At 37.6% G+C, this 144,179-nt stretch overlaps 4 protein-coding genes across 5 annotated transcripts in view; 2 read left to right on the forward strand and 2 right to left on the reverse strand.

Moving 5' to 3' along the window:
• Positions 1-9,643: 9,643 nt before the first annotated feature.
• On the reverse strand, positions 9,644-88,255 carry LOC137395281 (supervillin-like). Its single transcript, XM_068082155.1, has 46 exons — positions 88,215-88,255; positions 83,347-83,440; positions 82,320-82,366; positions 76,351-76,444; positions 75,921-76,147; positions 69,890-70,130; positions 64,808-65,026; positions 63,536-63,679; positions 60,419-60,757; positions 58,297-58,476; positions 56,972-57,033; positions 54,319-54,365; positions 53,424-53,450; positions 53,066-53,182; positions 52,618-52,764; positions 52,131-52,299; positions 51,959-51,988; positions 50,430-50,647; positions 49,552-50,223; positions 49,118-49,268; positions 48,205-48,400; positions 47,976-48,131; positions 47,831-47,866; positions 46,757-46,886; positions 45,021-45,230; positions 44,033-44,531; positions 38,781-38,949; positions 35,033-35,242; positions 32,731-32,772; positions 30,886-31,076; positions 30,292-30,604; positions 27,506-27,666; positions 24,423-24,708; positions 22,864-23,018; positions 22,522-22,667; positions 21,994-22,150; positions 21,095-21,234; positions 20,070-20,209; positions 19,793-19,962; positions 18,265-18,422; positions 17,873-18,060; positions 12,062-12,315; positions 11,617-11,744; positions 11,166-11,352; positions 10,571-10,842; positions 9,644-10,349 (listed from the first exon to the last, which is right to left on the reverse strand). Exons 2-46 carry the CDS (start codon positions 83,352-83,354, stop codon positions 10,263-10,265), a joined length of 7,920 nt encoding a protein of 2,639 aa, XP_067938256.1. The 5' UTR covers positions 83,355-83,440; positions 88,215-88,255; the 3' UTR covers positions 9,644-10,262.
• Positions 88,256-91,803: 3,548 nt separating this feature from the next.
• LOC137393514 (ATP-dependent 6-phosphofructokinase-like) lies at positions 91,804-115,694 on the forward strand. Its single transcript, XM_068080093.1, has 21 exons — positions 91,804-91,894; positions 92,192-92,339; positions 93,002-93,075; positions 94,741-94,818; positions 95,068-95,257; positions 95,564-95,774; positions 96,610-96,718; positions 96,817-96,912; positions 97,035-97,127; positions 100,564-100,689; positions 101,206-101,270; positions 102,362-102,452; positions 104,699-104,916; positions 105,296-105,386; positions 110,690-110,842; positions 111,090-111,254; positions 111,937-112,001; positions 112,628-112,739; positions 114,575-114,677; positions 114,807-114,912; positions 115,101-115,694. The coding sequence occupies exons 2-21, from the start codon at positions 92,210-92,212 to the stop codon at positions 115,207-115,209; spliced, it is 2,385 nt and encodes a 794-aa protein (XP_067936194.1). The 5' UTR covers positions 91,804-91,894; positions 92,192-92,209; the 3' UTR covers positions 115,210-115,694.
• A 13,388-nt stretch (positions 115,695-129,082) lies between these two features.
• On the forward strand, positions 129,083-132,964 carry LOC137393061 (BAG family molecular chaperone regulator 4-like). Of its 2 annotated transcripts, XM_068079451.1 has the most exons (3): positions 129,083-129,143; positions 130,279-130,394; positions 132,014-132,964. In XM_068079451.1, the coding sequence occupies exon 3, from the start codon at positions 132,018-132,020 to the stop codon at positions 132,597-132,599; it is 582 nt and encodes a 193-aa protein (XP_067935552.1). In that variant the 5' UTR covers positions 129,083-129,143; positions 130,279-130,394; positions 132,014-132,017; the 3' UTR covers positions 132,600-132,964. The 2 variants fall into 2 exon arrangements, with proteins under 2 accessions (XP_067935552.1, XP_067935553.1); XM_068079452.1 differs by lacking the exon at positions 130,279-130,394 and having other exon boundaries at positions 129,124-129,143.
• The window catches only part of LOC137393060 (amyloid protein-binding protein 2-like), a 13,062-nt gene continuing 1,702 nt past the window's right edge, over positions 132,820-144,179 (reverse strand). The window contains exons 2-10 of the mRNA XM_068079450.1: positions 142,713-143,397; positions 140,765-141,525; positions 140,228-140,352; positions 139,328-139,500; positions 138,824-138,961; positions 138,150-138,333; positions 134,690-134,862; positions 133,678-133,826; positions 132,820-133,282 (exon numbers count right to left, since the gene is read on the reverse strand). Coding sequence (XP_067935551.1) covers positions 133,127-133,282; positions 133,678-133,826; positions 134,690-134,862; positions 138,150-138,333; positions 138,824-138,961; positions 139,328-139,500; positions 140,228-140,352; positions 140,765-141,525; positions 142,713-143,319 — 2,466 coding nt within the window. The 5' untranslated portion in view covers positions 143,320-143,397 and the 3' untranslated portion in view covers positions 132,820-133,126. The remainder of the gene's footprint in view (positions 133,283-133,677; positions 133,827-134,689; positions 134,863-138,149; positions 138,334-138,823; positions 138,962-139,327; positions 139,501-140,227; positions 140,353-140,764; positions 141,526-142,712; positions 143,398-144,179) is intronic.

Below are 144,179 nucleotides of genomic sequence, written 5' to 3' on the forward strand. Positions count from 1 at the left end.
TCATGGCAGCCCAGGAGCAAGTGCTCCCAACAAGGCAACTCCAAACAAAAATCTATCACACTAGAGACAATCCTAGATGCAGACTGTACAAAGATGCACCTGAGACCATCCAACACATCATCAGTGGATGCAGGCAGCTAGCAGGAAACGCATACACTGAGCGGCATAATCATGTCGCAGGTATTGTGTATAGAAGTCTATGTGATGAGTATGGCCTTAATAAACCACAACACTGGTGGGAAGCTCCTGGTAAGGTGAATGAAAATGATCGCGCTAAGATCCTCTGGGACTTCTACATCCAAACTGACAAGCATGTCCTAGCAAACCAACCAGATATTGTGGTGGTAGACAAGGAGAACAAGAGGGCTACTATAATAGATATAGCAGTACCCAATGACTACAATATAGCCAGCAAAGAAAAAGAAAAGGTAGAGAAATATCTCCCTCTTGGAGAAGAAATTGAAAAATGCTGGAATGTAAGAACAACTGTAATCCCAGTAGTCATTGGGGCACTGGGCGCAATAACACCGGCGCATAAAATGTGGCTTGCCCAAATACCAACAACAATCAACTCAGGTGAGTTGCAGAAAAGTGCGCTATTGGGAACAGCTAAGATCTTGAGGCGAGTGCTCAAACTCCCAGGTCTCTGGTAGGAGACCCGAGTTAGAGCAGAATTTACCACCCATACGGGGTATCCGGGGTGAGGAAACAATTTTTTTCATGTATATATATATGGTACCATTATTTATATAATGGTACCATCAAAGATATAGAAGAAGGGTACAAGTACTTGGGGATTATGCAAAGCAACATCAACCACAAAGCCGAGGTACGTCACAAAGCCATTACCGAATACAAGAAACGCCTTCGGCAGGTCTTACGGAGCCAGCTCAATGCCAAGAACCAAATCACAGCAATAAATACCTACGCACTGCCAGTAATAAGATATCCAGCAGGCATAATAAATTGGACTGAGGAAGCCATCAAAGAAACAGATATAGCAACTCGTAAACTGCTGACCATGCATGGAGCACTCCACCCAAAATCTGATACTACTAGATTGTATCTTGATAGGAAAGATGGCGGTAGGGGACTCAAAAGTGTACAGCAGACAGTGAAAGAGGAGGAGCAAAGCATCAAAGCATATGCAGCCTCCATGGCCATTTCAGATAAGTTGCTAGCTGAATTTCAATCGGCTGCTCTTACAACGGATCTACGCCCTGATGATGAGGAAATTCACTGGCACACGAAACCTTTTTATAGTGCTTACCACCAACAAATATCTAAGGTTGGCAATCTTCACCAGACCTATGTGTGGCTGAACAAAGGAAACCTAACGGCCAATACAGAGTCGCTAATCATAGCAGCCCAGGAGCAAGTGCTCCCAACAAGGCAACTCCAAACAAAAATCTATCACACTAGAGACAATCCTAGATGCAGACTGTGCAAAGATGCACCTGAGACCATCCAACACATCATCAGTGGATGCAAGCAGCTAGCAGGAAACGCATACACTGAGCAGCATAATCATGTCGCAGGTGTTGTGCATAGAAGTCTATGTGATGAGTATGGCCTTAATAAATCACAACACTGGTGGGAAGCTCCTGGTAAGATCAATGAAAATGACCGCGCTAAGATCCTCTGGGACTTCTACATCCGAACTGACAAGAATGTCCTAGCAAACCAACCAGATATAGTGGTGGTAGACAAGGAGAACAAGAGGGCTACTATAATAGATATAGCAGTACCCAATGACTACAATATAGCCAGCAAAGAAAAAGAAAAGGTAGAGAAATATCTCCCTCTTGGAGAAGAGATTGAAAAATGCTGGAATGTAAGAACAACTGTAATCCCAGTAGTCATTGGGGCACTGGGCGCAATAACACCGGCGCATAAAATGTGGCTTGCCCAAATACCAACAACAATCAACTCAGGTGAGTTGCAGAAAAGTGCGCTATTTGGAACAGCTAAGATCTTGAGGCGAGTGCTTAAACTCCCAGGTCTCTGGTAGGAAACCCGAGTTAGAGCAGAATTTACCACCCATACGGGGCATCCGGGGTGAGGAAACAATATTTTTTATATATATATACATATATATATATATATATATATATACTATCTGCATTACCCATGTTCGGTAACAGATTTACGTAAAGCAATAGTTTTATTGAGAGTTGTCTTTCATACCGTAAAACAACTCCAAATATGCAATATACTGAAATTTTAGTGCTGATCAGACTGCATACACATATGCAGTCATATATACATGTCAATAATGTTGGAGAGACCAATGGAAATATGCAATGTGTTTTACAGCTAGTCTACAATGCATCAGTCTTGAACCACTCAAATCAGAGTTGTCTTAATTCTGTACACAGAACTGATAATGAAATTGACCTTGCTAGGCGAACTGAAGTTCTTCAAACTGGTAGTATTGAAAAGTTTTACATATTTCAAGAAATTCTAGAAAATATATTGCTTTTGCACTGTTAAGCTATCGCCAGCATTTATTGAATTGAGACTTCTACATGCTTAAAACACTAATCATGACTCACCAGTTTTTCGTCTATAGCCTGTGTTTTGACATGGTATATACAAACTGTGCAGCAGTAATGTGGTTGTGTTAATAAAATTTATTATCAATAAAATCTACTATATAAACTACATATATGGTCTCTCGCCTTTCCAACGTAAGGCATTACATCTGGAGCATTTTTGGACATTCGTCCTATAGAAAAATTTGGCCCTATACTGTGTTGCAGGACTGTAGGCAAGCGCGAAGTTTTCTACCCATACACGGCGCCTGGTAGCAGCTGCTGTAGTTAGTGCATCTTGATGTTGTTGCCGTTTCATCTGCTTTGAAAATTCAGCTCGCCGAGCAGCTGTTGTAGCTAGTGCATCATGTTCTTGTCCCCGCTGCATCTGCTCGGAGGTTTCTGCACGTCTGGCTGCTGTAGCGGCTACTCTGAGCCACTTGAGTCGCTGCTGGGTCGGCTCAGCAGGTTGGCTAAGCAGCTTCTCTACTTCTAGCAGCTGCAGAATCTATTCTGGCCTGCTCTCGATGCACCTGTGTTTGTTCAGCGGTTTTTGCTCTTCTAGCAGCTGCTATTCTGTTTCGTTGTGGGCGTAGCTGTGTTTGCTCTGCAGTTTCTGCACTTCTAGCAGATGCAGTAGCTATTCTGTTTTGTTGTAGGCGCAGCTGTGTTTGCTCTGCAGTTTCTGCACTTTTAGCAGCTGCAGTAGCAGTTCTGTTTCTTTGTGGGCGTAGCTGTGTTTGCTCTGCAGTTTCTGCTCATCTAGCTGCTGCTTTGCGAATTCGGTCTCTTTCTCTACGGGAATCAATCTGTTCTTGCGTTTGGGCAGTAGGCTTTTTGGGAGGCATTGTACTGCTTCAAGCGTTTCTAAAAGTGAATGAAATGGTGTACTTTTTTGTAATATACGCTGCTGGCTTTCTTCTCACCGTCACCTATCGCAACGCTCGGAGTGCCAGTGCAAGTTCTGTAGTAGCTGTAGTTCTGTGGTACTCGTAGTTAGAGAAAAAGTAAAAGTAAGTCAGCTGTGGAAGGAAATGAACATGCTTACTATCACGAATGGTTGCAAATCCAACATTTTAAGTAGTGGAGGTGTAGCAATTCATAGGCAATACAACTTTGAATAAGAAGTACTAACATTTTCGATGTAGAAATTTAGTAGGTAAAACGCAGTAGCAGTACCGGGGCAAGTTCTGCAGTAGCTGTAGTTCTGTAGTACTCGTAGCTGGAAAAAAAAGTAGAAGTAACTCAGCTGCGGAAGGAAATGAACATGTTTACTATCACAAACAGTGGCAAATCCAACGTTTTCAACCCTTTCACTGAAGTAGACTCATTTATGCGCTTTCTATGGTCGACCGCCGTAGACACACTTTTGCGACTTTCCCAGCAATTGCTAGTAACTGAATTATTATTATTCGTTGTTAAATAACCAATGATCTATAAGACCTTTATGGTAGTGACAGTGTTGTCTAAAGATTTCTCTATAAAATTAGCCTAAAATTTAGTTTTAAATATTTGTTTGAGAAATTCCAACTTAAAAACAACCATTTCTTGTGTAAGTTTTGAAAACGCCACCGAGTTGGAAAACAATTACTTATGTTGATGACATTATAGCCGATTCAGATTTTTGTGATTACACAGATAATTAAAATGCACAAAGTATAGATACCATGAATTTTTTGCATAGCAGTGCTTGTTAACATGTTGGCAAAATGAAATATATAACCAAAACAAACGTTCTAGATGGAGTTTCAAATTGAAAAAATATTGTATACATATGAAGCAATATCGGCAAAATGGCTGGCAGTAGGCCGATCGTTAAATTTGTACATGAACGCAAGTGAAAGGGTAATGTATTGGAAGTGTAGCAATTCATAGACAATACAACATTGAATAAGAAGTACTTACCTTTTTGATGTGGAAATTTAGTAGGTGAGAACTGCGTTTTTTCCAGTGACCACAAGAAACGAAAGTTCATGTGACCTTTTCGGTACACGTTGGCAGTAAATATTAATTGCATGTAAATTACTACTCATTAGTTAATTTTATTTAATGAGTAATACATTTGTATAGCTGTATAGGCACCTTCGTATAGGCCGCAGAACTCAGGACGGTGCTTTTTAACACGGCAGCAACTTTGCTGTTTAAAACGGAACAGTGCCGTTGAGCACTGTAAAGAGGCACGCTAACCAGAGATCACGTGATTTTTGTCTAAAAACGATGAATAGGTTATGTATAGAGGCGCACTAACCGGAGATTGCTTTAATGCGCCCTAGCGGTGAAAGAAAAAACCTCAAAATAGCCGTACCCTTATGTAAGTCGAATGGCTCACAAACCATCAGAAAAAAGTAATGGCTGATAGTCTGAAAAGTACAGTACTCTATAAGTCGGACACACACATGCACACGCAGACAACGATTGCCGTTTATATAGTAGATATATACGTATATATACATGTATATATATATATAATAGAAAAAAATATTAAAAAGAAAGTAAATTTTCAGTAATAGCACTACAATATTGTTTCCTGCGATGCACTCCTCAGGCGGGATTTGACTAAAATGAAAAGCCTGTTTGTTGAAAAGCAAAATCATGTGATTTAATGCGAAGTGTAACCGAGAAGATAACTTCTAGTATGTCTGCAATTAGAAAACAACTCATTTTTTTATTCAATGTGCTCAAGTGTGGTTTGCATATTATGAAGTCTTTTTCTAATAAACATAGTTTCATTATTTTGTTTTGTTTGTTTATGGTTGTGTTTGAGCTAATATTTTCAATGTTATGTTGTATGCTGAGTTGCTGTCTTTCAACTTCCAAATGTGCTTGTTCAGTTTTGAGTGGTGCTGTTTGTTTTTGTGGTTAAATGAGGCTTTATGGTTGCTATCTTTGGTTTTAAATTCTGTTGAGCAAAGTCCTACGTAAGTTGATACATGGTTGTCTGTATGGTTATTCACTGTCGCTTGGTATAGCACATTCTTAGCTCGGCATTTTCCTTCCAAAGGTCTATTGTTCTTTTGTCTGCAGTTGCAACTTTTTTCATTGTCTTCTCTTTGTTGTGTAATAGTTTTAGTGAGTTTTTTGTTGCTTGCATCAATGATTGTTTTCATGTTTGGCATTACTGAGTAGCTCAGTTTTAAGGTTTGTCTATTAAATATTGCAAGGAGAGGGGGTTTCTTTGGGAAGCATGTCGAAACTATGCTGAAGAATTTTTGGCCGATATTGGTTGCAACATTGGCGATGAATGGGGAGTTGTACCACGCGATTTTTCTTTGTCTGTAATGTTTTTTGGATTTATTCAAGTTTTCTGTTGTATCCACTCTTGTGAAGTGCTTCTTGGAATGGTTGCACTGTGCTGTCAAATTGTTGTTCATTTGATGAGAGTGCCTTTAATCGTTTGTTGATATTGTCTGGTAAATTTTTTAATATGGAAGGTGGATGGTTGCTTTGTTTGTGCACATAGAGTATTGTATTACCTGGCTTTTGGAAAGGTTTGAAACTGCCATCTTGTAGGTTTAAAGTTACGTCGAAAAAGTTTACAGATCGTTTGTTTGCGTCAATAGTAATTTTCAATTTGCTTTTATTAAAGATGTTGCATATTAGTTTTTTGTTCTCTCTATAGCTTATGGTGTCCCCTTACAAACCGAAAGTCCGTCGTCTCTGTATAGTCCAATACTGCAAGTCAAGTCTTTGGGTATTTGGGTCAGTAAGTAAGTCCCTACTAATTCACACGTCTCCGCTCCGTCATAGCTACCCATAGTCACGTCAAACAGTTTATGTAGAATGATTGTTTTTTCGCCTTCTGTGATTTCTGTTAAGTTGCTTGCAAAATCTAATGCTTTTTCAATAGTGCCTCTGTTATTAAAAGGTAAAACTCACAAACGTCAAAAGTAATAAATGCTTGCTGTTGTTTTTCCTTTTCTTTTTCATTTCATGTTTATATGCTTTTGCACTGGCTTTTAGTTACTATATGATATCTATATATATATTTCTCAAAGTATGTCGGTTTTTTGGCTATAGATCTTAAAATCTTTGAATAAATATCCTGTACCAAAATAGATTTGATCTCGAACCCTGCCGTTTGCCAGTCTGACGCCTTGCCCACTAGACTACAAAAATCGAATTGCTACTTTGCCAATATAAGTCATATATTTGAGCGAATACCTAACTGTTTTGCGTATGATGCGGGTCATAGCATAACATCACGAGAAGCTGTTCGCTCACATTATTAAACTGGCTAATATCGAACAACTCTCACTACTTCTCATTGTTTATAATACAAAACACATTTCTCATGATATGTAGTTTGAAAATTAGAATGGCAAATGTTGTTATATGTTAAATTCAAATCAATTTTCTGTCCAAAGACCCTTCTATTACACAGGCAACGCAGGGTGGTACAGCTAGTATATATATATATGTATATATATATACATACTAGCTGTGCCACCAAATGTATAACCAGATGTATATATATATGTATATATATATACATATATATATATATTTACATACTTTAAATTTTTTTTCTGTAAAACCGCGCATGAGGAGTGCATCACGCAAAACAAATTTGTACCGCCTATACTGAAAATTTACTTTCTTCTTAATATTTTTTTCTATTATATATCAGTAGTTTTATAAGTAGTTTTATATGGCAGCTTAAAGATCGATCCGGTACGACATCAAATGGAGAATATTGAAGAAAGCAAATATTTACCATAAGACCAGTAAAGGCTGCAATTTGTGCATATGGGAGAAATACTTTATTTTATACAAACCTGAGATTGCAAGTTTAAACTCATGAAACGAGCTTGTGTCAAAGTGCAGACAGTTTAATATGCACTTGATTTGCAATGCTGTCACATAAACAATTTATAGTATTATGTATTGTTGGCTTTAATCTTTAGGCTACTTGATATGTTGTTACATACAGTCACTATTTTTCTAGAATCAAGTAACCTTAACAGCATGTTACCTCAGATAATTGTAGATTTGGAAATCTTCCGATGCTGGTGCATCAGTAACCAACTCACAATCAATATTGAGAAAACTAATTGTATGCTTATGAAAAATCCGTAGAACAAATTTAATTTAAAAATGCACTCTCTGCAAATAGGAAATAACATATTAAACCAGACTGATCATTTTAAATTCCTAGGTGTTTGGCTTGATAATAATCTGAATTGGTCTACTCATATATCTAACATACTAAAGGACCTTCATCCAGCGGTTGAACTTTTCTATAGGCTATCAAAATACTTCCCACGAGAAATAATGATTACATTATATAACTCCTTAGTGAATTCTAAACTTATTTACTGCCTCGAATCTTGGGGCAACTCGTCTGACATATTTTTAAATAACTTAAAGTCTTTCAGAAAAAGCTAGTGTGAATTATATGTCATAAACCCTTTGACTATCCATCAAAAGAATTGTTTACTCAAGCTAATATTTCACCAATAGATAAGTTATATACGTTAAAGCAGCTGCTGGGGGCTCATACTGTTTTTCATTCATCTGGGAATGGGGGACCACCACACTCTTATAGCACTCGTCACTCTCTTCTAAATCTTCATATTCCCTTATTTACATCTAGTGCTGGGCAAAAAACTATTTAATATCAAACAACCTTTTATTGGAATAACCTACCTGACAGACTGAAGAAAATTGTAAACAAAATTGGCTTTAAAAAACAAATAAAATGCTATCTCCTGTCTCTCTGACTGGGGTGGGCTGAGGCCTGCCTTTGTTCTGCTGCTGTTGGCTGTTTTTGGGGCTTGCGCGACATTAGCCGGGCTACAGTGCACCTATGGCTCCATCATCATTATCTCGTTCTCGGGTTGAGTGAATTCTGCTATAGTTTTTCATTTTCTCACTAATTTGTATTTAACCTGATATATTTACTAATATGCAGTTTATTTTTCTGTATTGTTTCATTGTTTCTGTGTATGAAAAAAAACATAAACACAGACACACACACCACACACACCACACTACACCACCACACCACACACACACCACACCACACACACCACACACACACACGCACGCGCGCACACACACACGCAGTCACACACCACACACACCACACACACACCACGCAAATTATTACATTTTATACTTTGCCATAAAATTGTGTTTCAGTTGCAAGCAATTTACTCATTGCCATGTAATTTTCTTCTCTGAGCATCTTATTTATTGTGAAAAGACAACTCCTTTCATTGGCTGTTGCATCAATAAGTCCTGCAGATTAGCAATAATCTGCAGGAACACACTAGAACACATCAATGAGCTGCGAGTCTATCAACATATGCATCGGTTGCATTATGCATGTGACAGCCTGAGAGCATAACTCCAATAGTCACGGCATATATATTCAAGGTCAAGCTTTTTAAAGTGAATCGCGAGGATAAAAAAATAATGTAAGTTCCATTAAATACACCGTATAAATTGCATAACCAGTAAAAATACTTGGCTTGTCGTAGCCAATCTTGAGCGGATTGGTAACTTTGACAGGCTGTTAGTTGTTGTTGCTCTCACTGAGCAGCTGTCTCCTTTACTTTCTGAGGATCCAAACAAGTCTGAACATAGCAAAGCTCAATAACTCTATTCTTTATATCCTCCTGCTATGTCATTCCTATAGATAGAACAGAACAGCAGGTGCTGACCGAAAGCATAGGGGTCTCGTAGTAACTACTATCAAGGTGCTGTTATATTACCCTATCCATTGGACTTGCCACTGCTGTATCAGTAGTGTTTAGATTGCATCAAACATTATTCAGCCTGGCTAGCAGTTTGCAAACTCATCTCTCTAGTATTTAGTTAAGAAAGTCAAGGTTCTCTGGCTCTGCATTACTTACAGATAAGTGTTTGTCTTTTTAATAGAACCCAGAGAAACAAGATGTACCCCATTTATCATTTTGAGCATTTGTATGAGACGCGAGTTGTTGTTAGAATCTTCTGCAGATTACATCCGAGAGAATGATTAAGGAGTCACAAGCAAATAGGCCAGGTCAAAGAAGGCTATAAATGATGCAGACAAATAGACCTTCATCTCAAATTACCAATTGGTGAGCGATATGAGCCAGTGAGTGACATTACTAAACAAGTGCTACATGGTTTGTGTCAAATCTTTATTCCACGCAACACATTTGATGAGCACCACTAATTCTCAGTAAGTCTATGGAAACAGTGCACAATAACAGCGAGTAGCAGAAGAATAAAAGTCCTGTCTAACATACTTATGTGTGAGTTGGAACTGTTGTGTGCAAAAGATCACAGAAAAATGTTGACTTCCTCGAGCAAGATGATTTTCGGAACTGATGATAACCTCAGAGCCGTTGTACAAAAGGATGAGAGCAAGTCTATACTGGTAGTAGTAATAAATATACAAAACAGATGCGATTTGACTAAACCGATGAATGCTTAGACCTGGCAAGCTATGAGACAGCTTGTTAGTAATTTATAAAGGGTATCTTGAGCGCGATGATTAGATAATTATATATAATACTAAAATATATGCCTATCGTATGCTAATCACACTAGTATTCACATACCATCACAATTATAAATTAACTATAAGTTTATATGTACACCGTGCAGATACATTTTGCAGTAGAAAAATAGTGTAAACAATACTATATAAAAAGGCAGCAAAAACTGGCTGTACAGCGATGCTACTATAACAGCGAGCCAATAAATGGAATGAGACGAAAAGTTTAAATATATTCGCTAAAATAGATTTGATTCCTTGCGAATGTTTGTCTGTTTCCATGAAGGAAGTGATGCAAATTCTTCCCTGGACATCTTCAGTATGTTCTAAAGAATGTGGATAAATGGTGAGCGTACATGATAAACAAGATCCGATGAGAGATGAAATATCACTATATAATTGCTGTGTACGGAACGTGAGTACATAGATCCCTAACAGTACACTGACAAACTAGGGATACGGCGCAACAGGTAATCGATATGAATATAAACAAAGAAAAATATAACCAGAGATCATCTCAAAAGCCTAGCTAGAAAAAAAGACTTACTGAGAACTCGTCATCAGACAGATACGTCTCAAGCTTATTAGGGTTGACGCCATCGGGCAGGGGCCGCTCCTGCAGCTCCTCAAATGTATAGACAGACTTGGATAGGCGAGCGAAGCAGTCAGACATATGTTCAAGGGAAGATGAGCGATTTTCAAGAGAGTTGGCTTGAGCCGCTTCCTCATGCACCTCCCATAAAGGAAAATGAGTGGTGAATAAGAGAGGTTCGGCACCGGCATACACACAGTACATCTGGGGAGTTGTTCCACCTCGAGCTACAAGTATCAAGCATTGTTTTATAACGTGTTATAAAAGGTCCTAACAGAGGCCATTAAATATATGCATCAAGCATGGTGGGCCTAATAAGGCAAACAACTTCTCAATAGAACATTATAGCAAGTCTACAGAAATCGTAATTTGGTTAATATCCATGTTAAAACTCTGAGTGTGAGGCACTATGCTGCCTCTGCAAGCCCTTTGCTCAATAACTTTACAATAACTGCTCTAGCTAAACTGGGATTGCATCGACTATACAGGCAGTAGCTACATTTTACTGCTCCTTTGCACTGACATGTATACTGCATAAGTAAACAATTACCTTTGCAGTAGTTTATTGCTGTTTTCATAGCGAGTTTCCTGTCACATGTAAAGCGAGAACGAGCAGAGCCTGTGCTCATGTTCTCCTCCTCGTGAAAACCAACAGGCCACCAGCCATGCCAAAGATAAACTTCATCTCCAAAATCTAACAGCATGAGTGCAGGCTGCTGCTGTTTGTACAATTGGCACTGCAAACATATGAAATACAAGCTGGAGGCTATAAGCAGCTGCATTTTAGCATTGACAAATTTGGCCTCAAGGCCTAATGCTACTCCTAGTGCTAGAAGTAGCGCTACTCCCAGTGCTAGGAGTAGTATTAGGAAACGCTGTGCGAGTTAAACATGATAGTTTTATAGTTTTGGAAAAGATCAAGCAAGTAATTAGAGCTAAGAGTTAATGGGAATGTGAAAGTTTACTGTGGCACCGATGGCCAGCCTACTGTCACTACTAACCTGGGCAAAGGGAAAAGCGGAGTACTGTTCATTCCTGGCTGGAAGAAACACCTCTTGCACATGGAATGTAAGGTTAACACTGCTCATACTGAACATTCTGGCGACATAGTCTTGTGACGTAGAAGCGACTGTAACAACATACCACAGACTAAAGACAGCAGACACGTGACGTCTAGCAAAACCTAATGCTAGTTTTTCAAACATTTTCATAGACTCGAATAGGTTACAACTTTTACAACTGGAAAGGTGTATCGATAAAGCTAAATTTCATCTCATAATTGAAGTGAGCTTTTCTCATTTGTATCTTCCTCTTATGGTTGTGAGGGTTGTAAAACAGCTGTAGATATCGCTGAAAAAGGTTAACCAGCAATTTTCCTCAACAATAGTGCTAATCAATAGCTAACATTAACTGAGAGCTAAAATAAGCATTGTAGGTTTTTCTCACCTTTCAGCTGTGAGTTATATTTGGTTCTATCGCTAGATCGAAGGGCTGTGAAAAATTCCATTGATTCCCGACCTTCCATGACCTCGGATATTCTAATGGAGGACTCTAGACTCAGACCCATCTCCATGGGACACGTCTCGACAACCCAATCGGCAATCCTCTTACCGTTCTTTTTCATACTTTGACTAGCTTGAGAACCAAACCATAACTGGAGAACCTCCGTCTTTATATTCAGGTATATGAATACCCCACAACTGTAAGTAGAACATACAGTAGATGAAGGATAGAGCCAGGAAAATATCAAGGGAGTCTGTACGCGTAGCCAATCTAATTTAGCCACTAGCATCTTTTTCTAATATTTCAAAAAAGTGCAACTCGTTGCTACCTGCCAACGCAATACAAGACAAAGAAATTTTAAACTCAAAGTTTAAAATTAAATTTTAAACTCAAAGTTTAAAATTAAATTTTAAACTCAAAGTTTAAAATTAAATTTTAAACTCAAAGTTTAAAATTAAATTTTAAACTCAAGGTTTAAAATTAAATTTTAAACTCAAAGTTTAAAATTAAATTTTAAACTCAAGGTTTAAAATTAAATTTTAAACTCAAGGTTAAAATTAAATTTTAAACTCAAGGTTTAAAATTAAATTTTAAACTCAAGGTTAAAATTAAATTTTAAACTCAAGGTTTAAAATTAAATTTTAAACTCAAGGTTAAAATTAAATTTTAAACTCAAGGTTTAAAATTAAATTTTAAACTCAAGGTTAAAATTAAATTTTAAACTCAAGGTTTAAAATTAAATTTTAAACTCAAGGTTAAAGCACACTAAAAAAATATTGACAAATAAACTGCTGTATCCAAAAAAGTTGGCGGTTTGGCTGAAACTAGCAGGAGACACGAGGTAACTAATGTGTGCTTGCTATTCACATCTGCCACTTTATCAAAATTAGCTTGCTGATTATCAGCGGGCATGTTTTTAGTTACACCACAAGTACTAATCAAATTTTTAGTAACAACTGAACCATTCTAAAATAAAATAATACAGGTCTAAATAAAAATATTTTGAAAAATTAAAATATTAAAACATTGAAATAAAAAATATACACTTGATACCACAGTGGAAATCCACAATTTCAAATCGTTTGGTGGTTCATATAAAAATCAGAGTTGGAGTTATGCTCACATTGTTTACCCCTACAACAAGTTCTTTTTTCAAAGTTTATTTAAATATTTATTTTTTGTATTCATATAGCACTGGGATAGCTTTAAACACTTGTAAGAGTCTAAAATGTGTCTATTAAGCATGGTAAGCTCGTATGTAAAACTGGTTATTATATGATCAATATTTCATGTTGTACTTCATACAATCCGTTTCTTTTTCATTAACTCCCACAAACACTCTCATTCCCGTCAGTCACGAGTGTCATGAACCTAAGAAGAAACTATTACACAGCCGTTCTAAATGAATTGAATTTTTTGTTTTATGACAAGTTTGTCCGTGTTTGTAACTGACATTAACCTTTGACCTTGAACTGCATTTAATTAGGGCTTAAAGGTTGACTTGCAACAAAATTTACATTACAGTTATTTGGTATCAAAAGATTCCCCATGTCTTACTCTGTTGTGTTGTAAGTGCCAAATATGTGGAAATGTGATTACAAGCTCTTAAAAGCTCAAAAACGAAAAGCCGCCGTAAATTGGAATCTCCTTATTTCGATGACATAACCGCGAAATTTGGTTATCGTCTTGTCACGTATGTTCTCACGTGAATTGAAAGGCCAATAAAAAGCTCAATATAAAACTTATCGTAGTACTAGTGTATGACAAACACTTCGGGTTTTACCGAAGACCCCGTATCAAATATAGATGCTCGCTACTTTACAGTTTTGTTTCGGCATTATTCAATCGTCAAGTCGTAATCTGATCATGTGACCCAATACTTCGAAAATAACTTTCGTAGCACTTTTCGATTATCACAGGTGACCAACAGGCTCGTCATGATTATCAGACAATGATATGTACTCCTTCGAGCTAAGGTTAAAAAGTTTAACAATTTTTTACGGTAAGTTATAAGATAGCAGTGCTAAAAGTGACAGCATTACAATGACGATAAAACAGACGCGTAAGAACAATAGACATAGTTTTATTGAATGCGTGAAGTATATTTGTGAAAATATTTCGACGAATAAGGTTGCAAGAAAGTGTAAACAGAAACCATCTCTCACAACTACATCACATTTGAGCCGTTTTGGAAAGGGAATCTAAACTACGGCGGTCTCATGTGGCTGCGATTTTCTGTTCGTTTTTGAGCTTTAAGAGCTTGTAATCACCTTTTCACATATTTTGTACCTACAACACAACAGAGTAAGACATCGTAAATCTTTTCATATCAAATAACGGTAATGTGAATTTTGTTGCAAGTCAACCTTTAAGTGACTTGGGTAAGAGCAAGTTTCCTTTGAATTTATTGTAGAGAGACAGTCTAATGAATATCATTCATGTCTCTACTGGTTGGTAGCAAAGATTACTGTAAATACCAGCGGGTTACACTGTACAGGAATTATAATAAAACATTTTCTGTGAATATCAAGGACAAAATATTTTGTTCCTATTATCTGCTTTTATTCTGATCTGCAGAGCGATCATGCAAGACCAACACTGTTCACTTGTTCACTTCCATTCAGTAAGCTTCATACCTAGGCTTACCGAAGAGACACTATTTCTATTGAACAGCCTACATCTTTAGAGATTCATAAACGCTGCATCTTTTTCTATCTATCTTTACTATGATTCACGATGCAAAAATAAAATCCAATCAAGTGAACATAACTCCCAAATTCTGCTAATAGTTATAATTAAAAAATGTGATTGTAAGTAAGATCACCAGTAAATAAATGATGCCTAAAGCCAGACGATGGTAGTTCTATAATAATATAATTGCGAAGAACCGTTTTTTCTTTTAGAGGAAAGTCTCACTAAACCCACTACCAAAATTATATATAGTCCTCTGAACATATACGACTACAAGATAAACCATTGCTTTCACCACACTTTCAGGTTTCCAGCTTCTGTTCTAAAGACTTAAAAAGCAACATGAAAGTGATTATATACAGAATCCTCATGCTAAGGTCGCTAGTCTATAAAAATGTGGTGACCTTCAACTTTTCAACAATTCAGGTACAGAATTATTTAGCTGGCTGAGATAGTACTTGTCTATTTACAGCATCATGTTTTTCTTGCTAAAAAATCTGCCATCAATACATTATGAAAGGTAGTCGACAATATAATATGTAATATCTACTTGCAAGCACAAAACCAACATATTGAAAGACTAATGCTAGTCAAAAATTGTTTGTCCCAGTGGTGCTAAGGCTATATCAAAGTTAGCAAATATATATTATAATGTACCAGTAAGATACTAATGTTATTATGTACAATCAAACCTCTACCTGAAATCACCTCAACATAAAAACTTTTCAATTCAATATACTATGTAAAATTTGAGCAAACATTTCACTCTGTACTTAAAGTCATTTACAATATATGACATTAAAAGTTTTTGGAAAGATTGCAGTTTTGTAAGTCAGAATAAACAGACGGATAAATAAAGACTAATGCATATAAAAAATGAAAGTCTAGCTAAAGCTAAGCCAGTTTAGACTTGACCTAGTCGAAGATAAAGTTCACTATATTTACGAATAGTGAACTTTATCGTATTATATTGTCTTACGTAGTTTTATATAATTCATTTTAGCACTGTAAATACAAGTCATGTTAACTGTCAAGTTTCTGGACTGTGGAAAGAATTAAATGAAGTACAGTGTATTTTTATAGGAATACTAGCTGAATGCCCTGCTTTACATGGGTAATAAAAAACAGCTTATAAACATTACATTACCTACATTACCTTACCTACTCCATTACCTTTACCCCACATTACCTGCAACTGTTTATAACCTGTTTTTTATTACCTGTGCAATGCTGGGCATTCACCTAGTGAGGCCAGTTGGTAATTGTTACGTGTGAGGCAACGTCATTATGCATATTTTAACCAATGTAATGAATGAATATCTTCTAAATTATTGCTCAGTGTTCAGTTCAACGCATAGTCTAATGAATAAGTTTGATGCCTCCAGGACTGGAGGTTCCGAGTTCAAATCCTCTGCAAAGCAGATTTTTCATTCTTAAAACTTTGTCACCATAATTGGAAAGACAGATCAATATTGAGATTTATATATATGGGCCATGATCTCAACAACCAGGTGTGCAAGATTCGGAGTTATCTACACTAGCAGAAGGAAAAAATTCTCAGTTATTTTGCAAAAAGAAATTCGATTCTAGCTTAATTACAGCAGATTTTATGGTCAATAAACTGAATGCACGACCACCATCATTGCTAAAACATAGTTCTGAGAAAACTGGTGTTAAAGTTTGAGAGACGAAAACTAATGCACAATTTTGTTTACATTTCAAAACGTCATAGCAACCAATATCAAGGAATTGTGATATTTATCTAGAATTCTGTACTTACATACAAAAAACTATGCTGAATGCAAATATTTAAACAGATTTCAGTTGGCCATCATGAATATAGCTGTATATCTATCACAAAATATGTTACTTATTCTTAATTTTGAAGATATTAAAAACGGCTTGGCAATATTGTCGATTTTGAGCACAGTCGTAGTATCACCAACAGAATATTTAGATAAATAATAACAGCAACATATTGCACACCATCGAAAATATAAACTTCAATCTTATAAAATCAAATAATTAATCTTATAATTAAATCTTAAAATAATCTTATAAATTTTTTTAGGAACATAACAGTAACAGATTGCACACCATTGAAAACTATAAACTTTGATCTTGTAAAATCGAATAATTAATCTAATAATTAAATCTTATGATAATCTTATAAAATCGAACAATTAATTTTATAATTAAATCTTATAGGAATCTTTAGGAAAATATCATCATTACTCTCTTCACTGTCACTGCTTTCGACATCAGTTGGAATACCAAAGTACTCATTAAAAGTGTCCAAAATGTCAGAGTTTATCTTTAAAATCAGCAAAAAAAACCGATTACTTTTACTGGACGCTATTTTTCAGTACTTCCTGTTTAGCGTAGCAACGGTTCAAGGGGTTTTTCCCGAGGGTTGGAGACTTCTATTGGCTAAACTGACTTAACATTCAGAACGATCACTCTTTAATTGGTCCGAGTGAACGTGTTGCAAAAATCGTTACAAATATGATAAATTCAGTTAGTGCAACTTCAAAGTCGGATAACTCAACTTCGTGATTTGCGACTTAACCATAGTTTCTGAGATCCGCGACCCATTTAGATTGCTTCTACTATATAGTGGCCTTGATATAATAGGCAAACACTGCAACAAACTAACTTCATATATAGAGGTTTTACTGTACCAATTACATGATGTGCATATATAGAGGTTTGACTGTACCAATTACGTGATGTGCATATATAGAGGTTTGATTGTACCAATTACGTGATGTGCATATATAGAGGTTTGACTGTACTAATTATGTGATGTGCACATATAGAGGTTTGACTGTACTAATTATGTGATGTGCACATATAGAGGTTTGACTGTACCAACTACGTGATGTCCTTTGATTTTGTAACCAAAATGTGCAACAAACTTCCAATGAACCAGAATTAGTCCATTTATAGCATATGAACAGAAACACGTCAAATAAGAACATGCAACACTCTTTTGGTCATGTAACAGAATAATGGAATTTTATGGCTTTAGCATGAATTCATCAGCTAAACCTAAGAGCGTACCTTCGCAGACTTTTGATGTGACAAGGCACCTCATGCAATGATGTCTCATTTTTGTGCTCGTGCTGAACGACATACAATTTCATGCTAGTTTTCTTCGCGTCATCATCTCTTTTACCAAGGTGAGTGATCATGTGACCTTGGAAGAGCGACAGAAATGCGGCTGGCTCTAAGCCCTGCTCTACTCGCACCTGTAGACAACAAATGTTCGATATGATGCATGACATAAGGCTTGCGTGGTTACATGTAAGTCAACAGTCACTGTATGAACACCTTAATACATATGGTGGAGAGGAGATGTAGGGTTATGTCAGAAATGACCCCAAACATAAGCGCAAATAAGTACAACCTTTTATAGTCTAGAACTAAACTGATCTAATCAATACTAATCTAACCTGTGGTCCGTGCTCCTCATCCAGCTCTACAGTCATAAGGGCAGACGCCCCCTTTTCATTAATCGTTGACTGAGCGCCCTGCCAGAAAAAGTAGGCACACCTCTCACGGCCCATCTGTGCTTGGTGCTTGCTAAGGTTACCCTTGAGGTTTCTCACACCTAAATGAATAGCTGACAGGTCAGTTGTCCTTTAGAGGATAAAAATCAGGGCAACTAATCGATGAATGGATTGTAAAATAATCAACCAATAAGGAATAAGCTTGTGTAGAAGCAAGAGGAGGGCCATAGCATGTACCTTCATAATAACACATTGTAAATGGCAATTAGCCGAACATTTGTTAAGACAAGCAACATGAAAACAATTAAATCAACAGACTCATGTAAGCTATAGAAGTACGGGGCACGCTAGAAATAATGGACTGGGTCAACAAATAACTCTTTACTAGCACCTTACCATCAGCAGCGGTCAAGGTGGCATCTGCTAAACAATCATGCATTTGGTATATAAATAGTCCAAACTGTGGCACCTTTACTAGCAATTGACACGCAGTAATCCAATTTAAAAAGCAAATGTTTCCTTACATTCTACGCACATCAAACTATAGTGGAACCTCTACTTACGAAAAACTACATTTGGAATTTTAGAGCTATGAAGTTTCTTTTGGCAAAACTATTGCTTTGACTTATGAAGAAAGATATTTTAGACACAAAAGGCCTTTCGTATTCTGGCCTGTGTGTTTGCTTCGTATTCTGGCCTGTTTGTTTGTTTCGTATTCTGGCCTGTTTGTTGTTTTGCAGTTTGGCCCATTTACTTCCCGTAGGTACGATGTAAAATGTGTCTGACTCTGTTTTATTTGCAAATAAAAGTCCACAAACGGGTGTATCGTTTTCTGTATAACTTGGAGTTATCATGCCACATAAAGGGTAAGACAACTTTAGTTTCTAGAAATTCGAGTTCTTTTTGTATGACAACACGTGGTTTTTTCAGTTCACAGAGATGCAAATAAATTTTTTACTTATGCTCTTAAAACATTAATTCTGAGCAAAACAAAACCAAAACAACTATACTACATCGACCTCCTCTGCTCTGACAGTCGACCTCCTCTGCTCTGACAGTCGACCTCCCACTCCCCGCGTCCTTTGCTCAGCCTCGTTTAAACAGCCAACACCAAGAGTAAATAAACATAATTTCTAAGTTTTCATCGTTAGTTTTCTGTTCTTTCCATGAGTACTTTTTCTATTCATTATGTACTAATATAATAACATAAATCTAACATGTATTTGTTAAAGGTTTTAACCCGTCCGTGCATTTATAAGTTATATAAATATCATGTCTGAGTTTTGTGGAGGCTTGGAATAGATTGGAGTATTTATATGATAACATCGGTTTCTACTAACAAAATTTTCTACACACAAAACGGCTTCTGGAAGGAATTTTTTTAAAGGAACGGTTCCACTGTACTAAACTTTGCGCCAAAACAAGGATGACATACAACAGAGAATAACTCATCTGAGCTGAAAGCACATACCACTCTGTTTTACTTGGTACTGCCATCTGACGACGTAAGTGTCACTAGAGTGCAACTGGCCATAGGAGTCTTCAGTAAGCTCGTAATACTCCGAGGCAGAGACGTGCCACATGCGTAGCCCGAGAGTCTCAATCGTCTGCTCCTTCTTCAGTCCATCATCATACTCCACCCTGTTAAAACCATTCATTGCTCTAACTACAAACCTTACAGATGTGATGAAACGGCTAAACAATTCTTAGTGTAACAATGGAAAAAGAAGAGATCATGGAGAAACTACCAATGAGTGCCTCGGCCGACATTGCTGTGCTCCAGCACCAAAGTCACTGGTCTCTCAACTCTTTCCAACATCAGCTTGGCGTCATATGGCTTGAGTTCCTCCGCAGGGGTTGCTGACCCGCTATTACCCGGGTCCTTAGTCTACAATTATAATGATATGCTGCTAGGTATCTCTTTGGTTATTTGTTGGTGGTTTTACCCACTCTGTAATCTATTAATAGCCATGCAGTAATGAGGCATGCTACAGAAGTACAGTAATGAGGCATGCTACAGAAGTACAGTAATGAGGCATGCTACAGAAGTACAGTAATGAGGCATGCTACAGAAGTACAGTAATGAGGCATGCTACAGAAGTACAGTAATGAGGCATGCTACAGAAGTACAGTAATGAGGCATGCTACAGAAGTACAGTAATGACGCATGTTACAGAAGTACAGTAATGAGGCATGCTACAGAAGTACAGTAATGAGGCATGCTACAGAAGTACAGTAATGAGGCATGTTACAGAAGTACAGTAATGAGGCATGTTACAGAAGTACAGTAATGAGGCATGCTACAGAAGTACAGTAATGAGGCATGCTACAGAAGTACAGTAATGAGGCATGCTACAGAAGTACAGTAATGAGGCATGCTACAGAAGTACAGTAGATGCTCCACAAATGTAAACCTTAATCCCTAAACCGTGTAACGTTAACTTCACTTAACGTAAAGAATTTTTGTAAAGTTTTTGCTTCACATTACGTAAGAAACTCTATAAAGCGTAAAACGTCGGTGCAAGTTATTAAATTCCATTTGAATAATGAGAGTTTTATAGTTACCCTCAAAAATATCATTTTCTCTCTTACCGCATTTAGGAGAGAAAACAATGTTTTAAACATAAATATTCTCGGAATGGATTATTTACATTGTAGGAGCACAGGCTGTATATAGCTGAGAGCACGGCCAGCCTGCGCACACCATACAGCACCGCCAGCGTATGCACCTAGTACAGCAGCAAGAGCCATTGACAAAAAGAACAGAACCCACCTGAATGAGACGCGACTTCTCTGGCCAGTCATAAAACTTTTCTTTAAAAAGAATGGTCTCCATGTTGGCAGTCACTTTGCCACAGATGGCCCAGTCAGGACGTGTGTTCGCCTTTTTTGGCAGCCCTCCAGCCTCCGGCACTGCATCATATGAAGAACAGAGTGAAACATGAAACAGCTGACTTGGACCACCTGTGTGCTAGAGCCAAGGCTAGGACCACCTGTGTGCTAGAGCCAAAGCTAGGAACACCTGTGTGCTAGAGCCAAGGCTAGGACCACCTGTGAGCTAGAGCCAAGGCTAGGACCACCTATGTGCTAGAGCCAATTCTAGGACCTCCTGCGTGCTAAGAGTTAAATCATTTGATAAATATTCAGTGTGAGTTTCAGATAGATAGATTGGAGTCAATAAAACTTTTGCGTATCTACCAAAGCAATTTCCCAGTAAGGATTAAGAGCGAGAGAGGGAGGGAGAGGGAGAGAGAGAGAAAGAGGGAGAGAGAGGAGGTGAGTCGACACAGACCCTATTGATATTGCGCAGATGATCAGCTCAAATAAATTCTACAAGTGGAATAGTTCAACATTGATAACACTAAAAATACTAGTTTGACGAAAGCTGTACACCAGCTTCAGTTATACCCAGTGCACACCTTAACTACACAATACAGTGAAACACCAGCTTCAGTTATACCTAGTGCACATCTTAACTACACAATACAGTGAAACATTAAGTTGGGTTAAACCTCCAGAAGGATGTATAGAGTGAAAATGCTGATATTCATCTCCAGGAGCATGTCAACAGGGTCTGTGACAACAGCTGATAGTCAAGCTAATCATAGATGTTATCAGTTTGCATGATTACATGTGAGTTTACAGCCAGTGTATGCACACCCTAATACATACGGTGGAGAGGAGACATTGGGTTGATGTCACACTCGCTGTAGTCATAGCCTGACTGGAAAAGCATCTTGGCCAACCGGAGTCCAGACTTACGCTGCTCCATGCTCGTCAGCTTGCCGCACCACGCGTAGACCTCGGTGCCAAAGTCAAACACAAGCACCTTCAGCGTTACAAACATGTTTTACCACATGATCAGAGCAGAAGCAAAGCAAATAAGAGAATAATAAATCTAAACACTGCACCAGAAAGAAGCTCGATGCCAAGAGAAATGCAACCAAAACAGAACAGATCTGGATAAATCCTAATTCTACTCTAAAATGGTGGCTAAAGAAATTCCTAAAAATATTAGGAGCTGAATGTAGTAGATGAAATGACAAAGAAAAGGGATCCTAGGTGTTACACATGATTTGTGAGAAACCAACTATTCCAGAAATATGGAACAAAATAACGAATAACCTCACTACCAGCCTCTCCTTTCTTAGGGCCTTTAAAATCCTTGTAAAAGAAGATAACTTAGTGCTAGGGAGTTACCTTCTCGTCGTCCAGCATGTCGTATCTTGGTATCTGCCCACAATATTCCTCAACCGGAGTCAGATTGTCACCATGAACACTGTATATAGAGTTGGTGTCTGCAAGGTAGTCCTCATATAGCTCATCCTCTTCTAGTGGCCCAGCTCCTACAGCCATATAGTGGTGTACAGGTATAACACAACCATGTAACTTACGTGCAACAACATGTAACTCTTACGCAACGAAATTCAGGCAAGATAGCAAATATAGTCAGCATGTGCTGTTATCATATGATAAAGTACCTGTGGACACCAGTCGCGTTATAAAATATAATAATGGGAAAGAGATATGTGAAGAACATACCGTTATACGAGGCGGTACCACCAAGGAGTTTCCAGAACTCATTAGCTGATGGAGCATGACGCTTGTTTTCTTCTAGGACTGTCACAGTCTTGGCCATGGTGCACCCAATGTCCTTTTTAGCCATTATGTATGTGGCCAAATCAGCAGCCTTAGACCTAACGAGTTACATTTATTCAGTTAAACCATTGTACGCAGAATAACTATCTGATGCCTCAACAAGGAATCTTTAAAGAAATTTTTTTTATACATGAACTTGCACAGGACTTTATCGGAAAGTGTCGGCATTTTTTATCATTTGCGATTGTTTTTTATGTTGGAGTGTTGAGTGTGCCATCCTAAATTCGAGTTGTCAGCCCAAGCCAGTAGTAATCAAGAGAAGACAATAAATACTTATATGCTTACTGATACTGCTTAGATACTTGCTGTTCTTTTATTACACGTTATAGTCTATGTTTTTGTAACCAGATATTCTGTATATATGCTCTCGCTCTTCGTTACGAATAATAGAACAACGAGTGATGTTATCTGTTAATTCACATAATTAATCCGATAATTGACAACCAATCGAACAACAACATGGCATCATCGAGCAATAACTCAACATTGAGATGATCTGACTGCAGGATGTTTCAAGAGTACAATTCAAAAACTTGATCATGATCAAATGACTCAACAGAAAGTGCAATTATGATGTTCTTAGTTGCAAAGAGACTGACAAAATAGAAACCCGTAACTCTGCAACTTGAACACAATAGCCATTATCAACTATAGCAACAATAGCAACTAATGACATCATTTCGCCCGCATTTTTCTTTTGAACGCTTGAACTGCAGTCTTTTTTTAATTTTAATCTTAAAACATCCTGGCAGCCAGACCAGCTCAAATGATACAAAATACTGATACTTTTCGATAAAATCTACTAAAATTTTGTGACAAGTGCTGTGTGATCTGTCAAAGGACAAAGTGTCTGATAAATATTTATTATTATTATTATTATTTATAAAATAATAATAATGAAATGCCTCCAATAAGTCGGTCAGTGGTTTAGGTTCTTTTCAGAGATGGAATAAGTTGTTGTATATATAAAAAGCAGGCCTTGCAACAGTCAAATAGTATTGGTTGAAAGCGCAATTATGATGTTCTTAGTTGTAAAGAGACCAACAGAATAGAGACATGTAACATTGCAACTTAAATCCAATAGCCGATATCAACTATAGCAACGATAGCAACTAATGACGTCATTTCACATGTATTTTTTTTCCAAGCATTTAAACTGCGATCAAGTTTTGACAATTTTAATATTGAGACATCCTGGCAGCCAGATCATCTCAAACATTAAAAAAATCGCAAATGATAGAAAAATACCGATACTTTTTGATAAAATCTCCTAATATTTTGTGCAAGTTCGTCTTGAATGGCAAAATGTAAACGGTTTGACTTCGAAAGGGCATTCTTGGCTTTGTATGTATAAACACTGCTGACCATAAAAATACAACTGTTGACAACCGAGTTAACTGCAATCAATCACCAGCCATAATCAATCCAAAATAAAACTCTACCTTTCCATGACATTGGCAAGCTCTCCCATCCACTGAAAAATCTTATTTTTAGTAACGAGGAGGAAGCAGTCTCCACTGTTGATCGACTTGGCTGTTGGCTGCACGAGACGCATCTCCACGTGTCTCCGACCTTTGACCTGCATGAGCATAAGGCTGCTGTACGGGGCGGCCATGCTACCACCCGGGTTCATCACTTGAGCGCGATTAGTCTTTTTAAGTGCGACTCGATTGATATCTTCTTTAGTAGCGAGGCCAGCCATCGCGGTACGAGATGCTCTCTCGGCCACTGTGAATATACATACTCATTAGTCTGACCCTTTCTATCAAACGTGTATCAGAAATAGGATTCCCAAGAAGATGAACAAAGCAAATGGTAACCATCCAACTTGTACAAGCTCAAGATTTTAATAGGAGTTGAAGCGAGTTGTTTGTGGTAGGTGAGAGTTAGATGGGAGTTGTCTCTCCACACTGTTGAATGGGGGTTGGGTTTCCAGACAACAATGAGGAGAGTAACATCAGAGTTGTTTCTCTACACTACTACAGGAAGCAGAAAATGGGAGTTGTTTTTGCCCACTAAAATAGAAAATTACTAGAAATTCCACTGTCATACAGCCCACGACCAAAGTGATATTCGAAAAAAAGAAAGGGTACTAATGGTTGAGAAATGCAATATTAGCAGTCAAATGGCACTGCAGTGCAATAGGATAACTGCAATGGTAGCTGTAATGTACTGGGTGTGGGTGTTATTATATACAACAAATAGCAATAATGAAAGGAAAAGATTATATGTTTATATCTCTCCACCTGCAATATGAGAAATGCAATATTGGCCAATATTATAAGTAAAATCCACTGATATTATTAGAATAATCAATATTATTAATATAGTAATAATATAAAACCAATGCACAATTTCGTTTACATTTAAAAACGTCATAGTTAGCGATATCAAGAAGTTGTGATATTTATATAGATTTTTAGAAAATCTGTTCTGCGTAGTCATTGTTCTGTAGTCATCCAAACTTATAATTAAATATCGTAATAATCTCATAAGAATCGTTAGAAAAAATATCGTCATTTCCTTTACTTACACTGTGTTGGACATCAGTTAGAATACCAAAGTACTCAAGTGTCTAAAATGTCAGTTTGAAATCGGCAAAAATGAAACGATTTCAGTACTCCTACGTTAATTACAGAAACCGTTGACAATGCCATAGACTGGTGAAATGTGCACGTTATTTTTTCGCGAAATGCGCACGACTTAATCGTTCTATTCTCTGTCGCCCGGCATTTCAATTTCCGGTCTTAACTTTTATTAAACCAAGCTTTCCAAGCGTTTTGTGACGATTTTCATCCTAATAAATCTGTCTATTTGTGTATAATCCGATCAGATGGGTAAGTTTTAAGAGAATTTCAATAATTTACAAAGACTTGTTAACATATTTTAATAGGCTTATATGTGTTTTGTATCGTTATTATACTTTAACTAATCTACAAAATGATGGTTAAATTTGTTGATGAAATTTCGAGACAAGGGTTAGTTAGTCTCATTGTTGATGAATAATTTTCGTAAGTTGTGTGCACATGCATTTATCATAAAAACTCTCATACTTAGCTTCCGCTCGTTTGTTCGTGGGAAAACTGGTTAATAGAATATTAACCAGTTTGGTTAATATTCTATTAGAATAGTTTAATATTCTATTCTAACCACTGGTTAGAATAGAATATTAAACTTTGTTACACTGAACTTTATCTTCAACTCACGAGTATTCTATTGAAAAATGTTATAAAAAATACAGTGTGTTGACTTTTCCTTTTAAATATGCCATAATATACTTTATTTATTTTGGCATACAAATAGCACAAGTTTTCTGAAAATATTTTCCCTCAATTAACAGCGCTAACATTTTATCATTTTTTACTCCTGTTGCTACGAGATAAAAGAGCCTTTGTTAACAGTGAGCGATTATTATCAAAGTATGAGCTCATCTGCCTATCATTCTTCAAGATCAGAAATGACATGATGTGTACTGTCTTTCTCATTAGTGCTTGATCAATTAAACATGCGTGACTGAAATGCTAAAAGCATAAGATCATAACTGAAAATGCCCCAACCTCAAAGACTAACTACGACAGACATTGTCTGATTCTTGAGTGCCACAATGCGCAAAATGAAAACAAATAGAAATCAAATTTCAACTAGTTCTTTGACAGACTCAGTTGGGAAATGGCTATTCACAGTTTGTGCCTAACAACTAGAGTGTAATAGCTAGATAGTGACACAGGAATATTACATCAGTAGGGTGACAGCTGAAATCTGACAGCTGCAGTGTTACAGCTGAAAACTGACATTCAGTGTATAACAGCACCGAGTTTTACAGCTGCAGTGTGACAGCCGCAATGTGAGAGCTGAAGTGTGACAGCTGAAGTGTGACAGCTGAAGTGTGGCAGTCTGAGTGTGACAGCTGCAGTGTGAAAGCTGGAGTGTGACAGTCTGAGTGTGAAAGCTGCAGTGTGACAGTCTGAGTGTGAAAGCTGGAGTGTGACAGTCTGAGTGTGACAGCCGCAATGTGAGAGCTGGAGTGTGACAGTCTGAGTGTGACAGCTGCAGTGTGACAGTCTGAGTGTGAAAGCTGGAGTGTGACAGTCTGAGTGTGACAGCCGCAATGTGAGAGCTGGAGTGTGACAGCTGGAGTGTGACAGCTGGAGTGTGACAGCTGGAGTGTGACAGCTGCAGTGTGACAGCTGCAGTGTGACAGCTGGAGTGTGACAGCTGAAGTGTGACAGCTGGAGTGTGACAGCTGCAGTGTGACAGCTGAAGTGTGATAGTCTGAGTGTGACAGCTGCAGTGTGACAGCTGAAGTGTGATAGTCTGAGTGTGACAGCTGCAGTGTGAAAGCTGCAGTGTAACAGAGTGTGTGAAAAGTTGTGTCAGACAACCCGAGTCTGATAGTCACTCTGACAATGTGTCAAGTCGATACTATCAAGCCTGTGAAATACAAAACTGCTTTAATATAGAACTCAGCTTACTACATATGGAGAGGTATCTCCATCAGCACGAAACCTGAGTGTCTCACACTCACCTTGGTGCTTGTTCAGCCTCTTCATCTCAATGTCGGCAATGTCGCTCTTTCTCTCTGTGTACTCGGACTTGATATCCTGCCTCATTTGAAGAGCTTTATAAGGATTGGGGGAGCTGGAAGGCTTGTTGCGTTTTGGTTTGATCTTGGTTATGGAGCTGAGCCTAATATGGACAAGATTAGCCTTTAGCTAATCGACAACTAACTAATTGAATAAGTAATCCATATCCTAGTTTGTCCGCTACGCCACAATGCAGAGCTGCATCAGCTACCCTTTATGATTTTAGGGTTCAGCTGGTTGTTGAAAAAGTAATTGTCAGCAGGAATTGACAGAGTATAGTGTAAATGAGAGTTGTTCAAGATGATATAAAATAAATTTGAGGGAGCACGACTTCAAAAAGGAAATTCTAGTAATCTAGGAATTTGACAGGGGAACTTGTTGGCACGTATGACATAGTTGTATTTGAGCATTGTATGTAATGAGATGTTTCTCATTACATCCAGTACATGTGAGCTGTGATATGTTGTTGTAAAGTCTGCCTAGAAAGTTGTTATAGCAGTTCTTGAAAATCAGGACAATCTAAAGATTGAAAATGAGGAATGTGATGAAGGGGGGGGGGGGGCAGCATTGGGAGGAGCAATATTGTTTTGTGCAATATTTTCATGGTCAATGATGTCCATAAAATCATGATCATCATCTAGAAACAAAGGGGCTGCCAAGTCCATGTCATTTACATCAGCCTACAACATCTACTAAAGAATTCTCTGAATCAGATGAGTTGCTGTTATTAATTTGAGTAGCGTGTTGTTGAACATTAGCATTTGATGTTGATGGTTGCTGTGAGGACCTTCTATTTATCCTCCTATTGAGCTGTAATAATTGAGAGACACGTGGACGGCCACTGCGTCGGCCACGACGTGATGTTCTGGGAATTTGTATGTTCATGGTAGTTGTCAAGTTGTTTTGAAATTAAATTTAAAAAGTCAATTATGCAAAAAAAAAGGTTATAAAAAAATCGCACCTAATCTACTAGTATCTCAAACCCATGTTTTACAACAATAAAATGAATATTAATTAAAGCTGTAGACCTAACCTACTGTAATGTATGTAATTTAACAACAGCAAAAAGGAAATATGTTTATTATATCTCTGAAATGCAATATTATACGTAAAATGGCAAGCTGCTGTGTAATATACACAGTTTGAAAGTTGGTTGTGTTGAATGTAGAATGGTTTTGATAGCGATCTAGCAAAAAGCAAGTATGAGCGTTCACACGTCTGGAAGTTTTCTGCAAACTGGAGCAAAATAGAAAAATGTTCTCATCATAAAGGGGCATTGTAGTTCGGCCCTAGCTTGTACATAAGATGTAAAGAATTTTGGCTAACATTTTAAATAATTTAATGAAACCTTCAGTAATTGGACAAAAACATAGGCTGATAAACCGTGTACAACAATTTCGTACCTGCAAATCGGTCAACGCCTCAAACGGTCTACGTTTATTACAGAAACCTTCGGACAAATAAATTCGAATAATTATTCTTATGATAATTTTATAAGATCAAATAATTATTCTTATAATTAAATATTTTTGCAAGATATTAAAAATGGAAAAATATTAGAAACCTTCAGCAATTAGACAATGCTATAGACCGGTGAAATGAACACGTTCTTCTGGTGAAATGCGCCATGCTTAATAGTTCTACTATCTGTCACACGGCTTTATTGTCGTATCGTTGGCCGGTCTTAATTTTGATTGGTTTTTTATTGCGAATTTAGGCCAAATTAATGTCTAGTTTTGTATAATCCGATCAGATGGATAAGGTCTAGGATATTGTCTACAAATAATAAAGATTTGGTAACATAATTAAATATGTTTATATGTGTTTTGTATCATTTTTATACTTAACGACTCCATTGAAAAATGGTTAAATTTGTTGATGAGATTTCGGTACAAGGGTTTGCGACGGTGTTGATGAATAATTTTCGTGAGTTGTGTGCACATGCATTTATCATAAATCTCCCAAACAATCACCCTGCTTGTGTTTGGTTGTGGGATTAGAATAACTGTAGTTGGACAACAATGCTGATGCAATGTCATGGAGTACAGTCATTAGAAGCCTAGCAGCTTACCGGAATTTTCCATTGGCAATGTGCCAGGCTAATAGCTTGAAAGTTACAGTTGTTTAACAAAGTTTTAAAACCTTTACAGTTGTTTTATTGTTTGCTTAATTTATTTCAAACACACAAAAAACTTCTCTCATGATATGTAGTTTGAAAGTTAAAATGGCAAATGTTGTTATATGTTAAATACAAATCAAATTTCTGTCCAAACTTTTTTAATACCCGGGCAACGCAGAGTAGCACAGCTAGTGTATATATATATATATATACATATATATATATATATATATATATATATATATATATATATATATATAGTGCAAAGCTCATCACTTTTGTGATTTGAGCACTCTGGTGCCAGCACATTGACTTTCTTAAAGTCTGTGAGGCAACCTAGTTGTTTCATGGCAGGAAGTCAACTCTCATTGGTAATGGGATTTGTGTCCCTTGCCAAAGCTCTGAGCTGCACTGATGAGGCTTCAATAGCCGAAACAGTACTGTCTGTAGCATGAGTATATATATATATACATATATATATATATATATATATATATCGGTAAATCCAGTCATGGGGTGCTTTCTATCTTTTACAGGTGTCACAACTCATCGTAGGTAAAAGTACAACCAAACCTTGAAGACGACAAGACAGGTACTGAATGTACTTACACCTTGCCAGAGTCCATGAAGATATGATCAAAATCATCAGCAGACACATCGATGTCCTCTTGAGTGGAAGAGAGAGCAAAGAACTCAGCAGCATCGTCCTGCTCCGGCACTCGCACAACTGCTGTCTCCGTTACTTTCGGAGTCTCTGCTTTGCTTGTCGCTAGCGTAGACTGAGATTTCTTGACCGGAGATTTTGGGGGAGTTTTGCCATCCTCACGCTTTATCCTAAGAGATTGGGCTCTCTTTACAGCACCACCAGCCTTTTCTTTTCTGGGCATCAGTGGACTAGCGGCTACTTTGAGATCTCCTTTTTCTGCAGAGGCATGCGACAAGGGGTGACAACTCATACAGACCACAAGACTCAGTAATGTTCTTTAGCTATTTTCAAGTCAGAGATGTAACAGTAGTTTGAACATAAGAGCGACAGTCCAACGACAATGAGCAGTTTAGCGATATGAATCTAACTTTTTATGGTTTCAACTTTCACAAGACAAACACGATTCCTGGTACAGAGGCTAAAAGCTGAGATGAAAATATGGCGTTGAGATACAATCATTGCATGACCTCATGACGACCTTTGCATAGGACACTTACTGGCCATTTTGCCTTCAACTGTGAACTGCTTCGCATCATTTTCGATGCCCTTGTTTTTCTGCCAGCTCTTCGAGCTATCCTCTATCTTACTGAGCCTGTCATGGATACTACCTGACCTGAAGCTGCCGTGATCTTTCTCACCAATCCTCCTCTTCCATCCCTCCTCTCCATTCACTTGCAACGAGGCTAGCCTGCACCGAACAAGTAGAACAAGACATTTCGAGGGCAACTCATTAGCTTAAAAAGATTTATGACCATTTGTGAGCCCAAAGGAAAGACATTGGTAAACCTAATGACAGCGTAGGAGGCAGAGGCGCAGACATTGGCAAAAATCATGTGCATCAATTATTCAAGAAGCCAACTGATAAAGCCAACTGCAATACTTGTAATGGGGGCTGGTTAAATGGCAGATGGTTTAAAGATTTAACTGAGTGAAAGATAAAGTGGTTACCGGATGTTATGAGCATTTGTGATGCAGGCAGAAATGACGTGCCCCCAATGATAAACAAAACGATGGCGCTGAAAGTTTGCTTCAAACCTTCAAAGATGAACTTGTGCAAAATTTTAGTATATTTTATCAGAAAGTATCTGTATTTTTCTATTATTTGCGATTGTTTTTTATGTTTGATGTTCTGACTGCCAAAATATTTGATGTTTGATATGATCTGACTACCAGGATGTTTCAAGATTAAAATTGACAAAACTTCATCGCGATTGAAACGCTCAGATCAAGCAAAAGTGTGATTATGATGGCTATAATAGTTGCAGAGACTGACAGAATAAGACGCGTAACGCTGCAACTATAGCAACGATAGAAGCTAGTCACGTCATTTCCGCGATGAACCGCGGACCAAGTTTTGTCAATTTTAAATCTTGAAACATCCTGGCAGTCAGATCACCTCAAACATTATTAAACATCATTAAAATATTAAAAACAATCGCAAATAAAAGAAAAATACAGATACTCCTGATAGAATCTCCTAATATTTAGTCTAAGTTCATCTTGACAAGAGACATTTGCTACATGTGAAGAGCTAGCCTAAGATAAACGCTTTCTATTATCTGAAACTTTATAGCAAAATATTCTATATCAAAGCAAGCGTGACATGGAATGACCGAAATGAAGTCTTTCTTCCTGATTTCTCACTTGCTATTTAAACATTACATGTGTAGACAATTCTTGATACACCCTGCTATTTTGGGTTTTCATCCCAAATGAGGAAAACTTAGCTCTGGCACACAGTGAGCTGAAGGCTGAACTAGTTCTGGCAGAGTTTTTAGACTGAAACAACTAAAACCGAAACGTCTGTTGATTGGATCCGGTTGAAGTGCCACCAACTCTGGACTTCTGCTGACACCATTGGCAGCAAGGCCTAGCATAACAATAAGCCCGGTCAGACAGCAATGGCAGCGCTGTAAGGCATTATGGAGGCAGTCTGTTTAGAGAGCTGAAGCGGAATATTATGAACAGGCCTGGCACACTGACACCAGCTGTAGGTACCACTATGTAACAGTACACGTCTATTAGGAAACCACAAGCAGGAAAGGAGTGCATAAGCTGCGCTATATAGGTCAGACCAATCCGTGGACTGCCGATGCATCTGCTAGACATACACTCCACATTCTCATCATCCAACACATCTATAAGCGTTACGTACAATGCGCAAAGACCACCATGAAGTCATTGTGACAATGTACATTAAATACAACCAGGTGTAAATCACTGCCACAGATGTGAAACTACTAGGTGAAATTACTAGGTGAAATTACTGTGAGAGGTGAAATGATTGTTAAATAATGGAAACACACACCATGGTGGGAAGAAGGCTATAGCAATTGACTTACAGTGATTGAGCCTTGGTGCCTCGCACCCGTACTGACGCACTCCTGCTCAGATACAATACACAAGGTTAGCCATACATATCACGATGAGCCGACTCCCTAATCTAACGTAGCTCATAATGGATTCACACAATCTAATAACATTCTCAATTCAAAGATAAATTAATTTATCACAAAGCCATACTTTTGAATAGCCGCTGAAAGGAAATTGTGTAACAAGAGGAGACAATAGCTCTTTTAAGGTATGCAATGGCTATTAGATATTGTAGGAAAAGATTAGCAAGAGCTATAATTGTGGAAGGATTTAATAATATAGAGAAGACGAGTGAGTCACTTCTCTCAAGTGCAGCGTTTGAACTGGGTCACTAGCTCCATAATTCAGCCATGAGAGGACGATACTAACATAACTTCAACTTTTTAATTAATGATCCCTGAAAAGATTTCTATTGTATTTAGCTGTAGACTCGGTAGACTAGAGTATTCTTCAGCCTTACCGAACACTCAGGATGATAAGCCTGGCTTTCATACATTTCTCAAGCCATTGCGGTACAGCTAAACGAAGAAGATTATTTTATAAAATAAGGGAATTGGGTGAACTGTTTTGAGGTATGTTGGAGAAGTTTTCTGTTATGGCCGGGAGCGCTAGACCTCAATCATCTATTAGATATCATTAAAATATACATATACAGTGCAACCTCGGTTCTCGAACGCATCGCTTCTCGACCAACTCGGTTTTCGACCAAAAAATTTGAGATTTTTTTGTCTCGGATTTCGACCATAAATTCGGTTCTCGACCAAACCGGAACATGCGCATTTGAATTAAACATTCGCAACAGTTCCGGAAACAGCATGTTTATACGTTTAACGTAGATAGGAGCCACTTTCGGAAGGTTCTAAAAAAGGGAGAAGTTTCACATCATTAATTCTTTACAAAAAGAAGCCATCTGGGAGGACATCGCCTCTACCGAAGAGATTTTCTAGGGACACAACTCCTCCAGTCGAGTTACTCTAAATTGTTTTAGAGGAGGATTCATCTTCAAAGATTGAAGTAAACCTGCCATTGATGTTTCTATTTTCTTCTTTCACACGATTTTTGATGTAACTGATCTGTTGCATTTTTTTGCTGTTTTATTATCAATTTCTGCGATTTTTTGTATTGTATCGTAACCTTTAATGTTTTTGATGTCCTAAGAGCAAAGCATATAAAGTGTTTACTTTTTGTTTTCTTTTTTAATCCTCATAGATAAAAAATCTTTTATTAAAGTTAAACACGATCTACATCTACCTGTTTTTATTTATAGTATGCAGTATACAGTACAGTTTATGGTGTAAAATGTTAAAAAATAAATTACCGAGGTTGTTAAATCGACTTGGAACGGATTAAAACTTATACATATTAATTCTAATGAGAAAACCGGTTTCAGATCTCGAACAACTCGGTTTTCAACCAACCTTCTGGAATGGATTGTGTTCGAGAACCGAGGTTGCACTGTACTCATATGCTATGGCGAAGTGATTTAGTTCCCTGTGTTTACCCATTGGGTGTTGATCAAGATTTGATTTATCCCAGCAATCCCAACAATTACCTTTATAAACAACACAACACATGGAATTAGTAGAGCGATTGAATCTGTTTCCTGTTAAAAATAATGTTTCACCAATGAGAATATAGCTTCACAAACTTTATACAGCAACAAAATTTTCATAGATGATTGAGTATACGCCTCATTTGTCATATCTGAACATAATCGATGAAAACAAGATAAAAAATCGAGCATCAATACAAGATTTTGCCGATTTTGCTGACAGCGATAAAATATTTCTCAGAATAATAGATAGCTGTACCTGACAGTCAGTTTCCTGTGAAAATTGTGAAAATGCCAAAAATATGAGAAATAATGTTTGGCTCTAGCGCACACCATATTAGTAGTAGGATTTACCTTCCAATGAATATCCCATTATTTTATTCAAGGTTTTACAAATGTTTCATATAGAAAAAGGCTCAGTTATGCGGTGCCTTCAGCTGATTTTTAGCTGGCTGAGTGCATAGCCAACAGAATAGCAACTACTACACTTATTATTTGTTATTGACCTGAGCTACTGCTCATTATCAAGCATGTGAATGACTAGTAAATTATTCCACAGGGAAATAATTTGTGACTAAAATTCAGTTTTCTGTCCCATAACCGCATTGCAAAATTCATCGACCTAACTGAGGTTGAGAGGATGAATAAAAACCAGGCTCAAGGTTCACAAAGCAATAGTTTTGGCAATAAATATCCCTGCAGTTATAATAATATAATACCTGTTAGCGATGGTAGAGCGAGGCGGTGTGTTTGCATTAATATCTTCTGAATTCTTTGTCCGCGAAGGCGTTTTCTTCGGTCTCATCGCCACATCCATATCTTGGCCATCGATGGAAACCTGAGAGATGTTGATGATTGGAGTCTTTTCATGGACAGAAGGAGAAGTGAGAGTCGTGCTGCTCATGCTATCGTCTGTCTCTTCTGCACCACTAACCAAGTAGAAAGACATTTATGACACGTGCAGCTTTTATCACTGGCCTAGGAGAGCAATGACTCGGTCACAGCGAGTTACTGACTCGAGTGCGCAGACTCAAGGAGTTGTGAAATCAGTGTTGTCTGGAATTTCCATTCCGCCAACAATAGAACATAATAAGGCTTTTGACAGATAACGGCTTATCATTACTAGCGCATGGAAAAGTTTCAAGCTTACAGCGGTTATTGACAAGGCATTTTATTCGCACTAACAAAGAAAACAAAACTATCATGCAATACATGTCGTCTAAATCTTAAAGTTACAACTCCACAAAAATTATAAACAGCTGAGCAAAGCATGACAAAAATAGAGCCATAAGAATGAAGAGCAGAGGTAAGTTAGCCAAGCCAACAATGAAATCTACGCAAGGTCACACACAGCAACGGCCTGCATTAAGGTGATAACAACTACAACATTAGAATCACTGTTTAAACTTGTTCGTAGCGCTGTAGTCATTGCCGAGGGTGACAGCTGACAGCGATTTGGACAGCGTTAAGGAATGCACTCAGTTGGTTGCCGGATGGTCTCTAGCCACAACATAAATCAGGGGTACAGGGACCTAAACCGTGAGACGATCACGCAGAGAGAACAACTCCACGATTCACTTGGCAGGCACACCGAGCACATCATCAAACAGATAGAAGAGGGTCTGTGTGAAATGCAACATATTATCAACCGCAATCTATCACCCGTACACCTTGCCTTCCTAATCAAGCAGGTAAAAGGCGACCTGCAACTCGTCAAAGGGTTTATGAAGAGAATATCCAGGCATTCGGAGCAGCTAGGTCGACTCAAGAGGGAACTCGAAATAAGAGAAACAGAGTGGTGTACTTTAAGTTCCCCTTCCGATAGCTTGAGTATGTTCTTATCATATAGAGATGATGCTACCTGTCCAGAGACACAAGCTCTCACAGTACAGAGGTTATCCTCTCGCTTAAGTCTTCCGAGGCAAGAAAATGTATCCATGAGTACTTGCAGCAGTTTTGTTGTTGCTACTCCCATCCCTACCATAACTTGTATGGAAAAGATGCCAGTTACGATAAATAGTACTAAACTTTCCTGTCCTCCACCAGCAGGGAGTGCTGTTCGCAGCACGACTAGTGACAAAATTGATAAAGAGATTTCACCTGATAATGTAGACGGTAGAACAACAAGATATGCTCCTCCGAAAACAGAGAAGACGACTACAGAAGCGATTCGATTGAGATGCAAGTGCGGGTATGTCTCGCACCCCCTAATGAAGTTATTCAGGAATGTGATCATACTAGCACTATGCTTTGTATTGCTACCATGGTGTAAAACAACAATACACAGACTCTGGTTTATATTCAAGTTTTACTATAACATGCATTCTCTTGGAAAGTTGCCAGCAATGTAAATATTACATACGCATATATCACTGTATTTATAAAATGTTCTAAAATATAACTATAAAAATATATAAATGTATGTATAAACATGAATACGACAGAGGGCTAGTGAAATGCGGTTGCGTAACCTATGTAGGCTATACAATAGAATATGACTCTTGAAACATGACATCGTTTAATAAAGAAAAAGATGATCAACGATGTTAGCTCGAATTTGCAACAAGCCTTTCCTTCGCGAAGAAGAAAGGGTCATATAGACAAAGCGTAATGTTTCACAGAGCAAAGGAGCCTTATCATATAACCTTCCTTGCAAGTAGCTCTGTCAAAAACATTTCATGATCTGTCAGTCTTTATGTCTGTAACTAGTAGGCCTTGCAATACCTGATTGTAGAACAGTTTGAAAATAGGTTCACTCAAGTGAACGGTTAGGCGGGCATCCAGCCACGAGGAAAAGTTAAATGTTAGCTGATAATCTAGAGCCACCACTACACTACACAAAGTCAATCCACGTCCCCTGTTGGCAATGAGATAGCGAGGCTACGAGTTAGCCAGTCATGTTATGGTAAGGGCCTACCTGTAGGCTGTCTTATCTAGACTTAGTGAAGACACACTTTTTCTCCTAGAGAACACATGAGGTCATTGATATAGATTCAACTGTTATACGTAATGCTTAAAGATGAGACAAAAATAAAAATACTGAATAGTTTAAAATGTGACAAGCATTCATTATTCATAGAGCGAAGTATTAAAAATGCTGCCATAGGTTCACTAGTCAATGTTAGTACAGTTATGGCGGCTACTGTAGCTGTATGAGAGGGTGAGAGTTCAATTCTTCAAAGAACACACTGTTCAGTCGTCCAATATAATTGACAGTGAGCTAGTCACTGGAAACAGCTATTCTGTTAAGAAAGTTGAAGGCAAGCATTTTGCATTATTTTTAACGGCTGCTGATAGTGAGGAACGCAAGAGGAATAACAGATAACGATCTCAAAATACTATAATGCACAATTTGCAAAGATTCCTCTACATAATGAAGCCAAGAAAAGAAATGAAACTGTCAGTTAAGCAAAATGGCAATGTCCTTGCCAAGAAATTACACAACAGCGAGCAAATGTATGCTGAGCTATCCAAGACTCTGGATTCACTAGCATGTTCTGGGCAAAATGTTACAAAGGAAGCCATCCAATAATGGCATCAGAAGCTTTAAACTTGCAGATAATGTAGAAATAAAGGATATTAGAATGAGCGCAAAAAGTATCAACAATTTCATCACAACCATTTCACATTTACACATGCGATATGAAATAACTCCAAAACATAGTGCTGAAGCTTTACACAAGGTACTTGACAAGTCATTCTACTCCTTGAATCTGTTGAGCTTTACAGATGCAAGAATAAGCAGCCTTTTTTGCAAAGTAACAAACAGGAAAATAAAGTAACAAACAGGAAGATAAAGTAACAAACAGGAAGATAAAGTAACAAACAGGAAGATAAAGTAACAAACAGGAAGATAAAGTAACAAACAGGAAGATAAAGTAACAAACAGGAAGATAAAGTAACAAACAGGAAGATAAAGTAACAAACAGGAAGATAAAGTAACAAACAGGAAGATAAAGTAACAAACAGGAAGATAAAGTAATAAACAGGAAGATAAAGTAACAAACAGGAAGATAAAGTAAGAAACAGGAAGATAAAGTAACAAACAGGAAGATAAAGTAATAAACAGGAAGATAAAGTAACAAACAGGAAGATAAAGTAACAAACAGGAAGATAAAGTAACAAACAGGAAGATAAAGTAACAAACAGGAAGATAAAGTAACAAACAGGAAGATGAAGTAACAAACAGGAAAATAAAGTAACAAACAGGAAGATAAAGTAATAAACAGGAAGATAAAGTAACAAACAGGAAGATAAAGTAACAAACAGGAAGATAAAGTAACAAACAAGAAGATAAAGTAACAAACAGGAAGATAAGGTAACAAACAGGAAGATAAAGTAACAAACAGGAAGATAAAGTAACAAACAGGAAGATAAAGTAACAAACAGGAAGATAAAATAACAAACAGGAAGATAAAGTAACAAACAGGAAGATAAAGTAACAAACAAAAATAAAGCCAACAATACCTTTCAGAGATTTTGCGAGAGCTGTTTGTAGTTGGTTTCATATAAGATGGAATGTCATTAGGTTGACTAGATATGACAGGTGCTTTGCTAGGAACAGACTTCGTATTTGACTTCTTGTTCGGCTTGTTAGCGACCGCACCTGAGCTTTGTGCCGAGTCGACTGAAGTACCTAAATGCAACAAACGACCTTTGCTTAGATGCAAACTGATAGGAAGGATGGCCTTAGGTCTCTAAAGCTTGTCATTATGTGCCAAATGCTCAAGTTCCATGACGCTCTGTCCATAGAAACTTGAAAGCAATCTGACACCCCATATCGCTTCAAAAGGCAAGAACCAACTGGTGAATCTAGTCTATAACTATCAATGCTTTGACAATTGGTCAGCTGATAATACATAACTCCTCATCGCTATGCAGACAGGATGCTAAACATTGTTAGATATTTTACAAGTAATAAACGCTGGCAGATCTGACAGAAAACCAGCCTGTCAGTGTCAAGCCATGCTATGGCATTTGCTTTACAGCAGTTGAAAGTATTTTAGATAGCGAGCAAACAAATTATCAACACTTTGATGTTATATGGAAAGGGCTAGAGAGAGCCTGTCAAGTTGAATCGGCTGAGTGCCGCGCGGAGTGAGTCATGCTGCACGAGTCAATAAAAAAAAATCTTGCACGAGATCTGATCTATTTAGCTGCCAACAAGAAGCCACATCAAATGACATAAGCCACAACTAATATATAAAGCATATATGAGCTCCGAAGAAAGGGAAGGCAACAGCCAGTAATCATAATCAACTGAACCGAGTTCACATCAAAAATGCATTAAAAAGCTTGTTGCAAGATGTAAAGCAAAAGTGCGCATTACTGTGACAATTGTAAGATGGAGAATATTAATGAAGAGTATTAGTAGCCATGGTGCTGGTATTTCAAATAGTCTAAACCCATTGCATCCAAGACCTAATAGACAATTAGTGGTGAACTATAACTAGCAACCTGTCGCACCTGCCACCATCGTTCGATGGCCATAGGAATGGGAGACAGGGAGGCATGTGACTGACAACAGCAACAGAGACAGCGCAACGCAACCGACTATAATTATGCTGACTATAAGTAATTTATTGTTGACATTGCCCTTAGTTAAGTACACGCAGCCCAAAGCGTTAGGGTATAAGTGGCGTAACACTAAGAACTGCTAACCAAATGTAGTCACTAGCAAGCACAACTAGCTACTCAAGACTGCACGAGTGTCACACCAGTCGCAACATTTCAGTAACGCCTGACAGCCGTCCTTTGCAAAACTTTTAGTAAATGTTACAATATTAAAGCATTTTTAGATGATCTCTGGTCAGGCTTCAACAGTGAATAGATTTAAGCTGCTCGGTAGCGAAAAATCCTTGCAATCACCTGTTAGTAAGTGTCAGTGCATAGGAGCAAAACTCTGTGACAATGAAATTGGTTACCCAAAACTATTTAAGGGCTCATAATATTAAAGCTTTTTTTACTCTGATCTGAATATCTCTGGACTCACCAGTGAATCGATTACAATCTGGTTGCTAGTGGCAAAACCACCTGTTTGTAAGTGTCAGTGTCAGCACAGAGGAGCGAAGCTCTGACAATGAAGTTGGTTAACCCAACCTATGTTAGGTGGCGCGCAATGAAACTGTACTATAAAATTATAGAAAGAGAAGACCATAAGTTGGGAAGGTAATGAGACCTACCTGACTTGTGGCTAGGCGGAATTGAAAGCTATCAGCAGGTGTAGAAACTGATAACTGAGTAGGCAGTAAATACGACCAGGGATCAAGAAAGACAAGAGTCAAGTTGTGTGATAACGACCAGCTGATAGTCATTTATAGGAGGAATGATATAATCTACCGACTGCTAGCGCGGATCGACTAACCAATAATCGCTATTCACCGTGTCCTCTAGTGCATTAGCGGAGCATAAAAATCAATGCGGGTAAATAGAAGTGTTGCTAACACTACACGAGGAAGGAGTAAAATATATATGGAGCTCAGTCCACATAAATTTATAAGCCATCTGCTTATGCATACTTATTTAAATGTCAGCCGCTGAGAATATGAAAAGACAGTTGAATGAAGTAGCGTATGTATGTCACTAAGAGACTCTGCCAATAAGCACAGTTCTTAACCCTAGTAAGCTCTCTATTATAATCAGCCTGATGCGTAAACTACGGCTTGGATCAGTTCAGTATCCACCCAACAATGATACAAACAATAGGAGATTATTAGCTAATTGAAGCCCAAACTGATACAGGAGAATTTGATAAAAGACCGCAGATGAGACACCCACAGCTTGTCTAGAGTCAGCAAATTACCCTGTCATCGTGGTCAGTAACTACGTATGTCTGAGTAACTGGAGTAATTTGAATAGCCGCTAGGGCGTACAGACATATGAGAAATGTTTCTAGTTGTGTCTGATGAGTCGTATGGCAGGAAACAAAATTTTAGATATAGCTGTTTGAAAACAAAAATATTTTATGAGGTCATCACTAATAATAGTACGGAGAAACACAGCTACCAAACAGTACCTATAAAGTATTCCTTACGATGGCATAGAGAAGATGCTTCTTCTATGAAAATGAACCAATTTCCCCAAGTGTTTAACTAGACCATAGAAAAGAGACTTAACAACGAACATGCATGGCAATCTGAAATGAACTGAATTTTTGAAATTACCTTACGAACCAAAACTTCTCAACAATTTGAATGAGTGCTTCAACACATTAAAGCCTGGTTTCCATTAACAGCGCAAGGGGTGCAACAAGGCGCACAACGTCGTGCGTAGGCCGGCTGTGATGTGGAAACGTCAACGTACGACAATCACGCGACGTGCGTACGCTGATCGCAAGGATCCAACAGAATGGACCCTTGCGACGGGTGCGCACGATGATGTATCCCACAATACATCGCTCGATCTTTTCAACCTATCCCACAATTCAAAAGGAGGGCTGTTTTCCGAAGAAACCGGTCTCCCGTACAAAAGAGTAAGCCTGGTTTTCATATAACAGCGCAAGGTCGCAACAGAGGGCTGTTTTTCGAAGAAATTGGTCTCCCGCACGAAAAAGCAAGGCAATTACCCACCCTGTCCAATGCAAGCATGGCACTTACGCGTGATGGAAACACTGCATCACAGCCCAAGAAATGAATTGCGCACGATCACTGGGCCGCGCACGATCATTGCGCCGTCATATGGAAACCAGGCTTTTAAAGAGACTGAATATTTCAGTTATCTTACACAAACGATGGTTTATGAAAAGAAATGTTCAAAATAAATGATTAAAATCAAAAAGCTCCACTGTGTCAGTTACTAAGTGGGTCTGCGAACTGACAGGACGGTAACTAAATTAACTTTTAATACCAAATCATATAAAATATAGATATTTCAATGAAATTTTTAAAAGATGAAGTATTTCTAACAACTTTTAGAGAAGAGCAAACAGATAATAGCCACATTTTGACATAGCAGCCAGAGCAAGTCAAAGCTCTGTATAATTAGACTGTACTTGTTTAGTTTATAATCCGTGTGCGTGACAAAGTTATCACATTTGTTCTCAACTATTTTCCCACCATTTCTCCATTTTTCAATTTGTATAGTAAAAGACTTACTAGATTCCAGATAAAGAGACAGATATAGCAGATTAATCTAACTTGGATACAGGATCGTCTTCCTATATGGCCAATATGTTGCCATAGCGATTAGATGCTATAGCTGAAATGGGCTAGTTTAGAAAATGCCATAGCTGCAATAGCTGAGGTAATTTGCTTCAATGTGTCGTGAATGACCAGGTGATAACAACAAAATAGCTATGTAGCTCAAATAAAAGGTATCTTGCTCATGTCTAGCAGATGAAGCATGCGATGCTCAGTCGTCTTTTTAAAAATTAGGGAACCAAACAACGAATGTGTCAATTTAAATGCTAAAAATAAAACCGAATTGATTGGATTGCTATAACAAATTTTAATTGCTCTCGCCTAACCCTGAAGCCCTGTCCATGTCCTACACTATAAAAAAAATCGGTTCAGTGTAAGATTTCATGGTGTATGTAAAGCAAAAACATGTCTAGTGTAGCCCAAGATGCTGTCAATATATGTTTAGTGTAGCCCAAGATGCTGTCAATACATGTCTAGTATAGCCCAAGACACTGTCAATACATGTCTAGTATAGCCCAAGACACTGTCAATACATGTCTAGTGCAGCCCAAGACACTGTCAATACATGTCTAGTGTAGCCCAAGATGCTGTCAAAACATGTCTAGTGCAGCCCAAGACACTGTCAATATATGTCTAGTGTAGCCCAAGATGCTGTCAATACATGTCTAGTGTAGCCCAAGACACTGTCAATATATGTCTAGTGTAGCCCAAGATGCTGTCAATACATGTCTAGTGTAGCCCAAGACACTGTCAATATATGTCTAGTGCAGCCCAAGACACTGTCAATACATGTCTAGTGCAGCCCAAGATGCTGTCAATACATGTCTAGTGTAACCCAAGATACTGTCAATATATGTCTAGTGTAGCCCAAGACACTGTCAATACATGTCTAGTGTAGCCCAAGACACTGTCAATACATGTCTAGTATAGCCCAAGACACTGTCAATACATGTCTAGTGCAGCCCAAGACACTGTCAATACATGTCTAGTGCAGCCCAAGATGCTGTCAATACATGTCTAGTGTAGCCCAAGATACTGTCAATATATGTCTAGTGTAGCCCAAGACACTGTCAATACATGTCTAGTGTAGCCCAAGACACTGTCAATACATGTCTAGTGCAGCCCAAGACACTGTCAATACATGTCTAGTGTAGCCCAAGATGCTGTCAATACATGTCTAGTGTAGCCCAAGACACTGTCAATACATGTCTAGTATAGCCCAAGACACTGTCAATACATGTCTAGTGCAGCCCAAGACACTGTCAATACATGTCTAGTGCAGCCCAAGATGCTGTCAATACATGTCTAGTGTAGCCCAAGATACTGTCAATATATGTCTAGTGTAGCCCAAGATACTGTCAATACATGTCTAGTGCAGCCCAAGACACTGTCAATACATGTCTAGTGTAGCCCAAGATACTGTCAATATATGTCTAGTGTAGCCGAAGATGCTGTCAATACATGTCTAGTGTAGCCCAAGACACTGTCAATATATGTCTAGTGCAGCCCAAGACACCGTCAATGCATGCCAACATTGCCTAAAAGCATTGGGTTACTAATAACTCACAGCAATTGTCTTACCTTTGCCAATGCCAAACTTTTTTCGAAGGAATCCCCCAACAGATGTTTTACGAGGCTTGGCAGGAACTGGCTCTGGAATTTCATCAATCATAGGACCCTGCAAGGCTCTCTCCAGCGATGTTGTCTCGACCACCCCTGTCGCTATGGCATGCTCTCGTATCTCATGTGATTTCGTTGTCTTCATGTAGGAGGGAACTTCACCGCTGGTGAGTGATACACGGGGCTTCCTTGGAGCGGACACCTTTTTCTCTGGCTCTGTTGACTCTTCAAACTGACTCTGAGCCTCTTCGTTGTGACGATCACGAATCTCGAAACTTTTGGTCGGCTTCATAAAAGAAGGCATTTCTCCATTCGAAAGGTTATGTGCGACTGATGTCCTTTTTTCTAGGCCATCGGTGCTGCTGTGCTCATTACTCAAGCTTGTATGTCCGGTCTCAGACCGCCCTTCTTCCTCTACACGTTTCTCATATGCTGTTGTAGACTTCATGTATGATGGCACCTGCAGTACATGACAATTGGATATGGCACCTGCAGTACATGACAATTGGATATGGCACCTGCAGTACATGAAAATTGGATATGGCACCTGCAGTACATGACAATTGGATATGGCGCCTGCAGTTCATGACAATTGAGTATGGCACCCGCACAGTACATGACAATTAGATATGGCACCTGCAGTCCATGACAATTGCGTATGGCACCTGCAGTCCATGAAAATTGCGTATGGCAGCCGCAGTACATGACAATTGAGTATAGCACCCCCATGCAGTATATGACAATTAGATATAGCACCTGCAGCACATGATAACTGGGTATGGGGGCACCCACAGCGCATGATAATCGGGTTCCATGTTACCGCTTCTCTCAACTAAAATTGAATAGGCTACTTTTACACTAGCTCTAAGATTATATGGAAAGATAAGACAAATCCATTTCAGACTAGATGTTTGATCAAACATGTGAACCGATATGAAAGGTTACAAACCTCTCCTGTTGTATGGTCAACTAAAGGCAGTTTTCGTTTTGGTTTAGATTCAGGTACTGGCTCTTCGACACCCACAGAAACCTGCGCATCAAAAGCTTTTGTTGGTTTCATGAAAGATGGCAGCTCATCATCATTAAGTGTTCGAGGTAGTGAGACCCTCTTATTTGACTTGGGTGGTTCTTCTGGCTCTTCGTCAAACAGATGCTCTACCTGCGAGTAAAGCCAAGACTTACTGTGACACAATTTTAGGATCTTATTAATTTTACGCAGCTATCAACTGCCAAAATTCTTTATAAGTCTCAAGTCTTCTACCCTCTTTGAACTTATGAGCTTTCAAACGAAAGAAATTGAATGATGTAGGGAAAGTTCTGCTTTTAAAACTGGTACATTTTACCTAAAACAACCTTCACTTGAAATTACATCAGACCCACTAGCCACTGTGGAACAACATCAAAGGGACATCACAGCTCAAACAGGAGAAGTTAAAGTAAGCAGGGTGATCTAAATAAATCTTTATATGTAGAGGTTCAATCCACTGAATGTATCCATTATTGAGTTAACATTTTAGTAAGGATAAGACACCAAGGCATAAGCAAAAATCTATTAGCAAAATGCTAAACTAATATTAGACATAATAAAGCCTTAGAAATAGTCATGAAAATCTAATTGGTCTATCAAAAGCAGGGCTTCTATAGAAATCAGACACACAAGAGTGTGACAGAAGAGGAATTGAGAGTTGCTTTACCGCTCATGAGCAGGCAACTACAAGGGCACCAGTTCTTACCAATGACAACAATGAATGATAATTGAGAAGATGATGGTTTAAAAATAAGTGGTAAGTGATCATTTAGTGGTGAGTTGTAGACATTGAAGAGGTGTTGATGTTATGATAGGTCTAATAAGAGTTGTTTTTGCAACAGATGATGTTAGTGCCCTATGAGATCCTAATTTTATCTGCGGAGCAGCTGGGAAACAATGTTTTCAATCAGCATACAACTCAACATTACAAAAGTTAGTTTAGGAGTTATCTCGTCTTGATTAAGCGCTGATAGATGAACAAATGTGAGTTCAAATCTTTGAATGCAAACTTGGTTACTAATGCGCTGATGGAGTTAGAGGTAAGTTTAAGGTGAAAGCATGTACAGTTCCAACTGCAAGCGGCTTATTTGGGTTTCATTTAAAACTTCTGTATTGATATATGACAATTATTAACATTTCAGCGCTTGAACTCGCAGCACTAACTTTTAAACATATTACAACAGTTAACTAAGACGATATTTGCTAGAAATCATGTGAAGATCACTGGTTGGTTTCGATGGTGACCAGAAACAAGAACTTGCAGCCATGAAGTCCTAGCATTAGGCCACTGAGCATGCAGAACGGGCACGCAGGTGTATGTCAGTTTAAGATACAATGAAAACCTTTGGGGAGGTTGAAGTGAGCCGTACTTAGTGGGTGAAGTGTGTTTAATATGAACTGCACTTACCTCTTCGTAATTCTCTTCCTAATTAACATAATACAAACAACTGGAGATCAAGCATAGGTTTTAATCAATGTTAACATTAATCAGTGTAATACACAGAAGATAGAGATGAGTCAAGCGGGTTAACTGCAGGAACTCTCCTTTGCTTTTTTGTTCATTTGTATAAGAGTTAGTTGAGAGATAGTAAAATCCTTAGCAGTCGGCATTCACATGTGTTAAGGGGTCTGAATATACAAAAGAGCATAGTAATCACCTTTTTAAAGTAGCTCTCTGTTGCCTTCATATACGAAGGCAGGTCTCCATCTGGCAAAGTCGGAGAAATAGGACGACGGGCTCGATGTTTTCCTTCTTCACCTTCAATCTTCTCTAGCCGATTAGTAGAGCTAAACAAAGTGTTGAAATCAAATGCTTTATCAAGCCTTTTAAATACAACCTGACTTGGATGGTATAGGGGAGAGAAACTATTAGGGTTAGAGCTTACACAGCACAGACTGGCCATAATATGTGTCACCCACCAGTTAATATCCCTGATCTAACTCAGCTCATGCTGCCAGTAAAACCATACTGGAAGTCTCCATTGTATTTTTTACAACTACTATCCTGTTTACTACAATTATGATCTTGCAAGTATTCTGTGAACTTTTGCTAATGTGAGAAACTGCAGAGCTGAAAGAAAGCAATGGCAAAGCCTGATATGAATCCAGCGAATAAAGCAATCAGATGCAATGACATTTCTGATACAATCAATCACATGATCAAACAATCCTCAATAAATCAAGAAGCCTAATGAACAGCGCTAAAATTTCCGCATTTAAAATTCTAATGAGGTCATCTATATCCATCACATAGACTCTCAAAATCTTGTTTTTCAATCAAGTTTGTTTTTTAATCGTGAAGTTAATCAATAAAAAAAAGAAATCAAAAGATAAGACAACTTCCGTATCACTGTATCTAGTCTACAATAATCTGTAGCCAGTGGGCTAATCATTGACGGCTGTCAGTACCAATTGAATCTAGAAATAATTCAGCAGCGAGCCGTGAATCAATGAGTCTATGTGTAAGAGCAGCGCAGCCGTATCCTTACATGGTTCCGGTAGAGTGTCGCTTACATCTCAGGAAGCTGGAGCTTAGGAAGAGAAGAGTTACATCTCTTAGCGTAAGTAACCAACACAAAAGAACAGCACATAACAGTTGAGAGGTCAGCTACATTTCAAACAAGGCAAGTGTGAGTTGAGCTAAAGTCAAGATACCGCCAGTGTGAGATGGGAGCACCATCACATGCAACCTAGCAAATACAGTCATTAGATGGAGCAAGAGAGTGCCTTACATGGTTCCAGTTGAGTGGCGTTTAGATCTCATGTAACTAAAAGTCACAGAGAATGAAATAGCCAACATGTACAAGGCATTCATATTGAACAAAAAAAGATAACATAAATGTTGAAACAGTTTTAGAAATGAATATATGCGCCAACCTTGCTGTAGGCTTCATGAACGAGGGCGGCTCACCCCTCTCCTGTTCTAGCAAAGATATCGCTTTGGACTTTGACTTGGGTTCGCTCGCTTCGGTTGGAGATGACAGATCATCAAGCTTGGCCTCCAGTCGATGGGCAAAACTAATAATAGAAACACTAATAGTGATGTTGAGTAGAAAATCCAGCGACCAAAAACAGGTAAGAAATGGACAGAGAACAAATATGACACCTGTTGGTAGGCTTCATGTACGAAGGCTGAGCTGTAATATCTAGTTCACGATGACTGCTGGTCTTTTTCTTGGTTGGCTGGTGAGCATGCTCATCCCCACTATCAATAATAGATGTAGGAGTTGCCCGCTCCCTCTGCATTGAAGCAGTTGTAACTCTCATATAGTTGGGAACATCCTCACTAGCACCGCTAGTCACTGGATAACATACTGCACATTTTGGAAACCAGCAACAGTGAACTCCAAACAAACAAATAGCAATTTTGTATAATATGGGTGAAGTCGAGAGTAAAGGCAAGGTTTGCATTTTTTCACTATATGACATTTAACAGATATTATGTGATGACTGATATAAAACAAAAACAAGGATTTGTAGATTATTTAATATCGGGTAAGAGTTAAGATTCATTACAAAACTAACTTTTTACAATGAACAGAGCAGTAGTCAAATAGCACTACAGTCGATCAGCAGTGCAGTCGAACACGACACCAGTCGAGCAGCAACACAAATGAACAGCAACACAATTGAACAGCAATACAATTCAACAGCAACACAATTGAACAACCACACAGTTGAACAGCAATACAAATGAATCAACAATCGAACAGCTAAACAGAACTGCAGTCAACCACTGCCACAGTAAAAAACCACCACAGTTACAAAGTATCACAGATGAACAGAACCACAATCAAACCACCCCACAATGTCCAGCAGAACAAGATCAGTATGCCAATTGTAACACGAAACACACATGCTACTACAGTGCTGTTAAAAGGTTAAATGTCACGCTAAAAAGTTCACACATGCTACTACAGTGCTGTTAAAAGGTTAAATGTCACGCTAAAAAGTTCACACATGCTACTACAGTGCTGTTAAAGGGTTAAAGGTCACACTAAAAGGTTATTAATACGCACATCCAAAATTCCTGTGGCTGTGAAATTCAATGTTGGCTCTATCAGTGGTGGAAATAGAAGAAGCAGGAGAGAGAGGACAACTCTCAGGAGTGCCTGAGGATCCCTGATTATCTGTCACCTTGATGTTTAATTTCTTGGCAGACCCGTTAATCTGTAGGAAAAGCAATGCGTAAAATAGTCTGTAATGATGTATTATGAAATGAAGCGAAATGACAACACAAGTGTCAATCGCAGAGAACAGAAACTTACTAGCGGTGATAAGGCAAGCGAGCTGCTGAAGTACAGTGAGAATTGAGACTAAACTACATAACATAATAGCTAATTTAGTCAGCAAAGAATGGAACACAAGCTAATAAACTTTCAAAAGATATATAGATCCAAAGTAATAATAGATCACAATCAGGAGGTTATTAGAAGCAGAAAGAAAGAGGTACCTGCGTATGCGATGAAGCACGCCTGCTGTCGACTTTGGCTGTGGCCTTAGCTCTAATAGCTTCTCCAACTTTGCCCGGTGTTTTCTTTGTAGGAGATAATTTCCTTGATTCGACAAGAGCATGAGCACGTTCAGCTGCAGCCTTAACACTACTCGTAGAGGAACTCGTAGCCCTCACGCTTGCAGACCTTCGCGAAAACTTGTTTGGCTCTTCAGGTGATTTAGCATCCGAAAGAGCAGCTGTAGAAGCCTTATTCTTGGCTTCATCCCTTACTCCTCTCACTGAAGACCTTCCAACACTGTTCCTACTCAAAACTGATCTACCGCTGTCCACCTTGGACGATACATTTTTCATCCCAACGGGCCGACTTTTTGATTTCTTTTGTATTTTCTCTGGCTTCTGTTCCTTCTTTTCTTTCGGTCGTATGTACTTCTGAGGAGGAGCCCCAATCTTGACCTGGTGTATTTCTCTGCTAGTAGTCGGTACAGAAAGCAAGCGCCCCCGAAATGGCCTGGCAGCAGGTGAGTCGACTTCATCCTGCGTTTTATCCTGTTTTTCTTGATCGAAAGTCTTTGCAGCGATGAAGTCATGCAGTGTGATTGGCTGGGTAGCAGACCTCTTTCGTCTCTTTTTCATCAGAACGGCTCTTTTAGCGCCGATTGCATGATGAGCCTGTAACCAGTTAAATGTGATAGGAAGAGAAAATTATATTGCTGCCACACCTCAATGATCATTTTTACTTTCAGAGAACCTTAGCCTACATAATTTGAAACATGGTTATTAAGGATTTATCCAAAACCGACAGCCAATCTTCCAGTGTCTCAATTCGCCAACACCTTCACATGTCATACTAAACTCACACGAGAAGATACACTGACCTCTACATCTTGTTTATCGACTCGCGGCATCTTGGCTGAAGGGTGACGGTCCAGGTGGGGCCTGTGTTCTAACGGTTTGTGCGGAGGCGTCTCCGCTACTCTCTGTTGTTCATCCTTAAAAAAGGAGGCTCGAGCTGAGACGCTTATCGTGGATTTCTTACCATCAATGTCATCTCGCTTTCTCATACGAGACTTGAGTATGCTAGTCACATCGGTACCTGGCAAATGGCAGCAAGGTATAAGCACGTACTACAGGCCAATGGCAGCAAGGTATAACCACGTACTACAGACCAGAACTTGTGATAACTAGCATTGCATCAAGCAACTAACGGATTACTGATGAGGAAAATTCTACATGGCTTGAGCCACTATTAATTACAAGCAGCTGGCATTTAAAACAGAGTTCTCACTGTAACGATTAGGCATGGTGGGGTGGGTCAACAGAGCTTGCCTACTTTCCTACTGCAATAGAGTAGCGCTATTATTTTTACCATTTCTTTCTACTAACAATCGTGATATTTACTCATAATTATGAACAAAACCTGCCATGCACCTGATCATTCGCAAAACTGATTATATAACCTAAAGGGTGTTCACCGAATGGCTTTTTTCCGGTAGTGAGCTACTAGCAGTCCACCTGTTGGCACATGCCAAATGGCCTGTATACACCAAGACCATTGGGATAAAAATGTATTTTTACATGGAAAACTCGGCGCGGAGCACCAATTTGACACTGTCAGTGTTTCTTGTAACAACAGCTATTACAATAATTACAATTATTGCTGCAATTATCAGCTACCATCTATTACTGATAGGAATCCTTTTCGCCTTTAAGAGTATTTGAAGGCTTCTTTAATGTTCATCCCTCACATCGGTGAGTAAATGTGATTATGCCTGACAGATTACTAATCATGGATCATCTAATACACTTATGGATGCTTGTCAACATTTGTTGAGCTGCTAAAGAGAGAGAAAGCAAGTCCTATGATAATAATAATATTCAAACCAGCGACCTCTAAGCTCCCATGACCTCTCTGATGATTACATCATAGAAAGTGAGCGCTTCGTTAAAAGGCAAATTGTGAAAATTTGGAATTTTTAGGCAGATGGCTGATGCAGATCAATAATTCTGTTGCTGATGTAAAAATCAAGTGTAAGCCTCAACATGGTATTCGAATTCCCAAATCTGATTTTAGTATATGACTGTTAGGACCAAGGAAAGATGCATGACTTATTCATAATTCTCTTATATATTCCATATTCTATTTATAATAAAAAACGATGGCTTATATAGACCATGTGAACCTGTCGATACTCATTATGGGGCTGCAAAGCTGCACTCGTGAGATGCTGTATTAAAACTACAGTTGGGAGGGTAAACTGCCCCAGTCTAGCTAATTACACTAATGAAAGGAAAATATGTCAATAATAGACATCGATGTCAAAGAAATAAAAGAGCAATAGTGAAAAAGATGCAAAGCGAAGGGATTGGTGCAATGTGTGAGCCAAAGCTATTGTCTGTTAAATACCTTCCTGCTTGTTTTCTGTTGCTCTTTCCACTGGAACTTCAACGGATAATAGATACTTAAGAGAGAGAAATAAACACAACTGACAAACTAACACAACACGTTACCAATATTTACAGCTAGTTGTGAAGGTATGGTGAAAGCATTAATAAAAAGTTTTACAAGACTGAGTTACCTGGTGTTTCTCCAGCCTTTATTTTCCGGGCCTCCAACATGGCTGCCAGCTGCGGATCCAACAAAGGCTCTTCACTAGCTACACTTACTGGCCTTGAGTCCTTATTATGCAATGAATGTACTTTCCTTCTCTCCCCCACCTCTTCACCTTGGATTTCAGTCTTCGTAGCCTGCTTAAGGGACAGATTCCAATGCTAGTAATTAGTATAAGCTGCGTTTAGTAACATTCTGAAGCATCAGCTGTGACATAATGACGTAATGCTTGATAAAGGGCTGCTACTGCTGACGGCTACTGCTGACGGCTACTGCTGACGGCTACTGCTGCCGTACTATAAACATTCTACGAATTGGTAAATATGGTTACAGTTTTTTGTCATCTAATGCGGACTGTAGGAATGACAATATCCGAGTGGGCATCTATGCACAGAGTGAGCAGTCTGACATGGCTAGGATAGATATGACACGCTTCAGCAAGTGCTTTAACTCACCTTTATTCCCTCTTTATCCTCTGACTTATGTATGCTTGTGTTGCTGGGAGAGAAGCTATTGTGTAACCTCCTCACCTCGGATCTTTGCGCTGGCTGGGCGTTCACGTCATTTGTAGTACTCCGGGTGATAAACCTCGACGTGTCCAGCTAATGGCAAAGCAGGATTCGATGGCTATTACAGGTGTCATTATAAAGTCATTGAAATGAGATATGGCAGCAATAAACTAAGACTTCCCCAAAATAAATATTCATCCATAAATCACTAAACACGAGGCTTTAGATTTTTGATAGCGGATCATAAACTATGAATACATGTATATAATATACCCATAATCCAATACATGTAGGTATGAATGGAGGGGTTCGCCAACACTGCTGTATCAAAGATGATAGTCTTACTAAACCATTAGCCAATGAAAGGAAAAGACAGAATTAATGCTGACTCTACCTTGCCAGGTTTGGCTGGTGTCTTAGCTGATGAGATATCTGAAGTTGAAGAGGATTCAAACTTCTTCAACCTGTCACTGAGCCCTACCGAGCTCCTCCGTCCTACCGGTTCGTCCATCTAAATATATAATTACTACCAAGTCAGCATTGGTTTCACTAGCAACAGCACTGCAACACCCACCCTTACAGCAACTCATACACACGCCGATGTTAGTTACATCCACACGTTGTTAGGAGATAATCTACACAAACGAGTGAGAGGTGAAAGACGATAGGAGGGACTATTCAATCTCACTCAAAGAGAAAATGATATGCAGGGTACCAGAAGAGCGATTGCAACACTTCATTAATAACAATACCTTGAGAGAGGTGAAACTTCTCCTATGCTGTAAGATAACGCACAGACTATGATTACATGATCACACACCGCCCGACTGAACGTCACAGGTTGTGTCTGGTATCTAGTCAAATGAGTGATTTTAGAATTAGACTGTTTCTCCATAACTAGTCAATTTTGTCAGGAACAAAAGTCTATGAGTCAACAGTATTTGTTACTTTTATGACTAGCAAGTTGCGAAAGTAGAACTAGCTGAACTAGTAGAGTGCTGCTAGAACTTTGAGTTCAAGATGAACTTACACAAAACTTTAATATATTTTATCAAAAAGAATTGCTATTTTTCTATCATTTGCGATTGTTTATGTTTGGGGTGCTCTGACTGCCAATTTTGTTAATTTTCAAGATGAAAATTAACAAAACTTGATCGTGGTTAAAACGCTCAAATAAAGCGAAAGCATGATTACGAAGTCTACAGTTGCAGTTTGCCAAAGAGGCTGCCAGAATGGAGACGCGTAACACTGAAACTTGAATGCAATAAATGATAACAATAATTAAAGAGACAGGCAGCTTATGTCATTTCGGAGCGTATTTTTCTTTTAAACGGTTTAATCACGATCAAGTTTTGTGTCCATTTCACTCTTGAAACATCCTGGCAGTCAAATCATCTCAAACAACAAAAAAATCTCAAATAATAGAAAAATACGAATACTTTTTAATAAAATTTACTAAAATTTATTTGAGTTCACCTTTAAGAGACCATGTGAACATATGCTACATTATTAACAATTCTGGTAAGGTGTATATTTCTAACTCAGAAGAAAGGTGCAAGTCTTACATAGAGGCTAAAACTACTATTGATACAGCCAAATTCTCTTATCTCTGTAGTATGCAAGGAACGATGTTTAACTTCCACTCACCTCTGAGCCATCTGAGATAGCTGCTCGAGCCTTGGATACCTCGTCACCTAAATATAACAGTGAAACATTTGCAATACACTCTCCGAACGCTGTGAAAGGAAACCACTACACTTAGGTATGAGAGCGACCAACCTCTGCTGCTAGAACGCCACAAGAATACCAGATATCTAAAATGCTCTGAGCTGGATGGCATCGCTGAGATGCTGGTGACGAACAGCATACAACGAATGAACAAATTCTGTTCAACAGCAAACTCTGCCGACAGCTTGGCTTGATACAGCACCTCTTGCCAAATAACGTGACAAGCACAGTCTTAGGAAACATGCTAAGCTGGAGATTAGGCTGTTTTCTATGACTCTCATAGACCAATACATAGACTAATACAGACAAGAGATATAAAGGAAACCTAGCCAGTCTATTATGTTTATTCTAAGCGCATTCAGCTCCATGTATCAATACTAGCCTGTTTTGTCCCCGTAAGACCATATGTACTCTCTCTACAACCTTATCAGGCCCCAGACTCGAAGACAGCGCTACAGCGGGTACTCAAACAGTTTCTCTCTAACTAATGACAGAGAAACTGTGAGCAAACAGTTTGACATCAGCAAGTTTCGACTAAAAATCAAAAGGCTAATGTGTATTCTCAGCAGAAACAGCAGCAGATGTACCGGTTGAGCCACAAGTTTAAACACACATCGGACAGACATTACCATGTTGAACGCTGTTGATGACACAAATCTGATCAGCAGAAGGTTGGCACAGATCAGTAAAAGTATAGCCAATAGGCAGCTGGTGTGCCAGCAAAGACCAATAAGAATTGTGCAGATAAAATTTTAAAGATCAACCAAAGCTCATGGCAGAAACTCGATTCTGACATATCGATCCAAAATGGTGCCAAAACGTAGTATCGGTACAGAATAGTAATCATATTAACAATGTCACATAGTTGTATGAATGAGAGACATAAAAAAGTAGGTCTACAGGATCTGATGTAAAATAATGCTTTAGAATTCTATATTCCACGCTAAAGTTGTACCTGGCGTCCACTCAGGATTAATGATTTAGATCGACATAATAACTATATTATCTCAAGATTGCTGGAGCAATGACAATTATTTAATTATGTTTTTTCTGAATTTGTCAAGAAAACAAAAAGAACTATTGCAAACATCCCTAATATTCTTAAAAGTACCAGCTTGGTTAACAAATAATAAAATGGGATACAAGCAACTTACTTGAATGGCTTCATTAATTATTTATTATATAGATATAGTGATAGATATACACTACATAGATATAGTGATAGATACACACTACATAGATATAGAGATAGATATACACTATATAGATATAGAGATAGATATGCACTACATAGATACAGAGATAGATATGCACTACATAGATATAGAGATAGATACACACTACATAGATATAGAGATAGATATACACTACATAGATATAGAGATAGATATACACTACATAGATATAGAGATAGATATACACTACATAGATATAGAGATAGATATACACTACATAGATATAGAGATAGATATACACAACATAGATACAGAGATAGATATACACTACATAGATATAGAGATAGATATACACTACATAGATATAGAGATAGATATACACTACATAGATATAGAGATAGATATACACTACATAGATATAGAGATAGATATACACAACATAGATACAGAGATAGATATACACTACATAGATATGGAGATAGATATACACTACATAGATATAGAGATAGATATACACTACATAGATACAGAGATAGCTATACACTACATAGATATAGAGATAGATATACACTACATAGATACAGAGATAGATATGCACTACATAGATACAGACATAGATATGCACTACATAGATACAGACATAGATACACACTAGATAGATATAGAGATAGATATACACTACATAGATATAGAGATAGATATACACTACATAGATGTAGTGATAGATATACCCTACATAGATACAGACATAGATATGCACTACATAGATATGGAGATAGATATACACTCCATAGATATGGAGATAGATATACACTCATTAGATACAGTAGATGCTCCTACAAAGTAATTAATCCGTTCCAGGAATGTTTACATTATAGGGATTTTATTTTATAAGAACAGTGAAATACATGTAAATTGCTTAATTGGTTCCAAAATCTTTCCAACCTGACTCCTTTGGCCATACAAAAAAACTAGACTTAATTTTTTAATTTGTTGGCCGTGTCGTAACTGTAATATTATTAGTGTGCATCGACAACTTTTCTCCTTTTTCTGATCAATTTACCTGGTTTTATAGACTATGATGACAGTAATTTTACAGTAATGTACATTATCTATTTAAAATTATATATATATGTATATATGACATATCAGGCAGACGTGTCAACCAATCGTAACTGATATATTTCTAGCTCACTTTACAACAAATATTGGAGCAAGATGGAGAGAGAGAGAGAGAGCCGATGTAATTTGATCAGTATACCATAATTGGACAATATTGAACAAGCACAGTTGTATCTAAGCTACCAGTCCTAGTACAGCGTTTAGAAATTTTCAGTAGAAGATATGTTTGGTAGGGAAACCTTTCCTTGACCATTTTTGAATAAGGATGAGCTTACCCATCGTGGCTCGCCCATTTTCCTCCTTTGCAGAAGTCACGTTAGAAATGTTCATTTCAGATCTACAGAATAAATGAATAAAATTGAAACAGTTACACAGTACAATACATACCGCACCCCTTTCTTAAACTCCTAAAAAGGTTGGTTTGCTTCAATGCTCCATATCCTCAGAGAAACCACGAAACCGATAATGTATAAAATGTGTACAACATCTGAAATCTCCGGTACAAGAGGTACATACATGTATCTATTTGCTACAGGTTGCAGTAACTAAACACTAACCCTCCACCTTACATGCCGTGTAAACAATACTTATTGTAAAGAACGGTTGATTAAATACAATTCTTTTGTATTAGTTAAATACACCCAAGCTGCAATGTTGCCTACCTTGCCAATATAGTGCTCTAGTTTATAAAGGAAATACAGGTACTCGGAGTGGTAGCTGAGCAAGGAGCTACCCGCTCCCTGGTTCTCAAAGAGCTACCCAATCCCTGGTTCTCAAGGAGCTACCCAATCCCTGGTTCTCAAGGAGCTACCCGCTCCCTGGTTCTCAAGGAGCTACCCGCTCCCTGGTTCTCAAGGAGCTACCCAATCCCTGGTTCTCAAGGAGCTACCCAACCCCTGGTTCTCAAGGAGCTACCCAACCCCTGGTTTTCAAGGAGCTACCTAATCCCTGGTTCTCAAGGAGCTACCCAATACCTGGTTCTCAAGAAACTACCCAATCCCTGGTTTTCAAGGAGCTTCCCGCTCCCTTGTTCTCAAGGAGAGCCACTCTGTACCGCCGACAGACAGCCCTAGTACTCTTGACCTCTCTGTGCCTAACCCACCCTCTGAGTCATTAATCATAAAGTTATACCGTTTAAGAGATACCGGACTGGCTTATCAAAATGGAGGACACCATAAATGGCTTACCAACTGATAAACACGCAAGAGCTAACGTATAGCAAGAGCTAAAGTATCTGGAATGGAATGAAGTTAAAACGGTTGAGCTAGGAATGCAGAGAATATTATATGTGGGAGACATTGCACAACTGCTGCAAGAACTAAAGCTGCAACAAGAACTCTGTGGTAGGCCTACTCATAATTAATATTGATGGAATTGCTGTTACCCTCCCACAGCAGCCACAGCGTATGCGATAGCGACAGCCAGTAAACAGCATACCATAAGCAAGTGCTCGATATTGAAGCAAATAAAAGTTGTAATATTTGAAAATCAGTAGGCGATGAAGTGTTGTGCATGACGAGCGAGCGGGTTGTAATCCCCACAACTATGCTGCCAGAAAAGATACTAGCCAGCTATACAGGCGGCATCCAATGATACTGACCTTGACACAGAAATATTAGCCGATTTAACTTTAGCTACAGCTGAAGAACTATCTTTGTCTGTTGATTTCCTTCGTGCTGGTTTGTCCGTAGAATTCCTGGTGTTGTCAGCCGTTGTTCGGTTTGCCTTGGTGGCTAGCGCTGGCGAGTTTGTTGGAGTAATCTCATTGGTAGACTCTTTCCTAAAGATGAAGAAAAATCCCTCGTTTTAAGGATCTAGGAGTGAAGCGGCAGCGGGTCCATGGATGAAGACAGTCCGACAATGAGGAGTGGCTACGAACGGTGTCAAGTCAAATCTATTAGGCTTGCGTAAAGGAAGATGGGATAGAAAAGATAAGCGAGGTGATGCGGAGCGAGAGAGCACAGGCAACTACCTGTTTGGTGGGAGTGACCTAACTAGCCGAGTGAGTAAGATGAGGCTTTCAAGGATGACTGCGCAATGAAATATTACCTGTCACCACTTTTCCCAATAACAATATCATCTGTCTCGAGAAAAGGAGAAGGTTAGTCTGGGAAGGACTAGACCTTGCGTTATAATGCATCTTAAACAAACAAATATTGTTAATTGAACTTTCTATCAGCCGAGAGTAATCTGATAAGAATGCCGTACTGTAACAATCAAACGCTTTCAACAACGGTTGCGTGACGGCATTGAATGGTGAAGAGCTATGGGTGAAATGCGATGCAGACTATCGAAGGAGGCTCATTGAAATTGTTAACAATGCTCCCAAAATTAGTGCTGTTTAGATTCAATATTAGAATTAGATCCTATTTTAAAAATTACTGGTTTCTAAGTTCCTTGGAGCAATTATTAGTTTAAAATAACTAGCACATCTAAACAAACGCCAGGTTTAATATCATTTTAGTATTCAAAGAAACTATTATTGCTGATTGGTCTAATAAAGCTTAGAGTGTCACATTAAACTATGATCAAAATAATAAGTACTTGTAGGAGGGGCACGAAAAACCTAGAGCTAGTAATGTACATTATTTATAAGAGATATTCAAGGTACATGTATATAAGAAATAAAGTTTGCAAGAAATTCATCAGTAAACCAGACTTACTGTTAAATCTTTTCCAAACTGATTTTAAGCAATTAAAAAACTTACTGTGATTCTATAAACACAATATAGAAGCAGCACACAAATATATATATATATATATATATACACAAGTAGCAAGTAAATCCTTGCAAGTAACAAGCTCTTGTGTTGGCTAATCGGTGGTGTGGTTAGATGACTTCCTGAACAACCAAATAGTTTCAACAAATAAAAATTAATGCTAGAATTGATGCTATTACAGTCACGGGAGAAATCGAGAAGCTATATGAAAATTCGGAGTTGTCCACACGTTGGATGTTTGATTTTACCAGCATTCATGTAGTTCAAGTGTTATATTTTTACGGCTGAAGCAGAGGTTCAAGCAAACTTGAACCCATGTATATGCCATTTTTTTGCGAAACAAATGAAAAGAAGAGCTATTTTCTCAGACAGCTAGAGAATGAATTGGGGTTGCCATGCTCTAAATTTACTAAAATGCTTTTTTAATAGTTGAAAAGTTGATATTAGAAAGGCTCTGCTGCTGTAGTTTTAAGTATTTTCTATCAGTCTTTTACTCAAGATATTATTCAGAGAAGTTTATGCTATTACCATACAATTATTTTAATACTTGTACTGAAACTAAATGTTGACATTGCTGATGCATACTGTAGAACCTACAATCCATAAAACTTACAAAACTCTTATGCAATTTCAACTACGTACAAGTATGCACACTTGGCGCAACCAGTAAAGGGCAGCATCGCTATGAGGTCAGTGTCAGCTCTGAGGTGAGCTGCAATAAGGATGAAACTATGTGAGCCAAGCTGGTTATTGGACTCAAAACAGTGATTAGCAGTTTTTATTTTTTACCGACTATTCACTTGCTGCTACCTGTCACAAGGCTACCTGTTACCGACTATTCACTTGCTGCTACGACTATTCACTTGCTGCTACGACTATTCACTTGCTGCTACCTGTCACAAGGCTAATCATAGAGCATTGATTCAGATTAGTTACATCTTTGCCAGCCGTTTCAGAGAGATCTTTGGAAAAACAAGCTAAAAAAGGAAATTGTGAACTAACCTCCGTGAGTATTGATGATGATCAGGGTTGTTGGCTTGAGAACTGCCACAAGTGTCACCGGTTATCGGGGCTATCTGTGCACCCTCCTCTAGTCGGCTTAAACTTGAATATGGCGGAGAGGCGCTGCTGAGTTTATCATGTAGTTTGAGATTTTCGTAAGTAAGTTTACAGTGTCCATTCTCCCCGCTGTTCTCGCTGCTCGCTGACGAGTCTTTCCTTGTCACGTGCAGGTCTGTCATACTAGACGCATTCGAACTACTTGCCATGTCATTGTCTTCATTATTGTTTCTCCTTCTCCACCGAGGAATGTAACCGCTGCCGGCATCATCGTCTCGATTTCTGCAAGCAATGATACGTGTAAACCTTATGGTACTCGTGCAGTTATCATATCACTCACTATATACAGGCAAACTCGAATAACTCAAACTTCACGGGACCGAGCGAAAGTGTTCGAGTTATCAGAGTGTTCAAGTTATCAGAGCACTGTCACAAGTCCATGTATTTATTAGTAGATACATGTACATATACAAACTATATATAAATCAAAAGCATAGATGGCTTGTTGCAAATTAAAAGGCTTCTAATGTGAAGTTTAAAAATTTTTTATCAGAAAGTATAGAGATTTATCTATCACTTGAGATTTGTTTGTTGTTTTAGGTGATATGATTGCCAGGACGTTTTCAGATTAGATTTGGCAAAACTTGATCGCTGTTGAAAGGCTCAGAAGAAAAGACATCTTTTTCTTTTGAGCATTTTAACCAAGATTAATTTTGCCGATTTTTCTTGAAGTTTATCCGAAGGTTACCTCGCTTTTCCTTGCTTTCGAAAGGCTAAGCGGATGTTTGGTAAAATTTGAATTTTTGCAAACTTTTAGAAAAGTCGTTAACGAAAATATTTAGCCGATGATAGTAATAACGTCGCCTAAGAACTACTAAAAGTTGAGGTTTATCTTTATGGCTTGGAATAAAGTGATATTCCAAAGCGATAAAAACCGTCTCGGTAGCCGTTGGGCAAAAAACTGTTCGAGTTAACGAAGTTGAGGTCGACTTATCTAAAGCAATTTATCATTGCCTGGGAATGGACCAAACAAATCCGTTCGAGTTAACCATGTGTTCGAGCTATCCGAGGGCGAGTTATCCGAGTTTGACTGTATATGCACTCATATCAATGCATATACACTCATATCTATGAGTATGCATTAGGTTCCATGCACACATGCGTTTTATGTTTGTGTGCATGTATGCACATGTATGCTTGTACCTAGTATGTACATGCATGCCTGTACCTACATGTGTGCATGTGTATGAATGTGTGTATACACACGTGCATGAGTGTACAAGCATGTATATTTGTATGACTACATATGCATGTGTGTATGCACATACATGCATGTATGCATTTATAAATTTGTTTGCCTCTATGTATGCATGTAGATTCCTGTATATATAGGAACTCGTATGCACATGTGTATGCGTATACACTCATGTGTATATAAAATTTAAACTAATGATTCGCTAAACCATTAATGACTGAGTTAAATTTGGTTTCAAGAAATGTATACTTTTTATTATAATTATTTTAAAACAATAAAACTATATTTGTATGAGAATTACTTTATAACATAATAAATTTGTCTTTTTATCATAATTATTTTATAAAATAGCAAATTTGTTTTCTCTTTCTAAACAACAAAGAGTTCATTATGACATGTAAACCATTTTAATACAGCTTCTTGATAAAAAAAACTTACTTTATTAAATAAACTGTTAATAAAATAAAAACTTGAAAATGCTGATAATATTACCGTTTGTTATAACAGCTCAAAGAGGAGTAGCAGCTCATACTAGGAGTAGAGCAATAAACCAAATCCTTGTTCTGGCTAACTAGCTTCCATAGAGGCAACACTTTCTATGTGGCCCTGGTATTTGGTCCAAAGACCTGGACTGGCTGCAATCTATACTAGAATTAGGTTTGTTGGGTGACTACCAGTAAAACACTCATCTTGTTGCGGAGTTATAATGGACCTTTAGCATAATAGATAATAATTCCAGGCATATATCTCACATTGCCTACCCTTATGATATGAGTAACGCTATGTCACTCACAAGTATTGTTTAAAGTTTATTAGAGGTTTAGTCCATATGAGATGTGTCCAAGTAGGAGATCAGCCAGAGATGCGCTAATCAGTGTGCCATTATAACAACGCCATTTGATAACAAACTGAAGAACGTATTATTATGGTGTACATGCATTAGTGAAAGATGATGGGTAGATTTAAATTTAGGAAAATAGAGAATGTAATAATTTCAAGTATAACATTCTTACACAGGCTTATAATAAGCTTATATGGTTTGACATCAATTCCATTGCATCCCCGTATCCGACGCAAACTGCCTTCCACACACACCCATTTATGTGAGTTGTAAAACACCCACAGGCCAACAACTTATGTTAATGAAAAGGAATTACTTTATATATTATTATAACTACTTATATTCTTTGGCTTAACTATATAAGGCATATAGTCTGAGATAAACTTACTTAACTTGTATATGTTATCAGTGCTATTTGTAAGGAAAGCTAATCGGTAGGCAGCTTGCTTGTAATTTTTACCAAGACCCTTATCAGTTATGTCAATCTACAGATGAGTGCATGTGAACATCAAGCTGCACACCACAATTGCCACTGTGACTCTCTTTCCCAGACATGTGTGGTTGGTATTACTAAAGGTGAATATTTGAGAGCTACACATAATCAACTGGAACAAGTTAGAAACAGTGAAGGAGATGAATAATGTAGATGAATGCAAATGAAGAGAGAAAAGACCGTAAATAAAGCAAATGGCTTAGAAGTCACCTTACCTAGAAGTCACCTTACCTAGAAGTCACCTTACCTAGAAGTCACCTTACCCAGAAATTACCTTACATAGAAGTTACCTTACCTAGAAGTTACCTTACCTAGAAGTTACCTTACCTAGAAGTTACCTTACCTAGAGGTCACCTTACCTACAAGTCACCTTACATAGAAGTCACCTTACCTACAGGTCACCTTACCTAGAAGTTACCTTACCTAGAAGTCACCTTACATAGAAGTCACCTTACCTAGAAGTTCTCTTACCTGTCAACGCTGGAACCACCTCCATCCCTGTTGCGGAGATACCTTGGCACATAACCTGATACTGGGCTGGCATTATCTTCTGCCCCGCTATCTAAATATTGTGAAGTTCTGGCAGCCAAGGCAGCTTTTCGCATCTCTTTGTAGCTGTGTGTGCAAATACATATAAATACATAAATATAGATATATATTTATGTTCAGGTAGCAGAAGGTAATAACTCCAATAATGAAGAAAATAGAATTTGTGTCAAGATTCAAAGCTAACCAAAATCCGTTATACGGAACATTTGTGGACAATGTGTGTAGTATTACAACATCAAATACTTAATCTGACCAGCTAAACAATCGTTTGCTAAAACCTTTTTTATTGTTTGGCATATCTTCTAACAGAGAAATCTCCAAGCCAAATGCAGCCTTGGGATAACGGAGTTATTACACTTAGATATGGAGGATAGAAATTTGAACCAGAGGCAAAAGTTCAAAATAATGTTTTTATAAACATATTGTCCTATCACAAATGATAAGGTACGATTCTATCACATATGACAAAGTCACAATGATGCTGCACTGAGAAAAGGACAGACAATTCCAACAATAAAAATAGTATGTACTGTCTACAGGCCCAAGCAAGTGTCATTGCATTTTAAATGAAGCAAATACCAGAATGGGTGACATGCCACCTCTAAGAACATTACGAGCAAAGAAGCCTTTACTACATACGCTTTCTGGTGAACTTAAAACATAGCCCTGAGACGAGAGGAGGATTTAGAAGGACGAGAATGGATAAACATCTCTAAGGTTTTTATTCTAGCCAGTAATTTGCATACCCATGTGTACTGCCTTTAAGATACATGCGCTAGCGTATAGATTGAAGTTGTTCTCTCTTTAAGTAATGCCACAAGTTTTGTGAATGTTTTATCAGCTATGTATCCAATATTACTTGACAAATACTATTACATTACTAAAATACTAGTGACAACTCACTTAATAATTTCTGATTTCTGTCTTTTCATTTTTTTCCTTTTAGCTCAAAATGAAAAATATCATTTAGCTGATGATTACCAATTCCAATAGAAGTTACACATACATAAAGATAGAGCTATCCAATCTTGTAGTAGTTTTTTATGCAGCGAATACTTGAAGGTAACAGTATGACAACACAACAGAAGCCTATGGCAATGAAGATGTTAGGCATTTTAATAGAGACTTAATCGTGATTCGTCTTCTACCTGAATAGCAAGTTTGTTGTATAACCAAACCATGACATAGGCCTACCGTGCTATTCTCTCCTCCCTCGTTTCACCAGGAATTGCACCGCTCCCCGAAACTATCGTTGAGCCTGAAGTGGTTCGCTCAACCACAGGCTTGTCCATCTCGTCTGCAGCTGCTCTAGTCGACGTGAAGTCAGAATTGCTGCGTGATCTATTGTAGCTGCGAACTGCACGAGGTGTAGTTTCATCCAATAGGCTGCGGCTCCCTTCGACGGCTGCCTCACTACATTACCAACATAGACTACTGTCACAAATAGCCAACAGGTTCAACAAGAAATAGTGCAAGTGCGCATTTATGGTTGGTAGGCAGGCTACATTATTTATGATTATGGCATTTTCTGTAGCAAAAGAATGATAAAAGCAACCGATGCGTATTGAGCGAGATGTCCTGCCACAGAAGTTCATTGCATAACAAAGAGCAGAGGTAGAGGGTCAAGGATAATCTTATAGAAAAGAATCGGATGTACCCATTATTAACCAGCGTAGTATATAATCAACATTAGTAAACTAACAACTATACAAACCATATTTACATACAATGCACTATCATTATTCATAAAAAGACACTTTCTACCACAAGGCACCCAACTATAAAGAAAAGAAACGACAACAAACAGAAAAACCTACCACATGCGAACGAAACTGACAGCAAAAACACACAGATCCGACTAGCGACAAGCAAGACCCAACGACTCGTTGATAAGATTTTCACTCAGTGATGGTAACTCATTACTCGCTGCATAATCTCATCAATGTGGCAACACATCCGTATTATGCAAATGAACCTTGAGTGAAGCTGATTGGTAAGACGCGGTGCAAGAAGAGTTATTTAAGTTTAGAAAACCCTAATCACCCCAGTTAAACCATAAAAATTTATCATCGGCATTTCTCGGTAAAGCAATGAGGATATGCTGCAGCAAAGGCGATGTCGAGCCATGCAAAACACCAACCAATGCTGTCTCCAACTGATAAACAATTCAACAAGTTTACAACGAGTTACAAGGACTCAACTCGGGCACAAGCCAAAACGTAAGCGAGTAACGATTAACAGTGTACACACTTACCTTGTGTTGCGCAAAGAGAATACTTACGTCAAATAACAGGGTAGCTTAAATGACCAGCAAACTCTCAATGACCATGCTTGACTTTGCACAAAAGTATCAAAACTATTAAATCGATTCTATTAGCAGACGAGACAAAAAGCATTGCGAGGTCTTGTTGTTAGCATCTTGAATAGAAATAATGATGGCTTGGAGTCTATGAGAAAGTAGCAAGTTGCTCTACAATGGACTGGATTTGAGGACGGCGAGGCAACGGGTGCACTAGAAGGCGCGGTCGTCGGTTAGAGGAAACAGGAGAGAAGATAATGAACGGGTTAATTGTACTTCTATCAAAAAGGAGTGACAGCTCCAATGGCCCCATGAGTTGCATCACTCATATGTATATTGATCTGATAACTGGTTGGGGTCCAACAGATCAGAATATAAAGTTTCTGTGGGCCACTAAGTTTGGGTAACATCAGTATATATAAAGAATTAAATGTAAAATAACACGAAATCTGTTCTAATTTAACTATAATTGGTCAAGGTTGTTTTTAAATGAACATATGGCCAAAATGTTGCACCCTGTAACACGAATAATGTAATGCTAATGCATTGTTGAATCTATTTGGGTATGCTAAAACATAACTGCCATAAAATGCTTCGTGTTCGTCTCATATTTAAGCATGAAGAAGCTTTGAGAAAAACTTGTACATGAAAAAATCCTTTGAATATTCTTAAAACTAGCAATTTATTATTGTAACTGTATCAGCTCTGACTGCACCAATGATAAACGTACTAGACACAATTTATTCTTATTGTAAACTTTGAAATATAGACATACTGTCAAACCTCTACTCATGTTCACCTCAACATACAGACTTTCCTAAGTACAATGGTACAACTTGAGCGAACACTTGGCTCTAGCTCAAGTAGTTACTTACACATGACATTCCAAGTTTCACACAATGACCATTTTGTAAGTGAAAGTAAACCAACTGGTGAAAAATAGATATAAAATGTGAATAAAATATAAAGCCAATAAACTAAAAATAAATTACATTAGTTTAAACTTGATCCATTATTAGTTAGAGTTATTAGCTGTTACATCTCTCTATTACTAAATCTCTCTATTACTACATCTCTCTATCACTATATCTCTCTATTACTATATCTCTCTATTACTACATCTCTCTATCACTATATCTCTCTATTACTATATCTTTCTATCACTATATATCTCTATTACTACATCTCTCTATCACTATATATCTCTATTACTACATCTCTCTATCACTATATCTCTCTATCACTATATCTCTCTATTACTACATCTCTCTATTACTATATCTCTCTATCACTATATCTCTCTATTACTATATCTCTCTATTACTACATCTCTCTATTACTATATCTCTCTATCACTATATCTCTCTATCACTATATCTCTCTATTACTACATCTCTCTATTACTACATCTCTCTATTACTACATCTCTCTATCACTATATCTCTCTATTACTACATCTCTCTATCACTATATCTCTCTATTACTACATCTCTCTATCACTATATCTCTCTATCACTATATTTCTCTATTACTACATCTCTCTATTACTACATCTCTCTATTACTATATCTCTCTATCACTATATCTCTCTATCACTATATCTCTCTATTACTACATCTCTCTATTACTATATCTCTCTATTACTATATCTCTCTATCACTATATCTCTCTATTACTACATCTCTCTATTACTATATCTCTCTATTACTATATCTCTCTATTGCTATATATTTTAATTTCAGCTTTTGTATATAAAATAAAAGCTATTTTTTAACATTTATTCTTTTAAATAGTTTTATATAATGATTTGTATTAACGGTAAGCATAATCATTTGTATTATTTAATAAAGGTCATTTTAGGTCATGCTCAGGTGATACAACCTGTTAATATTATGTTGTTAAACAGAGCCTTTTATGTAGAATTACAAAATTTTAGGTCATTTGTAGCACAAGTTTGCTTGAAACTGGCTAAAATGTAGATGCATATTTGGCTATGGCTTGAAAAACAACAATGACCTCGGTCAGTCATTTTATGACATAAACAATTAAAAGTTGTAGTTTATGAAATGGTAGTCTGAAATCCCAAATGTTTCAACTAATTATGCTATATATCTGGAATAAAAATCTTCTGCTAGCATATAAGTAAAACATTTCAACGGTACATTTACGCTAGCACTGATAACGGTTAGTGAAACTAGTGCAATATTTACCCTTGAATGACAAACTCTGCCCACACATTGCTAGAATATTTTACTATTTGAAAGTCTACAAACTTTTTGAAATAGAGATATTAATAGAAGTTATAAAAATAGATGCATGTGATGGTAGCCCTTCATCTTGCTCGACAACAATTGAGCAATTCAGCTATTAGCTTTCGTACGATCTTCGACATGTGAGATTCGAACGTCGTTATTTCATTGGTCAGCTACTCTGAACAATAACATGCAATTCTTTTTACATGTCATCATTTGCTGATAGAAACTGTAGTTGATTTTTCAAGCCGTGGACAAATATACATGTACATTTCGGTAGTTACAAGAAAACTTATGCTACAAATGTCTTGAAATTTGATGATTCTACATAAAAAAACAGTGTGCAACAACATGGTATTAGCAGATTGTTTCGTTGGAAGATAGTCCTTCTGGACCTTCAAAAAAAGTATCGTTGGCTTGTTGGACTGCGAAACAAATTAAGCTAATTACATTGTATTATTACAAAAATATTCCCTCTTCAGTTTCCAAATCAAAAGCACACCACAAAAAGATTCAACTTCAAATATAAAAATTTGACTGTCGTTTGATCTGACATCTGTGTTGATGCAAATGTTATTATATCAACACTTATACAGCCAAACACATTTATTTATGTAACAACAGCATCGGTGACATTTTGTTATCAAAGTGGTATGACACATTTCAAAGGTATCAACTACAAATAAATTAGTAAGTCATTTAATTTATGGCGGTGACCATTTCAATATGGTGATGACCGATGTGTCCTGCAGTTCACATTGCCCTACTACAGACATGCGAGTCCAATGTTATTATACTGTGAACATGTAAGTCAACGTTACTGTGTAAATAGACAAACCACTTTATGCAGGCAAACTAAAAATTTGAGTTTAAAATTTTAAAAGTTGAATTTAAAATTTATAAAAATAGAGGTACAAAAGTAATACTAAAGAAACTCAGTAAGGTTAAGGCCCATATCTACATTCACAATTAGCATGTATCTGACGATATGTAACTACCGGAATTACAGAAGAAGCCTCTGCGAGCTACATGTATATGAGATGAGATGAGCTACATGTATATACTAATGTTTTGTTATATATGTTTTCAGCTGTCATGAATTGGAAAAGTATTATTTTAATACATTTATCCTATCTAGCGCACAAATACACATACCTACTGCAAGCACTTACCTGCAATGCATACATACTGCATGGATGATTTTGCTAGTATACCATAATGCTCATACCTGCAGTTTTATTGTATACTACAGTATTACACATATACGTATAACTCACCTATACAATGATTCAATCAGTTAAACTAATTAATGCTTTCAGAGAGTGACAGGCTCTGATTATGTTAATGCTAGAGAGGAATTTATCTATGATCAACAAAACGCTAAAATCAATGACACCGCAAGTATAATAATTAGCGCCTCTAACCTGACGATTAACCAGCAATAACACCAATATGAGTGATTATCATCTCTACTGTCGGTATGAGAGAAAGAATGGAGAGAAAACAACCTATAAATGCAGATGTTACAGCGATAGTATCTGCACTGTATAAAGGCAACAATGTGTGGAAAGATAACTCCTAATGTAGAACTTAGAAGTTTAGAGCTGTGTGCAAGAGCCAAGAGGTATCGAAAATCAAAATGCTGCAGTCAGCAATTGGGCTTCCAAAAAAAACCTAAGAATGCAGAAGGATATAAAGTGAGGAGTCCAGTTCATCCTAGATTACCTGTCGTGGCCATTGCTGACACGGGAATCAGTTACATCAGTTTGAGAGCTAGAGCCATTGACTAAGGGTTTGCTCTGACTGGCAGCGGTTGTGTCAAGCAGCCCATTGATATCCCTGTGTATAATCTCTCGGCTCAGTTTTCTATTCCTTGTGTCTTCCATGCTCAAGTCCTTACGAGCCCTCCGAGTCCTTGTACTCGATGGAAGTGACTTGCGGAGACCATGCATGGTGCTGCCTTCTCCTAAAATGTACAAGTAAAGTGTAACCCAAGTATCTCTTTAGGCAATATCATCACCACACTATCTATCACTCAAGTCAAGTGTTGTTACACATCAATGCTGTCACTGCCAATATATCTGCATCCTACTGCTAGCTATTGTAAAAGCAGCATATCATTAGCTCATTAGAATATAACACACCGTGCCCAGCGGGCACCGCTGTTTGCCCGATTCTCAAAGCTGCCATTTCATTCACCTGCAGGCTGCAATATTGCAAATGTAACTAGTAAAACACTATAGTAGCGTGAAATACCACATCGGCAGCATGAGGTACGACAACAGCAGCATGAGGTACCACATCAGCAACATGAGGTACGACATCAGCAGCACGAGGTGCAACATCAGTACCATATCAGCAGCATGCTAAAGATGCACCTGGGCAATTTAAAAACTAGTGAATGTGCTGAGCTAACTAAGAGTGACTAGCAGCGCTATGGTAATGCTGATGAAGATGCTAAGTTGAACATTTTCCAACTTCACTGACAAGTGAGATAGGCTATCATTAACCCCACACGGTATTCTTCAGAGCATGGGTACTGATCAATAAAATCATCACTGATGACAGCTGCCAAAAACACTGATGTCCATACACAGGGACTATGCTATGCATGCATTAGTGGATATTACTTCGTTTCCAATTTATCAGCAAGATGTAAACATCAAAGATCTGCAAGTCCAGTGAATTTTGGTACTCACAAATTGTTACTGAATGTTTCACGCTTGCGAATGATGGAAACGGTACACACAAAATTAATAATGCGCAAAATGCGGAGCAAGCTGAGTCATTTTGAACATTTTAGTCGTTCTTATTTCGATTTGAGCTGCTCTAGATGCGCTGCGATTAGCTCTGGCGTAGAGATCCTTTACCTTTTTTAACAAAGCACTCTCGTTAATCCGCAACACACGCATGTCCATTGAAACATTTATCGCGAGGTACCTCAACGTGGGCACAACTCCAAATCTACATCATCCGTGTCGTAGAAGCATAGTGTATGCCTATGGTGTTGATCAACGCATATCCCGCAGCTGGGTACCATGAATGCAGAATTGTAAAGCAATACATTTTTCACACCCATGATGAAATGGGAAACCTATTCAACGCAAGCTCAAAGTTACGGAGATTAAAATTCTATGATGACAGTCCATGTTAATAGATTATTAAGGTTATAGTGTACTCATCACCCGAAAGTCTCATGACAGGTATATTCGTGCAACACTGTCTAGAAGAGACTGTTAGTGATAGGATGTGTTAGGTGCATTTCTTTTGGAGTACATTATCCATCGATTAACGGGTGTTGAAATCTGCTAGTCACAGCATGACAGGAAAACTAAAGTTTGAGACATTCTTTTAGTAGATTAAATGCACCAGAGATATGACCATAAAAATAAGCATTGTGGGCATATTTTTCAAAAACACTCATTCTGAAATAACAAAACTATTTCTTTAACTGTGGACCATAGACCTATTAACTATACTTATAGTTAATAGGTATAATAATAACGTATAGTTAATAATATAATAACGTATAGTTATTATAATACTATAATAATTATAGTACTATACGTTACTATAATAATGTATAGTTAATAGGTCTATGCTGTGGCCAGTCAAGTTGATTGTGATGCCTTCAGACTATTTGTAAAATGGTGAGTTTAAGGCAGTTCTGTGACAATCTAACGATTATCTGTACTTTGAGAAGTCGACGTAAAATAAACAAACTGGCAAAAGAATCAGGAGAAGGTTGTGACAAAATGTGGATTTTGGATTCAGTTAGTTACAAGGTATATGAATAGTTTGACAATATTATAAGGATGGAGAAACAATACGTTAAATGTGACTTTGATCTTGTTAGAACGGTATCCTTCTGCAACTTTGTGTAACTACCCTGTGAGTTCATAAAAAAGGCAAATGGCTGTCAGTGCTGGAAACATGACAAGAAGACGAGGTGCATCAATCACTATAGCCACACAAAACAATCACAGGTTTATGTAAATAAAAGTTAATGATACCACACGAAACTGGTTACTTTTATATACTGTTGTATTAATCTGTATTCTGGCACATAAATAATTAAAATCACTGCACTTTGTAAGCTAAACTGCTACGGTTCAAGGATTAAAAATGGCCAATTAATAAGCATTATGGGAACTCATTTATGCCTTTCAAATTTGAAGTTAATTCATAGCCTATTGTTCTAAATATTAGTAAAGATAACCTGAAATAATCTAATTATAAATTGGCTAAAAAAGAAAGTTATTTGAGTGATTATCAGAGAATGATTTTGTTCCAAAAGATGTGCCTCATTAAAAGGAACTTGCACAACTTATTTGTGTGATTGACTAGAACAAAGGATGCTACATTCCCATTGGTTAGTTGATTTAGTTTATATCCCATTCTTTGTACCTTCCTACTAATGCCTGCTACATTAATGACATGACATCTCAAACAAAACTAGACCGATACTGCTGGTACAACGGTTAGTCACCACAACACCTGCACCTAAAAATGGGAAGGCGCATTCATTTTCAGGTACATACACCATTGACCATGCTTCTTACCATTCCATTCGTGGGTTATTGTGGTAGTCAAAAATTGGCAAAAGAGATTTTACTAGCCTAATAAATAAAATAATTTTGTGGCCATGCTGCAACTATACACATGAGCAAGCCAAATAGGATGAACAAGCGGTCTCTAATTATTTTTTCATTAGAGATTCTGCTGCAGAACTGAACTCACTAGAACAATCTAACCTGGTTGAGATGTCAATAAATGTTTTCCGCTGCTCCTTTCGTGGCAGATAACAGAACACACCACTCACAGTATGTGAAGGCTGATTGATTGGTGTAACTATGTCACCTAGTCCACTCCCCAGAAGAGCTCGATGAACAAAGATCAGACTAAACAGGACTGCACGAGCTAGTCGTGACAATTAAGCTTTACAGAATTGCTGCCAGCCGCTGACAGTCTAAAAGTATTTGCTTCACTAACACAAAGGTCAATCGGTTAAAGAATAAAAAAGGTAAAGAATTTCGCAACGCTGATCAGGCAATGAGATTAAGAGAAGGCATGCGGGACTGTCTCAGCCATAGGACAAAATGAGGCTACAGGGGATCAGTCGATGGACAGGGAATGTGGCGACTCGATTTACGCGTTTCACTTACAAAGACAGTCGACTACTTATAGACTAATATAATCGAAGAGCTGGCAATTATGTAGGATATCATATGACTGGTTGTGACAAAATTGAGGCTATAAATGCAGAGATACAATGCAATCAATGAACCCAGTAAAATCGAATATCATGTTGCCTTGGTAACGGAACCATGCATCCAACATTTAAGATGCAGATTGGTAAGAGAATTAGTTTACATGCAAAAATACGAATGAAAGGAGATATGGAGGAGGGGATGAATCAAGCATGGTGTCTGAGGATGACCTAATGGCTCTTACAGTATCATATTGACAATGCACTTACCCTTACACATGGGTATTTGAATCCTGATACATTGTTCCTGGTTCCTTAAATGTACTCTTTCTGCTTTATTTTACGAAAATGGCGAATATTTTGGACAATTTAACAGCTCATTTGATGCGGAGAAGTTAAAGACATTCTAACGACTGGCCATCAACAAACTAGAGATGAGTAATCTGAGGGTCGATTCAGTGCTCCAACGGATGTAACAAACATCGCCATGCCAGCAATTCTCCCCATTTACCTTTCTTATAAACTGACTGGAGAGCACAGAGTGTGTCAGGCATACATAGCTGGTTGACTAGCTATGTGGGACCACATTGTAATGAATATATGCTGTATTAGTAGTTAGATTTAAAAGTAGTGCTTTGAGTGGCAACTTATAGCAGTGCTAGCAGGTGCGCTGTATTAGAATGAACAAGCTCTGCACAAACTATTATTACTCTGTCATAGTTTTACTACCTGAAGTTGTGAGACTTGAATCGGTTGGAGTATCTGACCCCAACCTGTCCTTGATTGTTTCTCCGGACTGGCCTACAGCTGTAAGAAACTACCCTGTTATCCTATAGGTAATTACCAGTTTTACAGCTGTCAATTATGAGGAGACCGTTTTTAATGGCAGCGCTGATTGCCAAAGTAACAGCAAAAATAATAAACTAGAAGAGACTGCCGCTGTTTTATGTCTCCATTACAGCAAGCAGCTGCCCCAACCTTCAACTACTAGAATCCTATATCGGTCAAGAAAAAAATCTGATTGGCTCGACGAAATAATAGATTTTCAAGGCTATTTCAACTTTTCAGAAATGCTTTTAGATGCCTTGTGCGCTATGGAGTGTGCTAAGGGGTAAATGCACAAAAGGTACAAATTCCAGGAAACACCTAACCAATTGTGCATAAATACAGCAGTGATATTTGCTGTACAGGATGAAGCAGGAACATCAGACCATGTAGGCCATGTTGACGGTAGAAATATGTCTACTTCTACAATCTATCATTGGAACAATGTGGCTAGAAAACCTCATCGATGTTTGCAGACCATGCTAAGCAACTGCTTGCAGTATAACATGTTTGACAATCGCTAAAACTATTGTATAAGGACTCGTCTGCATGTTTTCTTCTACCCTACAGAGTAATGAATGTATCGCTTCTTGTCGTGAGTGCTGAGAAGAAAAAAGCCTGGTGCTTCTGGTTACATTGCATGTCACTAGTCAACGACAGTGATGGTTCATGTATACACAATAAGGAACTTGAAGCAGTTCGACTTTTCAGGAATTTGTGAGATGAGACAAAACTATATTGAGTTTGCCAACAACTAGTGAGGAGGGCTGCGGCACCAAGTAAATGGGTAGACAATACGTAGTAGAGACATCTAATATGGCTAGATGCAATGAAGAATCATTGAATAGCATTGAAAATTCATTGACCAGTAAAATTGATCGCAGTTGTATGAAGACCGGTGAAATCAATGCTGAGCCTTATAAACAGTTTATACTTTCCAAAGCATTATTACTGATTAAAAAGTCGCTTGTTTAAGGTTACGTTTTACTAGAGGAGCAAAAGGCTGGAAATGGTTAATCTTTCATTACTCTTGACTACATTTAAGCCGAAAATGGCTTGAGTTGAAAACAAATAAATTGGAATTAAAAATTCTGATCAATGAAAATTAATGTCTTCAGTGAATTATAGATATGCGGGTTACTAGAAGTTACTAGTCTGCATAGGTCGGCTGGTTGAGGTACATGCTTATTCAATACATGTTGGCTATGCAAAAGATACATTTACAGATAAACTTACACTAAATTTTAGTAGGTTTTTTAGAAAGTATCGGTATTTTTCTATCATTTGTATTGTTTTTTATGTTTGAAGTGATCTAACTGTCAGGATGTTTCAAGATTAAAATTGACAAAGCTTGATCACGATTTGAGTGCTGAGAAAAAAATGACATCACTAGTTGCTATCGTTGCAATAGCTGTTATTGGCTATTGCATTTAAGTAGCAGGGTTGCACATCTCTATTCTGTCAGTCTCTTTGCAACTGCAGACGTCATAATCACACTTTCGCATGATCTGAGTGTTTTAACCGTGATCAAATTTTATCAATTTTAATCTTAAAATATCCTGGCAGTCAGATAATCTCCAACATCAAAAATGATGGCAAAGAATAGAAAATACCGATACTTCATATACTTGATACTGTACACCTAATGATATAGGCTAAATAACGATAATTCATTGTCTCTTGACTAACCTAGACTGGAGATTTTAGAACTGCAACTCATACCTGAAAGGCCTCGAGTAGACCTAATGGATGAGTCATCCATGGATAAGATCTTGGAAGAGGAGATAAGAGAGAGGGCTGTCTCATCATCATTGGTGTCGACCTGAGGCTCACTGTATTCATGGGCCAGGCGACTGCGACGTGTGCTAGAGTTACGAGTAAAGTTGGAGATCGGATGTGACCTCGTTTCAGGAGAGTCCGGCACATCGGCAGGAGCTGGAACTGGAGACCTTAAAACAGAAAAGTATAGATTACATTAGGGTTCTAATCCAAAATACACCTAGTTACTAACTTACTAAAGAGATATGAATGCAAAATAATTCATGTAGAGCATTTCAGGTTTATGCAACTTGACGCAGCTTTAAAATGGTTTTCGTAAAATTCACTAAAAACATTGAATAGTGTGAACAAGATAGAGTCAGCAGTAACTTACTTCTCTTTTGACTCCCGAGCCTCTTTGCGGGCGAGTCGGTCCCGCCGAGCCCGCAGCGATGAGCGCATAGAAGAGAAGGAGCTGTCTTCATCCTCTGCAAACATACAAGCGTGGCTATGATATTACAAATGAACATACTGTTCCAACCACAAAGTGGTAGTCCAGTTGCCAGAATCTACAGCAAACTATCTCATTGTTTGATTAGGAACAGGGGAGGCAACAACAACTCTATGAATGCTTTTTAATTTCTTATATAGATTATACCGATATGTCTTATGTTGCAGTCACTGCATTTCAGCCTAAGCACTACACCCAAATAAAACAGGCCAGACGAAAAGATAGAGAGTTGTCTGCCCTGACATAAACCTACCCCCTGAATCTTAAACAAAACTAAACAAAAGCTACTAATGCTGCCGTAATTAATATTCATTGGGATTCAGTGTTGTTATGATAAAACTATAGCATGACATAAACACGTGTGGGCATGGATACAGAGTAAAACCAACAAATTCACAACCAAGGGCAAGTTGAGGTTAAAGAAAAGGGTGTAACCCTATCTAATGCTTTATCAGCAGTAAGACATGCCAGACAAAGGAACAAAGGATGTGCGATTACAACTTCTATATCATAGAGCCCATTTCTGGTGCATGTGTCCTACTTTGGTGGTCGCATATTTTTAGATGGATAAACTGATAAACTTCAGCAAAAAATGACAGCAACCAGCAACTAGTACAAAAGTGAAGAACTTGACCACTGATGCATTAACTATTCTACACTGAATATGACTAGTTCAATAGAGACAACCCAAGGGTGTAATATTTACTCTGTAACAAGCTTGAATTGACTAAATTGATATTTTATGTGAATCTTTATATGTTTATATAGAATAGAGCAGAGCTATCTATATTAGTAACAAATAGCAAATTTTTTATGATAACTCCGATTTTATTATCCGGATAAAGCTGATGTTGGCTTTTTTGTATTTTCCCTCTACTCTTTGCATTAGGCTTGTAATTGAACCATGGTAGTGTAAAACAATCTGTTAATATTGTATCAAAGTTTTACATATAACCACCAAATGCAAGGCTATTTAAAGTATTACCTTTCTAGCGACTTGATAGAACGTATGACCTACATATGACTTACGTATAACCTAAGTATGTTTTACCGGAGTGCTATGACAAACATCTAGTCTAAGGTAGCTATCTGATGACGCATCACTAGTGTTACCTGACGTCTCCAGGAGTGAACCAGACACCAGATCTCAGCCAATCAACAAAGAAATTTCACCTCAGACATCCCACATGAATGACTGATAATAATAAGACTATTAACATCGTAAACGCTGTGTGTTCAGACCGCTGTGTGTTCAGACCGTTAATTAAAATATCATTGCCATTTTCACCATTTGTGACTCACTGTGCAAACACTTATAAGTTTATTAAAATGCTGGCATTTGTACTGAGCCTGACAGTAAAACTTGTGTCCGACGGTTGCTTGCGTATCGAACTGCAGAAAAATGATTTTGTCCCATGACCAGATTCGTGCTAAACCATTCAATTATTTTATTCAAACTTTCGGAATTCTCTGTACTAAATGCAAATTTGTATACTTTGATATCAAATTGCTCAGGATTTCTAACATTTCATGGCTACTTAGGCAATAAAACTACCCGACTGTTGATGAGGTATTCTAAAACAGAATATTTAATTTATAATTGGTGAATTGTCCAACTTTTTTCTTGCTAGGTATGTATTTATTTACTTGGCGACAAACAGATTAAATGTTTAAATTTTTGTTCAGATCCAACAGAAAAATTTACACTGAACGATACATGAGTGTGTATCATAAAAAGAAATATGATTTTCTTAAAATTATATGAGTTTGTATTATATGAGTAGATATATATGGTATATATGTATATATTATATGAGTTTGTATAGTTACTTGATTTTTGTAACAAAATGATATTCATAGGATGTTGCAAACATCGTCATAATTGACAATAAGTTTTTACTCAAGTTATGTGTATAGCATTGCCAACAACTTGCGTTTGTAAATAAAAAACACCCAATGGAAACAGGAGCAATTCAGCTATATGTTGATAGTAACAACTGCCTTATAAACTAAAGACTAGCAGGACCCCATTTTTTCTTCTCATATAGGTGTCCACGCTTGGGCACCTGCTCCGAAACGATCGAGCTGGTAGCTTGCTTGTAGGACGGGGTTGAAACAACAATATTCCCACATTGCTGCCCCACTCTTTCCTAGGGTAGCCCAAAATAAAAAAGGTTCCCATATATATCTTTCCAAAAGCTGAAACGCGGTAGAAAAATACGAGTTGAATTTGAGTGTATTAACATTACAGCAGATACAGTGACAGAAAACTTGTTTATGCTCCAGAGAGGTTTTTATAGTTTCATTGGCTGTGCTTCATTAAGATTGTCATCATTGTTAATGATTATGCATAATGAACTCAAATCAGATGCAGTCTGAGAGCGAATGAATGGGATTGTAGAAAAAGCAAAATTGGTTCTTTAATACGAAACATTTCGCGATAAAACCTACTGCAAACATAAAAGCTATAAAATACAATTGTGAAACAAAGTATTTAGAATATGGTGCTAGCTTTAAAGCAGAAATAGGTTTGTTAAATTGTCAGGAACAAGAGGTTTTATGAGCATATTTTCACTCATGTATTTTATAGAATAACAGTTGGAAGTTTAGGTACGCCTTTACATTTTCTAACAATTTTCATATTCCATCACTAGAAACACTGAAAGAGGCAATTCTATAGATGACTTTACGTATAACGGTTTGATTAACAGCAATGAGTTTGTTCTAACACGGAGAACTGATTTGACTCTCGAGTGTATCGATTTGACAATTTAGGTATGATAACCCAAGACTGTCTAAATTTTGTAACGTGATATCTTGAAACAAGAGCATCAAATAGATGACCTAAGCAGGCTTTAAAATGATCAGACATGTTGAGTTGAGAATTTAGTGGGCACCATGTAATATAGATGTGCAAGAACATATTAGCACAACCGTTATAATGAATCAATCCTGGTCTACGAAATGATATTACGGAAATTACAAGTTCAGCATGAATTCATTCACCTGTTGGCAAGACGCTGCCCGTATATTGCCCCTATTTGAAGTGTAGTAGGAAGGCTAGTAAATCAAGTAAGTGTAACACTCCTAGTGCCACCAAAATACTGTATAATCTGCCCGCAATGTCTAAGTCAAATGCGCCCCCAAAAAGCTAGTTATAAAACTGCTGGATGATTGATGAATTCACCTCTACAAAACTCCGGCAACTACTACTGTACATCAGCTGTGCTCCCGAGAATAATGGATTCTTGTCAAAGCCTATGAGCTACTGATTAATGAGCCAGTGAATAGAGCAACAATGCAAGGGGACAAGTGATTAGAATAGCAGCTCATTTTTCCAGTTCTTTCAAATATTTTTGCTATTGATGATATACAAAAAGTCATTAACTAATCTGTCAGAGTTTTATTAAATGAATCTAAACGCAGTCGACCCTGCCCCGGACCTGACTGTGACAACCTCAACACGCTTTTCTTATTATGAGGTGATAAGAGGGACATGTGATTTTGTTTGCGCTAGAAGTCGACTGACTTTATACAATTGATATTCTCCATTATGTATGTATCTATTCAGATATTTAACTCACTGTCTCCGAGTGAATCATCTACGCAGCTTGTGAGAACAAATATCTGTCACAGGCTCATGTTTAACTAATTATGTAATACCTATAGAGGTTTTGAGCAGAAGCTTAGAGGTGTTGTAGCAGTTAGAGCAACAAAGAATAATGCGACTTGTAGACATCAAGTCGTGGGACTCGTTCTGCCAAAAGAAAATTTTGTACGCCTTTATTCCTCTTTACGACACACCAAATGCCTGGCTTTGAGCGGTTCACGCAAAATTGCACAGCAGGCATCATACATTTCTTTGCCTGAAAATATTCCAAAGTTTCCTTTGCATCAAAAACAAATGAAATGTTTTCTTAAGCATACAACCATGAATAGCCTTGATATTGTAAGGTCAATATTTCTCAGTAACATTTACCCGTGTAATAATATGGGAAATTACGAATAGAAATATGTACTTCACCAAGCGGGAAAAAAAACACGACCGGCACTAGTAACATGGACACTGAGGAGAAACGATTAGCCAGGATTGTTTTAATTGCTAATGAACGCGTTCAAAATGGTGGGGGTGAAGGAATAGCAGCAGCTAATAGGAAAAGAGCACCCTGTGGTGGTGTGTTCCTATCTAAAAAGGTAGCCGTGCTCAAAATGGTCATTGTACCCAAAATGGTCTCTGTACCTAAAACATTGCTGAACCCATAAGGTCGCCGTGTCATCCCCAAAATGGTCGCTGTACCCAAGAGAAAAAGCGTATACAGACATTTCAAGAGAATTAGGTGCAAAAAGTAAGTAATCCTACGTCAAATGAAAATTAAATTCTAAGTGTGAGCGAATTCCTGAAAGCCATAACTTCTATTCGTTCATCAACCAACTCTGTTGGGCCAATGATATACACCCCCACAAGGATGGCGACTTGCATCATATAGGCGGGGTTTAATGATCGAGCTCTGTTGGGATGAACCCCAACACGGCATCCGAACAAACAAATATGCTGAATACAAATTTACAAATATTATGAACAATAGTGGTTATTTTACTGATCTGTTGGTTTCATTTTGTTGTCAAATAAAATAGTTACCCAATATTGTCACCGTTATAGTTAGTCAGTTACCATTCACAAGCATTCGTGATATTAATAGCCGCCATTGTGAAATGGCCCAAATTTGATTTTAGATTTAGATTTTGAGTATGAAAACAATACTGCACAGCTTTGCCTGCTGTCGCATCATATTGGCCAAGTCAAAAAATGTGACAACGATAAAATACTTTGTCATTTTATATTAGGAGTGGCAAAATATTAATAAAATACTAGAAACCAAAGGACGTTGTTCGGGTGATTTCGGGTAATTTATATTTAACTTTAAGCATATACTACGACCTCTAACAATTTCAAAAGTGGTAAAAATAGGTGATTTGAAATGTTTTATTTTCCATGGATTCATTTTTTTGGTTAGGCATTAGCCCTACACTGTAGAAATTCAAGGTTCGCTATTGTGAACCGCGGAGGTCCACTGACTGAATGAGCTAATGACACGATAACAACGAGTCGTGTTTTATAAAACCTAACAAGGCAATGCGTCTGCCCCGCGAGAACTGTGTAAGCCGCAAAACCCAGGCTAGCACAATCCTAACAGAGCTCGATCATCAAACCCCGCCCGCATGATGCCCGTAACCTATCATGTGGGGGTTGTATATTATTGGTTGGGCCTAGTGTTTTTTTAGGAATAAGCCAGAACTGATAAGAGATTTTTAATAACAGTTTTAGCCAACTAGAGATGGTAAATCATTTGCTAAACGAATTCGTGTCATCCATTTGCTACAAAACATCCTGGCTCAACAAGGAAGCTGTCAGGAGTAATATGTTAGAAGATCACTCTCGTCTCCCTCTCAACTGTAAATATGTGTCGTGATTTGACGAAACACGACGCATCAACTAAAAAAAGCATGGCACTAGACACATAGTGAAGGGAAACTCATTTGTGAATCATTGAAATATTATTCGGGCCAAAAAGACAATCAAAAATTATTGTCAACGAATAAATAACACGAGCAGCCAATACTGGTTAGAGCTTTAAGCCTTTCTTGCCAGCCCAGATTTTTAGTCATTCAATGATTCAGGTCTACCCTGCTTGGTTGCAATAGCTTCAGATCTATAAGGGTTAGTAACGCTTGTAACAGATTAATAATTAATACTTTAATAATACTTTAATAATATAATTTTCAAATCTTTCAAACTCCTTGAAATATCACCATTCAGTCTACAAAACTGTCTGTAAGAAAACTTTCCTTACCTAAGCCTCGTCTGACCATGCTCTTGTTGTTGTTGGCTTCCCTCCCTCTGTAAGAGAGATAGAATACAATAATTTATATATATATATATTTCTCAAAGTGTGTCGGTGGATCTGTCATTCCTGCTATAGCTACATGTATAGCGCACGCTGATTATTTTACTGATGTGGCCATGCGTTGCGATGCCCTTGTTAAGCAATATTTTTCATAAAGTTTGATTACTATATCTGGGGTCAAAGCCAATTCTTCTCGTGCAGACAATTATATATTGTCCCGTATCATCGTATTCAAAGTTTTGATGGGTAGCTTATGGTGGAACAGTAACCTTTTTTATACACACACTTCTATGCCAAAATTGTTATTATAAATTCTACATACTCAGGATTTTTATTTTGTTTTCTCAGTTCGTATTAATTGTGTCATTACCGAATCATTTTTTATTGTAATTGTAGCAAAACCGACTTAATTTAGCTATTACTTGGTAATTATTTCACATTTACATCTAAACCATTTTATAGTCATTTCATTTATTTAATTTATTTAACCTGCACGAAACATTTTCCTCATGATACGAAGTTTAAAAGTTATTTGACAAATTTGAAAACCTTTGCATTTGTTTTTACTTTCTCTCTCAATTTATTTTAACTACACAAAACACTTCTCTCATGATATGTAGTTTGAAAGTTAGAATAGAAAATGTTGTTATATGTTAAATGCAAATCAGTTTTCTGACCAAAAATTTTTTATCACCTAGGCAACACCAAGTAGCACAGTTAGTCCATTCATAAGTATTAGATGTTCCGGAAATACCTACATACTATACATGTTTATGTAAATACACTCACAGATATTGAAATAAGTAACTAAATTTCAAACAACGTGGAATTGGGGACTTAGCGGCAATAGCAAGTAGTCTTCAAACAAACTACTAGCTGTACATGAAATTTAAGAACCTGACCTAGGTCAAAGTTATTCAAGTTACACCGGTGTGTCTCATGTGACCGGCACAAATGATTATAGAGTACTGACCCTTCCATGGGCAGTAATGGTGATGACAGCTACCAGCAGCTCAATACTTCATCACCATCCCACAATGTCCTCCATGCTCCTGTGAGGCACAAACCTATTAAGAATACGATGATCGACTGAATCAGAGTTTGCGGCAACTGCAATGCTGAACGAATTGTTACCGCAGACTAAAATGAGGGCAGCCTAAGAAACGTAGGGGTAAAAGGAATGTAGAGCCAAAGTGTAGTGTAACAGAGCGTTTTGGTCTAATGTCCTATGGTTTTCATCCTGGCGGCCACTCTAGAAATGCTACATTGGCTTTTGTTATCTGTCAGAAAACAGTTCTAGTATAATCGGTGACCGAGAGGTTTTTACCCCATAGATTATCTCTCCTTGCAAAACTGATTTAATGATAATACGCAAATCTCGGAGCCAAGACGGCTCCGTCTTTAGCCCTGCTATAAGATGCATAGGACATAGAACTTGTTCTAGTCTGTTATCAGAAATTTTTGTGAAAAACCAGGATATGATGATATTTGAAGGCAATCGATCAGTATGTTTTAGTTCAACTAAGATATATTGCATGTTTGGACAATACTTTCTAGCTGGCGAATAACGTATATACTAAATAAAATGGTTCTAGAGCTACTTCTCCATTCATAGCTAACCGTTCTTCCTAACGACATCACAGAAAAGCCTACCAACGTTTTGTTTTATGTTATAAAAGAGACTGGTTTGGCAGTTGCCTATTTGGACAGCTTTGGCTCGATCACCACAAAATTAGTGCAGTAGGTGTTGTTATGGTAATTAAACTGTGGCCGTTGTCAGACCTGGTTACTGTAACTGGCTAGCAAGCATGCATTAACCCATCTCTCACCCTCTCCTGACGCCACTGCATTCCTCATTCAGAGTGAAACAGTTCCAATTCATTAACAGCAAAAACCAATCCTGTATAGTGCCTGTCCCATCGTTACCAAATTCATATTGTGAAACCTTTTATAAAAACTCTTCATTAAAGTACAAAATCAATATATTCCCAATTGTCCTACTTCTATACCTGTACTTTTACATATTTCACAGTTGAGAGAGCATTGAGATACTGATGATCAAATGCCGCAAAACCAAAACCATTCTATAATATAGAATTACACAGCTAAGATAAGTGAATAAATATGCGATACCGTTTTGATGTACAATAACGCAATCATTTAAAACTTTACGCTTTCAGTGATCTAATTTCGCAGAGGTTTAGAAAGAGAAGATTCTACTTAACTTATCTCGAGAGTGAAACTCCACAAGTTCATTTAGCTTACTCAACATGACAAGAATTCCTTGCTAGTAGGAAGCTGAAACTTTTCACTTTTTACCTTAACTTTTTAATTTTATGGTATTGATAAAAAAGTAAAAATAATATAAAAAAACATATGTTAAAGGTTGACTAGCAACAAAATTCACATTACAGTTATTTGGTATCAAAAGATTCACCATGTCTTACTCTGTTGTGTTGTAGGTGCCAAATATGTGGAAATGTGATTTCAAGCTCTTAAAAGCTCAAAAACGAAAAGCCGCCGTAGATTGGAATCCGTTTATTTCTCTGGCGTAGCCATGACAGTTTGGTTATTGTTTTGTCACGTGATGTTCTAACGTGAATTGAAAGGCCAATAAAAAGCTCAATATAAACTTATCGTAGCACTAGTTTATATATATATTATAAATATAGATGCTCGCTACTTTACAGTTTGGTTTCGGCTTGAACTAATTGTCAAGTCGTAATCTGATCATGTGACCCAATACTTCAAAAATAATTTTTGCAGCACTTTTCGATTATCACAGGTTACCAACAGGCTCGTCATGATTATCAGACAATGATATGTACTCCTTCGAGGTGAGATTAAAAAATTAAATGAATTTTACAGTAAGTTATAAGATATCAGTGCTAAAAGTGACAGCATTACAATGACGATAAAATAGACGCGTAAGAACGATAGACATGGTTTTATTGAATGCGTGAAGTATATTTGTGAAAATATTTTGACGAATAAGGTGGCATGAAAGTGTCAACAGAAACCATCTACCACAACTACATCACATTTTAGTCGTTTTGGAAAGAGAATCCAAACTACGGCGGTCTCATGTGGCTGCGATTAAGTGTTTGTTTTTGAGCTTTTAAAAGCTTGTAATCACATTCCCACATATTTTGCACCTACAACACAACAAAGTAAGACATGGTGAATCTTTTGATATCGAATAACTGTAATGTGAATTTTGTTGCAAGTCAACCTTTGAGAAAAAACATTTGTTAGCAGTAAAACACTATTTATGTCTTAATATGAATGCCACAGTCATGAGAATAACAGCCGATAAGCAGTTTCACTTTGCCTTATACAAACACCAATATCGAGGTAATTTTAACAAAATTACTATGAAACAGCCCACTACATACATGTACATACTGCATGACCAAAATATCAGATGAATCGTGTGCAATCTACTAAACACATGCTATAAACGTGCACCAACTGAGGAGCTAGGTTACATTGAACACTCTTAGGGAGGGAGAAATCAACAACAAAGCAGACCTTAGTCAAGCCAATAATTAGTAAAATCTTACAGGTATAAGCCATTGTTAACTTGCAAGCTCTGTAAACGACAGAGCCATTGTTATGGTAACCGTTAAGCATTGTGGAATAATAATTCTCGCTTGTTTTCACTCACAATATAGCAGTATAATTATCATACTATTTCTGACAAACAAAACTTAAGGTTTTAAAGATTTTAAAAAGGCATGCGCTTGGGGTGGGCTAAAAAGACCTTATGCCTTCTTAACTCACATGAGAGAGCTACTCATGACTCACCCACTCTGGCATGCATTCTCCAGGTTTGTGCTACTCAAATAGCACACTTTCAAGCATTCCATGCAGCAATAGTATATATGAGACAGGTACACCAAAGTGACCATAAAAATGACTAAGTTATTTTTGTGATACATTCAGAAATTGTGAAGGAACACCATTTAATCGACGAAGACAGTAATTGAACCAGAATCTCCAAGATATTAATTCTAGCAAACTATACATCATCAGTCATACGCTGCCCTTAAAACGTACATTATACACAAAGTTAAACATGATAGTGCGAAGAAGAAAGTCAAATGCAAATGTTTGTTTGAATCTGCATAAACGGAAAGTTGATACCAAGATGATGGAACACTTCTTAAAAAATTAATATGAAATAAGAAAAATAATTCTATGACATATCACAAAACTGCTGAGCACACCAGGTGACAGTTTAGACTGCTAAATGGGAGTTTGATCACACGCGATGGACAAAAAACTGATGTAAACCCAAGTGACACTATCTGACTGGATAATCAATGTGCCAAAGCACTGGACACCTAAATACCCTTATTCAAAGAACACATTCCTAACATTCTCCTCCATTTGACCAAAAGCTCTCCGCCAACAACAGTCTCACCTTTCAAGAATGAAATGCAAACAAAATGATGCAACAAGACATTTTGTAGATCCAATTACAGGTGTTATTCTATGTAGCTTAACTTAGCAAAACACAAATTTCAATTTGGCTGCGACGGCTAAATGCTTAGTCAAATACAAAGAACACACGATTTCATTTCTCCTCGCCATAGCTAAGCCTTCTCAGCCACTGTTTGTCATCGTGATACCTTCTCAGTTTCTCAATAGAAACAAAATCAAGATCAAATGAAGTTAGTAAAAAGTGAGTTCAATAGGTCTTTTGCAACAATTACTAATGCATTGGCAGAGACTGGAGCAACAAGTACACTGTTGATAGTGTTGTGGTCTACATAATTGCTCATTCAACATTGAAAAGAGCCCTTCCCGTTGGATAAATAGAGCAGCCTAGCCAGTAGTTAAAGAAGCACTGAGAAACAAGCAGCCATAAACGCCAGTAGCATAAGGATAATAGCTCAAACCAGCAAAGAGAAACTGTAATAATGCTTTTAAGATAGGCATGTATCACTATCACTTAGAATTGGACTACTGAAGCCCTTCAAGTGATGCACAGCTAAACTAAACAGTATAACGAACTCAACTCGGGTCGTCATTCGCGCCAGTTGCAGAGCAAATACTTCAACATAGATAGGGGTTTTATCAGTGTACAAATAGTCACTAGACTCAATACAAATGACGGATTTAGCTAGAATTGAAACTAATCAACTGTAAACAATTTTAAGAAGTCACTTAACAAGCAACCGGAACTTATAGTCAGTGTGATGACAAAGATAACATCCATATAGCATTACATGACGAGGCGCAAGAGAATTTCTATGAACATAGTCAAGTATATGCGCTTACAACGTGAATAGTGCGTGGCAGCGTTTGGACTTTATCTACTAACACATATACATAAGTATCCTTATATTGTCTAGTCACTAGAGCTGAGTATTTGTTAGCAACAGATGTCATATAACAAATATGTCAACAATGAATCTCCATCAATTTTAAAGTCTTCAACCACTAGAACGAAATGTTCTTGGCAAAATCTTCTCACGTTATAGTCAGTAATCTTTACCCCTCAAAAGTTAATCTAATCAAGTGGTTATGGTACAAGCAAATATTTGATTTGCTGGTGGAAAAACTATGTATCAAGATACTTCAGGAGTTTAAGATGAGCATTATTGTGTCAAACCAAACACATGGCAACTGCGTCACAAATGACAATGTTAACATGTTAACTCTTGACTGATACAACCTTTGATAAGCGTGAGCATTCCCAACTACACCCAGATTATATAGAAACCAGGTATGTTTACACTAAAAACATAAGCAGTAGCACGCACACGAAATCATTCAGTTCTGATGCCAGATATTGCATAGGATAGATAACTGAATACTTCAAATACAACTCACATGTATTCAAAGAGCAGCAGATAATCCGTGTCACCCTGATATCTGAACAATAGAGCTCGTCAAAGAAATTGACAATTTAAGTTTCCGCCAATCTATTCAGACAGGAGTTTCAAAGAGCACATTAAAAGAAAAAGCTAGGCACACTTCTACGCTATGAATATACGGTGCAACTCAACCTAATGTGAAAGTGTTTTACGCTCAATGAGACACGTCTTCATGCTTGACTTTTCACCAATGATGGATGTATGATTAATCGCAGAGCAGCTGCAGGCAACTGCATGAGGCCTTTAACCAATGATCCAATAATTTAACATAAGACACACCCACAGCACCAAGAAGCATGGCTAAAACGAAAACTATAAGCACTAAGGCTAGCCAAACAAGCTGACACAATGTGAAGACATGTCAATGTTTACTTCATGACTGTGGGAGGGCGGTGACAAAGAATAAATCTGAGTGGAAGCCTCATGGGTGTTATAAGAAATTAAAAGCTATTTAGATAAACAACAGCAGAAAAATTGACTGCCCTACAATAAGCAGAAACAATACATCTAATTAAAGAGCTAACCATTTTGAACTGTCTGATAGAGTGCACTGAACAAGCCAACGGAAGGAAAGACTGTAGTTTCCAAACAGAGCAAAGCTCCATGTGCGCAATGTCCATACGAACATGTGAACATACTTATGTGAACCTACTTTATAAGAACATTGTGAGGGAAGGCAAGAACTGGCATTTAAAAAGAAATTAGATATTTTTTTATGGTAAAACTTTTTTAAAGTTACACAATTTAAAAGAAGCATTTCTAGAGCTGGTCAATGTAGGGATATGTCGTGCTAAAATGGTATTCTACGTGAAAGGACTGCAGATGTGTGACGCCAGTAGTACAGCAAATGTTATGATGGTAAAACCAAGCAATGCAAAATGTCTTATTAAAACAGTAGCAATTTCATTTCAAGTAAGCTTATATTAGTTACTGAGCACTTTATTTTTAAACGATTGCTGAAACAACAGTACAAAGAAAACCGGCCCAGCTGACAGCGATAAGAAAAATGTGCCTGATGTATATTAGCTGTTTTTTTTTGCAACACTTTGTCGCTATAAGGGTTTCAGTCATGTAACAAACTACTAACACCTAACAGCATGTTCAAGGTTCTCTGAAGCTTTTGTACTACAGTATTATGAAGGTTCACTATTTTCTGCTAACATTTCAACAAACGATGTTTACATAAAACAAGCAGCTAATATGTCGATGTTTGTAGGCAAATAAGTATAAATGCGTAATATGAGTAACAAGATATGTAAAATACCTTTTGATGTTCTTCCTTTATAGCTGCAAAACATTATTGCTTCATCTACATGTATTTCGCTACCTTGTACTGACTTTTATATTGAACAACGTCAATTTAGCTGTTTCTTGTAATATACTCAGTGTAATACATAAGCTCAAAATATTTTCTAAACTTGAACAGTTCAGGAAATATATATATCTTCCTGAACTTATAGGCCTAATATATAAGTTCAAGAACTTATTTATGTGTAGCCTTTGTTATGATGAGCCATATATAACATTGACAAAACAAGAAATAAGGCCATCCTAGCATAAAATCCACTCATCAACTGCTGCAAATATTTGTAAAATATTTTTAATGTCATACTGCCGCTTCAAAAGGTGTACGTCAATTGAAACACTTGTACTCTTAAGAAAGAATGGCAATTTCAACGAAGGATTAAACATGGTAGTAAGCTTACAGGTTTGCCAAGTTTACTAGTAGAAAACTTACTAATATGTCAAAACAAGTTAAACAATAGTTCACCGTAGCATAATAATAATAACAATCATCACTGCAGCAATCTAACAAGCTTGATAACTTTTGAAACTTAATGAAGGTTTTGGACGAATGTAGCAAACAGTTTGAGAGCTAAAATACCTAGTGTTAAATATGGGAATAGGACAAAAATAAAGTTAGTGTGGCATAGACTTATCAATTAAACTATGAAACTAACGACAATTGACAATAGTCATCGTCAACTAACAATTTGTAACGAGCTGATTCAATATAACAAAAACATTAAAAACAAAAAAATTTTAATAATTTGTATGAAAACTCACTACGAGAAAAATTGAGAATGAATTATGCACCACTATCAATTCAACAATACGCATCCTTACTAACACATATTTTTGGCAGTGATAATGAATTACTAAAGCTGATACCAATATAAACAACCACAGATATACTATTTTGTATGCCACTGAACACTGTTAAAACAAACTCACATTACATCAATGCAGCTTTACCGCTTCATTCAAGCCTAATATATAAACACACAAATGAGTATTCTATTGATTTAAAACTAAATAGAATGAAGGTGAAAACAAAATAAATGCTGCAATGTCAAGTCAGTGAGCATTCCTTTTAGTGACATCGACACTCACTCTTAGAAGTGTTGATGTGCACTCAGGTTTGTTGATGCTCATTCTTATCAAATCATTTCAATAGATCTCAATAACCATTTTTTAAAACTTCACATATCAAGCTCAAAATATGGTGAACAAAAGCTAAGAGCAATTCGGCAAATCCCAGCACCAGTGGGTGTGTCCTCAATGATAGTCACTCAAAGCAGCAATGCTTGATATAAAGTAAATCATCATGTATTTGAATTGTCTGGAAGCAAATTTACACATAACTTAAACTAGCCAGAGTAATTTTGAAAGTATTTCCCCAACGTAGTTTCTCCTAGTATTTCCAGTACAAAGCAAATGTTTCTAAAACAAAGCAAATGAATTTAACAGTATCTAAATATGGTTATACACTTAGTTATATCAAAATAATGAGTAAAACGGGCTATGCACAGTGTTTTGCGAAATCGCAAAGGTTTGTAATTTACAGTTCTGTTTGGATCATAACAAAGAAACTGTCAGTGCAAGGATTCAAGCATGTGATGAAATAGAAAAATGTTCAAGTCGTATTCATGTTGACAAGACAGATCGATGCAGCCGTGAAGAGAACTTTCAGTATGTCCACTATTTTGTAGACTAATTGGTTTGCTCAAATTAATACGATTAATCTTATCAATTATCTTAGTGGCAATACAGTTTATCTTGATCATATCTTCATTGGATTACTTAATCATTGATAGATAAAATGTATTGTAATGAATGGGTCATACAAACGTACATGTTTCAAAATATCGCTGCTTTATATGAGCTTTTCAAGTCATGCAAAAGTATAAATATCTCAACTAATAAGTAGCAATAACCAATAATAACAACCTAATAACCAACAATCTCAGCTGTCATTTAACGAAGTTGATTTATCAAAGATAATTTACAGCGAAATTAAATATATGCCCCTGAACATGCGTAATATTTTATGCGCACCAATATGTGTAAACCTTTTAATCGTAAGTGAACAATGAATGACAAAATTTCTTTTGTATTCAAATCGCCAATAAGTTACCTAAGCGTTTATAAACTTGTTATTACGAGAAATACTGCTGCATGGCGCACGTACCGCAAACACGCAATACGATACTTTTGCTATTTAGCAAAGCCGAATGTCTTCGTTTTTGCTCGTATCTGGTGTAAATGACTATGTGAGATTTATCACGTACTTTGCTACCGGCTATAGATTAGTAACCCAGTTCTAATAGGGTGAAGTTATTACACACTACGCAAGTAATAACATGAGTTGTTTTTGCTCTAAGTTATTAATTTTTTGGTTTTGTCACTTCGTTTCCCTGACATTGTCTCAACATGTTTTTGTTTTGCAACTTAATTTTTTCTAACACTAACCTGTTTGTTTATTTGTATGTAATATTTATTGAGATTAACACGAGAAAATAGAATTTTAACATGTTTGGTTATTTTTTGTTTTATATAATCTCATCAAAATAAACTCCCATGGACTGATTTATAGTTTTTATGTTCAAAAGATGTACGTAATCTTATTATTTTCTTTGCTTTCCACATTAGTAGGTGAAGATTTCAAGCATGAGCAATCCATTAGATAGAATGACCAGTATAAACAGCGTACTTGGACGGGAGGGCAAGGCGCTTCCTCTGCCCAATTCACACGCTGGGACGTCCGTTGGAGTATTTACAAGTGGTGGAGATTCACAAGGTATTGTTCTACTCATAAACTCGGCTAGAAGTTTTGTTTAACCATTCATGACTGAGCCTTATTCAATGCATTAGTGACTGTGAAGTCATGTGTATCGCAGCTCAAGATTTAACATTTTCTCTATTCTCTTGCTTCACCATTTCTGCCCGTTTTGATATTTGCTAAACCAGTGAATTTATTACTTTTTTTGTTCAACCCAATTAACATTCGTGGTGCACGTTTCATCAATTAAATCAGTGGTAAAAGACAAGTTTCACTCAGTGTTGATGTTATCTATTTCAAGTTCATTTAATTTAAAATTTCAATTTTCGTGCTTTTACATTAGGATATTGCTTAAATTGTATGCATATCTTCAAACATATCCTCATGATCTTGTCTAGGCCTATATGAGTTTTCAAGATTGTGCTTGTTTTGCGACTCATCACTATGCTAAGCAACACAAGCCATTGCAGTGACTCGTGCTCAGTGTCATTGCATCGCTCAGCTACAAATGTTAAAATGTTTTTAGCTGGTCCATGTTTCAAACAAGCGGCTATGTATGGGTTAAAATTCATCATGTGCATCCCATATCTACCTTTATGGTACAGTTTTTATCTTATAATTTTTGCTTCATTTTTATCCTGGCTTATCATTTAGCCTTTATTTGACTGTTCCTATAACAGGCATGAATGCTGCCGTGAGGGCTGTTGTCAGGATGGGTCTCTACTTGGGATGCAAAGTATACTTCATTAAAGAGGTAACATATATGCGTACAACTAAGTTATCAATAATATAGAACATAGTTCAACAGAATTAGCTCTCAGAATTGGATTGCATTATACATATTGCGAAAGACTCGTGTTATAATGCGTCATTACTAAATTGAGTCTCACTAGACAATTGACAATTTTGTTCTACTGATTATTTTTGTGCTGGAGCTAACAACTTAACTAGCTATGCAACAACTTATCGCCGTGACTGAATGACTTTTTAAACTCATGCACTTATGGCATAAAAGTAGCACATATTGCCTAATCAATTACTTTCTTTAAACTTACCTAAGCTTACCCACACTATTGTATAGTGTTGAATTCTACTCAGTACTTGCCTAACCCGTGTCAAGTTCTTCTGCTCTATAACTCTGATCAAGTAAACATGCCTATGCCGTGTGTCCTGAGCTGTTAGTAGTTACAGTTACCTTTCCATGAGCAAAAAGCTCAAGCGAGTCTGACCTCTTGTAACCTATAGCCATAAATAAACAGAGATTACATAGAAAAATTGGATTATTCAAAATCATTAATGGCGAGATCATTTTGTTAGAAAGGTGTAGCAAATGAGGATGATATACAGTGGATACAGAATATGTTGCAAATAAAAGCATCATTGTTTTATCTAATTTTAATGGCGTATTATTTGTCAAAAATGTTGTACTATCTTTAGGTAGAATTTCACATTTGGTGATGCATCCAGATTGCTTCTATTGCCATCAGTAAAATGTTTATCTGAAAATGAAAGTTTTATGTTTGCTGCTGTTGTAGCTGTCTGGGCAGTCGTTACTGTCGGTTTCATCATAGTTTTTGGTGTTTTTAACTCAACTTTTAATTTAATTTTTTCATTTTGATTTCAGTTTGATTTCCCGCAAAATGCTTTACCTATTCTGTTTGTTTTTTTCTGTGAATGACGCATATATCATAATCAAAAACTTTTTTGCATAACCATTTTCAATGACTATATGTTGATATTGTGTCTTCTGAATAGCCCATGATGCAGTAGCGCATTTCTTGATCATTTTGTTATTTTTTGCCGACAAATGACATTGGGCGACACATATTTTGAGAGATGACAACTCCGAATAGTTCAATAATAATTTTTTTATAGTGTTGATAAACTTTTGAATTTAAGCAGCAATGATGACAAAAACTGTAATAGCGACCTCTGTGGGTATACTGACATTTAATTATCTTAAAGAGTTGGTACAGTTCTATACAAACGCCGTAAATGGAAATATGCCTGTTTATTATCACTCATCTACATGCATGTCGACTTATCAATAGTTTACTCAGAATTAAAAAGAAGTTGTCTTCAACAACTGCTTTCACATATGTGTAAATCTTTTGCGCTGTCACGTGTTTGTTAGATAACAATTGCTGTTCAGTATCACCAAACATGACAGTAAAATATGTTGACTCTCTAGATGTGAAGGTTTGAAGTAACAACACTGATTATCATGAGATCACTTGGCAAGCTCTACCAAATAGCAACGCAATATCATGTACTAGTATTTAGCCACATCGTTCTGTCTTCATAGAATGCAACATGGACTACTGTTTCTGGTTTTAACGAGTATTTGCTTACAGTTGTAGCATCTGAGTTGATTTCCTCTTTATTGTACCTGCTGTACTATCACCGCATACTGTTGTAGGGATATCAGGGTATGGTGGATGGAGGGGATAATATTGTGCTGGCTAAATGGGCTGATGTCTCTGGCATCATCGAGCAGGTAGGTACTCATTAGATATGACATTGTTCAGAGTGTAAGTAACTAGCATTGGTATTAGTAAAAAGTCATAGATTAAAATCTACTGTAAAACCTGTAATTGAGCGTCATTGCACTTCATTTTTCAACCTTTTTTTATAGTGGTGCTCAAGTAGAGGTGGCGTTCAATTAGAGGATTTACAGTATATTAATATTTGTCTATATTTTTATCAGATACTTGTGGTTCCAGCAATTGTCAGCATTGTATTACAGGGTGGGACAGTTATTGGCAGTGCTCGATGTCGTGATTTCCGTCAACGGTCTGGTCGACTCAAAGCGGCAAAGAATTTGGTTGTTAATGGAATTACTAATCTAGTTTGTATTGGAGGAGATGGCACTCTCACCGGGGCCAACTGCTTCAGAAATGAGTGGTCTGGTCTCTTGGAGGAGCTAGTCGAGGGAGGCGAGTCATAAACCTTTAACTCTAAATGTCAGCAAAGAAAAACTAATCATGCAACCATAATGTACAAGGGCATATATAAATATATTATGGCCGCTGGCTGTAGGGACAGCAAGTCATTAGCAAATTGCTATCCATTGAAGAACCTAGTGTTCATTCAACTATATAAACCTACCTTTCTACATACCTAATCTCTGATTTACCTTTTTAGTTGTAAGTCGCTATAACCTATATAAATGCTGTCACCATCTTTTTGATTTGAGTGCCGACCGATTTGTATAATGTGCCAGTTCATGCATGTTCTTGCAGGTGCTATAACAGACCAACAGAAAATAACCTACTCTCACTTGCACATAGTAGGTCTGGTTGGCTCTATAGACAATGACTTTTGCGGTACAGACATGACTATAGGCACTGACACAGCGCTGCATCGTATTGTTGAGGCTGTCGATGCTATCACGACGACTGCCACTAGTCATCAGAGATGCTTTGTTCTCGAGGTCATGGGACGCCACTGCGGGTAATTACCTCATATTCTCATTGCTATAGTAGTCATAGGTTATGTAATCAATGTTTTGTTAGAACTTCTGATAATCATTCACGGTGTGCTTCAATTGAAAAGTTAGTTATTATGTCTAATTATTGTAACACCTCTATTTGAACGGCACCTTTAATAGAACGCCACCTGTAATAGAACGCCACCTCTAATGGGACGCCATCCTAATAGAATGCCACCTCCAATAGAATGCCACCTCTAATAGAATGCCTCCTTCAATAGAATGCCACCTCCAATAGAACGCCATTACAGAAGGGTCGAAAAAATACAGTGCCATGGGGTGCAAATAGAGGTTTAAAGTTATTTGAAGTGAGATAGTTGGTAGCTGATGATAACCTATACCTATATTTTTGCCATGTCCTATTGGCTGGATAGACACCTGACAAGCATTTTGGTCTTTATTCGCAAATCTTGTATCGCTTATGTCTCATTAGCTAATTCGTCTGTAGCAGAACCTCTATTTTCCTTTCTAAAAATTACCTGATGCGACAGGGCCTGTCAGTAAGATAATTATTTATGTAACCAAGGATAAAAATTCATTAAAACTATCCTTGAAATGCAAAACGTCATTTGCCAATAAATCATAATGCTAGCGTAGGTATCAAGAATTATGAAGAGCATGCATGATTGATATATAGGGCTAGTCAAGGTCCTTATTGTGTCCTAAAACAGGCCTGTGAGTCGCAACATTGTTCTTGCTTTCAGCAATGATTGTCAGCTCTGCTGTTATATCGTAACATACAAAAGAACTAACTGTTTGGTTTATCCTTCAATAAGTTTTCGAGTGTTTTGCTTGCAGGTATCTTGCGCTAGTCGGAGCTTTAGCATGCGAGGCTCACTTTACATTTGTACCTGAGTACCCACATAAGGATCATTGGGAAGAACGGCTGTGCGAAAAGCTGCGAATGGTTAATACCTTTATTGCTTGAGCGTATCTATAAATGTATTTATGTGTTTACATGTTTTTTTCATTTTGACGAGTTATTCCAAATATTAATCGATACAGGAACGCGAGTCAGGTGAGAGACTGAATATAATAATTGTGTCTGAAGGAGCCATTGATGAACAGGGTAATCCTATAGATGTCAGATATGTCCAAAAGGTAATCATTCATAATGACCTTTTTGTCTGCTGCTTCCTTGCTGTTTTAGTATTTACATCTCTGTTGTAAAAAGAATTAGTAGCATTGCTCACAGCTAATTACCCTCTATACTTTCTATATAGCTGATAGAGAGTCGTCTGCACTATGATACGAGGATTACAGTGTTGGGACATGTTCAGAGAGGGGGAAGACCATCTGCGTTTGATAGAATACTCGTAAGTACACAGTCTTATTTATGTTTATGGGTCTGTCCTTTTCTTCAACATGCATTTCATATTAGCTCTTGCCCAAAAAGCTATGAGCATCACAAAGTCGAGACGTACTGCATACTATATGCAATCAAAGTTACTGTGAAACCTGTATTGGAACGTCACCTCTATTTGAATGCCACCTTTATTTGACCGCCACTCTTTGAAAATGTGCTAATAATGACTCGATTACATCAATTCATCTTTTCATATCGAAGTCCATTTTCCAACTCGTAGTCTTTAGGTTTTTTCATTGAAAACTTTGATTTCAATGCTATAGAAATAATTAGTAACTGTATCAGGCTAATAGTAGTTCCTTATTTTTAATGCAGTTTTGATACTTTGATGTATGTGGAAACCGTTTTAGCAATTACGATGCTTTGGATGACTTGTGATAGGCGTGCATCCGGCTAAAGGTTTATCTTTATTTTCGCAAAAAGTTTGTCAGTGTCAACATAGCGTAAAAGTTTTGCTATGCTGAAAAATTGTTTGGACACTAATATTGACTAGTTCGGCAGTGCAGAAGAAGGGTTCAGGTTAGCAGACACTGTGGAAAGTATTAAACAGCCAGAAGATGTTTAAATGGTTCCATACGAAAACAACAATCGGAACCCAACCTGCTTATCAAATGACGCAAATATTTTTGTCTCAAACAAAATTTTAATTTTTTTTGCATGTTTTATAATTATGGTTTATTTTTATCACTTGTTCTTGAATATATATTTGTAGCACTTAATAGTTTATTATTATTAAACTTATAAATTTGCATATTTATAGCATTCTATTTGATAGCATGATTGCGGTAATCCGAACCCAGCTTACAGTGGATCAACGCTCGTAACTCCTGTTCTATCACACATAAATAGCCAGTTTTGACTTCAAATTGTAGCAAACATTGATGAGTGCAATGAGCTTTTATGCAACCTTGTTAAATATAGTTATAAAATGAACATATGCTTTCAAATTTTAAATTATATAAAAAACTTTAAAGCTCCGACAGATTGCAATGTAGGCTATACGGTCATCGAAAATTAATTGCAAGCAATAGATATCAACTGGTAGACGCATGTACATGTATGTCAGCTTTCCCAGTGCATATTTATTTAGAGATCTAGGACAAGTTCAGGTAAGTTAGCAAATTTCTTGCTTCCAAAAGGGTTGTTCCAAATGTCACACCGCCCGAGGGAGAGTGCAAAATTTGCGTGACATTCGATTCGCCTTTGAAGGGTTAAATTTATTTTCTCAACATTCTGACGGGGTGTTCGAAAAATACAACGCCTCTCCTAAAGCGATCCTAATAAAGCGCCGCGGGGAGGGTTGAAAAATAGAGCGCCCTGGTGTTCAAATAAAGGTTTTACGGTATTTAGCTGCGTGTTGACAACACCATATGAGTTATCTATTCTCCGTGTTTTAACACTTGCATTCTTACCGTTGAGTGTTGATGTAAATAATTTGCTCCCTCTTTAAAGTTAAACATTGTTTAACACTTAGAAGGCTAGTCCTGTATACGCAAGCAGTACCTTAATTTTAGATCGTATTAACAGCTTTGCATCGACTGTGAAAGCACCTATGATAGCACTATTCCTTTTGAAGTGAATATCATTTTAAAGTTATAAGCTTGCAGGGTGCAATGAAAAAAGCAGAAATCAAACGGACCAACTAGTTTTTAGTTTACACTCACACAAACCATGACATTGTAGAGGTAACTGAATAAACAGATAGATCCCTTGTATTATCGCTGACACCTTCAAAGTCCTCTTCAACCGCTTCAACCGCTTCAACCTTAACGCAATGTATTTAGTTTGTGGATTTCGTGAGTTTATTTTGTTATATAATTTTCAACAATTTGGTTATGATGAGCCAAGCCCTGACTCTCCCTCAAGTGTACTTACAGTTATTATAGTAGTAGTACAGGGTAGATACATACATGTATATTAATGAAAGAAGGTAAGTTTGGCTCAAACATTGATGTGAGTGCCTATGCTCTTTCTCAGTAAAGCTTGGTTGCATAGTCACACATAAATATAGGCCTCATTGGATGCAGTCTTCAAATTGATTGAAGTTTAATTTACTTATTATTGAATTGATTATCTTAGTTTACAACAGCGCCAGCAGTAGGCTCAGACCTAGTGTGAATGTTGGGACTAGAAGCACCAGCAGTAGACTCAGATCTAGTGTGAATGTTGGGACTAGAAGCACCTATCTAGATCACTATCCTAGTCTATTTTTCAGCCCTCGTCACCAACCAAAAAACGCAGCTTGTGTGCTATCAGAAACTAATTTTTTGTCTGGGTCTTTTTCATTTCTCGACCTGTTTAAAATATTCAGCAATATCTCATGAATTGTTTAATCACCTTATTTAGTACTTTGGTGTTATATTGAGAAGGTATCGAGTGCGGATTAGTCAAAACATTGTAACCCTGCCTAAACTGGAAGTGGATGAAACTAAAGTGAAGCTACACAACTGTTGTAGTTTCGCTTTAGTTTCTCAGGCATAGGATCAGCTGGGAAAATGTCTCTCCAAATTATTTTGGGTCCAGGTTTCAAAGTTTTTTCAACAATTTTTACGGTAAGTTATAAGATACCAGTGCTAAAAGTGACAGCATTACAATGATGATAAAATAGACGCGTATGAACAATGGTTTTATTGAATGCGTGAAGTATATTTGTGAAAATATTTTGACGAATGAGGTTGCGTGAAAGTGTAAACAAAAGCCATCTTGTACAACTACGTCCCATTTGAGCCGTTTTGAAAAGAGATTCTAACCTAGGGCGGTTTTGTGATGGCGGCGATTAACTGTTCGTTTTTGAGCTTTTAGGAGCTTGTAATCACATTTCCACATATGTTGCACCTTCAACACCGCAGAGTAAGACATGGTGAATCTTTTGATACAAAATAACTGTAATGTGAATTTTGTTGCAAGTCAACCATTAAGCAATGAAAGATTGCCTTAATTAAAGTTATACTCTCTTGTATGTGTCCAGGTCTTTCATTGGCTATTGGTAACTTACCTCTATGCTTGATGAGGGAAAGCAGGCATTATGCATTACTTTGTTTACATCTTGGATATGATGTCAACAAAGTAATTGCACAAATCTTGAACCTGAAGCATATTTCTAGAAAAAAATTGAATGCTCATATTGCACCCATTTCCTTCTTGCTTGGAATGATATTGTGCACAAATAATTATTGATTTGGAAAGGTTACACAGCTTCGTGTCATAACTCGCCATTGCACAAATATACGTCTTCATTGATTTGTACATTGTAAAATAGAGCAAGTCAGGAAAGGTTAGCTGTAGTCGGCCTGTAGGCGTCATCTCTATGACCTTTAGCTGTGTTTGTTTATCTCTATATATGCAAACTTTGTAAACCTTTAGAAACCAGTGACGGCATGTTTCAGGCAACTCGGATGGGTGCTGAGGCAGTGTTCGCTCTGATGGAGGCCACTCCTGGCAGCCCTGCTATGGTAATCTCACTCGATGGCAACCAGATGGTTCGCAAACCGCTTATGGACTGCGTGGAGAAGGTAGTTCAGTTCCCAAAATCACTTTTTTATCTCAAATTAAATAAAAAAGGATTTGACTAAAATCACATATTTTGTCTAGTGTGAAGTACTATCAAGCAAATCAAATCACTCGCCTGATGAACACCTCTCAATTTCTACATAATTGAATAGCGATTCGAAAATATTTAGCAACTCTTTGATTACATAAGCAACTAACAAACAAAGCATATGATTAAAATAGACTGTGATCATCATCAGTTCCTCTCACTCACAGTAATACCTCCAATCAAAACCGCCCCCCCCCCCCCTCCCCTCTCGCAAAAGTGTAACTCTATGAAATAGAAATTGATAAAGTCATATCTAATAAAGTCACTTTTTCATTAATCGTACTCATTTTCCTTTTTTGAGTTTATTAGAAGTATGAAGTATATCATTTTTCCATTTGTGGCTAACAGGAATTCTTACATAACACCAATCTCCAACTCCAACGCTGACTTTCAAAACATCAAATACATGTATAAACTTTGTATATTTCAGACCCTTGCAGTTCAAAAATGCATGAAGTCTGAGCAATTCCAGGAGTGTGTAGCTGCACGAGGCAGGTATGCTATACTAGTTTACAAGGAACACTTGGGGCTTACCAACTTGCATATTCTTGGCCAGTATAAAAGCGTTACTTGGCATGGGCCACTATTAACCTTTAAGCTGTATGAATGATAGAGTTATTCGTATTGTAAAGGCTAGTATTGAGTTGATATACCTTAGTTTGTTTTCTCGCACTCTAACATGGTAATTTTTGACCATTTTTTTGCCTGTCAGAAATCTGTTAGTTCAATTACAGACAAAACTGGCATATTGTACTGTAGTTGACTGGACTGCTTTATAAATTGAGAGCAATGGTGTGCATTAATTTTTTTACATGGAGTGTGTAAAGGAAACTGCCAGTTCCCTTTTCTGCTCCACAAGAATCCAAGCCACTGAGTTGAGTGCAAAGCAATAAGACAATAAGATTATATTTTACAAATTTATATAAATACATGTATATGTGATTCAGTGCGAGCGCATACAACAGAACAATCTGCAAGAGACTGTCGGTGATCTCTAATCTCGTCATTCTTCTGGCCTTCTTACGCATGGTCTTCAGCTGGACTCTTTCTGCCTATCGGTCTTTTCGGTTCTTTTCGGTCCTTCCGTGGTCTCATTCTTCTCTCGGTCTGCTGAGTCAGTTCATCTTCGGCCAGACTTCCTGTTGTACCAGGACTTGAATCGGTCGTGGCGTTGGCTTTAAGGTCAGCTAGGCAGCCGGTCTTGGTCTCAGCGCTCTGCCGTTACAAGTGGATCATCATCAACACTCGAATAGTCAGAATAGTCCAGAAACACATCTTCATGTGTGGTACGCTCAGTGGCACACGCTAGTTTGGCTCATTTCAGTCGTCCATAGAACAATAGCATTACGTGGAGTTACTGCCTTTGACAAAAATTAATCTCTCTCTTAAGAGATGAGATCACTTTCTTATCTCATTGATTACATTATATACTCTTACATGTATGGTATGAGAAGAAAACATGCATCGTTCTCTTAAAAGAGATACATGTTTTCTTATACCATACATGTAAGAGTTTTTAATTTCAGTGATATATTTTGTACATGCCAAATTTGTACATGATTCATCCAGTCTGTTGTGTATTGCAGGAGTTTTGAAGCTAACCTCAACATATACAAGATACTCTCTCGTCTGGATGCCCCAAAATCAGGACGCAACAGACGCGACAGCCAAACTGGTGTAAGTCATGCTGCTTTTAATTATGTGATTTATTCTTCGTTCTTTTTCGTCAGTTTTTGTCATATTATTTCTGAATTAGTTCTACAGAGTGTGTTGCTGTTAAATCAACAGATAGCGAAGAAAAAATGTTAACTCATATTCAATCTTTATAGTGCAAAACCACAGTTTCAGTGTCTTGTAGTTTCTTCATATCAAGGACAAGTTACTCAAATAAGCGTTTATGATGCAACCCACCAACAGCATGTTATGCAAAGAATAAAATTTTTGCTAAAACATTTTAAACCGTTTGACAAGCAAAAGTGTTGAGTAAGACATGCATTAAAATGATTGTAAAGTATTTCAAAAACTTGAGACATGATCTCGCCTAATGTGTGTCTCAGCAAAACAACGAACTCAATCAATAGGTTTTTAATATCCTGAACAAGTAGAATTATTTGCACACATTTACACGGCATGCCTACTTGAAATGCTAAAAATTAACTAGAAAATCCACTGTTTTGCTTTGATTTAAAACATATACGGTATTGGGTAAAACAGTTACGCGCCATAAATTCATTATCATGGCACATTCAGAGTATAATGTTAATTGGTTTTTACTAGAGCTGCACAATGATCGCGTTAATTAAACGATTAACGCCGACTAATACAAATAAACGATTAACTGAGTTGGGCCAATTAATCTTCAATTAAAATGCAACCGAGGTGATGATCTTGATGTGGTTCCTTTCCTTTGTACTGTTTAGTACCATACGTTATACTAACATAGCAGGTTACTACCATTTAATTTACTAACAAATATTATGACAAGCAACACTTTCTTACCAATAAATTAAACCACAATTATTTTGCACTCAACTATGAAAACAAAGTGAGTCGCTAACACTAAACTTGTTTATACAATACAATGCACAAGCGCCCGTGCCGATCTAGCTATAAGCGGCCATGTTAGTTGTTTGAACATGTTTCTAGGTAATAGCAACAAAAGTGATTTCAGTATTATTTAATATCTTACAGTTGATTTTTAAAAACTTTCTTAACTAAATTATACATGCATTTTCATTTTTCAAAAAATTCACAATCATATTTCAGCTTCAGAATATTAGTAATATAAGATTGACACTTTATTGGAACATGAAAGCAGAAATATGTCTTCCACCCTAGGTAGCACATTTCTGTAAGTTGTTGGAAGCGTAAACAAGAAAGCGAAGTGCAGTATATGCCAGAAAGAATTTGCCTACTACCACAGCACATCATCATTAAGATATATTGTAACTAATTCTCATCCTACCGCGCAGAACTCATCACCAGCTGTCGCAGACAATAACTAATACTACTGACTACCGGCACTGCTGTCCCCTGTGAACGGCTATTCTCTAATGTTGGCAATATTGTATGTAGGAAGAGGGCATCTCTTTATTCAGATAATGTGAATATACTGTGCTGCCTCAACTCTTGGCTGACTTAATTATAGACTTTCATAGACAGTTTTCATACTCATAATAATTATTACATTTTAACTTATGTACATTGCACATAACATGGACTACTGCTAACAATTGCTTAAAATATAATTAATCTATATGTAGCTGTATTATTTGTTTTTGAATATGCAGGTTTTTGCTAGATTAATTCTAAGATTAATCGAAGATTAACTGGTTCAGACCAGTTATTAATCGCGATCAATTTTTATAATCGTTGTGCAGCTGTAGTTTTTACATTTTAACAATGCTTGGCAGCGATGTTTTACAATGTCTTTGCTCAGCTGATGTCCGCTGTTGCTCATCAATTTCGTACCATGTACTTTTACCCTTAGTATTCTCAGATCTTAAACTCTAGCTCTGTAGGCAAAGATGATGAGCTCATCTCTACTCAAAAGCCTCAATTTGATAGTGTAAGGATGGTAAAATTGCTTACCTGAATTCATGCTCACATAAATTAGTGCTTCCCTTGGAAAGTTTGTCTCGCGTTATAACGCTCATTCCAAGTGCTGCCATCCAAGATATAAAACTAGTTTCATCGTGTCTGTAAATTCTGATGTCATAGTTAGAATATTCGTTTGATGATAATCTCCCAAATCCTTACTCGGTGTTACTGTTTGTCAGCATGTCATGTGACCAATATATTGTGGCTGACTCGATGCCAATTGTTGTATTAAATATAGTAATTTTTAATTAGCTGTTTAGAGGTTACCAATAATACATCAGAAGCTTACAGTGTAGACTGGGTTCTTTTCCAAATATTTTCAGACGAAACACAAATTTGCTGTTGTGGCTGTTGGCGCTCCAGCCTGTGGGGCGAATGCAGCTGTGAGAGCATTTGTAAGGATGTCACAAGTGGAGGGCTTTGATGTGCTAGGAGTGTATGGTAGCTTGGCTGGACTGGCTGATGGCGATTTCAAGCTGCTCGAGTGGAAGGATGTCAGAGGGTGGGCTGCCAAGGGTGGTAGCATGCTGGGTACTAAAAGGTTGGCATTTTGATAATGGAGATTTTTATTCAAAACTATCAAAGAAAGCTTCGCTATTTCCAGGAGTCTCCATAGCATTTGATTTGCTACTGACACATGCTGTGATGCATTTTTGAAAAAACTGCTTGCGGAGCAGAGAATGTGTAGCAAACAGCACATTTTCATATGACCATGTCAATGTTATTGTTGAGGTTATTTATTTCTGATATGTTTAATTTTGGAATCCGTAAAAAAACTTAATTTACTAAAAAAAGAGTTCTAAATCATATTATGAGAAAATATGGATGAACTAAAAATTCCAGCGCATGCGACTGCTTTTTGTGGTAATCTTTTTCTAGTAGTTTTTATTTTATGTTTCAAAGTTGTGTCTTTTTTTTAGACGATTGCCCAATGAAATTGGACTAGAAGCTATTGGGCGTCAAATAGAAAAGCATGAACTTGGTGGATTGCTGATAATCGGTGGTTTTGAGGTACATTGATTACATTACATCATGAGCATAAGTGTCTACTTTGTGAGCCTTGCGGTTACTAGTGACAAGGATGGGACAACTCTGACTAAGGAATATACCCTACAGAATGAATATATTCGCGGAGTTAAGTTTCGCGCAAATTGCCTTTTTCATACATGTTCGCGGACTAATTTATTCGCGAATGAACACAATCAGTCTCTATTAAGAATTATCTATTGCGGCTAGCAAGAGAGTTAACCCTTCACATTAACCCACACCACGCGTTTAGGTTTCTATTTAGCCGACAACTACGAGTCGATCATGCTAAGCTATAAATTTCTTGCTGGGCTCAGACGTTTTCACGAATATTCATCGATTTGGAGGCCTTGATGAACCAACAACTTGTGGTAAGTAATGAGTTTTTTTCAAACCATTTACTAAATTAATAATTGAATTTTACTTTGGTTCTTTGGTAAAACGCAATATTTATATTTTCCATCCCTACCGCTTCGTTATTTGTTTTAGTGTGAGAGAGAGCCCAATAATCCGCACGACCATTTGCAGTAAAGCTAATAAACGCAGACTGCGCAACGGTTGGTCATCTTACTCATCTACCCCGTGAAGTAAGTAGAGTAAGCAGCTTTTTCATTATACACAGAGGCACAATGACTGCAAGGGTGGTGGATGTCATTTCTAGAAGATCACCAATCATTCAGGGAGGTCTTGAGATTGAGGTAGAAGTGACCAGCTAAAAAAAACTGGTAGAAGGTAGAAGTGACCGCAGCTGCTAACAAGGAGAATATATCTGTTTTAAAAAAGGAACAAGACGCCTTTACGATCACAAAGTTTTGGCCAACCGGCAGATCGTTGCAATAGTAAGCCACAAAGAGAGTTCTGATGGTAACTCCCTTACCAGCCATGTAGTAGCGAAAGAATCGCCTTTAACATCTCCTCAAAACAGTGACTGCGCTATAATAGAGCTCCTATTACTAAAATAACTAGTCAGAGAGCACCATTAAATGCTAGAATTTACTTATCAGTTTAATTTTATTGCCAGACAATCACTATATGGGTTAAACTGTTTTTATTTACTCTATTCATTGTTTGTAAAATTTCATTTGCATTTGAAATATTTTATTAGTACACTCAAGTTTGTAATAAATTATACGGTAATATATCTACACATAAAAATATCTCTTTATAAATATCTCTAAAAATCCTTAAAAAATATCTATACATAAAATATGTATGTATATATATATATATATATTCTGAATATATATATATATATACATGTATATATCTCTACATATATCTCTACAAGGAGTTGTTGTTGATGAAGGGGTTTAGGTTGACTGGTTGCTTCTCTGCCAATATTCCTGCCTTGGTGAATATTACAACTTGTCTCTAGTTTTCGCAATCGGAATAAGTTATGTTTCATTCTCAATCTGCAGTAAACACCAAAAAAAATATTAGCAAGTGTAAAGGAAGCACAAAAACGATAGCTGAAGTATTGAATAAAAGCGATCAGTTTGTAAACAAGAGAATGAACTAACGCAGTTAATTATGGAAAAACATATCTGCACTGCAAATCAAATACATACCATAATGTCCAGATCAGAATCATTATCGTAATAAACTTCAGTATTAAAGGTTGATGGAGTTGATTTCAATGTAAAAAAATGTAGGAGGGATTTTTGCGATGACAACGCCACGCCGAATAACTTGTGAAAACCTTGAATAATTTTGTAAAGAAGTGTGATGCATTGGCAATGGGGTTAACTCGAAGCCCCGGCAAGGATTTATAAAAAGTTTGAAACTCGGCTACGTTTAGTACTTCTGCCTAGCGGCTAGTTTTTAATTTGAGGCAGTAGCTATTCTTCCTTGTGGTTAAAAATAAAACTAATTTCTCGCGGAATTGACTTCGTGAAATCGTGAATTATTAAATCCATTGAATATTTTTATCCTGTAGGGTAACAGACAAGTTTTGGTTGTCTCTCATACCTTCAAGTCATTTTTAGAGGTATGTGTCAAGCAGGTCACAGGTCAAACTTTGCTTCACTTATATTTCACTACATGGAGGCATGCTATAACTCATAGGTGTGTTATGGTAACATACATAGATTATTTCACTACATAGAGTATGCTATAACTCATAGGTGTGTTATGGTGACATACATAGAGTATTTCACTACATAGAGTATGCTATAACTCATAGGTGTGTTATGGTAACATAAATAGATTATTTCACTACATAGAGTATGCTATAACTCATAGGTGTGTTATGGTGACATACATAGAGTATTTCACTACATAGAGTGTGCTATAACTCATAGGTGTGTTATGGTAACATACATCGAGTATTTCACTACATAGAGTATGCTATAACTCATAGGTGTGTTATGGTGACATACATAGAGTATTTCACTACATAGAGTGTGCTATAACTCATAGGTGTGTTATGGTGACATACATAGAGTATTTCACCACATAGAGTGTGCTATAACTCATAGGTGTGTTATGGTGACATACATAGAGTATTTCACTACATAGAGTATGCTATAACTCATAGGTGTGTTATGGTAACATACATCGAGTATTTCACTACATAGAGTATGCTATAACTCATAGGTGTGTTATTGTAACATACATAGAGTATTTCACTACATAGAGTATGCTATAACTCATAGGTGTGTTATGGTAACCGGGTTGCTTAGCGAGTTATTTAAATCGCAAAATCATTTTTCAAATTCTCTCACTCGTTGGAGGTCTGTAACTAGAAGGCAGGTGTAAACATGCACACCTCGCGAAGTTGATTCGAAGGGAAAATATAATTTGCTAGCACTAATAAGGTAAGCTAATTCACTCGGTGACGCTTTGCTAGATATTCACATACATCATAGAGCATTTCTGTTCACACATCATCACACAAAGGGCGAGTTTTTGTAAACTTCTATACGTTACATTTGCAACATTCACACACATTGCCAAATATGCAGGAATTTTGCGCTTTTAGCTGTGTGGTAAGTTGTATGTGAAACAGGCTTTATCGATTAGGTATTAGCTGTCATACTGGTCTCCAATGAAGCTTGCCAACCAGGTATCAGCTTATGCATGGCTATTATTCATCCATCTTATTGTATATAGTTTGAGTTAGCAGCAATAGTAGTCCTAGTCCTGTGCTGGTAGGTGCTATTAGAGTACTATCCAACCTCAACTTACAATCACTTGCATGAAAATAGTTTTGGGTAAAATTTGAGCAAATATTTGTCTCGACATATTAAGTAGTTTTCATTATACGTCTTAAATTTTCTCAGAAGTAAAATAAATAAATATAACAAAAATAAAGTATAAAATTAGTGCAAACTTTACATAGAGTATGTTTGAATTATAACTAGTGTAAGTTAGAGTGAGTCACATCTCTTATCACTATCGTTCACTCTGACACTGAATTATGCATTGCAGAGAGTACACTTTTTACATATCTCTATGGTTAAGTTATAATAAAGAACTTTTGTATTGATTATTAGTTTAATAACATATCTTTTGCATATACCATAAAACCTTCATTTGAACCCAACCCCTATTTGAACGCCACTATTTGACAATCTTGATCTTTAGGAACCCATAATAGCAAGTGATCAGTAGAAAGTGTCCACAAAACCGTACTAATAATGACTCGGTTTTATCAATATCAATTAGTTCGTTCGTTGTTTTTTCGTATCGAAATCCATTTTCCAACTCCAAGTCCTTACAGTTTTTTTGTTAAAATTTTGATTGCAACGCGACAGAAACAATTAGTAACCCTATCAGGCTATTAGTAGTTCTTTGCTTTACGCGGTCTTGATACGTTGATGTATTTAAAAAAAGTTCTGCGCTTTTACGATGGATTCTGTGCTGCTGAGGCTAAAATTTTGAGACTATTTGTTACACATGGTTTCTCTTTATTTGCATGAGAAGTATAAATTGCATCACGTAATAGTTTGGCTCTGCTAAAACATTGTTTGGATGCTAATATCCACTAGCTCAGCTGTGCAGAAGATGAGTTGAGCTCAGAAGGCACTGTGGAAGGTATTGAACAGCCAGAAGATATGGAACAGTTTCAAACGAAGGCAACAATCAAAATGCAACTGGCCAAGCAAACAATGCTAATAGTTTTCAAAGATATTAATTTTTGTTTATAAATGTATTATAAATATGGTTTGTTTATGTCGCTTGTTCTTGAATATATATTTGCAACATTTGATGGATTATTATTATTATATAACTTATAAGCTTGTAGTTTTATAGCATATTATTTGAAGGCATCATTGCGGTTATGTAAACGCGGCTTACAATGGATCAACCCTCACAATTCCTTATATTGCAAGTAAAAAGCTAGTTTTGGCTGCAAACTGTAGCAAACATATATCTATGAGTGCAATGAGCTTTTATGCAATATTCTTAAATACAGTTATAAAATGAAAATATGCTTTCCAATTTAGAATAAAATGAAAAAACTTGGAAGTTCCAACAAATTGCAGCGCAGGCAATAAGATCATCGTAGGTTAATACAAGCAATAGATATCAACTGGTAGAGACATGTCAGCTTTCCCGTGCATATTTATTAGGAAATTTATTACGACAAGTTGGAAGTAAGCTAGCAAATTTCTTTCATCCAAAAGAGTTAATGTCGCCTGTGAAAGGGTTAAATTTATCTTCCGAAAATTTTGACGAGTGGTTTGAAACATACAATGCCACTCTTTATTTGAACGGCTTCAAAAAAGCTTGTGCGGTAATTTAGATCTGCATGTTTAATTTGCCCACAATTTTGTATGATGCACTTTTAATTGTCTATGTAATTACTTGAAATATTTATCGTTGCTTTCTTGACCATGTCGGGAATTAAATAACATACAGTATTTTTTACGAACCTTGGCTCCAACCATGAGACAATTTTGACACAAGGAAAAAATCATGGACGCTTACAAAATTCATATATATTACGTTGATATAACAATCCATATTAATATATTATGTTATTAGAACTTTTATATCTGTGTTATATAACTTTATAGAAGTGTTTTTAATAAACATTTGTTCTAAAACTTAAACGGCAAACAGATGAAGTATGTTGAATGTGTAGTGATCTTATTCTCGCATTTATATGTACGTGACATGTATGCAGTTGTGGAATTCAATCAACTTTGCTAAAAGTCGATTGGGTTATTATCTCACTTTTTAAGTTTTAGTTTATTTAAATTGGCCAATTCACAGCATGTTTGGTAGAGATTTTATCTTCCATTTGTAACAATGGTAATTTCTAAAATTTGTTTTTGTTGCAGGCATATCACTCCGCTCTGCAAATGTTTGAGGCACGCAAGGATTACCCGTCTTTCAAAATACCTATCTTGGTGATTCCAAGTACAATCAGTAATAATGTTCCTGGTACAGACTTCAGCCTTGGCTGTGACAGCTCCGTCAATGAGATTGTCAGCGTAAGTCCTCAAAAGCTTTTGCGTTTCATCACATCCAATTGGAGCTCTGGGATAATCAATCTGTGGAAGACGGTCACGTTAGGAATCTATTATCTGTGCCTTAATGCAAACATCTTAGAAAGTTTTGTCTCGTCTCACCTTGCAAACTTAATAGCTTGTGCAATAATTTAAACATTTGGTCAAGTGAACAAGTTGTGTGTCTGCGATGCTAGACAACTGTCGGTACAGAGTGATGCCATCCTTACAGATATGCGACAGGATCAAGCAGTCAGCTCTCGGCAGCAAGAGACGAGTGTTTGTTGTGGAGACAATGGGTGGATATTGCGGGTACCTAGCAACGCTCTCCGCTTTGGCTGGTGGGGCTGATGCTGCCTACATAAATGAAGAACCTTTTGCATGTGCTGACCTTTTGGTATGTTTCTGCTATTTGCCAACCGCTGCCTAAAACTAATTTGCTTGATTTCATCCCTGCTTATGCCTTATGAGTAGTTATTGGTATATCCTCATGCGCTGCTTATCCGCCTCTAATAACAGCATATTTACTACCAGTAAAGCTCGTTACATGCTTTATTTGTGTGTCAGTCTAAATATAATAACCCTTGATATCTCTATACTTTATTCATGTATGTGGTATATCTTTATGTTTGTCTGCAGGATATCTTTTCATCAATGCAGCCATGCATAAAAGTTATGAAAGTTTATATATACTGAAGTTTATATATATACGTTCTTTTTTCTAACTTGATTGTCTTGAGGCAACATATATATATATATACATTTTGTTAAAAGTTCTGGTGTTAAAAGTTAGCTCATACAGAGACTGTAAAAAATTAGTTTTTATTTCGCGGATTTTCACTTATTCCAGCTTTATCCAGATAATTCCCCAGTCCCTATTAACCACTGAAAGTGAGGGATTATTGTACAAGTTCTGTACTGTTTGCTACGTGATGCTACGCACTAATGTTACAGAATTGTCCACTCTCATCAACATATTACATTATCATGTCTCGGAGTTATCTACTCTCATTCAACTTCATTTTTACATGCAACAAGTAGAATACTGTCTTTCATTCAGTTGTGGTGTTATTATACAGAGTGATTGTGATCACATGAGCAGCAAGATGGAGAAGTGTGAAATACAAAGAGGTCTCATACTCGTGTGAGTTGCTTCCTATTCCTAGCATGTTTATACACACTCAGTTTGTCAGTTACTAACCTTAACAGGAGTGCTTGCCACACAATAACCTTGTCTCGGGTAAGCTCATTAGTTGAACCAAGATTGTTCTGAGCTGTATACACGTTGTGTGAAAAGCATTTGAAGATCAAATTATAATTTTTCTCATTTTAGTTTATTTTCATATCGCGCAATTTAAATTGTTCTATAATAATACAACCTTGGGCATAATTATAACAGCGATGAATATTTTATATTTAGCAAATTTTAAAACTTCGACAAGAATAAGTGTATTAAAGTAAACATGATTTTTTGTGTCATCACTGTGCTGGGTGGCAGAAGAGCAGTAGATTATGTCGAAGCAAAACTTGTAACGCTTGGAGGCATACTTGCGGCCATTAATTTCTGTGAAACTTTCTATCATTCAGAGAGCCTTAGGCGGAACCAGGTTGATATGCTGCTAGTTTGAATATTCAAGAGCCAAAATGAAACTGAATTATCACAATTTTCTACTCTCTGTCTTGTGTATGTTAGGGCACGACTATATTTAATAAACTTACTTTGGGTCTCTATAATTCATCTGCTGATTTCTCTCTCTCTTTCTCTTGTAGAAATGAGCGGGCCAATCAGAATATGACTTCAGAATTCATTTGTAAGCTCTACAGTGAGTCTGGCAAGGCCTCATTTTCCACTAGAATTAATATCCTTGGGCACATGCAACAGGTGAGATGGATTAATATTATATGACACATAGCAGGTGGGATGGATTAATATTATATGAAACATAGCAGGTGGGATGGATTAATATTATATGACACATAGCAGGTGAGATGGGTTAATATTGCATGGCACATACAGCATGTGAGATGATTAATATTCCCTGACACATGTATCAGGTTTAATGGATTAATATTTTTGGGCACCTATGGAAGGTGAGATGGATTACCATTTTAGGGCATATCTGTCGAGTGTGGCGGATTAGTTTCTTGCGATACATGACGCAGGATATACATTTGTAACATGAAGGTTATTTATATACAAATTCAGTGTCCTCATAATCTTGCAACTTTTCTGCCAGATAATTCATTACTCCGATAACTAGATACCGCTCTGTTAGATTTGTTGTTTTTTTTGCAAAATATTTCTCAAATTTACTAAACCAAACAAAGTTGTATTAAGCATTCAAAATTTGTTTGTATCTTTGAATACGACAAACATGAAGACACGTTCGTTCAGCACCTTCCATCTTTGTCTATACGGTTGTTTTAATGCTTTGCTGTACCCAATCATATTTACTCACAGCCTCAGCCATCTCATAGGTTTAGAGATGCAATATTACTAGGCCATATCTGCACGAACAATCATGACATTAAGCATGTTTAATGTTTAGTACCAAATAGAGCATATCCAGATATGAATAATCCAACTAAGAGCTAAAAGCAAAGAAATCCCCTTTGCAGTCGGTAAAAGTATTTGTGTGTTACATTTGTGATTGACGGCATCTTCGAGCTTTACAAATAACCTTATGTGTGGTGATGTATAACATCATTGAAAATGCCAGGTTTTTTGATAAAAATTAGGTGAAAATAGAGCTAGAGATTCCTTAATAGAAGCCTAGAAGAAAAAGGCAATGTATTTCGTTAAAGAAGCCGGTGGCTGTAAGTGAGCACAGCTTGCCTGTGTTCATATACGTATGAACATGTTTAATTAACAAATTTAGCTGTGTCCAAAGTGTCAATGGAAGATATTGTGATGTTGCTATAACAGCGAGTTAGTTGGGTACATGAGAGAGCTAAGAATTGCTGTTAAGTTTTGTAGCGAGAACAACAAGAAACAGAAAACATGAATTACCTGAAAATGAGTTGGGTATTGAAGTCATTTACAATTGTACGGTTCATCAGTGTGTTCTGAACGTAGAACACAAATATACATCAGGACTTACTGTTTTACACAAAAACAACTTTCAGTGTCATATTTCCATTATTTGTTGCGAGCTCTCCTAAAACAATGGCCCGACAACCACTTTCACAAGGGACTTTATTGGAAACACACGTTTATATTGTGTATATTGAGATATTTTGTACCCCTGTCAACAAGCCTTTAACACTATTCTTCAATGATGGCAGTCTTTGCCTGCTAGCTTTGCTGTCATTTTTAATACTATGGAACAAAGCCCAAATTCCTCATGGTCTTTAAGAAAGATTTACTTTCAAATATTGCAAATATAAAAAATGTCAAAATAACAAGTAAAACTAAAGGACAATATAAAATTTTGACTACTTATTGACTTCTCAAATGTAGCAGTTTTTTTTTGCTAAAATTAAATGTAGAAATTTGTTCAGGTTGTATATCGGTGTATATTGCGCTGGACAATAGGAGTTGTTTACAGTCTCTTCAGTGTGACTGGCAGTTTCTAATCTTAAAAAATTTAGAGTCAAATACATGTAGTTTGAAGTTATGGATACCTATTTTTGACATATGTGTGGGTATGATAGCCTAGTAAAAGCAAAAGATTAGGATTTGCATCATAGACATGTGTATTGTTACTCCATTTTTAGGGGGGCAGTCCTAGCCCTTTTGACAGAAACACTGGCACAAAGCTAGGAACAAAGGCTGCACAGCACATGATTAAGCTATATGAGGCTAGCCTTCAGCCAGATGGTAAGTCTTGTTGCAGGCTAATCGGTGTGTTGGCATGAGCATGGCCTCCATTCAACTCAACGTGGAGTTCTATTGTGCGTCTCTGTCTAACTAGTGGCTGAATTGCCTAATAAGCTCGAATGGTTTCAGGAACGGTCAGCGCAGAGAATTCCGACACTGCAGTGTTGGTAGGAGTGATCAAACGTAAGACTGAATACTCCCATGTGTCTGAGCTGGCCAAAAGCACTAACTTTGCGTGAGTACACATAGATGGGGTCTTATAACTCCCCCTAACAATTTTCTCTAAAAGAAACATCATATTGTTGCCTCAAACCCCATTGACAATCTGTAATTAACCTCTATTCATTAATTCATGAAGCAGATGTCCTCTATGAACTATGGACAGCCGTTGTTATCTAATATGGCTCTTTAAATTATTTGTAGTAAACGTATACCGCAGGATCAATGGTGGCTACAGCTGCGACCTCTGCTGAGATTGTTGGCCAAACATGATGCTGTTTATGTCCCTGTCGCAGAAGATGAGCTCTGCTGAGTTTCCTATCTGTTATCCAAATCATTAGGTTTTAATTATTGTTCACGCTGTGTGTTGTTGAATCCTTCAGGGAAGCTTAGCTAGGATATTTAATGAAATCGTCATATTTTACTTACCTGCAATATAACCAACATGTGCATTTAGTAATTTTTAATGAATTCTATAAAAAAATTCAGTCTGTGTTCAACTATCATCAGATTAATTCAAGTTATATACAAGGAGATGCTGGTGAGTCTAACGTGTTGGTAGACGTATGGTATGCGTGATTTATTCGCTAGAAAAAATTCAATACAGTTCATTGTGCCTCTAGATTGTTAGTTTATTTTTAGAACTGTCTTTTCTGTGTGTCTTTCTTCTAAAGCTATTTTTTGTGTCTTTTCTTTCCAAACTTTATTTATCTATTTGAGCGATGTTTAATAGTTTTAACATGATCACATAGTAATTATGTTCTATATTTTTAATAATAAACAGTCGGTTGAAGCTGATCACCCACATTTTTAGTTTCTGTATGCCAGCTGTTGGTCAAGGAAATATACAGTATACATTTTATTAGTCTTATTATGCTGAATTTGAGTGTGAATCAGGTAATGTGGGTAATAGATTGTCAGGTGGGTAGCAACAATAGTACTAAGTCTTAGTTTCATTAGTAGCGTAGTAGGAGAGTCCTGGCTTAGTATTGGAGCAGATTTATATAATAACAATGCAAGATGAGGATCATATTCATTTTTGAGCATCTTTATTGTTTGCACCGCTCACTCCGCAATTCTATTTCCTCTGTGGATGTAGGGGCGGCTGGTTAGGTGGAAAGCCATACTCTGAGAAACTGCTTAAATTCCTGAAATGCATGTTGGGGCCTATTGTCCGGAATTATGTAATCTGGACTTTCATGAAACTCTGCTTTGTAAGTGTGTAATGGTAATCCTAGATGATGCATTATTCCCCAACAATCCAATTTCAGGAAATCAGGAGTAATAATCTATGTTCAGTAAGTAAACCTGGCCTCAGATGCGATTTATCTGAGCCAAGAATTTTTCAGGGCCTTTCCAGGATTGCTGCGGGTGTTTGGGTGTGAGCTGCCTTGTTGGATTCTCTCTTGCAAGTTTCACACTAAATAATCATCTCAATAGCTTTTTCATAGCATGTCACCAAACACTATTTCATACTCCTGTATGACACTCGGATTCTAGATGGCCACGATTTATGTCCTTTATATTCCTTATTCTTTGATTGAGAGGAATAACTAGCCAGCTCTCCGACATAAGAAAACCATAGTTTACTGACAGAATTTTTTCTCTCATAGTATAGTTAGAACAGGTTGTCTGTTGCTGATAAATAAGCAAATGATCCCTCATTAATAAAACTACACTTTTTTTGGTATTTCATCATGTTGCTGTTCGACCTTAGATCTTATAATCTACCGCCTAGTCCTTGTATTTGTGCCCTTGATCAGAATAGCGTTGTACCTGGGCAACTCCAGTCTCGTCATTAATATTGGGTAGACTGACGTTGTAACCTGCATCTGCTGAGATATTTGGTATATACATGTATATCATAGTATATACTATATAGTCATAGTATATCTAGACTTATATAGTTAGACAGGTGAACCGTTGAAGTCTTGGTGGGAGTATATTTATACAGATTATCAAAAAGCATTGCTAATGGTTTGTAGTCTGTTTCAATTACAATACCTTTCTTCCGCAACGAATATTTTGAGAACTTCTCCTAGCTCCTGCATACCCCTAAAGCTTCTTTCTCTATTGCTGCATACCTATGTTCAGTCTCATTGAGTGACCTGTCAGCCACAGCTACATATTTTCTGAATATGGCTGGATTTAGCTTAGCCTAGCGTCTACCTCTGTGTTACTTGCATCAGTTGTAATAATAGTCATCTTATTAGGGTCATAGACAACCAAAAACCTGGATTGGTGAAAAAAGTTATAACAGCTGTGAAAGCATTTTCCTGACTACTATCCCAAGTCCATCGCACCACCTTCTTCAACAAATTTCTCTGTGATTTTGAGGTTTCTGCTAGCTGACTTGAGAATTTTGCAAATTGTTCACTAATACCAGGACTATGTACAGCTAAAACTTACACAGAGTTTAAAAATCAATTATTCCTTTTACTTTGTATTTGGCATTTATTCCATCGTCCTCAATTATATAACTCAAAAACATCTCTTTAGCAACTCAAAATTTATATTTGTCTTTCTTGAATGTCACTTCAGTGCTCCGTAGTCTATCTTGAGCCTGTTAAGGAGTTGAAAGGTATTCAGCCAGTTATGTTGTTCTTGATAGGGACATATTATTGCTAGGTTAAATTGTCGTGTTTAAGATGGTGTCAATCTGCAAAACCTGACAAGTAAGTCTAACAGGGAGGACGATGTTGACAAAGGCTGTAGAAGTTGAGATTTACAGACCGATGGAACCTAAGGAAATAGGGTGACGAGTAGAGGAAGTGAAGTAATAAAAAGGTATAGCAATAACCAGCATAGCGACAGTGGTGAAGAGAACAGTAGTCGAAACATAACACTACTCACATATAACACACTAGATTGCTACTGGACTGCCTTGCCTCTAGAGTTCTGGCAGTTTCTTTTGCTAATACAATGTTTGTTTTTTATGTTTTGATGTTTTCATTATAACAAAATTAACTCGCACACAACAGCCGAAAGCTCCAGTGAAAAGGAAAGGTCTGTGGGGCATGATAAGAAAAGTTAGGTGCAGAGAGTCAGCAGTCACTGACAGAAGGACAACAAAGTGTAGTAGGCTGCTAGGACAATAGTAGACTGCTAAGACCACTAGCAGAATTTGTGGTCAAGTGTTGTGCTACTAGTTGCACAACACACGACCACAACCACTGTTATTATGCTGCTAGTTGTGCTTCTTGCAAGAACCAAGGAAAAGTGTAGAATAAGGTGTTAGATGAGGAAGCACAATCTAAGCCACATGAGAAGGTCGAATCCATTTGTATCTCGAATGAAAGATGCTAAAAATGTACCCAGACCGATATCCGTTATGGGAAAGTATGCTCTTTTTTAGTTGAGGTGTTCAGCGATGGAATGTTGAACAGAAACGTCTATGAGAAGAAGATAGCTGACAATGAGAGAGAGGGAAAAGAGGTGCAGTAGAAGGTTGAGGAGAAAATGACTAAGCTAAAAGCCAAGCTTGAAGAACCAGCCACCGCGTTGAATAATGCCAAGGCATTCAGGGTGACTATACAGCAGTTGGTCAAGGTTTAGAGAAGGATTGCTGGGAGTAGAACTGCACTGTATCAAAAGCAGACTGTGATAAGTAGGTCTGGGTTTATACCGACACCCAAGTTTGTGTCGCAACCTCTTGTGCAGTCGAACACAACCCAGGAGTAGCATTCCCATGAGATGCCTGCTTCCATTGGTAACAGCAAGGTTAAGACGGAGGAACTGATAGCTGAAGTAAAAGAATTATTATGGACTCAACCAACAGACTCCGGACTAGTCAGTAGTGATGGCATAAGTTGGTAGTGATAGTGGTCGTGGTGCCAGTGTTGATAGTAATGAATAATGACTGAAATGTGTCGCACGGGTACGACCTGACCAATTATTTATCCATTGTTGCGTTGTAGTAGTATTAGCTATCAATCTTGTTGGCCTCTAATTGTTTCAAGGTCCATGTCGCTTATCGTTTGTCAGTTGCTTTTCCTCTTTGTCTCATCCTCTAAACATGTGTGCACTCAATAGCTTGTGTCTCAGATGGTGTCACAATCACACGCGCATACAAGCTCACTCTCGCAAGACCCCTGCTTTGTATTAATATACCCCAAAACCCATGGGTCAATTCTGCACACCCACCTTTTCTCAAAATTGTTTGTGTTGAACTTTCTTTTCACTCTGTCCTTCTTTCTCTCTCCTAGTAATATTCATAGTCACAGCAGAGATAACACGGTGTGCAGGTCCCAATTGACTCCTATGCTTTCATCACATGGGTGCCCGATGTCTCTTCCTCACTGCTGTTCTCCGATTCCTTTGCCTCCTCTTTGGTCTCTATCTCTATCACTTTCCCTTGATTTTTTATGTCCACTTTTGGTGATTCGCACTTTTGGAAATCTGCTTAAGTGCTTTCAGTTCTTTCTCACCAGCTAGTTTTGTATTCATACTTGGTACGCGTCAAGGAGGTTACAAACAACTTCCACCGCACTGCATCTGCAGCTTGTGGGCCAGGTAGCTCTTAGGCTCTCCTACACCAATCTGCATGATGTTTTTGCATTTTTTAGCTCTTGGTCCTGAATCCAATACTCCTTTGGTATTGGTTCCAAAACCTCCCCAGTGGGAATGCGCTGCCTTCCCCAAAAGTAATTATGCTAGAAAAAGCCTACTTTCCAATGGTGTGTTTCGATATACCATCAATGCTATATTCGTATCTGCTTCTTTAACCCACATCTGCTTCACTGTATAAACGTATCTCTCTGTTAGACCATTGCTTTTTGGATGTTTTTCTCCACTGCCCATTCCATCAAAAACTGCTTGAACTTCCCTTCCACAAAATAAGGTCTATTGTTCGTTTGGACGTAGTGGTTCACCAAACCTCGCAAATGCTCCCTTCATCTTTCTTACTACCGCCTCTACTGTCATGTTTGATAGTTCAGAAACTTTCACCCATCATCGATAACAATCTATCAAAATCAGAGTGTTTTTCCCTGAACTCATAAAATTCTGTATCCACCAACTGCGAGGCTTCCCTGGGCAGTTCGGTATATTGCAGAGGGTAGTGCTTAATTCTCCAGTACTTTACACATACTTCGCACCTCTCCACGTATTTGTTTACCTCTTTTCTCATGTCAAGCCAACAAAAGTGGTCTACTGCTCTTTTCGTGCATCGAGTCACCCTTGGTGTCTTCTGTGCATTCATTCCAACATCTCTTTCCTCAACACCATGGGTATCATCCAGCGGAGGTTCATCAGCATAAAGTCGCGTTGCAGTGTTAGCTGGTTCCTGGCAAAGTAATACATCTGTTTCGCCCTTCTGTACTTTTACCCCTGCTCTTTCCAGTTCCCCTTCATCTTCCTCACTGCTTGCCCATACACACCATCTTCTTTTCCTTCACTATGTACCTGTTTCAGTAGTACATCACCTATTTTTCTGCTTCCTTGGCAATACTGCTGCATGTATTTCCACTCTCTGCATTTACTTGTTCTCTGCTGGGTAGTCTCTGAGCTGGTCGTGGCGAAAGATCGGCCAGAACTAGATCACCTACCGGTGTATGATAAATCCCAAAGCTGTGCGCTGTCAGTCTGAGCTTCAACCACTGAACTCTAAGGGGCATGTCTACTAGGTCAACAATTCCTAGCAACTTTTTAAATTGTTTGTGATGTGTTTCGACTTCAAACATCATTCCACCAGATAAAAATCAAAGAGCTCATACACCCTAGTGATGGCCAGGATTTTTTTTCATTTTTCAATTCAAGCATATTTCTTATCTGCGTCTTTGAGCCTCTGCGATGCAAATGACACCGGCTGCCACAAGCCCCCTATCCCTTCTTTTGCAAGAGCGCTGTCCCTATCACATGACTGCTAGAGTCACGCTTGACTCAATATCACGCTCTTACGTCATATTTGGTTAAGCACCCAACATATCTCCTGCTTGATTTTATGAAAACTCTGGGTAAGCTCCACAGCCACTAATTCCTCCCCTTCAACAACTCCTAAGCAGCTTCTGCAGCTCAGCCAAATTTGGACTAATCTTGTGCAAGTAGTTGCACAAGATCATTCCACAAAACTGTTGAGATCTTTCTTGTTGATCGGTGGTCTCATGTCCCTAATTGCTTGCACTTTCTCAGGGTATGCTCTACTCCCTCTTTTCCAACTATGTGATCCAGAAATCTAAGTTTTGTCCTAAGAAACTTGCACATATTCTTATTCAGCATCATTTCCACTCCCTTAATTCTCTTTAGCACTGCCTCTGCTACTGACCGCCCATATACTAGTAAGTCATCTGACACAAATACAACTTCCTCCAGTATTTTTGTCATCTGCCTTTGAAAAATTCTGGCAACCTGTGAAACTAAAATCACCTAAATGGTGTAATGAATGTGGTCAGTTGGCACAACCTTATATCAAACTCCAGTGCCCAAAGCCAGAGTTGGTGTCCATCCTGCTGCCAACATCCCCAATGTCTCCACTTCCCTTGGTAGTGGAAAGTTCTCCTTCCCTAACAATCTGGTTCAGAACTGTTAGGTCAATGCATATCCTCACTTCACTGTTTCTCTTCTGAGCTACTACCATCCTAGCACAACAGTCGACTGCACCCTCGACTCAATTACTCTGAAACTCTTTATCCGCACCAGCTTTTTTCATGTTACTTCTCTGAGCCTAAATTTTAGTCGACATGGCACGAAAGATTCGGTGCTAACTCCAGTAAATTGATTTAGAACTTGTCTGGCAACTGGCCTGGGCCCTTACCCAACTCTCCCATCTATCTCGTCATGTTCCACCACCTTGACTAGTTACCCGTTGCCTCAGTAGCCTCTGGGCATGGACTTCTCGCTTACCCAACACCACAAGTGTTGCGGTGCGTGATCACTCAGCACTTAGCTTCAACTTCTCTCTCTGCCACTCTTATTCTCACCCTCATTACTACCGATTGCTTTATCACTCTTCTCGCTGCATACGTCAGGCATTGCTGATTCTGTGTATTTGGTTTTAGATCAATGATGGTAATATCAGCCCCTAAGTCGATTCTACACTAAGTCGCTTGGCCATTCACCCTGAACAATGCATAGGAGGCACTACTCTTGTTGATGTTGCCCAATCTATATAATCACAAAGAGTCATCACTACTTTTTAACGCAACACTTGCTATATAATCAGCAAGGTCGCTCCCTCTCTTTTTCTTCTCATTGTATCGACTCCTTTTGCTGCACCAGTTTTCTCATCCCTTGTTCTGCTCTCTATGACTATTCCATTCAGTTCCTGTTCTTCTCATGGTACTTGGTCTTTGTATTGCATGCACTTTTTAAACTCTGGTTAAATTAATTGTATCCATCTAACGAATCGCGCCCTGCAAACACTCGTGCTGGACTCCCTTAATGATGACGATGTTGACGTGTATGATTGAATCATTCTCCAAATTCTCCAGCCTGCATAATGTCACCAATGATGCAACCACTCAAGTAAATGCACTGAGTTTCTCTTCTGATAGATGTTTCGAGTTCAAGAACCGAGCCTGCAGCACAGTCTTGTTCTCCTTTCTGACAATGTAGGCCTCAAATCTATCTCCTACTCTCTCATATTTTAGGCCTCTAATTTTGAGGCCATCTGCCTCCATTTTAAATGTCTCAAATATTGTTATTCCTTCCTCTCTGTTCCTTTCTTATTCTCATTAGTCTCCTTCATCTTGACTTCAAATTCAACTGTCAACGCTGCTATTTCAAACTTTGTTTAAAACCTCTTTCAGCTCCCTATCTCACTGTGGCTTTCTATTTTGAGTTCACAGCTTTTAATTTTTTAGTTTTCTTTGCACTTTTCTCTTTCACCTTTCCAAACCTCACTCAAGTGAATTCCCAGATTGTTGTAGTGTTTCACTTGAACAAGCAAACCTCTCAAGCTCTCCGCTTGTGGCTTTTACCGGGGGTACCAAGTAATGTGCTGTAAAGGTACAAACCAGACCAGATAGTCGTGCATACTGACATCTGTTGTAGAAGTATTGGCTATCAATCTCGTCAATCTCTAATCATTCCAAAGTCCATGTCTATATCTCCTAGCATTTGTCAGTCGCTTCTCCTCCCTGTCTCATTCTCCAAACATGCGTCCACTCAATGGCTCTTAACCAGATTATGTTACAATTGCATGTAAGTACAAGCGCACTCTGATGAGACCCCAGCTTTGTATTAATACGTCCACTCTATTAATAACCGCAGGTCGAGTTTTTACAGCCACCGTGGTCACGATGGCAGGGTTGGTAGTGACAATGGTTACTGGCAGTATTGGTGGCAACATTAATCAAAGTGATGAAGAAGAAAGTACTAGCAATAGTAATAGCAACAAAGAGAAAAGTAGTTTCGTCGCTGGTGCAGGGACCGACGAGCCGGAGGCCCAGTCTAAAGAGACGACCCTAACATAATCAGGTAACAAACAGCCCAAAATGAGTTACCACATGTGCTCGTTGGTAGTTATGGTACTGCCCAAAAAAGAGAGGGTATGTTGTATGATGGGATTTGCGAGGCTACATCAATGTCTGATGTCACGGCGGTCGCAGATAGTCACAGCAGTTGTGAGAGTAGTCACGACAGTTGCGGGTAGTCGCAGCAGTTATGATAAGTAGATAAAGATGGGCGATTGCGTAGTATCTTGCAGCATAAAAGCGGGTAAGGAAAGCAGACAGGCTTTCCTTCTTTGCTACAACACATCTAAGTCCGTATCTTCATACAACATGGCCCAGTTGATGAAACTTTAATTTGCTGCCTGATTGCTGATTGTGTGACTGCATGTGTTGTGATTGCTTACGAAAGTATGCAGTTGCTGGTGGCGTATTTAGTGTAACGATTGTTGCTACCCTTTAAAAGGCGTGTAGATGAGGTGACACGCAGTGTAGGGGAAAGTGAAGTGTAGGCAAAGCGAGTTGTCGGTGTTGTGAGGGGTTGCAGCTGTAATGTCGGGGTTGAAAAGATACAGGCAAGGCAATTGAAATTACTATTTGTGAAGAGGTAAGAGAAGGGGAGAATTAAAAAAGAAGGAAAAACGAGAGGTTTAGAGTAAATTGTGTTGGAGGTGTAGATTTGTTGTGATGATGTTTGTGATGAAGTTAGGTATTCAAAAGTTGGTTTTTGGCAAGCATGGCGATGGTTCCTGGGAGAGATTTTCAAAGGAGATAATTTTTCGTATTGAGAGTGCAGTTGAGAAGAAAGGTTATGAAGGTGTTAATAGATGACCCATTATGAGAAGTAGAGTTAAGTTAGTGCCATTACTGAGAGCTATTGCACTCAGTGGTAGAGAAGTGTTAAGATGTGCAAGGTTTGATTTAGATAGTGCAAATTCCTCTTATGAGAAGGCCGTAGAGATTTTGCAGTATTATGTTAAACAGGATAGGCACATAAGTTCTTAACAGCTAGATTGGCAGTTTGTGACAGTAATAGGTTTTTGCAGCAAGTTGAAAGTTTGAGTAAATATGCGAAGGTTGCCAATAATGCTGATAAAGTAAGGTTTGCTCCAATTTTGGCTGATTTGAGAGATAGAGAAGTGAGTGGAGACTTGATGAAGAACGCTGATTTGAAATGAAGTATTGTATGTTGAATAAGGCATTGAGAGCTCATGAAATGGGGCAAATAATTTGGACAGGTTATTGAGAACAGAGAGTAGTGGAGGTGACTTCAGAAGTGAGATTAATTGGAAGTAGCGAAAGTATCAAAGAAAGGAAGTCATGTGCAGTACCCTAAAGGAAATGCTAGCAGTTATGATTCGGGTAGTAGATATTCTCCCAGAGGTAGTCTTGGAGTCAGTAGAAAGTCTTGTGGACTTAGTAGTGATGAGTGAGATGTTAGTAGGTATGAGGCAAAGATTCAAAAATGTAGTATGGAGAGGGACAGTATGTCTCTAGATATGGAGCAGGTAGTAGAGAATGTTTAGTAGAAATAGACTTTGCTACAATTGCAAGCACAGTGGCCATGAGATGCGGAGTGGCCCCATCATAAAATGTTTGTTTGTAGACTGCTAGGTCATTTATCCTGAGAGATAAGAGTAGAAGAGTGAGTAATGACAAAAGTTGACGTAGCAGCAGTAGGAAAGGAGGAAGCTGTAACAGCAGTTATAAGAGGTATGGCAGTCGAGACTTATTTTAGCTGTTTATTTCTGTGTACTGTGTTTATTTATGTTTACTGTTTTTATCTCTGTGTAATTCATACTGCCATGGCCTTTACATCTGGTACGCTGGGCCTGGTAAAAAGGAGTATGCTGGGGATGTGGACGGGGTACAGCGGTAAAAACCTAAATTATTTTAACAAATGACTGACACTGAAGAAAACCAGAGCAGTAATGCATAGAACAAACCATGCTCAAATTGTAGAAAATGGAAACATTTTGGTGGTAACTGCCCAGCCAAAAGATCAAGCTGCAATAAATGGAAGAAGAAAAGTCACTTGGCAAAAGTATGCAAAGGAGTCAAACAAGCACTTAAACTGGAGGAGAACAACGATAGAGTAGACAGTTTGTTCTTGGGGAGTTCCCAATGACTAAACAGTGTGAATCACATTGACACCATCTCAGAAACCGAAAATGCCAGGTACATAGAGTTACAGGTAAACCCTAAAAATGTGAAATTTAAAGTAGACTTTGGTTCTGCAGTCTCTGCCACACCAATTAGTGTCTGTGATGCTCTTGGTTTAAAACTGGCACCTCTGATTGAAGAATTGTTTGGCGCTGAAAATGCTAAGCTTACAGTAACTGAAGTGGCTATCAGGGAATTGTCTCATGAAAGAACACGTCGCAAAAAAAGGGTGTAAGTTATTGAAAAGCTAGTCATATCACTGTTAGGCAAGCTGGCCATCAAACGGCTGGGCATTTTCAAATTGTCTGAAGTCTCAAAGAATTCTTTAATAGGTTGGAAAGAAATTTTTCTGTCGTTGTTCTCAAGCTTAGACACCATGAGACCCAATGTGCATATTCAGCTGAAAGATGAAAGAACTAAATTTGCTCAATCTACTCTCAAAAGACTAGCTGCAGCTCGATGCTAGCCTTTGCAGAAAGAGCTCAACTGGATAGAAAGGATCGGAGTCATTCAGAAGATAGAGGAGGCACAGACTGGTGCGCTTCTTGTATCGTGGTACCAAAGAAAGATGGGAGGATCAGAGTATGTATAGATTTCACTCGCCTGAATAAAACAGCGAAGAGTATGAACCACCTACTTCCAGTGTCTGATCAAACAATAGTCAGCTTAGAAAAGTCACTATTGTTCTCAAAATTAGATGCAAACTGCAAGTACTGGCAGTTTCGGTGAGATGAAAGTTCACAGAAACTGACTACTTTTATCACAATGTTTAGTAGATTTTTTTGCAATCATCTACTATTTGACATCTCATCAGCACCCAAAATATTTCAGAGAGAGATGCAGAAGGACCTGGAGGGTATTGAAGGTGTGTTGTGTCAAATGGATAACATGTTAGTCCATACTGAGTCTGAAGATGAGTACGGCAGTAAAATGAAAGAGGTCCTATCTTGTCTGGCGTCTGTAGGCATCACTTTAAATGAGGAAAGGTGTGAGTTTTCCCGGACTCATATCACTTTTTTGTGTCATGTTGTAGACGAATCAGGGATACATGCAGATCCAGGAAAAGTATCAGCCATACAAGATTTTCCTATCCTAAAAAACAAAAAAAGGCTTAAAGAGATTCCTTGGTATGGTCCATGTCTCGGTAAGTTTATGTCCACTCCAGTGGATGACTCCGTCAAAATGAGATCACTCGTCAAACTGAAGGATAATGATCGGTATTGGACATCTGAGATGACCGAAGAGTTTGAAGTGCTGAAGCAGAAGATCTTCTCAGTCCTGATGTTAGTCCCATTTGATATGGTGCAGAAGCCTTGCTTTCCACCGACGCTTCCTTCTATGATTTGGGAGCGGCTATTTTCCAGAGAACTGCTGATGGCTTTAAGCCTATAGCATTGTCGTTGCGGGCTCTTACAGACACAGAAAAAGGGTATGTACAAATAAAAAAGAAACCTCTGGCCATGTGTTGGGCAGCGAAATTTTTTTACTACTATCTAGCTAGCCGTGACTTCAAAATCGAAACTGACCACAAACCCCCTGTATCAATTATAGCGGAGAAAGACCTGTATAAACTCGCAATTTGTGTTCAGGATTTTGTCTGCCCATGATGCGGTTTTCTTATGATGTCACATATGTCCCTGGAGAAAAGTTGATAGTTGTTGATACCTTGAGCAGAGCCCCAGCAGGAACAGAAAGAGTGTCAGAAACGGAGCTTCTACTCATTCAGGAAATGATGGAAGAGCTTCCGATATCTCGAGCCAAGAGAGAGCTACTTGAGGTTGCCCTCTCAATGGACCCCATAGCTAGTCAGTTGATGATGTATATTCAAAAGGACTGGCCAAACTACCGTGATCTGCCGCAATGTCTAAAGAAGTATAATTCGTTCAAAGAGAAGATGGCTGTCGTTGGAGGATTGCTGTTTTATTACAACAGACTGTATATTCCCTTGAGCGAACGAGAGAGGGTTCTGCAAAACATTCATAGTGGGCATCTGGGGGAGAACCGCTGCCTCAAAAGAGCCCAGAGTTGGACTTAGTGGCCAGGGATGTCTCAGGACATCAGAGAAATGGTAAAATGCTGCAACACATGCCTTTGCCTTAGGAAAGTACCCAATGAGCCATTTATCCTTATTCCCTTCCCAGAGAAACCATGGTAGCAGCTTGCAATGGATTTCTGCATCGTTAATGATAGAGGCGGTGAGTATTTAGTTATAAGTGACTATTATTGCCGGTTCATGGTCTGTAAAAAGTTTCTCTGAACCACTGCTGCAGATCTGTGCAGAACCGTCAACAAGGTCGTATGTACATTAAATATACCTCACATAATTGTATCAGACAATGGTCCCCAGTTCCTTTCTAAAAACTTTGTTCAACTCGTGAAGAAATGAGATATTGTTCATCGAAACAGTTGCCCTAGAAACCCCCAAACACATAGTATTTGCAGAAAAAGGGGTGCAAACATTCAAAAAGCTTGTGGCGAAAAATGTTGAGATTAAATGTGCTATAATGACAGTCCTATGCAGAATAGCTATACCCCTGCCCACCTACTCATGGGAAGAGGTATGAATTTAATGGGCTATTTCGTCAACAGCCCGGTGGATGTAAAGAAGTCCGGGCTTATGAAGCTCACTACAGAGGTAAGCAGGCTCATAATTTCAATCAGCGGCACAAGACGATTAAACAGGGCTCACTGTCTGTTGGAACTAGGGTGGTTCTCAATGACCCCTCAGGAAAACCTTTAAGGGCTGTTGTGATGGCGTCTTCGGGTAGAGAAGTTGCGTTGAAAGCTGACAATGGAGCCGTGCTATGCAGGAACAGAAAACTAATGCAGATCGACAATCCCATTGAGTCGTCTCCATCTGAGCATATATGATGTCAAGAGAAGACTGCACCCACCACACACTGAACACGGGAAGTGAAACGAGCACCAGTCAGGTAACTATTGCTTAGGAGAGAGAACTACACAGAGATCGGCAGTCACGGGTGCTGGATGCACCTGCTTCTGCGCCTCTACAGTTACAGACTTCCCAAGTGAAGAAGACTGTTAAGCGATCACATCCCTCAGGAAGCAGTTGCTCTCGCCTGCACCGACTCCGGTGCTCGCTCAAAAGCGCATAGAGGTCGGTGGATCAACTGGTCTTAATCGTCAGATTCAGTCAACATTCGTCTCCTCTAGTACTCATCGTCAAAGTGTACAAAACCGTCAGACACAGGCTGGGAGAGTTGTAAAACCTCCAGATAGGCTCAATCTGTAATAGGTGTATTTGTGTGTTGTGCCTTGTTATGCATTGTTTTGTAAATACTGTCTACGTCTCTATACTCACTGATTTTCATGTGGTTAACATTGTTATTCTACTAATTTCGAACTTTCGTTCCACCTCCATGATGTGGCGACATCTCTATAAAGATTTGGATAAATCTTGGGGGAAGATGTAATGGAATTCCTGACAAGAATTCCTATTTATATTTACGACAGCACGGACTGAAGAGATCAAGGACAAAAGACGGAGGTTTTCTGGTGAGAAGAGGATGGCTGGAGAGAAGAGCGGGAGCGGAGGCTACAGCCAGATAAGAGCCATCGTAAACCATTCTTAGCTCAGCAGAGCCGTATACTTTCACAGCGAATTTTTTGTGAAGTTACCTGTACGGCTCCGAGCGTGGGGTTACTTAGGAGGAGCAACTTGCGTACGAATAGTCAAGTAAGACCATATAGCTTCATACCCATGAGCACGGCATGTCTTTTGTGTAAGGTACAAAAATTATCATATAACGACGGAACAGATATTTTTCATCATATTAATAAGCGTATGACATTTTATGTGACAAAGTTAATTGTTGAGTTTTTATTTGCTATGTGACCCAGTGTCAGGTCAGCTATGTGTTGTGGTCGGGCTGTGGCTGGCTGCTTCAGTGGAGGCAGTCTGCCTACCTTTGTGATTGAGGATCCGGTTAGCAACACCTGTTTACTTGTCAGTTTTTGTCATTAAAAATATGAAAATAACAGTTATATTCTATCCTGTACCCAACTACCACTTTAAAATGACTCAGTTTGCCTTTGGATGCCAATACAGCAGCACCGAAATGTTTACTTGCAGTCAGGCATCTCACTATATATCAAAGTTTTTCTTAGCAGAATTTTAAAAGGCTTGTGCTATCCATTATATAGTCAAGCAAGTATTTGTCATCAGTCAGGGAGTGTCAACTCCAAAACCTAATCACTGTTGTTTCTGGAATCACAAGGTAAATTTCAATATAATTGTAACGTTTTCTTTTTGTTAATTCTGTCGTATGTAATATGCTACTGTATTGTGGTCTTATATCAATTCCAGTTTCTGTAATTTTATTGTTCAGTCATGCTATGCAATGTGTCAATGCACTCACTCTTAATTAATATTTCCTACACGTATTGCGCATCATATGTTATGTTTGTTTATCATGCTTTATTAGTGAGTATTATCTATTTACATATCAGTACATTTGTGTAACCTTTTGACAGGTTTCACGGTCAAGCTAGATTACTACCAGTTGTACTGTCAGCATTTAATAAAGAAATAAAGTCAGCAGTAATCTACAGTGATCAGTGCACTTTTCTCTCGACACAATAGTGGTTAGCCAGTCAGTCTGAGAGCTCCGGCTCTTACATTAATAATACAAAACCAAGTTGAATATTTATTGTAGTAAATTTGTTTCCCTTCCTGCTGCCGAAACTGATTATTCGGATTTTTCGGAAGTTACAAGGTTAGCATAATTACATGTATTTTGTTTTATTGCGTCCACGAGTCAAACAATTGCTTTTTATGCTGATGTATTTTATATTTTCTCGTTGTTTTCCAGCACTGAGTTGACCAATCGTGTTGACAATCAGCATCGACGTAGAAATCGATCCATCAGCACCGCTAACTTAACTTCATCCGAGTTCTACTAGTCCCCACAATCGATGCATCGCTCCGGTAGGTTCTACCTATTTAATAACATACGTGCAATTCACGTTGTTTAGTTGCTTTAAATTTGAATTTTCACGTAAGTATGCCATCTTAGGAACCATAAATAGTGCCTATAAATATTACAAACGGTGTAACGCACAATTATGGATAGAGCACAAAATTCGCTCTAGTTTTCAATCTCGACTCTAATGGACGAGTGGGGTAGTTTCTGATTTTACAAATTACTGTTGTTATGTATCATATTTATGTAATATAGTTTTTTATTTGTAAGAAGTTTGCAACTTCAGAAAGTGCTTTGAGTCATTACGTTTGTCTGTTAATCTTAACGACAGATTAAATAATTTGGGTTTGCTTACCATATCTAGTTGATCTAACCAGTCGCCTAATGTGCGCAATGTAAATTCGAAATCACTAAATAGTTGAGTTCAAAATGATCTAAAATGGGAAACAGATGAGCTAGGCCATGACCAGATTCTCTTTTCAATATCTATGTATTATTTGTATGTCTATAAATCAAAATTACTAAAAAATTATCAGGCCGACTCTCACATAAAAACGAAAATAACAATTGTTTTGCAAATTATGGACAGCAAAGGAATTTGAAAACTACCTTTCCTACTACCATCTGCTATTTTTTCTTTAGTTGTTTCAGCCATTTGTCTAGTCACTCTAGTGTCTAAAAATATCCTAAGCCATTGGGCTAACTTTTATTTCCATACCATAACCATGGCAGCATGTTTCTTAATAAGTCGAGTTGTTTGTGAGATCCTAAATCATTTTCTTTTTCTAGCAAAATCTCAAATCACGCTTTCAATTGGGCTAATCAAATAAAAATAGCCTAACTGAAGTCACTGAAAATGAGATTTGTCTCGAATGCTTGATTACGCTAATATTCCAATCACCTCTTAAGCAGAGCCGACTCAACACTGCTTAGGGGACAATAATCAGTTTTCTTTTTTATGCAGTGCTTGTGGCAATTATTAATAGCAGTTATGTGATGTTTAGTCTGGAATGCCACTCATGGATTATTCTCTTCTGAAAACATTTGGTACTGGTCTACTGCAAACCATTTTGTTAGGGTTAGTGTACTACAAAGACCAGAATGACATTCTTTGTGTTTATTAGTTATCTTGTCTAGGTTAGCTTTGGTGGTATTTAGAGTTGTGTGGTTGCTGAGTTAATATGCTGCATTTCCAGCTTGTATAGATTGAACATACGTTGCAATTTTTTTCTTAAAATTAAACAAAATAAAAATTTTTTAATAAATAAAGGAACACTCCATATTCACACAAACATCCGCTACTAATCATTTGGCTGAAAATCATTTGCTATTTACTAAATGTTATACAAAAGAAACTCCCAGTGTGTTAATATTTTCATTTAAATGTTTAGCAATAAATACCAAAAGATAATGGTGGCTGTTATGACAGTAAAGCAGGCATGTAAGCCAGAGCCAAACAAAAATAAAGCACAAAGATTTCAATATAAAGTTTTTGACCTTTAATTATTGACAACAGCTTTTTGCTGCATATCTCATCCAGTGTCTGAGCCCTGCTAAAAGCAGACATTCAGCTTACAAATGGTAGTCAGTTCAGTCTTTTATTGAAAAGAGATTATCATTTTAGCAATATGGATGAAAAGCCTCTTCCACCAAATTGGGAGAAGAGAATCGATGCTCGGACTGGATGGCCGTACTTTGTAGATCATTCCAACCAGCAGACACAATGGGAAGATCCTCGATTACAGAAGGCTGTGACTACGCAGGATTCCACTGATGGAAACATAAACATTCCAATAAATGTCCAGGAAGGGTTGAAGTCGAACCAGGCAAGAGCTACCATATCAAGCCAATGTGACAATTCTAACCTTAGCATGAATGGTAGCATACAGCAAACACCTAATGCTTTGAAAAATCCACCTAAACAGGGCGTCTCTAGTGCACTAAACACAATATCCTCAATAAAAGAAGATGCGGAAAGTTTTCATGCGCAAATTGAATCTTTTACAACAGTCAAAGCGTCACAAGAATATAAATATTTAGAAGAAATGATGGAAAGAAATTTGTGCAAGCTGGATACAATTGATGCAGCGGGAGATGAAAAGATACGAACTGAAAGAAGAGAAGTTGTACGATATATTCAGCAATGCTTAGACCAGCTCGAGTTGAAAGCTTTTGCCAATGAGACGAATGTGACTAGTAAAGACAGCTAGGAAGTCTGATTTCATTTACTTCAGTAATAAATTGTCACTACCAACAAAATTGCTAGCATTGCAACATAGAAAGACTATATATTTTTCATTTTTTAGTCGCGCATACATGAATTTTTGTCCACATGCACGAGTCAATATATGTTGTTGAATTTCTCAGATAATTAAATTTGGTTTTGTTTGTTAAAACTAATTACGGTAAATGAAGCTTCTTGTGAGTCTATAGATGTAATATAATATATTCTCGCCATAAGCATTTTAAACGAGGACATATTTTGGTATTAATAGGTAGTTACAAATTATTTATACGTAATTGCTGTACATACTATGAAAAGCATACATATCACAATATATGAAAGCTGAATATATTTTGTCTGTGTAAATTTCAACATTAAAGACAGCATGACATCATATCTAACCTGTCAATATAGATCAGTATCACAACCTACCAAGACTGATAGAATAGAACTAAATTACGTCTTTTTTAAGTCTCCTAAATACTGTGAGACTTGAGAAGTGCTCAACAAAAGCTAGCTAGAGGATATGTCATTCGCTGCCAGGTCACCAGCATTCTTCAACTTTTCAAGGTGTACTTGAACCTTTTTAACCTTTGACCTCCAAAGTTCAAACTTTTCTAGAAAGCTATCATATCCTTCAGGTACTGCGTGAAGCAGCCTCCACATAATCTGTAAGGATTAGGTTAGAATATTGACAGAGAATGGCCAAACAAGTTATGATAGAAGAGAGCTCTAATCATATTTATAAAATCATGTACAATGCGAGTGAGCTCATGTTAGAAATTGAAAAGGAACTGAACAAGTTCATTATTTTTAAACACAAACAACCAGTCACAACTCGATTGTAAACCTCTGATCATTCACTAAAGTATCCCAGCCAATAAGTTTACGTCACAGATAAGCACAACTAGTAGAGCTGCAAAGGCAACCTGGCCAGCAAAGATGATGTATTAGCAGCTCAAACTGAAAATGTTGAACAAAATCTGGTAACGCTTTCAAGTCAGTGGCTGAAATCCAATGATGGAGACCTCTCATATAATATTTAATACTCTTAATACACTCACATTGCGACGATTGTCTTCGCTGATCCATTTCCAACCCATGTGTTTAGATCTGAACTCCTTTACCTGTTCTTGAGACTCGGTGAGCTCACAGCATGATATGAGTGCTTCATACGCATCATTGTACCAATTCATGTAGTAGGCAGCTGTGTCTAATAACGGAATCATAAACAATTGCGTAATATTTTAAGATGAAGACTTAATTTTAGGTGATACAAAATTTTCAGGAAATACTTCAAAAAACCAACATGCATACTAATAATATGTAACAAATTGATTGTGGAATAAGTATTCTAATTTCAATAACAAAACTGACAATTTCCTTGATTTTTAACTGCAAATCCAGATATTTTAAAATCCAGGTATTTTTAAAATCCACGCATTCATCTCTTTGGTTTCTTTTTAACTTTGGCCTGGAAACTATTAGGGTGAAGCTCTCTCACTCACGACCATCTGCTAGGTGGTCAGGCATTTGCGCCACTCAATTACAAGTAGCTAAACATTCTGTTGTGAGACTTAAACAGTGACTTAAAACTTACTGTGACCATGAACTGCCTAATAATACCAACGTAATGGTCTAGCCTTCATCTATTAGCCTAAAGTTCTCGTAATCAAATACTTTTGTCAAGGGTTGAGGTACAAAAGGACCACACAAATGTGCAATTAAAATACCAATTTTGAGGCATTTGAGACCAGATTGACAAATTAATTGACAAAATTAATTTAGGTTGTTGTAAAGTCTGCCTGCAGATATGTCTTCCATTGGAAATAGTTCATTGACGAAACAACATAACCTTGCATGCTTGTATAATGTTATTGAAATCATAATGTAGTTGAGACAAATTAACAAGAATATGCTAAATGAGAATATTTAGTGAGTCAGTAAGTCTAAATGGCAATAGATTGGCAACTGCAACTCAGATTCTTTGAAGAAAACCTGACATCAATCAATTACAAGTTATGAAGATATTGGGCCAGCTAAGCAATAACAAAACCGTGGGGGGTGACTACTTACCAAATCCTTCCACAACTTTTTTTAGCATACTCTTCGCCCGGACAACATCACCTGATGCCTTAGCCAGCATTGCAAGTTGGAATTTTATTTTTTGTACATCACCATGCTTCTCTCCAGTAAGCATGGTCATGGTGTTCAATGCCATATTGAAGCAGGCTTCGGCATCTTTCCCTCTACAATTATTTGGTAACCATTCATGATCAGCCAATATACTCTGTTTCACACCTCATTGCAATTCAAACAGCATTGAGGTAAAATGACACTTTGAGTTCCAGTCCACTGGTTTTGTTTCAATTACAACTACCGCATTCATTTTGTATTTTGAGAGTTGTTCACCCTTTCCAACATGCCCTGATGAAAAGATAAACTGATTCCATATAACTCCATACTAGTGTACAAGCTTTAAACATACGTACAAACATTGATTTTTTAAAGCTGTGGAGTAATTGGAGATATCTGATGGTGTAAAAGCGAGGCAGTTGGGAGAAAACCATCCAGGTGTACAGCGAGCAAATGCCCTTCAGCAAGTTCTGCTCAATAAGGCCTCATGCGCTAATGTTTACTTTTTGTTTTACGGTTGAATTTCTGCTTCTGTCAGAAAGCATAGGGAAACCTTTTAAAATGTTTTAATATTATGAAGAGTTGCTTCCTCAGCCACAAGAAGAGTATCTGGCGATACGAGCTCGAATAACTTTAAATCTGCAACAATCATTCCACAAAAATTACATTCAAACAGTTATAATATGGAATTTATAATTTTATCAAATAAATTTTTATGCTTTGGAAAACCCTTGGTTATATATAGTCCTTTCAAAGGTTAGTTTTGACACTTAAGGTTGTTAAAGATCTACTATCACTAGGTATACATTTAATACATTTAACATAAAACACAACACATGCTGATACATAACTATATTAGTGATTGAGCAAACATAAAATAAAACAAACTTTATGGTGAGTAAAATCATGTCTGTTAGCATCATACTCTGGAGCTCAGAATTATCTCCTTGGGGATTTTTGGTCAATAAAAAGTTCATATTGGTAGCAATTGAATGCTTTCTATCTTTAGAAAACAAGGACCAAAGCTTTGAAAGATCATGAACCACTTTTAAAATCTAAAACTCAAAAAGCTAGATGATAAATTTTTAAGAAATGCAAATAACTACAATTAAGTGTAACTGGTTCAAATATGGAAATATCGTTGCACAATTTTTAAGAAAACACTTTTATCTGGAATAGCCCACATAGAAGTATTCTAGAGCATATCAAGGTTTTTATATGAACAAGAGGAACATACACACAAATACTAGGAATTCTAGTTATGTTTTTAATCTGAACAAGAGTGAACAGGAAACAAAAAGCATGAATTACCAAGCAGTTTAGTCTCAGTGTGTGAGTCATCTACAATTGTACAGTTCATCAGTGTATGTTGAACAGAGCGCTCATATTGTATACTAGTTGGATCCCCAGGGCTGCACGGGCAATAAAAAAGGTTTTTGTACAAAAAATTTACTTTAATCAACATATTCAACATTAACATTCACCATTCGAACTTTTAAATCGAGGGTGTTTATTTCTGTGAGCTTCGCTACTTATGTTTACTGTGTTTATTTCTGTGTAATTCATACTGTACTGGCTGCAGTGCCTACTACAGATCTATACAGATTGCATTAGTCTTGTTGGCTATGCGAGTTGGCTATGCTATTTTCCTTCACTTATGGCCATGCATTTTTCTTCTAGTATGGCTTCACTGATCTTTCTTCTGGTATGGCTTTATACATAAAGCTAAATGCAGTGTTTAACGTGGAGCTATGAAAGAGTGGCATGTATTCCAAGTACATACCAAATCTATTCCATGGTATAGCAAGTTGGATGGTGTAGTGTATCGGGTAAATAGATGTCCACAGAACTGGAGGTTGTGAGTTTAAATCCAATTCAAAACGGAATTCTCATTCTTAAAACTATTACTATAGCTGGACAGACATTGAGATTTATATACATGCACTAGCTATATTGCCCGGGTAATCAAAATGTCTTTGGACGGAAAATTGATTTGTATTTACCATATAACAACATTTGCCATTCTAACTTTCAAACTACATATCATGAGAGAAGTGTTTTGTGTAGTTGAAATAAATTAAGATAGAAAATAAAAACTACTGTAAAGGTTTTCAAACAACTGTAACTTTCAAACTTCATATCATGAGAAAAATGTTTTGTGCAGGTCAAATAAATTTAAAAAAAATAAAAAAACTATTAAAGGGTTTAAATGTAAAAGTGTTTAATGTTCACATGTGAAATAATTAGCAAGTAATAGTTAAATTAAGTATGTTTTGCTACAATTACAATAAAAGATAATTCGGTAATGATACAATTAATACGAACTGAGAAAACAAAATTAAAATCCTGAATAAGTTGAACTAATAATAACAATTATTGCATAGAAATGTGTGTATGTGTGTGTGTATGAAAAGGGCTACTGTTCTACCAGAAGCTATCCATCAAAACTTTGAATAAAACAATACTGGTACCTCTCGATACTGGTACAAACGTAAAAATTAAATATCGTACTGTCTTTGTCTGACAGAATGGAGAGAGAATGTCGAGGCTCTTCCCACGGAGATAATACAATTGTCCGCGTAAAAAGAATTGACCTTGACCGCGATATAGCAATTAAACCTTACGAAAAACTGAAAATAGAAGTTCAAAAAAGCACGAAAAAACATCTTGTTTCATAGAGTTAATAGAATTCATAGGGTTTCTAGTAATACGTCATTTAGCGTGTGCATATGGTATACGGTATATGATAATGTCTTTGATCAATACGCCTTGTATAGATCAGTAGTAGAGAGGTATAGCTCAGTGAGTTCAAATCCATCAAAATGCCAAACTTTTATTCCAAGATTTTAATAGTTATAGCTGGACACACACACGCACACACCACACACGCACACACACACCACACACACACACATTCTTTGGGAAATAGATATAGAATAGAGCAAAGTGAAAAGAGCCTGATTGTTGTGTCTGGAATTGATAATTATTTCCAATGACATTATTTTCTTACAATTATTGTATAAAAATAAGTTGAATCAGATTAGTTTCAAGCCTATGTCAGACATTAGCAAGACTTTCGCTACCTTAATTATTTCAAATAAAAGAAATTATAAGGAGCCCTTGCCAATGCCTCAGTTGCTTTTATTCTCTTTATTTACTTTTTTGTAGTAACGTGGCTAAAAATAAAACTAGATCAAATATGTTCTTCTGAATGGTGCGCGTGTTCCTCAAACATAAATAAAGGTGTTTCAGTAAAGAGAATTCCTGATTTTATGATAGACTTTTATTAAATAGTTCAGCTGTTATATGATTACACGTACCTCTGTAACAACTAAAGACACTGTCACTGCTGTACAATGGTGATACGTAACCGCAACAGTAAAACACGGATGAGACCCACCTATCCTGTGCAAGAAAGACTTCAGCTTCAAGGAGATGTGCCGAAGCAGTCTGTTGACTGACGTCTCCATAGTGCAACTCACAGAGCCTTAGTAGCTTCCTGATCTCCTTCTCGACCCATACAAGCAGCTCTTGTCTCTCCTTTGCACTCCTGGTGAGACGAGCCCTGCAGAGGAGACTCTTCACTGCAATATGATATGACCCATTAGTACTAAGCATGACCAGAGTAACGAAGTGAAAACAGGCAGTACCAGCCCCCCAGAAGGTAATCCGATACAATGATGAAATATACAGTGCAACCTGTTTGTAATAATAGAACGCAACTAGCAAAATACCATCTGATAGTATCAAGCCGAATTTTATTTTCTATGATTTGGAGTGGAAACAACTCCGAAACCATTCGAAGCATAAAAACGCAATGATTGAAACTAAAAATCTACCTTAAAGCACGGGCACTCGCTGATATTCATGTGTTTGCATGGTGAATATTTGGTTGACTTAGCCCATTCAGCCTCTTATACCAAACCTAACTTTACCTTGCAAATGTTTCATGTAGCTGGAGGGTGCGAACACAGAGATGCGAACACAGGGATGTGAACACATGGATGCGAACACAGGGATGTGAACACACGGTGTGAACACATGGTTATCTAACAAAGAGAAAGTCAAGCTAACCTAAAGTCTGTGTGTATGGAATGAGTAGAGGATGGTTGGGTGAGTACGAGTCAGCAGCCACCTTGTAAGCCTTCTCAGCCAAGTCAAAGAAAAGCAGTTGATCATAGTTGCTGGCAGCGAGTAAAGCATCTGCATGACCTACAGACAAATCAATAGTGTTTAAAGACTGTCAGCTCAATATAGACTAGTGAAAAGTTTTTCTCTTTGAATTCACAGAATCCAAAATGCTCAGCGTAAAGCATTTTAAACGATTACAGAGCAAAATAACATATAGTGCAATAGTGTTATCTATAGTCAATAATGTTATATATATTATGACATATTATGACAATACCCTAAACACAGGGAAGTACATAAAATTACAGGCTAACTCAAAATAACTTTATTTATAACAGGCCAATGCCAAAACTATAGAGATGGATAAAATGGCAGAGTAACCCAAAATTCTTTTTGTGTTCTGAAAATATCCGTTTGAGCGTAAATAACTTTATCTGATGATTTTACCTGCATAAGCTTGTGCTACATGCAGACTTTCATAGCCATAGAGCTTGTTGGCAATGTTGAGGGCAGCCATTGATGCTTCCACCCCGAAGGCATCATGTCTGAAGTTATTTGAAAATGCTACAAAGTTCTTTAATGCTTGCAAGTAAATTGGGCTGTAAACTCCAAATATCATCCTGGAAGAAAACAAGAAAGGATGTAACATCGTAGCTTACAAGAATATACATGTACTATGAAATATAGTATTTAACCTTGACCGTATGATTCCTATACTGCGTGTTCAATCTTCTCTTTTATAACAGAGTCTTATAGGCTGCTCCGTCTACACGAATGTTATATATGTAATACAGGCATCAGGACCGTCGAAGAATGCATTCACGCATGCGAGATTGTTTTGCATGTGACATTTGCTACGAGTGACAAAAATGGCATTATTATTGATTTGATATGCGTTGGGCAGCTAATTCTCTGAGTACATAGATAAAACGTGTAACACTTAATTGGCTATAGAATGCAGCTGTAAGCTTGGTTTATGGCAACTTGTTATATCTAGACCAACTTACTTTAGATTGTTTTGTACAAATAATTTTAACAAATTACTTTCAATTCACATAGCCTTCTCTAAACTACTGCAAAGCAAACATCGGTCCGTGTAGTATAACCAACCTCCAATATATTTACATGTATGTCACAAATTCTAATGGATCGTCGCTAAAAAATTGCCATAAAAGGATTACTGGAACACAGCAGCTACATAATGAATAAGTTGGACAAAATATTTAACAAAAATGGCTCTATATTGAGTTCATCTCTGGATATGGTAAGAAAGGAGAATTTCTAAATGATTTGTCGGACTACTCAATTCTCAAAGAAAGGATACGTATGCTGGTTGTAAAAGCCCACCTCGCCTGCTGGACCGCTTCAACAGCCAGGTCCTCCGCCCTCATCAGTTTCCATTGATTGGCGTATGCGACAGAGGAAGTGCACAGGACATTAACCAGAATTGATTTCTTCTCAAGGTCAACATCCTGTTAAGGAAAATGCATTATGAAGGTAAAGGTGTGATGGGACTAGTTGAACCCAAGAGTGTCTGCCAACAAAGCCTGTAACAAAGCCTCAAGTTTTGACACAGCGTTGACCTTTCCAGTATAATAAACATCAGTTCCTTTGCTGGGGATATCACCATTCTTTTTTTACGTAAGCACTTACCCTCATTAATGGCAGTGGGCTTAAATTATTTACATAGACCTCTGGGCTAAAGTTAAAAAAATAGCCTGCTGCATAAAGCTTTTAGTCTGAGCAGTAAAGAGTAGCCTACTAACATAGACTTCAAGTTCAACTTGAAGAGAGCAGTCTACCTGCATAGACTTCTGACCCAGACTATGAGAGGACAGTTTACATAACTAGAATTCCGACCCCAAATAGATGATTGCAGTTTACCTGCATGGATTTTTGCGCCCAAGTGTAGGATGGCCCAAAGTCACCAAGTTTTCTTTTCAGAATGCTTGCCTCAGCAAACAGCTCACTGCAGTCTAATGTTTCCTGGCCGAATGAGGCCATTGCTTTGCTTATCCGTTCTCTCAACAAGGAAGCTCTGTCATAATACTCATCTGACCTAGCAAGATTGCACACGCTGTTGCTTAGACTTAGACATTTAACATAAAAGCTGAACTGCAGCATCCACAGATCTGTGTGATTTTTCAAGAAGGCTTCTAATGAGGCAACAACCTGCCATGCGATTTCGTGAGCACCAAACTCGAAGACAAAGCTGATAAGGTTGAGCCCAATGTCTACAAGTTGATAGCATGTCTCCTGATCATTCACCTCAGCTAGCCACTGGGTAACCTCATCATACGAGTAAGCTATTTCCAACGCCAGGTCAAGGTCATAATCTTTACTCAGACAACGGAAGTATTTAAAATGGAGAAAGTGATTGTTGACATCTTGAATGATGTCAAGCACCGCTGAGCAAGTACATAATACCATCTCATCATTTGCCCTTTCATTTTTCCAAAGGTAGTATGCGATCTCCAGCTGTTTCATGCGACCCGCTGCATCTCTCTCTTGCTCACCAAGCATGAGGTCTGCCGCACGAGCTGATTGTTCTAGCTTCACTATTTCTTGCAGAGGAATTTCGAGAACACTGCTAAAACCGCTCGGATCTTCATCCCAGTACTGTACAGTGTGAGGAATTTTGGTACCTGCAGTAAACACAAAATTGACAGTATATAAGTTTAATATGCACATAATAGAGTGCAAAAAAGCCTAACTGGCAGACACATGCATTGTAAGTATGAACACATGTTTTGTTAGCAACAAACTGTAGCAAAGACCAATCAGATTAGAGTACAGTACTGTACTCATAGGTACTCAATATCTATTGGATAGTCTTTGCAAGCAAACTAGATATACTCTGCCTTTAGTTTAACAGAAAAGAGATGTGTTTACTCTGAATTTATGTGGTTTAAAGTAGATGCCAATCTAAAGGCAAGTGATGCAAGTTGAGAATCGAATTAGAGGTAACAACGATCTTATAATATGGTGTATAGAGCATTGCATGTGACAAAATGACATAAATGTATTACTTCTTGTCAGGAAAACTGCAGTAAAAAATTATAATTTATTCCTATATTAATAAGTGCTCCAGCTATAAAGGCTACCAGGCTTAAAGAGTTGGTAGAAAAATCACCAATCCACCAGAAGTACTACTCCTGCTAAGGATGGGCCACAAAATTAGAGCTCACAAGTTTTTGACATGTGAAAACAGCGTCTAAGCTCAGAGGAATGTAATAGAAAACTATAGACGTATCTTCAGCCTGTAAACTGATAACTTTTCATGGAAACCAAAAGAATTATCACTGGAATGCGTCAGCCAAGTTTGCAGGCTTTTGTCAACCATAAAGAACTACTCACTTCCATGGGCTGTAATTATTACAGAAGAAAGGCTGAGCAATTACATATATGGTAGATGGTCCCAAACCTTGACACACATTAGTCTATATATGAAGGCTTACGCAAGTCTACAAATCAGTTATAAATCAAAATCAATATGATTTACTGAAGAGCATACTGTGTAAAAATAGAAGTTTTTCATAGGCAATGTTGTTCAGAAGCTTTTTGACAGCAATCAAGCAAGGAGTGGATCCAGATCTTTTTACAGAGGAAAAAAATCCCTAAAACTTTGTTTAGGGAAACAGTGGCTCGCGAACACAAAGTGGTGTTTGAAGATTCGCTGTCTCATATTTGATGATCAGAAATGCATCACCAAATATATTAAACGCTGATGAAGTGATGGACAAATGCTCAGTAAAATTATTATCTTTCACAATCAGTCTTATTAGCGACAGTCATCACATTCATGAGTTGAAGAACTCTTTATTCACCTTACCTTGCAGCTGCCGCATCGTCCATTTCTCTGCTGACTCAGTTTCATCCCAGCCATTTTCAGGAATGTTGGAAGGGCTGCCAGCTCGCTCAGCCATGTACGGCGCCTCAACTGCGAGCAAAGTTTTAGGCCTATGTCCAGCAGCGGCGACGGTAGGTGGTCTGCTGGCACTGTTTGCTATGTCTGGTAAAGGCTGGTACTTGTTGAACCTAGGCATCTGCTGGCCAGCTGTCTGACAGTTTGCTTTTTCAAGAGATCCTGTCTGCTCGATAATAGTGTTGTCAAGGAACTCAACAAGAATTTGGTACCTATGCTTAATAACTATATCCTCGACTGACGGATTGAGAAGGGCAGCACGAAAGTGTTTGTACCAGTTAGATGCACGACCTTTTGTAGGTAAAATGTCAAGCAAGCGCTTTGATTTATCAGTTGTCGTGTGACAGCTATCTATCTCGCTTAAGTCGCCATCATCGAGAACAGCTTTAGCTAGAAGGTAATGTAGTATGTGGTCGACCTTAAGCTCCTGAATAACAGCAATCCTATTGACTCGGAGTCGTTGGAACTGTTGATGCTCTAAAGGTGACATGTAGTTCCCTCTCATCGACATCATATTAAGTATATGCGCTCATTAGTCGCCTCATCTGACAGCCAGGATGTGTCGGACTTGTAGAGTTCTCCACATGAGTGCCTGTGTTACAATTCACTGATAATAAAAGTTGCAAACTCTAATTAGGCTATCCACACAATCAGCATAATTGCACTAGATAAGAATAACCATTTGTTATTGATTTCAAGGTAAAACCAATCGCGCACAATTAGCAAGACTTGCTCAGTGAAGCGGACAATGAAATAGAATGAGTCGAGGCAAAGTACAGCAATTCATATCGTATGATTAAAAAATCGTTTCAATTCAAGTTATGGACCTCAGGGGAAATAGAGATTAGTTTATGAGAGTAAAAACAAACAGAACAGACGCTGCATGCGTGTGGACAGGATGTAATGCCCCAGATAACTGAAGATGCACAAGCCATGGCAACCAAGTCATGTTAGCTGACTCCTTCAGTTTCCTGTCAGATGTTTTTAGTGAGTAACGTAAAAGATTCAAGAACAAACTTCTAGATTAATATGAGAAACCAATAAAAATACGCATAGTCAGCTGAACAACATGTTATTGGAGGTGTGTGCTAGGTATGCGCTAATGTGAAACTCAAATACAAATGGGCAACGTTAACAATAAGCCAGATGAATTTCAGCAATGCTTACAGTCAAGGACTTGCCCAAGTTATCTCAATTCTGGATGATTGTATGGTTTTGGTATTTTATTATAACATATTACAGTTTACTGATGCAAAAGAATAAGTCTAGGTTTGCTAGAAAGTCACAAATTTTAAATAGGCATGAACACTACTCGCCTACTTGTCACAACGACTGTTAGCTATGATCATGCTCAGCTGCTCAAGATAAGCAAGT

This window comes from Watersipora subatra, chromosome 4, assembly GCF_963576615.1.
Source record: "Watersipora subatra chromosome 4, tzWatSuba1.1, whole genome shotgun sequence".
In the NCBI taxonomy this organism is placed as follows: domain Eukaryota; kingdom Metazoa; phylum Bryozoa; class Gymnolaemata; order Cheilostomatida; family Watersiporidae; genus Watersipora; species Watersipora subatra.

Excerpts from the sequence above, each read along its gene's own strand:
- LOC137395281 (XM_068082155.1), bottom strand. Across the intron at positions 24,709-27,505 it reads GAGGCTGAACAAGCACCAAG|TGGCCGAGAGAGCATCTCGT; the intron begins GTGAGTGTGAGA and ends GTATATTCACAG. Across the intron at positions 11,745-12,061 it reads ATATAACTCACAGCTGAAAG|TCGCTTCTACGTCACAAGAC; the intron begins GTGAGAAAAACC and ends ATGTTGTTACAG.
- LOC137393061 (XM_068079451.1), top strand. The coding sequence starts at position 132,018 with ATGGATGAAAAGCCTCTTCCACCAAATTGGGAGAAGAGAATCGATGCT.
- LOC137393514 (XM_068080093.1), top strand. The coding sequence starts at position 92,210 with ATGAGCAATCCATTAGATAGAATGACCAGTATAAACAGCGTACTTGGA. Across the intron at positions 112,002-112,627 it reads CAAAGAGGTCTCATACTCGT|AAATGAGCGGGCCAATCAGA; the intron begins GTGAGTTGCTTC and ends TTTCTCTTGTAG. Across the intron at positions 114,913-115,100 it reads GCCAAAAGCACTAACTTTGC|TAAACGTATACCGCAGGATC; the intron begins GTGAGTACACAT and ends AATTATTTGTAG.